The sequence below is a fragment of the Poecile atricapillus genome, chromosome 1 (assembly GCF_030490865.1).
Source record: "Poecile atricapillus isolate bPoeAtr1 chromosome 1, bPoeAtr1.hap1, whole genome shotgun sequence".
Taxonomy (NCBI): Eukaryota; Metazoa; Chordata; class Aves; order Passeriformes; family Paridae; genus Poecile; species Poecile atricapillus.
The window spans coordinates 69074316-69194632 of NC_081249.1; the positions used below are offsets into that span (position 1 = coordinate 69074316).

The window sequence follows — 120317 nt, forward strand, 5'->3', positions numbered from 1 at the left end:
CAGACACATGTCTAATTCTTATGTTCTGGGGTTTAAGACTTCCTATTCTTCTCCCTGCTCATTATTTTACATGGCTCAATTAAATGGCAAAATGGGATACTGCCAAATGTTTCTTTCTCACTGAAAAAAAAGACAGCTATTTAAAGAATGTTGTTACACTAGCCACATTTCATCACAAAAAATGAATACCTATAATTACAATATCTGTGATTATATAATGTCAAACACAGGCAAAATAAGCACTCCAACATTTTGAGGAAAAAATTGTAACCTGTATCATCCACGTTCAGGCTAAAAATGCTGGATCTTGTCCCAGCCTCAGAAATAAAATATATCCAGCGCTAATTGAAAAACAAATGAATCTGATTATAATCTTACTATACTCTGGGTTTTGCATTCCTCAGCTATGTGGCAAACGATGGAAAAATCCCATTACGTGCACTGGGAGACAAATTTTTAAGGTATCTCTGCAAACATCAGTTATCTTTACACTTAGATATTTCTGGCCTTGGAACTTGAGTCCTGTTGCATTACATCTGTGAAATATTTGGTCATTTGTTCATAATGCATCTTGACACTGCCAGCAGACCCACTGATCAAAAATGCTGCTGTGTTTGTGGGTTTGCCTTCACATTCAGACAGTGGCAGCCCTGGTTTCCTTGTCACCTGATGTCATTTGTGAGGGTTTGAAAGTTTGTCCACAAGGAGCTGAGCAGCCTGTTTGTAGGCTGTGGTGTGGAGTGAGCCAGAGCCTGGCAGGAGGCTATATATAATGCCAAAATCCCCTCCAACACCTGAAAGGGTGCAGAGGCCATCCCAGTTCATGGCAGCTCCCTAACACCAGACTTGGGCAGATACATCCCTCCTCTAGCAAGCCAGGCAGAAATGAGAAGGGATTTTTGGTTTAAGGAAGAGATGTTGCTGGACCTCCTGATGGTGTCTCTGGGAGCTCCCAGTAATGTTCCACAGGACATGAGTCAGCCACAAAAACAGTGGCACTTCTGGGAACCAGGAGCCCCTGTTATTTATTTGTTGGGATAGTGACACTAACTTCTCCAGATCATGCTCTGTCTTCTTGCAGCTTGTTGGGCTGTGGTTACCCTCGATGTGCAGGTGTGTAACACAGGGTGTGAAAGAATTGTGCTATCATTCACCCTCAACTGGAAACCACAGGTTTCCTTCTCACTGAATGACGTGAAACTCTGTCAGTTGGCTCTTTCTCTATAAGTTACCAAGATGCCTTTACATTACTTGTATATAGCCCTATTGATTTTTTCAGTACTTAAATGCTATAAGAAAATCAATGTTTCAGCAAATAGAGTGGTACAGAAGAATCACAAAATCCCATTTGCCATTCCAGCATCGGAGATCATGGCTAAATGAAAGGAAATAACACGTACGATGTGGGATGATGGATTTAGAGAAAAACTGCAGAAGACACATAAATTGGGTGAGTGGAGACACGTGAAATTAAAAACAAAATAGAAAAAGATATGCTGAAGATAAATATAGTGGCTGTGGGTATGACTTAGTTAACTTTAGCAATACAAAACTTAGTTGTCTAGTCCAAGATAACCATTTTAGCTCTCTGCATGTAGTGAATAGAGAGCAGGAACCACCTCCACAGAGGATTCAGCCTAAGGTGGGACAACACATCACACGCTCCTTCAACTATCCCAAAGTCTACACTCAGAGATGTATAACTTTTGTGTTTTAACAGCACTGGAGTTGATATAGGATCATACATCATTTTGAGTGTCCTTCTATTTAATAGAAGGCCTTCTAACTCAACATTTTTTTGTTTTGAAGAGAAGAATAATTTGATTTTCTTGTAAAAATCTGACTTTTCTTGTGTCAGAGGAAAGATTTCCTTATAATGGCTTATCAGCAGGTCCTGGTCTGAATATTCAAATACTTTACAAGCACAAAACCTATTTATTTGTTGTATTTTATTAATAATGGGCCAAGCTTGTCACTAGCACAATCTCATGTATTGCCATACACTTCAAAGTTGCTACATATGTTTACACAGTAGAGAATTAGGCCAGATACAGTCAAAATGTTTCATTATTAGTCAGGTCAGACAATAAATAAGATCTGTTTGCAAGGTACTGCAATTTGTGTCTAATGACTGGAAGAATTGGTATACAAAGTAATTATCAAAACTGGAAAACAATTGTCTCCTAGATGTGCAAAACCTCATTGAAAATTTGAACTTCAAAAGAGAAAAAAGAATGTCAGGTGTAAAAAAAAAGAAAAATCTTCTTCCCGTCTTCCATAACAATTAACTACCAGTCTATGGACCCAACAAACCAGCCAGTCTTCCACCCATCTAGAGTATATCCCCAGCAGCATACAAGGATTATGCTGCATCAAGCTGTATTAAACAGGTCTCGTGTGCTATACCCACCCTCAAACTGAACCTCTATGTGCTACCCCTGTGGTGAAGCTGCTGATGTATCAGGCATCATCTCTTTACCAGTCTCCATGTCTGCTCATAGCTGGAAGCCAGCAGCCAGGCAGGAAAAGCAACAAGATGTATGCCAGTAAACTACAACTCTTATTTCTACCAGGAGTAAGGGAATACGCTTCATGCCTACTACGTCCTTCTCACACATACCAGGAGTTTTGGCATATTTTATAAAGGACATTCCTTTGCCCCAAGACCCTGAACATTTCTGACACCTACCAACCACTCTGAATTTCCTCCTCAGTGACCTTGCTGACTTTTAGCACACCAATTTGCTAAGTTACCATCCTTTTTGCATTGCTCGTAACACGTTGTCAAAAAGATAAGAAATATGATCGTATATACAGCATCTAACTAATATGCAAGTGTTCTAAATAATTTGCCTAAACTGTCAGTCACAAAGTAGGACAAACCTTTACAGCCAAGTCTCAAAAAATTCTGATTAATTATTTCCCCTCTGCATTTTAAGTGACGAGTCTACCGCACATATCTGCAAGTGACCTATTATTTCCCACAAGACAATCACAGCCCAAAGGAAGTCCCCAAAGATAAAGCATGCATGGGATGTCAGTGCAGCTCTTTCAGAATTAGAATGAACACCCCAGACTGAGATTTTTCTAACTATGAAATAGGTGAGCTTTCACAATTTTACCCAAGTTTGTTTCCCTTACATTCCCAGAAGTCCCTACTCAGTGCTGAGATGTGGTACATGAACTTCTGGAAAGATGAGCCTTCCCTCGCGGGAAGTTAGGTGTGGGATCAGAAGATGATTTATAACAGACACCCAGTTTCAATTTCAATACAACTGTTTGTTTCTTATGAAATGACTAATACTAATCACCTAAAGCCAGTTGACTGAAATGGGATAAGAACACTTAGATGTTTAAAAATACTTTCATTTTACAATCTCTTCTTTAGTTTCTACGTCTGACAAAGAGTACATCTGACAAGGAGGACACAGAAAGCTTGCTGAAAAATATGGATTACTGCCCTACCAGTGCAAGTCCAAAACAAAGCACAGGCTGCACATAAACTGGGTATCATATGCTACTTTACAGTTACAAGGCAGTACAATTTCTGGAGGTACCCATTAGACTTTGTGGAATTGAGTAGCTGTCTGCAAGGTGCACCTTGCATGCCTCCTGTATTAATTACTTACTATTTGCTTTCTGCTGAAGATGCTCCTTGGGGAAGACTCTTGCTCTGTTCATCAGAAGCCTTCAAAAGATACCAAAATGGGGAAAAAAAAAATAACAATTCACTCTAGGTCAATAGGAAAGCTCTTTGAGTTATAGAATATCCATTAAAATGCCAGTACAGTTTTTTCACACAAGCACCAGTCTAGATTATGTTTAAACTACCTTTTCTATTAATTTCTATTTTCTAGCATAGATTTTCTATTAATTTAATTTCCTGAGTTGCAGCTTACACTTCAGCACAAGCTTTGGGCCAGTGCAGTGCTGGGAAAACTTAACACTCTGTGAGCAGCTTTCAAACCTGGATGCAGATGAAGTTCTGGATTTTAAAAGTCAGAGAAAATGAAGTTTTCAACTCAGAGGATTAGTGACTCCAAAACACTAGAGGACTCCATCTTTAGGACAATGACCTGTTGACAGCTTAAGTGCTGTTTGCCACAGAGGGTGTAGTAAATAACACCTTCTAATTTCTCAGAATTGTTTTGATGGGGGAATTACACATGCTTTGGAAATTCTAGTGGCCATGGAAATTTTTGTATAACCTCTCTTAGGACAGTACAGAGAAAAAGCAATATTAGATTAAATACCCGTAAAATATGCTGAGAGCACAATAAATAAAGTAACCACTTACTCTGCTATCTACTGGGTACACTTTTCTTTACTCATTTGTTTAGAGTACAAGCAGTGATGAAAATTGACTATTTCTTCAAAAGAGCATTCTGAAAACTTAAGAAATAGAAATTTGTATTTTAGTATGCAGTTAAATGTTTTCTCTCTTTGCTTTATCTTACTATTTGCAGTTAGATTTCTTTACTACATATTTTTCCTGAATCTTGCTAAATAAATATTCATGCTCAAGACAGGGGTGAGAGGAGGCACATATTTGACTGATATCCCAGAAGAATGAGATTTTGGCTGTAAAAATGTGATTAGACTGATCTCTCCCCATCCAGAAAAAAAATGCATTTATAAATCAAAGTTACCATATAATTTGGTTACAGGTATTCAATGGAAAAACAATCCTCATTGTCAGTTATATACTTCCATTTATATTTAAAAAATATTGATTCTGATGGATGAAGAGGGTATCTTTCTACTCCATTATTCCAAATGACACATGACAAATTATGTTTTTCCATGGATTTTCATAGAGTATCAGAGAAGACCCTTTTCCTTCAGCACTCAGCTGTTGATCCATTTTTTTTCCTGGAAGAGATGCTATAGGAGAAGATGAAAAAAGTGCATGTCAGCATGTTAATCACGGAGTGATTGATGCTGCCATTACAAGGAAAGGTTAGACAACATCCTCAGCAGTTTTCACCACTATTTACAGCCCAGTGCCAGTCATCCAAACTAAGGACTGATCAATGCACGGACTTTAAATTAATTCAATAAGAGTCCTCTGAACGTAATGGCAAGTCTGATAGCATTCATCTATTTCCCCTCCCTCTTTGCTGAAGTCTGAAGACATCTGAAACTTATGAGACTTTAGAAGGAGATTAAGTTATTAGAGAGCATCCAAAGGAGGACAATGAAGATGGTGAAGGGTCTGGAGGGCACACAACATGAAGAGCTGCTGAGGTCACTTGGTCTGTTCAGCCTGGAGGAGACTGAGCGGAGAGCTCATTGCAGCTACAGCTTCCTCATGAGGGGAGGAGGAGGGGCAGGCACTGATCTCTGCTCTGTGGTGACCAGTGAGAGAACCCAAGGGAAAGGCCAGAAATTGTGTTAGAGGAGGTTTAGGTTGGGTATTAGGAAATGGTTCTTCACCCAGAGGGTGGTTGGGCACTGGACCGGGCTCCTCAGGGCAGTGGTCACAGTGTCAGCCTGGCAGAGCTCAAGAAATGTTTGAAAAACGGTCTCAGGCACATGGTGTGACTCTTGGGGATGGTGCTGTGCAGGGCCAGGAGTTGGACTCAATGATCCTTGTGGGTCCCTTCAAACTTGACATATTCTGTGTCTCATGGTCATATTACCAAAGACAACTTGCTCTGGCTCCCTTCACACATCCTTTCTCCTACTGGCATCAGCCACTACAAAACCCACCCAAGAAAGCAGACAAAAATTCGGTAGCCAAAATAACAAACAAGGAAAGAATTTAAATTAGCACCTCTACAATTTCTTCTGTGAAACAGTTTCACAGAATTCTTGCATACTGCATTGTCAACATGACTTCATGTACTTTTACTGGAAATGTTATGAATTCTGGATTGTGGGTACACTACTAATGGAAGCACTATTGTGATGTGAACCTAAAAAGACAAAGTTTTTAAAACTTCTGTGAACGCACTTGTCTTCACGAATTACTTGAAAGTGAATATATCTATTGAATCAAAGAGCAAGCAACTGTTTCTATATACTATATTTTCTTTAATAATTGGTTGGATTTCCATATATATATTTTTTATTGTCAGCTGTAAAAAAATCACACTTAAATACTAAGAAAAAAACAATTAAGGAAATTATCTCTAATAAAATTACCTTAAGTCCAGGATTGCATCATTTATTTTCTTAATGCTAATCTATTCAATAATTAGAAGGATCAGTATTAGCTTATCAGTATTTTAATTCCTCTAAGTGATTTAACTGATATAGCATTGCACTGCTGCTTTTTATTAAAAAGTATAACAAAACTGTTCTGCATCAACAGATCTTAAGTATACCTGGGCAGTAGATGTCCCTTTCCATCTCCATTACCGATTTTATTAATATCAGTGTAATTGCTCTGAAGCAATAACCATATCAATGACCAGAGTTTTACCTGTTAAATTTCTTTCCAATATTGAACACATCATTTTCTAGTTAACTGAATACAAACCTCCTTGTTCTCTAGCCCATTTTTCCAGGTTAGTCCAAGTACTTTCTCGAATAATAGTTGTAAAACTGAACCAGCCAAGCTGCTACGTGACAAGTCATCTTTTTTGGTCATTTAAATGACCAAAACTGAGTACTACTGTGGTCTGAAAATGCTTTCCTTAGCTTTTCAAACCTGTTATGAGAAGCTCTCTTCCCATAAACAAACACTACACTAACAGAATTAGCAATGTACTACTGCTTCACTAAAGGCTTACTGGAATTGCAAACTCATTATGTGTTTTTCACTTGTAGTCTCAACCCAGCCAATCACTGCACAATTACTCAGTGTACATATTTCAGTGGTGTCTGGAGTGGGTCATGGTCATGTCAAGCATTCAGAGATCATGTAGGGTGAAAAGCACAGAGCCAGCTGCAGTTTATCTCCTTTTCACTTTATCCTGGACAATGAGTCAACAATACAGCAATGATTTGCAAAGAAAGAGCTGTCAAATAGTCTTGTAGATGAGATATTTAAAACTAAAATAAACAGAAAGGGAATCAGGTACATTCTCAACAACCATATGCAACAATCAGGTACTTCATTTGGGTGACCAGGAGGACGCATTTAAGTCATAACATAGCTATCACATGCTACGAAGTTTAAATGTTATCAGACCACACCCTTATCTTTAGCAGGTACCCTAACTTTAGCAGGTTTCCTGCTATCACTCTTTAAGCAGATCCCAACAAGTTTCCCTTTCTTCCAGTAATGCCACCAACACACAGTGTTTATTCCTCCAGTCTCTTCTAAGACAGAAGCTGACTTTTGCAAACCCTTCTGCTCTTTGTGTGGTTACATGTGACAGACTTGGTTGTATCTAGCAGCACATTCCCTTGCAACAATGCAGGACAGCCTTGCAAAATGAAAGGATTTATGCAAGAATGTGGGGGGAAAAGAACTAAAGCTTTCATGTGCATCCATGGCTAGCAGTCCAAGTGCTCCCAAGTTTGGGGCCTCCTGGGTAGCTTTTCTTTCTAGCTGACAGCCTCCTCTTCAATTTTAACTCTGATCCAGGGGTTCACCATCCTGTTCCTGGCACCATAAGGAAATGCCAGCCACTAATATTCCATTAAATCTTCAAAGTAATTTTCTTCACAGTTTCCAGTGATTCCTCCGTTTCAGGCCAGACACGCTTACTATCCTCAACGTTTCACCTTCTCCATTTAACAGGAGAACTTAACTCCTCCATCCACTTGATCAGAGTGCTGAGAGAATAGAAAAAATGTCTCCCAAACATATTTAGCAAAAGAAATCCCCATATTCTGCACCAGTTAATAGGACTCTTGGGAAAGACCTTATGTGATTTTGCATTGTAGATTATGGTGTTCTACCTATAAAGTTTAAAGCAAAGAAACTCTGCTAACTCTTCTTTTTCCTATTTACTACTATGCACTATCCATTAAGGCAGAAACACTACTCCACTTACCTTTTGCAGCAGCCCATACAAATCCCTTTATCAGACAGAATATGATAGGCCACTCTGGCTTTCCGGTTCTCACTACTCCCCACAATAAATCCCACAACATACTGCAGCCTTAAAAAACCCTTTCACAATTCTATTTTTCACGCATGAGGTGTAAGAATCACACAGAGAGAGGCCAAAGACATGCTTCTGCGTAGGGGCCTCCTCGTTTGTATGAAGCAGACCAGATTCCCACCAGTTTGTACCTAAATGTCAGTCCTAATACGTAGTTATCACAGTATGGTAGCCAAGGTGATTTATCTTAATCACGAAGGCAAAATATTACTATGTTTTGTGAGCAAAAAGGCACATTTTGACCCACTTCTTTTGAAACAGCTGAAACCATAAAGATATGTAATTTTTCAGCTGTTCCTTCATTTCAACAAGTTATGTGTTGCTGCTAAGGGCACCAGCACTTGAAAAAAGGTTCTTTGGATACAGTCTCCTAGGAAAACAGAATTTTTAGAACAGCAATTTCTTGTTTTCTGTCAATCAGGAAATGTCTGTAAGTGGTTCATACAATCTTTTTGAAACTGAGGGTTGTAAATTATGCTACAAGCACTGATAGACATCTTGATTTCAAGTTTTCACTGAACAAAGGGCCAAACAAACCCATAAAATTAATTTATTTTGCCATATCTCCTTAAGTAATTACCTGGTCATTGCCTTACCAAAATTTTGAGGTCAGTGGGAAGAAATCTCCTTGTTCTCTGTACTGACCCCCTTCCCGGAGCCAAGGAACATGGAAACACACCTTATGAAAATGTATCTCCAACTATTAACTCAACCATTGTCTTCAAAGCCCAAAGGATCTTAACAAAAAAAACAGAGGAATTAAAAAAAAAATAAAAAATTATAAGGTCTCCCTATCAAATGCTAAAATTGAGAACAATGCAATTAGGAACTTTGAATAATATTCTCCAGTCTCACCTGGCGCTGCAAATCAATGCAGCATTTGGGAACACAGGTCCAAAAGCCCAAAGTGAATTTTAAAGAAAGGTTGTAGCCTGTCTGATAGCAAGGGGCTTCAAATCCTCCATCTCTTTCAAGAGTGTGGCTCCCAGCTAGGAGGAAAATTTTCCCAAGTGAAGACAGCTTGGTTGGATTGACCACAGAGCTGCTGTGTCCTCACACAAACTTAATAACAACAGACTAGACAGCCAGCACTTCTTGTCTCTCATGGCCATGACTTTCATCTGTCCACTTCCCCTCTTAAGAGCCAAAATTGCCTTATTTGAGCCAATCAAAGAGAGCATAGAATTGTTTGGGTTGGAAAAGACCTCTAATATCATCAACTCCTACCATTAGCCCAATTTTGCCAAATCCATCCCTAAACCATGCCACCAAATACCACTTTACACATCTTTCAAACACCTTCAGGGATGGTGACTCCACCACTTCCCCAGGTTGTCTGTTCCAGTTGCTTGACAATCCTTTACAGGAAGCAACTTCTAATTTTTAGTCTAGACCTCTTCTGTTACAGCTTGAGGCCATCTCCTCTTGTCCTGTCACTTGTCACCTGGGAGAAGAGACCGACACCTACAGTCTCCTCTGTTGTAGAGTGATAAGACCCCACCCTGAGCCTCCTCTTCTCCAGGCTGAATACTCCCAGCTCCCTCAGCTGCTCCTCACCAGACTGGAGCTCCAGACCCTTCCCCAGCTCTGCTGCCCTTCTCTGGACACACTCCAGTCATTTTGTTCCTATGGAGCTTAAGCAATGCTACTTCACTGTATGTAGAAAGGTTGCCATCAATGCTCAGTTCTTGGCTACAGCAATGCATTGCTCACACCTTCATTTTACCTTCACAGAAACCAGGAACAAATTCCCTCGAATCCAGTGTATAAGCTATAAGCTGTCTCCTTTGCCATTGCCTTTTGTTGAGCAGCCATTCTGACTTTTATTGCAGTCTTACAAAAAAGCATTTCCATGTTTTTTTTCATACTTTTAACAGTAGTTCAGTGTCATGGAGTTACTTTACCTTTAAGGAAAGTTGGAGTTGCTGGGGACTACCTGGAGTCTTTCTCATGACCAATTATCGGTCATTGCTGAGAATTGACAGCAGTTTTAGCCATTGAAAAGTGAGATCAACTTGTGATCCCCACCTTAAAGTAAAAAAAACCAGAACTCTGTTGTTCTCTTTGTTGCTTGGCTGTGAAAGGTAGCAGAGCTCCGGCTGGCCTCCGGTTCCCTGCCCAGGCCATGTGGCCGGGGTGGGGGGGAGCCGGGCTGGGCCTGCCGTTCTCCCGGCCGGGAGATGGGGCCTGCGGGGGGCTTGCCCCGGGCCAGGTCGGTTCCTGGCTTGGCTGCAGGTTTTGCTGTGATGGAATTTACCAGAAAACTGCCAAGTAAAGAAGGAAAGGGGCTCTGGGCCTGCCCCATCTCCCAGCCGGGGGGCTTGCCCCGGGCCAGGTCGGGCCGGGCCGGGCCCGGCCCAATCTCTGGCTCGGCTGCAGGTTTTGCTGTAACTATATTCACTAGAAAACTGCTGAATGAAGAAAGAGAGGGGCTCTGGGCCTGCAGCAAGCAGAGACGGTGACCACGCTCTCCAGAGCAGCTATGAGGAACTTTCCATCGCAGACGGCTCCAGCTCCTGTTCAGCAGAGATCACCGAACTATCTACAAAAGCTTGGGCAAGATTTGAACTCTTTCTTATCCAGATGAGACTTGCGGATTAATCTTTTTATCCAGAGAGATAAGGAAAAGGAGAGTGATCAACATGAAAAGAGACTTTATAAACTACTAGTGGCAAGAAAGAAAAGAAACTTCAAGAAAGGTAGAGAATTAAGAAGATGCTTTAATTAAGCTGAAATATCTTTCTGTTAAAACTATGGGGATGGACAATGAAGTCCTGAATAGAACTCCTTTAATTCATGATGGAGTATGGGGAGGAATAGAGTGTTCAAAGTGTAAATTTGAGTAAAAAGTAGAGTAATTATGGTATAGTGAAGTGCTGAGAGATTTGAAGCCTTGAGAGGCAATGAGAAAACTGTTTTCTAGTGAAGCTCACAGAAACAGATGAAGAATACTTTTTGCCTTTGAATAACTTATCCTTAAAAATGCTATCCTCAAACTCATGACCTATAACACATTTCAGAGTGATGTGGAATAGGAGGGGTGGGCTCTGATAACAGCAGCTCTGAGCAGCTGATATCAGAGAAACGAGAAACTATAACAAAAATAGTTTTCTTGTGAGAAACTCCATAAATTAACAGAAAGGAACTTCTGTTTCTCTACAGAGACTGATAAAAAGACTATAAAAGGAATTAAGAATTGTTTAAACCATCAAAAATTCTAAAGTTTTTGTCTCTGTTGTCATGTGAACAAAAAAATGGTGAGCAGTGAGAAATGAAAAGGTTTTTCTAAAAGTTTATTCTGGTGTTCTTATTCTTGTAGTTTGTCAATAAACTTTCTTTATTCCTTTTAAGTTTTATGCCTGGTTTGCTCTTGTTTTAATCCATATCTCACAGCAAGAAATAAGTAATTATTTTTCCCCTTTTTGTTAATTACTGGTTCAAAACCACGACATTCAGCCATTTAAATCCATGGCAAAAGAAATCAGTGTTCCAGACTCCCAAAGGCCACCATGATTCACAGGCGAAGTATGTCTGTCTATTTCTCTAGAATTTCCTAAGAATAGTTATTATCTGCCAATTTACACACGAATCCATCACCGACAGGGAGGTCATATGCCAACAGTGTATTTCTCTGCTATCTTTAATTTAGATTTATAATAGTGTTTTTTTTCACAAATTAATACAAGTTGGCAAAATACTGGTCATACTGCAAGGAGTTTCATTTTCCATAGGAGAAAGTAGATGCCAAATTGTGATAGAATGCCAGGAGGCCATAAAAATGGAATTATAAGTCTACAGATATTCTATGGGAAGTTGACTAAATAATTTTTTTTCCCCCTGCCAGGGGGATTATAGCTGAATTGCTGCATCTGCAAAATCCAAAGTCCTTTGGTGCTATAAAATTCTTTTCTACTTGGGTCCAAGCTTTATGGTAGTTGGCTTCCCAGTCACAGAAAGTCATACATTATTTACAAATCTTTGAGTCTAAGTCTGTTATGAATACATTAACTGTTCTGTTACCTTCAGAACTCATTAGCAACAGGAACAAATCTTCTAAGGCTATTTTCCACTATATACCCCCTGCCTATGCTGAACCTGCTGTGCCACTCAAAAGTGGTGTATTTCCAATATTAGCCTTATTTTAAAGAGTGAATTGAAGAAACAAATTGACTATAGGGAAAAAAAGTCTTTAAAAATACCCCCAAAGCATGTTGACCCAGTAGGTAGATATCTAATGGGTCGTCATGAACTCTGCCTAGATGCAGAGATTTATTGTCAAAACACTGCAGACCCTTTAGCCTTGCTTCTAAGGAAATGGAGGATTACAAAATGACATTGTAGGGCATATCCTTCCTTCCTTAGCCATCCCTGAACTTCTTGACCAGTTCTAAGCAACTTTGACAGCTGGGTTCTGGGAAGAAAGAAGCCTCAGAGGCAGAAGTCCTGACAGGTCTTGTGAAAATTAGAGGCTGAGTAGGTAGAGAAGACAGAGAGGAATATTTTGCCCACCCTGGGAGGCAACAGCCTGTTGTGTGTGCCCACACACCTAACTCATGTCAGCCACAGCCTGGGCTGATGTTTACCCACCAGGCTGGGAAAATAGAGCAAACACAGCATGCTGCAGGAGCTGAGAGGGATAAGAGGACAGAGGACACAAACCCACACAAACCCAAGTTCTCCCACTGAGGCTGCTTGGTTTTTCATAACTCTTTTCACAGACAACATTGGTGAGTAGAAAACTTATGTTTTAATTTGTGAGGCAAACGTATATAATTATGAAACAGTATACTCTGCCAGGCTGGTTACAGGAAATAAGAGTAATAAGGCAGAGTCTGGTCATATGGGGCCAAATAGTATAATTAGTATTATAATTATATAATGATATACAATTATAAATAGTATAAACTGGAGTCATTCCACCAAATTCAGTGGAAAAATGGCACTCTGCCCTGGAAAAGATCACAGACCTCATGGAAACCAAGGAACACGTGTGAGAAGTGAGATCAAGATGGGATGGGGACCTCCTTTCCCTGCAGATCCCAACTGCGCAATGCCATGGTTTGTTCGTGAGCAGGCAGGATACTCTCCCTTCCTGGGCTCAGCAGCAACTCATTCAAATCCCTTGTCAGAGAGAGAGGCCACTGCCATGCTGTACTGGAGCAGCTTAGATGAGAACTGCCTGGGAATTCTTAATTGCTGTACTTTGGCTCTGCCTTTGTGTTTTGCTATGGACTGCACAGATAGGCAAGCTTTTATAACTGTAAGCACATTCTACATATATATAGATAGACATATATATACACATTTCTCCTCAATGGTAAATTCAGTCTTATGTACTGAGAAAGCAGACTGCAGTGATTTGCTTTTAGCTGGTTAAGCAGCCTGAAGTGATCCAAGAAAGAGAAATCAAGGAAAATAGAACATTATTTCACTCTTCAATCAATTTGCCTAGTTACAAGGCTCTTGCCAAACAAAAATGTAATATCTCTGCTAAAATTAGGATATTAGTTCTAATTACCAGGCACACAAAAATCTTAAAATTCTGGAGCTGAACTGATAATGTTGCTATGGAAATAAGCTTAATTACTACAGACCAGCTAACAAACTTCTCAATGCTGCTATCTTTACAAGCTACCTCCACTCCTGAAAATTTGTGGTTTTTCCTCCCCCAAAAGGGACTAAATATGCCTAGTGTTAACAGTAATTAAATTCAGACATCCCAAGTCTGAGGCTATTCTGAGAATTGCTTGACAGGGGCTAAGGCAAGAGGAACACAAAGCGCAGTGCTTCAGTGTAACCGTTCCAAACAGTCAAAACCACATTTTTGTCAATGTACTAATTCAAACACACCAGGCAATGCAAATTCCCCTTGTACATAACAATGAATGCATGCATGCTCGTCCCACGCTTTTTTTCCCCTTCTCACACAGGAGGAAAATTTATGAGAAGGAGAGCCACGCAGCAGAGGCTTTCTTCTGCACTCCCCAGACTTTGGCTACCAACCACTCCTTATGAATACGTAACTGCGCACATGGAGACACACATGGCATATGAATATGTGCATGTGAATGTATGCACATAAGACAAAGATCATTCGTTGGGAGACTCTGGTGTTTTGCTTTCCCACAGCAGGAAGCCCCTCGCTGGGGCTCAGACACTGAGGGATGGGCAGCTCGCAGGGCAGAGGAAAGGCAGCAGGGCTCGTGCTCCAATGTGACCATGACTCCACATGCTGGGCACTGTAGGGTAAGGGCTCCAGAGGGGATAAGTAGGAGATGGAGGGGGTAGAAGACAGGCAGGAGGCCCAGGTCCAATCCAAGAATTTCCTCTCAGGGGCTGAGACAGAGTTGGCCCTGCAGGTCTTCCATACCCCAACAGGAAGAACTCTGCCCCCCTGCCCCTTTCTGAAGGGACTTTCATTCCCTGGGTGTGTCTGTTCATCCTGCTTGAAAGAAGGTCATGCCTAAGCCTGGCTGGGGCAGCAACACATGATGAACATGACCCACTGGCTGCCAGCCCACAGGCAGCAAAATGCAGATGGTCAAAGTGAACTCCACAGACCCTCAACGGCTGAAAACCCATCCTTTCCAGCATTTGGAGGTAGTCTGCACATTTTTGCTGACAGAAAAAGAACTCAAATTTATCAGATAAGTTATATATCATGAAAATTTAAGCTGTCTTAATAAACAGCTGAAATCAGAAAACCCTCGAGGAGAACATTTTACAATGTTCCTTATTGGTGACCTGCAATACAAACTTGCTTACATCCAATCTGACAAATGTCACTCTGCTGACTTTAGTTTAATTGCTCCTAATTTATACTGGTCTGAAAGCAAAATAATTTGTTTAATTTCTCAAAGGATAAAACTACTTCTCAGTTCAGAAACATTAGCTTTTTAAAAGATTCTTCGTTCATATTATTTTCCAAAGATTTTCTTAAATCCATTTCAAATCAATGCATGCTTGCCAAATTGTACATAGTAATAATTCAGAGATAATTGGTCTCAAAATAACTTTACCAAAAATTGAAGCAAAAATGCCTCTAAAATTCTGACACTCTGAAACCTCATTTAGATCATAGAAAATATTTTCAAATTGGTTCACAGTTGAGGAAACATGTTTGCTAGTTAATACATATTTTTTCCTTGGTGAAGCCATAGGAGGTACATCATTTCTTGGATTCACAGAACTTAAGCCTGGAGGAATGAACCAATTATCTGGTCTGACCTCTGTATATGAGGAGTTATTAAATTTCATTCATTAGCTCCTTTATAGAGCCATAGAAGTGGTGACTTACTTCCAGTTGGAATTTCAATGGTATCAGCTTTCAACTATTAGTCCTTGACAGTCCTTTCTTCACCAGTTTTTTATCCTCACTATCCTTTTGTGGCCAAGTTTATATATGACATCAAGCCACCTCTCAGTCTTTCTTTGAGGTGTTCAGTGCCTGTAACTATGTTCTCTTATTTCCATTATTCCTTTCTGCACCTTCTTCAGTTTTTGATGTTCTTTTTAAAACAAGGATATAAATTGAAGGATATAAATATAAAAAGAAAAGCAAAAAACATCTGTTTTGTTCTACCCTGTGGTTTGTATACCCAGAGACTAAAATAGGCATTTGGCTATAACCTCATTAGAATGCTTCAGCTTTCCACCAAATATTTGAAGAGAGCAAAAGCAGCATCCCATAGAACTTGTTTTTGTAGCCAGGTGGATTGCTTCAGGCTAGCTGGCCTCATTAAACATAAGCAATGTCTCTTCCTCTAGCTTAGGCTTCCTAAAGGATACTCAGTGTCTATCGGATGCAGAGGATAAGTTCTGCTGGAGCAAATGCTGAGTATCCCATACAGATACGCAATCTGTGTGATATGAAACAGACTCTGGAAATACATCTGCAGCATTTAACTCCCTATTGTTTTTAGCAGCACAATTGTTGACCTCAGTGAGTCAAAAGCAAGCACTGCTTAAAGAGTCCAGCAGTGTCAGCAGGCACCTGCACTTCGAGATTTGCTTCTCAGCAGCAAATCCCCTCATTTGGTCCAGAGAGGCAGCATGCACTCTATGTGAAAGGAAGAAACACAGCTGATGTGCCCTTCATTACTTCAGCTGTTGCTCCTGGAACAAGTCCTCAGGTCACACACGGCACCCTGCACGTTGCTGCCTGAGGAGAGATGACCAGGAGAAAGATAGATGGTGCACCAGCACATCAAGTGCCAGAAGAGGCAGAAGGTAGGTTTAAACCAGACTGGCTGTGATGCAGAAATGTTCAGGTTAATTGTTCATAAGCTACTTCTGGACTCTCCTCAGACACCCATTAGCTAATTTATTATTAGCGCACTGATGCAGCTCTGCAGCTGGGGACTTCCAGTAGATCTGTGGCAGCAACTGTGGGAAGGCCCAGCCCTCTCACAGGTCTCACAGGAAATATGCCCCAGTAAATAAGGGGCAGGAAAACCCATCCCTGAAGGAAGCAAATACCTCCTGATCTGTCCCCCCAGGGCTAGCTGGGAGACAGTCTGTACTGTATTCTCCAAATGTTTCCACTCACATGGCTGTAAAGAAAAGAGGAGCCAGACACTTTTCTAATAAACTGAGCCAAAGACTGACTCCTCCCTGCCAGACGTACATAAAGCAATCTCCACAGTCTGCAGGTGCACAGGTAAGTCTTGGCCCAGGTGCATGACATGCACACAAGCTCTTGGCACAGGGCACAGGTGGCAAGGCTGGTCAGGAAGAGACATGAAGACCATGCTCCATCCCCACCAGCAGCCATTCTGTCCCATGCCACAGTCCTCAGATTTTTGCAGAATAAACTCTGCCAGCACAGGTAAGGGCCCCCCCAACCCACACACCAATTAATTTTGAGTAACCCCCTGCAGCTAGAAGCACATGATGTACCTTCCCAGCAAGAAATCAGTCAGGTTCGAGCCCTGCATGCCTCTTTCGGATTTGTTTCTGCTAACACTGCCAGCCAGCCCTCAACCTCTCACAGAGACCACCTCTACGCCCCTGTTCCCACAAGAGCAGCAGCCACCCAGGCTCTGCAGTCAGGCTGGGAGTCCTTGCCCTCTCTGGAGGTGCAGCAGTTCCACTTGCTCCCTTCTCCTTAAAACAGACGTGTGGCACCGCTCCCCGTGCATCCCGAGTGCAGTCCCTGGGGACAGCACAGCTTCTTGCACAGCGCCTCTCGCGCGAGTGGTGTCTCTGCTTCCCCTGGGCACTCTCCTCCAACCTACTTGTGCTTTCCCAGGGAAAAAAAATAGTGCTGCGGTGAGGCAACTGCAAAGTAACAGAATGAATATCGGGTGGGAAGGGGATGGGGGGAGTAAAACTGTGTCTTTAACCTTATTCTTGACTTGTATTTGGCTTTGAGTGCTCCACTATGCAACTTTAATAGTTTCCCTGCAGTGGGGTTACATGGATCTGTGTAAGCACCTGCAGCGTCAGCAGACTGGAGAGGAGGCTGGAGCATGCCTGCTTGGAGACTTTTCCACAGAAAAGTTTCCAGGGCTCTGACATCCCCCCTGAGACGACAGGGCACCAATCTTCAAAGGCTCTTCTGAACTCCCTGTATGGAGCTGAGTTTATTTACTTCAAGGACATTCATCCCCTACGGCCAACAGGGAGTACAAGGGCTCGAGCTGCTACAAGAAAAAGGTCTGCTTGCCATGACCTCGCATCCCCTGAAATTCTTGGAAAGCTTTCTGAGACAGTTTGGAGCAGTGCACTGGATCAGGCGGCCAATTATAAAACTCGACTGACTTTGCAAGCACACCTGACTCCCATGGAGACTGACAGCAAGGCTCGTAGGATTTGTGCTATGTACAAACATCAGCTGCTTCTCAAATGATCACTAATATAATTTCCCCAAAATTTGTAGCACACTGAACCCCCTGCTGTGCAAACATGATCAGGCCATCACATTTGAAGTTCCATATGATTCCCACCTTTACAGGGACGCATCTTAAAAATCCCTTTAAATGCCAACATTTCTTTTTCCACTTTCCTCCCTCAAAAATATTGTTTAGTATCAGATCTAAGAGATATCATTTAGAGTCTGTAACACCCCTAAAATCAGGTTGTCATCTTTGGACACCAGCCATGTGTATTTCTCATCTAGAAAGGCAAATGTTTGACTAAGGTCTAGCACATAAATCCAGGAAACTGTGTAATGAAAACTATTTTACAATCTTATCTATGGGTGCTGCTTCCTATATACTTTATAGTTGACATATTTATAATACAAGGGGGATGTAAAATATATTCACCTAGATAGTTAGTAGTCAGTCAGTCAAAAAAGGACCAGCACAGTGTAAGTCCATAGCAGATTTTAGCGTCTGCCTGTTCCAGAGAACAATAGCTGGCTGGCTGGCTCTGCAAGTAATGGATTACAAATGCACACACACAAAACACAGACACCTGTGCAAAATGAGTGGTCTCGTTCTCTAAGAAAATGTGGGCATTCCCTTAGGCTGATTTTTTCCCTCTATCTACTTGCAAGGCCAGTACTGAGGAGAATATGTGGTATTGGAAACTATTACATTCCGAATGACTGATGTAATTGCATTTGAATCTTACCACAACCTCTACATATCCCCAAACCAAATTTAACCGAATGGGCTGCTATTCTATTCACCTGCAAAGACGCTTCCCAGATGAATTTGCAAGTCCTTTAAAGTGAGCATCATTTCATGATTCCCTGATTGCCACCCAGATCAGACTCATCACAGCACTTTCATTTCGGCCCAGTCAAACAGCAAGATAGCATTTGCAAATGTTGTTAATGGTATTGCAATACCCTATACGAAGAAGAGTCAAATGCAATATGCCAGAACTCACCCCAGCCTGACAAATAACACTAGCTAACTGCAGCAAAACTGACATGTCATCTAAGTGCAAAGTACTTTCAAAAGTATTTTATTTAGGCACACAGTGCAGTGGCTCAGAAGCAGCAATCAGCAGTAGGACAGTTGCCAGCTCAGACTCTGGTAGCTGAGTTGGGATCTATGGACGTGGCTGAGGAGCCTGCATGAGCAGCACAGAGCACTGCTGCTCACAACTGGGGCAGCTGCCTTGGAAAGGAAAGAGACAGAGCTCAGATGGAGATGGAAGCATGCCCCACCTGGCCTGGGCCCACAGCCCCTGGAGGCAATACAGTTGGAGCAGAGAGAATGGGCACTTGGTCAGTTTTGACTAGTGGTGATACAGAACCTGAACAATTATGGGATGGAATTAATGGCTCCCCACAGCCACTCTGAAATCCGGGATGGATGTACCATGTCCAAAGCACGTGTGCAGCCACTCCTGAGTGCTGCAATGGCAACAGCTTTCCAGGAACCGAGGCCACATAAGACCAGCTGTGAGCACTCAGGGTGCTCTGAACAACAAAGTAGAAGAGGATATGCCTGGGTAAACCAAGACACATGGAGTACTTGACTAGCCCCTAGAACTCTTTCCTTCTTTATAAAGCATAGAGTGTCTCAAAGAACAGGCTGCTGCATTTTTTTTAAAATTCAGTCCTTGTCTGCAGTATTACTTGAAAGACCTTCTTGATGAGTGAGGAGTAAGAGGAATGATGGCAACCATAACAGTGACTTCTGCTTGAGGGAAAGAAGTAATTTTGATCAAATGGGTTAAAACTGTTTTTCAGCAATGTTAACCTCTATCTTGTAGGGATGCCATATAAATAGCTGGAAGAAAAGATATGCTTATTAATGATCAAAACTTTCCAGGCTTTCAATTAAGGATAGAAAGAAAATGCTGGGTAGTCACATCTGTGCACTCTGAAAGATTCCAGAGATAGGAGAAATGATAGGACATTTCCAATATTTTTTGGATAAAGAAATTGAGCACACGAAAACTAAAAATCTTTCAAGTGACTTTGAACACTCCTGATGAAACAAAAGCAAGTACAAGTCAAGCTTGAATGATTTCTGTGTATGCACCTTACATTTTCTTTTTGCTTCTGGAGTTTCCTCAAAGAGTTTTGTTGGTTTTTTTGCAGATATCAGAAATACAAATAAAGAAAGAAATTAGGAAGAAATCTAACAAATATTGTCATCAGTCTTTTCAAAACCAGATGACAAACTCCATTGCTGGATCACTGCTTTCACTACAAATGCTTCATTCCAGGAGCTCACACCTTTCCGTTATTCAAATGACAGCTAAGTTGCTAGGAGAGGATGGATGTCCAATGCACATTTTGTTTTCTTTACACACTTCTTTTCCAGAAGCTGCTCTGATACAGCAGATATTGACCCAGAGGTACACGGCCAGAGCTGTGTCCCCATTCCTCCTCTCTGCCTTGCAAGGTCTCCCGAGACCCTCAGCACAGGGACACTGGACTGTGTACTTTGCACAGAACCCCTCCTTCAGGACCCTTAGGTACCACCACTGCACATGAGCAGAACATTCACTGTCATCCTTTGATTACTCAGGACAAGACCTTTTACCCTTCCAGGATGTAAATTACCAGCTGTCAAGTGGCTACAGTGGCACTCAGCTCCACATGAAGAAGCAGCACTATAGAAATGTTAATCAATTCTAATCCATACCAGATCCTGTGTCTGAAATGAGCTGCTGGCAGCAAAATGGCAGCAGCAGAGCTGAGGTTCTCCAGCAAACAGAGTACAAATGGAAAGCCACTGGTCCCAAAATATCCCTCACATTTGAAAGCAAGCTAGCTGGAGTGACACTGGGGTGCTCTGGAATAGCAGGTACAAGCCTGAACCAGCTGGCAAAGAGAATGGGTTTTGATTTCCACTGCTATGCACACAATTATTTTCATCAAACATGATCCCATGTGCTTCTGCGCTGTCCCTGTACTGCTGGGACCCTCAGCATTGGCCCCAGGGCAGCATCTCCCATGGCAACTCATTCCAAACCTATGGAAAACAGACCATGTGGTACCTAGGTGGGTTTGAACCCCTAAAAGCACTAATGACTGTTTCATTTCAAGAAGGGGAGAAGACAGGCCGAGAAGAAAGGTTCATTATTCAGAGGAGGAAACGTGACGTGGCACAAAACTGAATGACAGAAATACATAGCCAATAAGATGCATATTTTAAAAATAAGCTATTGCTAGCAGAACAAGTCCAAACAGAATACAGGGAAGGAACACAGAGCAATCAGACACTCTCAGTACACTCCATAAAGTACACTGATAGACAATAAACCTGTCTGAACCAATACAACAAATTGGATTTGGCTTCCTGCATCTTTTATGGACCACCAGCTGCCATCTGTATGTTTCCATATTCATCTATCATTATCTCATACTTATTATAATTGTCACAAGCTTCTTGAGAACACCCCTCACAGTGATCCCACTCTGTCTTCCACATAAAAATCAGTGTCAAAATCGGAGTCCCAATGGACTGAGTCTTTGTTATTTCTAATTCTGGGGACAGAATCTTTTTTTTTGTGACATACAAGTTAAAAAGCGAATGACTTTGGTACTAAAATGTTCAAGAAATAATATTTTACTGCAGTATTTGGGAGAATAAAATATTTTAATAGCGCAAAAATATGGCTTGATTTTTCCTTTTACTTGTATTTTTTGGTATAATAATTACCCTATTTTAACCTCTCCAAAATCCTAAACAAAACTATATTCTTTTATTTTGAACCTGCGGGGGTATCCTGGTCCAGTTACAAAATATTTTTGAACGTTCTATAAAATTAAAAATTCATCCAGACTTAAGATGAATTTGGCCCATCAGCATTTCTGAGGGGAAAAAAAAAAAAAAGAAAAAAAAATAAACCAAACACCACACCAGAAACATGTTGGTCAGCTTCTGAAAATACGTGTATTTAGAAAGTCCCAGCTGGGCTGGCAGGAGGCATGAAATATTGAATGGTTTTAAAAGAGAATAAACCTAATGATCTTTCTGTGTATTCATATTAAAAGATCCTGGACTTTTTGCCTTTCTTACTTCAAAAACAGAGACATATAGATAGACAAATTTGGATTACTTACAAGCTGACACTGAAATTTCAGTTCATAGCTATGTAATACAGTAGGATGCTCTAGCATCAGAAATCTTTAACAAGCCAGTATTAGCTGTGAAGTGTTACTAATTCTGAATTCCTGGTGGTTTGCCACTTTAAATTAGGTATCTGATGAGATCAGATGAGGGGTGACTTTTTTTTTTATTGTTCGCTCACTCTTGCACATTTATGAAAGTAATTTTCTAATTCTCTAAAAGATCCCAGGTAAAACACTGTAGAAATTGATTAAACAAAATATTACAGTAAAATACAAAGAGACACAGTATTGTATCTTCTGATAAATAGCTCTCTTATTAATTGTGCATCCCAAACAGAAATTAATGCAAATCAATATTTTTCTGTAAGATATAATTTCATTCATTCCAGTGACCTGTACCATGGAAATAATCATCAATATTTTACCCTGACACCCAGACATCCATTACAGGATCCCATCCAGGCACTCTTCTTCTAAGCAAGGAGCTCAGTTCTCCTGAATCAATTAATCTCTGTTTACTTACGTGTTTCCCCATCTATAGCAGCAATGATTTAGTAAATCCCTTCTAAAACTAAATTTCAACATTAAACATAGAACTTTGACATGTGAGCTGGCAGAATTCATCAGTGACATACGGATATTCCCCAGCTACAGGAAACAGGAATTTATTCAGCTCAGGTTTATTGCTGGAAGTGTTTCCCTAGCACACAGGCTGCTTAGCTCTGCTGAAGTATGTGGTGTGCGCTTTACATCTCAATAATGAAATGTACTCCAAAAACAAAGAGTTCCAGTTCCAGAACACACATCAGTGGGGCTGGTCACTTTCTGAACAAAACATCTGCAGCAAAAACCTCAAGACATACTGATTTGAAAACAGTATTTCCACCCTCATGTATAAAAACACATTGAACAATGAGAAGAGGTCTAACACAGATATCAAACTACTGTTTTTGCCCTTATCCCAGGGCAAAGGTGGGTATAGCCCAAAATAAGGACTCAGCACTCTGCTGACCTGAAGTAGGAGATGAAGACTAATAAATACAGCTCATTAATTTTACCTGAACACAAAGGAGATGAGCAAAAACAGTTCTGGGGGGGAATTAAAACATCCCCAAAGAGCAACAACAAATTGCTGAATGTTATATTAGTGTTTTTCTTAAAGGACTTTTCTGCTGCAGGAGGCACAAGATTAAATAAGAGTGAAAGCTTTCACTTAAAAGACAGAAGTTTCTATCCTCCATGTGTGCAGAGGAAACCTCCCAAGAGTTCAAAAGCCCTCTTGTTTCGGCATGTCACCATCCTAAAAGAAAAGTGTGATAATCACAGCCTAGCTTAAAAAATTAGATTTTACAAATTTTGAATATCACACTTTGTGTCATGGTTGGATTCACTCTCTCTTTGGCTGTCTGTTAATCATATTTTTGATTTCTTCACCATGAGCATTAGACCATTGGCTTCTATCTTCGGTGAAAGTTGTGACACTGGTGTCTGTAGGAGGGACCACACCAAAATCTGCAGGACTTGCAAAAAACTGCAAGATCTACTCGAGTTACCACTGCTCTGGTGGAAAAAGGTCAAGTGTCATAGCCATTCACTTGCACAAGTAAACTTTCTGCTGGCTTTTCTCATTTATTTTATTTAAGAAAGCAGATTAGGTCAAAATTTGTGAAGGTGAAGAAACTGTAGACTGCTCCTTTAGCTCATCCACCATCAAAATCTGAAAGGAAATACTAAATTCTCACTACTCCTAGAACCAGGTTTCCATTTAGCTAGAATTTGTATTATCCTTTCCAAGTATACACATCGCAGCTCGATTTGATACTACCCAGTCACAAACGCCAACTTCACACTAAAATACCTCATAAGTAACTCTTCAGAAAGTCAAATATATTGAGCCACTCCAATTACCTTTAATAAAATTCTTGTGCTTTTATTTGGAACAAAAGTTTTCCACTCTGTCAAAGGAATGTGAAATATTGCAAGAATTTAACGAAGTCCCTGTAATTCAGTGGAGAAAGAGGTTCTCTTGGTTTAGAAACCCATGGTATGACCTGGAATAGCAAGTACAGACATCCAAGTGCTGTCAAAGTGAAATTAACACCAGTGTTCAAGAGGAATATGATCCAAGAAGTCCTGACCAACCCAGGTGTTTGCAGCAGCACACCATGCAACACTTGTATTTCTACTAAATGTTTCTACTAAACATTTTCTTGAGTGCTCATAATCCTTCCTCTTAAGCATTGAGAGACAGGGCTCTTCATGCATATACCTGCCTCCTGCAGTGGGAGCACAGTTCTGTGTCTCAAGGACTGGCAGTTCTCTAAGTCCTTTAGGGCCCCATTTAAGTCCTTAAGGGCTTGATTTGCTATACATCCTAACCATGCTCAGGGCAAGCTTTAGGGATTGCTATAGTTTATGGATTTCTTATGTGAGCTATGCCAGCCCTTGAGTCAAGCCCTAAGATTAAACTTCTATTTTCCAAACTAAAAATCTCTTAAATTTAGTTACAGCAGCTCTAAAAAACTTAGACCGTCTATGGAAAGGCATGTGTACCTCAATCTTCTCACAGGATCTGCTCTGTAGTCAGTGTGCCATAAAGCACATGGAGGAAAAGAGCCCTGCATGCAGCCCCTCCTCAAAGCGTCATTGTGGGGCTCATCATCCCAGCCAAGTCACTGCCAAAGATCTCCTTGCTCCTCCTTGATTCCCTGTGGGGTGAGACTTGTCAAGAGTGCTCCCAGAAAGTCAAACCTACACCCCATACATACCTCACAGCCACTAAGAAATCTCCACAGGCACAGAACCACAGAGCCCTGCTCTGGTTGGGGAAATAAGGATGTGGGAACAATCAGCTGCATGCCCTGGAAAGCAAACTCTTCAGCCAGTTTTTGCCAGTGCCACCTCTATTTGCTGACTCCCTTAGGCTGAAACAGGGGTTCTTTCCCTAAGAGGAAAGTACTGGAGCAGCCCAGGCAGGTCCAAGCACTGCAGCAGCCTCTTCTATGGTGGTAGAGGGTCCAGTCCACATAACATGCAACTTTTTCTTTTGCTTGATCATAGGAGAGGTTTTACTGTCTTGTATTTCTTACATAAGCCACCTTTCTTCAGCACAGTCAGACACAAAAAACCTATGATGGGGCATTTCTAATTCCTCCACTTACATGCTCTACTCTGGGTACAGTAGACTGCTACTGAAAATCCTCCTGGCAAACAATGCAGGATCAAAGAGAAGAGCAGAATTCTGTGTGACTCATTACTATAAAATGAATGGTGGGGCTAAACAACAGCTTAGAAGTAAGTATACATTCAAAACAACCCCTTTTAAGCAAACCCCAGAACACTCCATATTTTATAGCTTTTAAATGGAATATAATAACTGCTATGTTATTCAATTGCCTTGATATAAGCACATTAAAAAAGTAAGATAAGATAGAAAGTAAGATAAGCCTTACCTTTCAATCTTTTCAACAGTCATAGAAAATAAATCTTAAATGGCAATTATTTTAAACTATATACCAAAAGAAAAAGCCAAAACAAAACAAAAATAAACAAACAAACCCCCCAAAATCCACAAAAATTTAAACCCACTGTAGAAGATCTGAGGTGTTTTCTGCTATAGGTCTACAAGCCAATTACAAAAAATTATTAAGACCAAACTCCTTACCACTATACATGGAAGAACCAAACCCAGCCTGCCCTTTGTTCCTACCACACAAACACAGCACACCTCTCTGGGGAGTGATGCTTACCAGTTTCCAAGCAGGACTACACACCTCCTTCAACAGTGTCCTCATAAAACAGACTTTCTTTTGCAGCTGTGTGGGCTACAAGAGAAAACTGAGGTCTTTCTTCAAGCAGCAATGTTAGTAAGAGGCTGTCGGTTCAGCCAGCAGCCGCCACCACTGATCCCACCCAGCTCAGCTGCTGAACAGAACCAAGATGCAGAGTGCACATGTGTCCTGTGCAGGCAGAAAACATTTCCTTGGTAATTAGCAGCAGAGCCTCCTACCTGGGGAGGCACTAAACTGCACTCACCATGAAAAATTAAACATCACCAGTTGAAACAGAAGCATTTGTTCTCAGTGTCAGGCTTGGGCACCATAACAGGAGATGACAGACTCAATATCAAATAGTGATTGCAAGAGATGATGAAGGCGAGCTTGTCAGAAACCCTAGCTTAGCATGCAGAGTATTACACTGGTGACAAGTCAAGGATTTTGTTCTCAGACATGTTTGTGAGAAGCACTTTTGTACATTCAGCAAAGGAATCAGAAGGGAATAGCAATTACAGAGAGCTGCCACAGCTGAGCTTTTTACACCATCACACCAGTGCAGCCCATTTCCCAGCAGGATGCTCCTATTGGGGAAAACCTGGTATCTGCTTGACATTACTGTTCTTCCCACAGCGGTTCAATCAGTAGGATGTTTCTGAGCAAAACTGTAATGATTCGATAGAGAAATGTTCCACCCATAGAGGGACAAGACATTACCTCACCAGAGCCAGCAGCTTCAGCGGATTTATTGCATGTTATCCCCACAGCGGATATTTTTCCTCCCAGTTTTAATTTTGCAGCACATAGTGGTTCCTTGGTACAAGAACAATTTGCATAACCAAGCAGAGACTCATTTTGAAGCACACTTACAACAGCATCCAAATGCCATAATGTAAACAGGGCTGGGAATGGCACATCAGGTTTCAGCCTTGTTATTAAATCTTAATACTTCCTGAGGGCTCTGTAGTCTTAATTGTATCTCTTGTCTTTGCCACAGCACTGCACATAGTGTCATTTCAGTACAAATCAGATGAAAACCCACACAAATTTATCTGATCTGTTCCCCTATCAGAGTTTTTGAATCCCATCTTCTCTGGAAACCTGTGAGAAGACAAGCTGCACTAGAGAGAAGTGAAAGATTAAAAACACATTGCTGTGGTTTTGTATTGGTATAAAAAGTGAAACACCAGGGAAGAAGACAGTGTAAAGTGCTTGCTGTTCTCCCAAAGACAACAAACAATGTTTCTTGGCAGCTAACACTTAAATTTCAGTTTGCTTCCTCACAGTCCTTCAAAATGCACTGCCGTTTTTTTGTCTTTTTCCTTTGTTATTCTTTAATTTCCCTGTGCTGATATGGTAAGGCACCACTGCATGTTATCAATGTAGATGGTGTTTTAAAAAGTCATTTTAGGAAAACATACTGTGCCATATTTATTCAATCTTACAGTGGAAAGCAGGTTAGTGATGCTGCTTTACTATGTCAGCCTGTAACTCCAAGTTCTGTATTTAGAAGTACCAAGCAACACTTTGATGAGGGTATTGCAGCACTCACTTAAAGACACTGTACATGCATAATTGGAAATAGAGCTTCTGGACTTCCTTGGATTTTATTTATAGCTCTTATAATATATATAAAACATATATATGTTGTATATATAGTTCTTTGTTTATATTTGTGGTCCACCCTATGGTCTACATCCATTTTTATAGACACAGCTTCTGTGACGGTCTTCTATGAGATGTTTTCCTTGTGCTTCTTTCTCCTTTTTAATTATTCTGTGTCAGAATTAATAGACAGCTGTGAAAATGAAAATGTCACAGCTTAGTGCAGAATGCATCAATTACTCAAGTAGGATGCAGGACAGTTAAAGGTACATTCCCCAGTGGCAATAGAGCTGATCTTCTTCCAGCTGGAATACAAAGGAAAAATATCCCATTGACTGCAATGAGAGCCAGTGGGCTTAAAAGATTCTCATGATCTTACAAATTAAGGCAACCTACTTTTCATGAGCAGTGACAGAACTTGTAGTCTAAGCATCATTTAAGAGCTATAAAGTGCACAATATGCTCAAAGGGATTAAATTTACTTTAAAAAAGCAATTTTCAGGTCTCATGAAAAATGTTATAACAGTTTGATCCAAATATGTGTGCAATCAAAACAACAAAAACTTGCTAATCTCTCCCCTTCACTCAACTTGTCCTAGAATGAAATACCTTGGGGAAGGAAACAGGTCATAGGATATAACTTTTAGGGTTTTTTAACTCTTTGAAGTACTTGGTTTGGGCATAAGCAGAGAGGTTGATAGGTGCTTTGGAGATCGAAGGGTAATTGGGGCTTAGCTTTATCAACTGGACTTGAGGAAATCACTGAAATCTGATATGTTCATGCAGTGGCTTCTTCCACAGTTCCTGCCTGCATGGAAGCATGCAATAGCAATGCTTACCAAAGCATCCATGGGGCTCAGAAAACATCTAACACAATCCAACAAATCCTGATACACCGCTTGTAGAGGCAGAGAGAAGCAAAAGTGGGTAAAAATTGTCACCATGGCTCCTCATCACCCCTCCAGTCTGGATGCAGCAATGTCCCTGTCTCCTTCTAGCACTCCTCAAATCTCTTTTCACTGCAACTGCTGTCAGCCATTCATCGGAGAAGCAGGCTGGAGGAGATTTTCAAAAGAAGTGTCCTAATCTCAGCTTGGGGACATGGACCTGCTGCAGGGGGCAAAGCCCAGACAGTGTGGGTTCAAAACTACATTTTCTTCCCAGGGACATCTGAATCAACACACATGAACTCTGCATATGAGAAAACCACTTTTTCTGAGGGATCAATGGCAAATTATGTATTCTATTAACATAAAGAACCACAGTTCAGCAAAACAGGTATTTCTTAACAACTGCAATCCCCTGGAGCTGAATTCCTGTCAACTACATCCAGTGTACTTCTGCTGGTAGAAATCAAAGTTTACTTCTTGAGACAGGCTGGGAATTTTAGGCCCAGCTGAAAAAAAAAAAATAATAATTCCTGTCTCAGCTACTTACTGTGTTTAACCCCTTGAGACATGTGTCTTCTACTGTCTTGTCATCCCCAAACAGGCCCTCATTTTCAGCTGCTCACAGGCAGACACAGCGCTGTAGGCTTTATACAAACACACAGTAAAAAATGGACACCACTGCAAAAAGTTAAAGTAGGATGAATTGAAAAGAAGGAGTGGGGAAAATCCAAAGTCATGTGGGAGACACAAGAGGAAAAATCTTTGTCCCAGGCCATTGGACAGGTAAGTAAAAGAGAGAAGCACTGATGACCTCCTGATGGTCAGTTTAGTGCTCTGTTAATAGAAACGCTTCACTTTAAGCACTTCATCCTTCTGCTATAAAAAAGAAGCACCTTATGTGGTTGAGGAGAGAGTAGGCTGTATGTTCACCTTAAGAAATCTGGAATTTCAAACACAATGATGTGCTACAATGTAATTCCCCAGGGCATCTCTGAAAACCTGTGCTCTCTGTGGCTGGGAAAGGGTTCACAGAAAGACATACGTTAGATATGAGCAAAAAGCATCTTCTGAGACAACAAAACATATCCTGTTTTAACCGAGAAAAAAACAAACTGAGAATCAAAGTTAAAGAAGAAATTATTTTAATCTATCCTGTGGTAGACAAATTAAATACAGAAGCATTAATCCTTGAAGGCACATAGATGTTTGATTAGGCAAAGTGTATTGATTGGTAAAAATTAATTCCAACATCAAAACCTGTATTGATTGCTGTCCCTCTGCTTACCCAGTTTAACTAACGTGGCCTAAGAGACTCGTGTTTAGTGAGGGTGGCTCTGTGAAGGGGAAGTTCCCCTTTCCTGATCTTTCCTAACAGGACTCCATGGTGGTACCCTTCTGCCCCCTGCATACCATGGCTGCCCACACACTTTCCTTATGCTTAATTCCATTTCTGTCTCCATTTTCCACTAGCAGCAGCTAAGACTGAGCACTGGGATGGGTGTTAAGTGCAGAACAGGGAGAGTTGCTGTGGGTACATGTGGCAGCTCACTGTGCTGGCAGGCCAGCCACTGCCCTTCACTGAGCCTTCAGTGCCAGCAAAAAACAAGGGTTTTGGCTGCTCCCTGCCCAAGGGTCTTGAATGAACTGTGCCATAAGCTAGTGTCATGCTCAGTCTGGCATGGTCAAGGACGTACGTAACCTGCATCCAGTATTAGAAGACACCACATCACACGATGGCAACTTGAACCTCTTCTCCTTCCTAGCACTACTGCTCTCATACTTTCACATCACACAGATCTGTGTGCTTACATTTGTCTTATCTGAGTCTTACAGATAGAAAACCCAGTATTTCTAGTTCCCCAGCTAAAAAATTCTCTTTGTTCTCAGCAGAGCTTGCAATGCCTCCTAGTCCAATACTACCTTCAAATTCAATTGATTTTTGTACTCACAAACCAGACTTAATGGGAATTCCTGGGGAACACAATGGACATTAAATCCCAATTTAAAGTATGACCATCTGTCATTACCATTGATGCCACTTTATTTATGTCTGACATTACTTTATTTAAATTTATTTGGTGTGGTAGGCAAGAATATGAGGCGATGGTAGAAGGTGTTCCTTCCTCTGAGTTGGAACTATCTGGTCTTTAGGGTTCCTTCCAACACAAACCAATTTGTGTTTCTACAAACTATATCAATACAAGGTCAAAATTAATAATGTCACCTTTAAAAGTCACTTCTATGTTCTCTGATTTTCCTTTATTGAACTACATGTACATTCCTAATGAGCCCATTACCTTCACAATAACTTACAACTTTTTTCTTAAGAGAGTTTAACTATTACTTTACTACAGTCAGGATTTAATACTATCTAGTAACATATGCCAGAATAATTCTTTTAAATCATTGCAATATTGCCCTTCTTAAATAGCAGATAATTCCTAAATTCTCATGACTGCTAAACAAATTTGCAATGATGTAGTAAAGGTGTAGTAATTCCCTATTTCATAGATCCTATCCCTCATACCTGCAGGGCATCTCTAACTGCCTCTTGCTGTCTCACAAGTGCAACTGTTTAGTGTTTCATTTATCAGCTCTCCATGCACATTTATCAACTATCCATTCATTTTGTTGGGGGCTTTTTCCAGCATCAAATGCATAGATGAAATAAGGAAGTGTGGGAGAGAGAAATCAGCTACAATGAAAGGGTCGAAATGCAAAATATTTTGAAGTCTGACTGCATTCTTTTCAGGGCTACTCAGAATAAATGTGAATGACCTACATACTGTGTATACAAATGAACTTATCAATTGGGTTAGAAAGGTTACATCTACAGTGGCCCAGCTCCAAAGCAGGTCAAATAGAGCCCTCACAAAAAAGAATCTCAGCCCTGCCTATTCACGTTAAAACAGAGCAATTATTCTTTATGGTTCCTTATTCCATAGTTCATGATTCTCATTTCTCTTGGTATTCACTTCAGTGTTGGACCTAGTGCTTGTCATTCAAGTAAGGAAGGACCTTTGCAGATATGAAATGCAATACAAATACCAGGCTTCACAACTTTTTTTTTGTTTAACCAGCATTTTAATTTTAATTTGACTGCTCAGTTAATGTGTGGTTTAACCCCAAAATTATGGCAACCCTGAAAATAGTCTATAAAGTTTTATTCTGTCTATTAAAATTAGACTCATATTTTTTTTTTTTCTACTGGACTTTAGTGTTGCACCAAAATAAAACAGATCTGGTGTTGCCACTACAGTTACCACAAACACATAAAAAATCATGCAGAGCCTAAGCACTGAGCAGCATAAATCAGGATGCATAATCGCACAGCAGCTGCTCACTGGCAGGAAGGAACCCTGTGAGCAAAATTTGGCCTGGTGATTTGGAACAGGATCCAAACAGATGCCTACACTTCTCAAATGGCTAAGACTTGGTTTAATTTTAAGGCATGATGATAGCTAGATCCAAATCATCGTAACTCTTTACAATTTATTTTGTCTAGGCTGTGGAGTCATAAAAAATAATGCTCAAGTCTCAACTCCCTTTTATTTCAAACCTGGTTTTATCATTGCCTCCAGTCTTGGGGTCAGAAAAAAAAGGTGTGTAGTTCCCCAGAAAATGCTCTGGGAATGCAGATACTTCTTGGATATATATGTATCCAGCATACAGGGGTGTCAAAGGGTTTTGGCACTGCCCAAAAATTCCTGAATTGCTTTTCTTAATTTAAGTGCCTGCTTCCCCCTTGAATGCCAAACATGCACCTCCAGCTCTTCTCCTGGCATCTAGCACTGGGTTTTGAGGAATGGAAGAGCAAGAGGCCAGAAGCCTGAAAATGAGCAAAAATTAGCACCTAGCTTTAAATCAGGCTTTTTAGCCCTTTATAGGATTTAGCTCTAGCTTTAGCTCACTCATCAAAAGCAGTTTTTGAAAATGGGACATGGCTGTTTGAAAATCTTAGACATTACTAAGGTCAGGGAGACTGCTGCTCTAAGGGAGCAGAAAGCTTTGGAAGGAAACCAGAGGAGCACAGGGGAAAAGCACTTTAAATACACAGCCCTGTTTTCAGTCACCACCATGAGCACACTTTTGGAGAGAACAAGTGAATTCCTTTGCAGGAGCTGACCCAAACAGCCCATAGCCTGCTCCAACATTGACCCTCCCATGGGGAAGAGGGGACCTGCAGGATGTCCCCATCTGGCTCACAACTATCTCCTGCACCAAACAATGCAGAGGGCTCTGCATTGATGGGCAGCTGGACTGGGCGACCTTCTGCACTCCCTCCCAGCCAACAATACATCCTGGATCCTAAAAAGAGCTGGAAATAAGCTTGTTGATTTATATATATATATATATGTATGTTCAACGCATGCACCAACAACTTGCCACCCCACTGTGCAGGGAGGATGGGGGAAGGGAGCTGATCTCAATATCAGAACCTGGCATCCATCAGATCCCAGGATGCAGACACATGGGTAAGCAGGGTAGCACACTCTTCCAGATAATGACAACAATCTTTTTAGTGTATTAAAAATTCAGCCAGAAAGGTGATAAAGGAGATTTGGAGGTGGGGGGGGAGGAAGGAAAGATCAAAATAATAATAGTTTCAAAGCACTGCACTTATTTTAGACATTCTTACAGCATGTTTCCATAGGAACTGGAACGCAAAGGAGCACACTGCAGCAGTGCTCACAAATGTTGTGTGGTTTAGTGGCTTGAAAAGGATTGGTTAAGGGCACCATGACCACTCAGAGTGCCAGGTACCTGCTGCCTTTGCTGCACAACAGGATCTTAGCTATGATGTTTTGCAAAATCTGAGGAAAAAACCTTTTCTCCCAAATTTTTTCCTGTCATCCTGTAGGCATGGCTGCTTTCACATCTGTGTGTAGCCTCATTCCTAAGCACTCCCCACCCAGATCCACTGCATGTGGGGCATGAAGACAGCAGTGTTTAACCCAGGTTGTGTGGTTGTTGTGGAGGTGGCTTGTCCTAAGGAGCAGCACATGGGCCTGGTTTTTGTATCCAGCTTTAGTACCCACCTGCTGAGTGACCTTGTGCAAGTCACCTCAGGGCACATCTGCTCCATCTGTCGGCTGCCTGAAATGCATCTCACCCAGCTCTGCAGGTGAGCACTTCTCTGGCCAACAGGACAGCATCTATCCTGCCTGAGACACCCACACCATGGACAGGTCTCTTGTTCCCAAAGCACCCACCCCGTCACATCCAGACACTAAGAAGCCCTTTGCCCACATCTCAACGTGCCACGTGGCGATTATTTTCTCCATTGAAAATTGCCCACTACAAAGTGAGGTCTGTGTTGCAGCTCACCAGAGCAGCGTTTAGCTGCATGAAGTGGGTGCTGCATGTCTTGGAGCAAGGCATGGGCATGGGGGTGCTTTTGGTGACCTTGATAGTGGGACAGCACTGGAGGATATTTACAATGTGGGGAGCCAGACCTGGTGTAGGATCACCTTTAACTCCTCCTGTTTCAGCCTTCTCCATAAGCTGTCCTCAAAACTGAAATATGTTCTTTCTCAGAGGGAAATAATTAGTTGTCTCCAAGAGGCAGCATTAGAAGCAAAGAAACTCAGCCTATCAAATCCAGGCAACAAGAGCCTGGAACTCAGCAGGAGAATTGAGCTATTTAACTGTGTTTCTCAAAGAAAACAAAGATGCTCCAGAGTGTGAGATGAACTGCACACCTCACCCTGTAGTGGTGAGCCTAAATGACCAATTTAACTTTAGGTGGTGAAAATGAGACAAAATTCCTCCCACCTCCTGTGCTGTCATTCCTCAATGCATACAACAGTGCCATGGCAGCAATCCCATTTGTGAAGGATTTCCTCACCAACTTGTGACAAGGGCTGTGCAAGCACTGGTTATTAGTACTTATGGATTGAGAAAAAAGTAGAACTTTGTTACTTATGGATTTGAAAACCTCCTAACATATTGAGATATATTAAGGTATAATAAATTATAACATTATATATAATATATTGAGGTATATTGTGACCTGCCTGACTCATAAAAGTAAAGGTGGATAATTTTTAACAGACAGGGTGAAACACATTCTTCCTTGGACTTGCCAGGTTTAACTTCACATGCCAGTAAGAAACTAAGCCAAAATGCTGGCCAAATACCTCTGCTCAGAAGTATTATCCAGACTACAGCCAGCAGAATTACACAGAATCACAGAGGTTGGAAGGGACCCACAAGGATCATTGAGTCCCACTCTTAGCCCTTCACAGGACATCTCAGCCCTGATGCTTAATCCCTTGTAACCACCTGCAAATATATTTATGCTGTTGTGGAAGTGTGAAAAACTATTTTTGTTTTCAAAGCTGCATTTTGTAAATGAATTCAGTGGTTGCCTACAGCACAGAGGTATTTTATAAACACAATTACAAAAATGCATCAATTTAGATATTTAGATACTCCACATACTGCAATACTTCTTTCTAATCAAAACAACTTCCACTGTACATATTGCCATAGGAACCCATATTTAATTACAGATTTAACAAAGAAATGTAGATGTAGGGTGTCTGAACCCAGGTCTCATTTCAAATGTTACAATTACAGTTTCAGTCAGTGTAAGGATAGAAGTATCTGAGAAGCACTGACAGCCTCACACTGAAATTCTGTGTTTAAAACCTGATTATTTAAAAGAAGAAAATTCAGATTATTCAATCTCTTTTCACACCTCTCCAACAAAGCAACTTTGCGAAGGTCCATTGAAACTTTTATTATGTCTGCACCCTGTTTTTTAACGATCAGAAGCTGTATGTTACAAATACACATATTTATGCTTTTTTGCCTGTGAAGTCATCCAGTGAGGTAGCAGAAAACATGCTTTAATGCCAATTTTCAAATCTGAGTGAAATTTAATGAGTTAAACCAGTGCTGTAACAGAGACACTAAAGCAGGATTTTTTGCACATCTTCAAATATTTGCACAACTCCAGATACAAGGACTGAAATTCCCAGTGGGAAGAAAAGTCACAAGTCACAGTGAGATGGACTAAACACAGAGAGCTGTCTACTTCACAGTCCAAACTAAACAAAACAACACATATAGCAGCAATGAGTATACAGATAGTGTAAAGATATTAGGATTTCCAGTACTGCTACTTTTACCTTGGATAACTCAGTCTATAATAAAGCAGAATACAGTGTTCTGCTCTGGATAAGCTGGCTGCTGTGAACTCACCCAAGCATTCAGCTTTCTGTTCTGGGTCCCCTTGTGGGCAAGTCAGATCCAGATCTTCTCTCTCGCATCCAAACTTTGTCTGTTTTTACCCAAGACCACATCTCACTCCAAGAAACCATCGCTTTCAAAAAGAGCACCAATGCCCAGAGTGAGCCCAGCAAGGGTCAGGCTGCAGGACTTCTCTAGGGGCTAAGAACAAGTAGAGATCTGCCAGTCTGGCCACCCACTCCTGAAAGCATTTTTCCAGCTTAGCTTTCCCACCGTGAATTCTTGATGCAGAAAAACAATTAAAAAAAAAAAAAAGAAAAGAAAAAAAAAGAAAAGAAAAAAAGAAAAGAAAAGAAAAGAAAACAAAAAAAAAAGGCAATCCAGTAGTTTATCCTCCAGGCTGGAGAGAAGGAAAGAGGCTGCCACAGCAGCTCCTGTTTTGAATGCTTGGCAGGTACACAAGCACAAGGGGGATGATGCTATAGATAAGCATAGACAGAAATAGCTAGAAGGATGAGCTGGCTCAGGGTAGCAGTGGTGAAAGGCAGCAATCCCCCTTCTCCTGTGATTGCATGAAAACTAGCAGCTGACCCGCAGACTCACCGAGAGTGTTGGCAGGAGAGGGTCCCCCCAGGCTCTGAGCCTCACACTGGAAATATCCTCCTTGCACAGATCCCCTTCCCCATCTTGGATGCATGCTTTGAAGACTGCATCTACTCAGCCTGCTTCTGACTCAGAGCACAAAACCTGCTCGCTGCCTGTCGGGGGTTTGGTGCTGTTCCCAGAATCCTGCCAGGAAGCTGCAGCTCACAGATCCCCCTGCGCCAGCAGGAAAATCCAGTAACTGTGGCTCAGAAAATACTGCCAAAGAACCGAACTGAAGTGTCTGGGCACCTCATCTCTTCCCCATGAGCAGCCTCACACAGCTCTCCCTACTGCTCGTACCAGCCCACAAGGAGACGAGCACAGAGATGTCACCTGGCACTTATGCAACTCCACTGCAAGAACAGTTAAATGCGAGAGTTTTACCCAGCTGCCACCATTTAATAACAGTTTCTTGCTCACTCCTTTTCTGTATGGCAACAGATTCAATTTTCTTCTAAAATTGGAAAACAGTCTCACCTGAATGTGCCTGCACTGGGGAAGGAGAAGGTTTAAAAATCCTGCTTTTGAAAGCTGCTTGAGCAGGAAAAGATTTGTCAGTGCCCCTTTTATACTGTGCAGTATCAATGTCCAGGAACCCAGATCTTTGGCTGTCAGTATGATGGGACACCTGAGAAACTTCCTGGCTTGGAAAGGGTTGAGATGGGCAAGGACACTGAGCTCGGCTAGAGGAAGCAGTCTGGGAAGGGAGACAATACTCCTCAATCTGAGAAAATAGAGAAAGAGGGAAGTAAAGAAGGGCAAGAGTCACAAGCACTGCTGCTGTGGTTTCACTGGTGGGGAGCAAGGCTGGTTGAGGGCATGACAAGGTGTGCACCAGAGAAGAGATAAGATAAGAGATAAGAGATACAGAAGACTAGGACTGGGTCACAGACAAGTGAAACTATGCAATACAGCAGAATTCATGAGTGGGGCAAGCAGCCAGGAATGTGAGAACACAACAGAAGGAGGGAACAGGCATGGGAAGAAAGCGATGTCATGAGAAATGGAAAGAGAAGAGTGATCTGAGAAACAAATGAAAAACTCAGCACTTAGAAAGAAAATGAGGAAAAATAAATCACAAACTAACACCAACCTCATTTTAAATCATTTTGTTAATCTGTTGAGCCTGAAAACATCATATTCTGGCACATGTTCCAATTCCCTTGTTACCACTGGGAGTTACATTATTCCAATCACTGAACTACGCTCCTGTGTCCAGGAGGGAATGTCCTGAGGGACATTCCTTGCCTCCTTCAGAGCAAGGGGACAGAGGACCTCTAGCACAGTGTTGGTGGTGAGGCAAACAGGAGTCACCTCCCGTGCCACCACTACATCAACCTAGTGGAGGGGCATGCACAGATGTGGGGTCAAACATTGCTATTATGGGAGAGCTGCTGCCTTGCTCACCAGCTGCCAGCACTGCCAGCTCAGGTTGCTGGAGGAAACCTCGTAGGCTATAGCTACCCCATTAAATTAGCCATTCCCAAGTAGCTTCCTGGGAATAAGGTCACCTTCCAAGATAGGACTGAAATGGGTGACTGCATGCAAGCTGCCTGATGGGGACATGTCCTGACCCTCCAACTCCTGAAAATAGGCCTGGGAACCCACTGGGACAGAGCTGCTTGGCAGGGGTCTAATTCAGGCCAGGAACTGCTCCAGCAGCTCTCCAGTGTCAGCAGACAGGCTCTCCTTGGGGCCTGGCAGTGCTCTTTGCTAATAGAGACAAACCTGCAGCTTAACATGATACTGGAGCTGGTCAGAGAAAACCCATTATTTTTTCATCCCACTTCATTTGTCTTGACTACCCTGGAAAATCAGAAAAAAATAGTATGTTTGTCATGGTAGGAAAACCTCAGGAACCTAAAATAAATGGCTTTTGAGATAGGGCTGATAAAAGAAAAACCGTTAGGTTCAGAAAGCTAAAACCTACAAATGACAGCAGAGATATAAAGGGAAACCAAAATTTGATGGGAGAAAAAACCAACAGCGAGAGATAGCTTTAAACAATTTGTGCCCAGGCAGAGTCTTCAGGCACATTTATTTGCTGTTTTCCATGAAGGAAATCATCATTGTTATAAAAATTACTGCACATTTTTTTGATCATGTTGTTTTGTTAGATAAAAAACAATGTTGCCTGACAGTGCTCTGGCAGTAGTACTAGAGCACCCACTGTACTTTAAATTAAAGCTTTTCAAACTCATTAAACAAAGTATATGTGGACCATTAAAATAAAAAGGATATTTCAAAAACTCACAAGGTGTAAACTGTTCCTTCCTGAAACATTCCTGTCAGCTAGGGTTGCCTCCTTTCAAATTAATGGAGAAGTAAGCATGAAAAGCAGGTAACTGATCTAAAGAAACTGAGCAGGAAATGTTTTGGCAGTTGATTGGAGTAAGTACTTTGTATCAGGCAGCTGATGATTTCAGACCTGCCTTGTGTTTTTTACACTACTTTGAAAATAAGGTGAACTGCTACCACGTGTTCTTTGTCAAAGAGGAGAACACAGTGGAAGTATTTACAGTTTGATATTTACCATTTAAATGATGGGTAAGAAAACAAGAACAGTAACAGATGGGCTTCTTTTAACTGAATTTAAGTTATTTAGAGCTACTTCTGGGTAAAAACAAACAACCAACACACACACCAAAAAGCAAACACAATATGCCTTCCTGCTACATATTATTCATCTGAGATTTAACATCTACATTTGTTGAAACAAAAGTGGAGTCCAGTTTTTAAAGTATATGATTGATACAATTTAGTGCCACATTTTTAACTTGCAAAGGTGTTGAAGGAGCTATTTTATTTGCCAAGAATTCTAAAATATATCTTTATCCTTTCACTGGGATTTGGCTGCTGATTATTTTCACAGCTAAAAACCTGCCTTGTATGTTTGATCTTCCTCACCCATGTGAAAAAACTGTCTTAAGGTCTTTATTCTACCAGGAATCAACACTTTTGGAAGCTAACTGGGAATCTCCTTATAGGCAACTATCCACAAACAGCTTATTTCCCAGTGTAGTTTTAGGAGGACACTCTTCCACCTGAATTATCATTATATAAGGTCTTGCACAAAGACCACTGAATCAATTTACCTCTAGGAAATAAAGCAGTGACAGATACCAGCACTCCTCATCAGTCAAACCAGCAACAGCCAAAAAACCCCATACAAGCCCTTTTACAACCAAAAAGGGATATTCTAAAAAATCAGATACAAGAACACCATGAACTCAAGCAGCTCCCAAGAGCAGATGCAACAGCGCTAAAAATAAAAAACTAAAATGTTTTCTTTCTCCATGAAGAACTTGTGTGTCATGATGTGCTGGTTGTGGCTGGTATAGAATTAATTTCCTTCACAGTAGCTGCTTACTGGACTGGGTTTTGGATTTGTGCTGAGAAAATTAAAGTGTTGGTAATTCAGGGATGTTTTGGTTACTGCTGAGCAGGGCTTACAGAGCATCAAGGTCTTTTCTGCCTCTCACCCTACCCCACCAGCGAGTGGAGTTGGGTGGGGACACAGCCAGGACAGCTGACCCCAGCTGACCAAAGGGATGTCCCAGACCATGTGGTGGGGGGGATATTTGGAGTGATGGGGTTTGTCTTCCCAAGTCACAGCTAGGTGTGATGGGCCCCTGCTCTCCTGGAAATGGCTGAGTATCAACCTGCCCATGGGAAGTGGTGATTTTAATTTCTTGTTTTTCTTTGCATGAACAGCTCTTGCTTTCTCTATCAAACTGTCTTTATCTCAACCCACAAATTTTCTCATTTTCACTCTTCAAATTCTCTCCCCAGTCCTGCAAGTGGGGAATGCATGATGGGCTGACTCGAGGCTAAACCACGACAAAAAAATATGAAATTCTACAGCTTAAAGGAGGTTTTTGAGTTTTGCTGTTTGAGGTTTTTTTTTAAAAATCACAGCTTCTGAAAAAGCATCATCACTGATTTGCTTCAGAAATAAGCATATTTTAGCTCAATAGACTTGTGTATTTATGCTTTGTCTATATTGAAAGCATTCACATTCAGTTACTGTGTAGCACAGCCTGTAGAAGCAGCAAGTTAAGATCACCATGAGAATCAGTTTTCCTCTGACATCAATACATAATTCCCATTACAGAATAGAAACTGCCTAGGAGAGAATTGTCCATGCTGCACTTTAGCATGCAATTTTAGAACAGTTTTTTGGGGGGTGGATTTTTTAAATTTGCTTTTGGTGTTCTGAATGATCTACCATGTTGAAATCATAGAGATGAAATCCTCTTTGAACTGCAGAATTGTCAAAGCTTTTGACAATTTTGAGGTCCAGAAGTGTTCCTTGATTGCCACATACACATTCAACTTTGGGTTTTCTGAGGAACCTGTCGGCTAGGGTTAGCTCACTGCCTGCCTTTTACTGTATAAAAATGCTTGTCACTGGGGTGTTCCATGCTTTAATCATCGTTCTATAAAGGAATTTGAAAGTGTTTAAAGCAGCTGCCCTCTCGGATCAGAGCTGAAGCCCATCTGGCTTCTCATCCTATGTCCAGTAGCAGTATAAACCATACTTCACAGGATGATTTAAGAGTCATGCAGAGAGCATAGAAGGAACAAACATTCCCCACATCTATGATGACCCCATAGCCTCAGATCCAGCCATTACAGACCAAATGAGCTCTTATAGATAAGGGTTTACTTTATGTCCAAGTACCTCCTAAATTACTACAGTTTATATTCATGACCTCTCTCCTTTTTAACTTCCTGGCCAGTTTCAAGCAACTGTGATGGAAGTGCTGAATTCTCACAAGTTTCAGGGAAGTTGGTGATCAGGGAGTAGAGCTGATGAAAGCCTGGAAAGCAGCTTTAACTCCATATGACAACCGAAAGTCTTCATGGGAAAATTCTTCCTCAATGATGAGAAAGCTGCAAGTGGAGTAAGTATTTTATGATACCCCAAGGAATTAATCTCTTCATCACACTTTCTCTCCCACGGTGACTTCTATTGCCTAATGAGGTGCTACCGTGACTGATGTTTCCACAGCAATTCCAGCATCACTAAGGACTCTGCCCTGTGTGGCTTCTCTGTACAAAAGGGCTTGGTACAATTCAGTAAAAAGTGAATTAATCATGAGAGACAAATTCAATAGAAACCAAGCTTCACTAGTTCTGCTAGTTTTGTGACCATCAGCATAATTCTGTGGTCTTGAAACCCATAAAATTATAATTTTTTAAAAATTCTACTAGTTTTTGGTATACAGTGTTTCATGGACATGTTAATTGATAAATGCAACATTTCTTTATGTGAAAGGGATTTACTCTTTTGCCTGAATCAACATTTGATTTTAAAGACTGTCCCATTGCTTTCATGGTAAAATGTAGGGGGATTGGAGCTCTCAGCACCCATAAGAAAATTCTCTAAAATTAACTGAACACAGTGGAAGTGTACCAGACAGTTCAGAAACAGCTTCTTCCTACCCTTATTTTTGCTGTTATTTGGACACAATAACACGTCCTGTATACAAGAAAAACTCTGTAAGTGCTCACAACACTGCATAAGAACTCATATTCACATGCATGAGGCTTGTTTCTTGTAGCTCCAGCTTTAAGGACCAATAATTCAAACATGGGGCAAGTAGGGAAACAGAAGTATGGGGATGTCTGTCTACCTGGTAAAACATCATAAATCACACCAGTCACAGGCCTCTGGTAAGAGCCAAAGCTGCAAAACACAGAGTAAGAGGTTCTAATACCGTCCTTCTCTAGCTACCTTCCTCTGCCAATTCTGTTGATGCTAAAAACCAAAGTGTCCTTCAACAAAAACAAACTTCAGTGCTATTGCTCTTGAAGTTTACATTATTCCCAGTGCCACAGATAGACTTCCTCCTGAAGGATTGGTTTTACCATTGTAATACTGGTATCTGATGTACACACATGGTTACTTTTCAAGTTACTTTTACCGAGGGGACTACCATGGTACCTGGATTCAACCTCCAGTCATGCTTGATATCAATTAAATATTTCCAGATGCCTGAACAGAGTCTAAAAGAGTACCCGTGCAATTAGTGACTGCCATGGATTCTCATCAGTGCATGTGAAAATAGGTCAGCAACATTTTAGAGTGCGCAGATGTAAAAGATGATGTCTCAGGATGCCTTCCAGCTCTCCTCTTCTAAGTCTACAACACACCATTAAGATAAAGCCTGTGTTGAGCAGTATCTGTTTCTAACATACTGCAGACCATTTCACCACCTTCTTTGAAAGCTTTTGTTGGGTCCCTGAAGTTTACTTCCTCATCATCGCTCCAAGTTTTATTTCTGCCAGCCCTTAGACTTCTTTCAGTCTTCTCACCTAATAATTCTCATCTATCTGTTTTCTCTAACCTCAGTTTCCTGCCTTCTCTTCTGTATTTCCACTTAAATTTAAACCATGCTTGCAGTCATACTGTACTGATTGTTTTCCTAAATCATGTATGAAAACAAATGGTAAGTGCCATCCTAAGACACAGATGAAGCTGTCAAGGATTCTTTTGAACATTTAACTATGAAAGACCTTCAGCGTTGCTAAGAGATTTTATTTTACTCACTACATTTACTGTGGCTAAATAACACTCTGAACACTAACAGTTAAGCAGTGCAAGTGGCTCAGTTCTATGCCTTTCAGCCTTATTGTGCCAGACATTTTTACATTATTCCTACACAGTTCCCAGCAGCCAGGGCCAGAGCCTGTGTAATGATGTGTGGCACTGCAAGCACTCTCCTTCAGTCTGCAGTGCCCAGCCATGCCAGCAGCCAGCTTGCTAAATGATCAGTTAGTAACGAGAATAAAGAGTTTAAGCTGTGTAAATAAGAAGCATTCATGTAGCTGGGAAGGGAAGCATTAGTCATTGTGCTAACAGAATATCCTGACTACAAAAAGGACCAAAGCACGCACAGATCAAGGATCCGCTTATCACTGATATCAAATAAGAGGATTACATATTGCATTAACCAGAGATGTTTTCATATCCCCTGCTCTCCATATCCCAGGCAATTTTCTCTGGCCTCTCAGAAGAGAACATTCAAAATGAACTCTTGGAGAATAAAAGTTAATAAGCAGCAGGGATGGCTGAGATTCACTAAATTAGCAGGAAGCCAACTTCTCAGTAGAAAAATAAAGATTTCTTCTGTTCTGTAAAGGTATTTCATAGAGCACAATTTTTTTATTATTACACCAAGAACATGAGGTGGCATAGACTCTTCCACCTTACTTTGATAAACTGCCTACACTTATTTGCTCTCACAAGAAAGATAGGCTGTTCCCTTGCAGAGTATGGAGTTGGATAAAGGAAACAGTGCCTGCAAGAGGGCTTGTGGACTAATCAGCAAGGCACAACTTTACTACAAAGAGAGACCAACCATGTTCTCTAGTGAGGAGTGGCTATTTACAGTTTTGGGCAATTCAAGGAAAAGAGGACCCTTGGCAGTGCTCTGTGCCATGTGTGTATAGCCACTCTCCTGGAATAAAAATGATGTGTCAGCTCAGAAGGGTGACTGATGCACTTGAGGAGGTGCTCAGTGATGGCTCCTCCTAGAAACGCCCTCAAGTCAGGTGTAAACAGCCAGACATTCTGCAAAGGGAAGCTCCAGTTCTGGCAGATTTACACACTTAAAAAATCAGACCTCAAGACTATCAATTCTGCTCTGTGCTGTGGAACTTTGTTCAGGACATTGTCCTACCAATGGTTTGCAGGTGCATTTCTTCAGAACTAGTGTCATTACTTCTTCCCTTGGGTCAAATGGCCATGACAGGTTTTGTTGCTACAGCTGGTAAAAACCCTCTACTCCAAGAACATGGCATAAGCCAGCTGGAGTTTTACAGAAGCAGCACCCTTTCCTTCAATGCAGCTTGCAGCACTATAAGCTAGAAATTTAAGGTAAAATCCAGTCTCCTTTAATAACATTTAAAAAGTGAAATAAAATTTGGTATATTATGAGGTACAGCCTGGAGGTTTTTATAAACCACCATCCTATTCTAAACATGAAAGCTGAGCAAAAGCCATCACACTCTGGCAGAACCAGACCTGTGGTCTGATTCATCCAAATGGCAAGTGAAGCCTATAAGACTCTTGACAAGCCTCAGACAAGTGTCATTCTGCATTATTATTTTGGGATTTAAAGCCTCTCTTCAGCCAGCCCATATTAAAACAGACAATTTCAAAGTGTTAGATGAAAGGCCCCACCCCAGTAAATCAGGTGTCTGTAAATGGCCATTCACTTAAGAGCCGGAATTAATGGTTCCTGTGGGTCCCTTCCAATTCAGAAGAGTCTCTGCGTGTGAACACTGTGTAACTCAGGTGTTACTCTGTGGTAGAGTTGCTGGAGCTGACTCAGTGCAAACCCAGATGAGACACTCAAGTCCCCAAGTAGTTTTCTTGCTTATTCTTGACCATGAAAGTCCAAAATGCTGAAGTGAATCCATGGAGTTTGCTTTATAAATTGTCCATCTTCGAGAAGAGATTCTCCATGTCCAGCAAGATCTTGTGTCAAAGGGCAGAAGACTGAAATCTTTTAACATTCTTGCTAGTGATTTTCTTCATAATTAGAAGAAAAAAAAAAAAACAAAACCCCCCAGAAGATTTGAACTGACACACCATTATTGACTGAGCACAAAACTCATTATGGTAAACTACACTACAGCAAAACTGTTTTTACCAGCATTCCCATTCAGCTTCACCCAGTGTGTGGAGGTGAAATCAGTGAAATGTAACTTAACAGTGCCCTGTTAGAGTCACTGAGAAGTGGTTCATAAGTGAGGCATCAAACCAGCCAAGGATCAGGTAAAGATGTGAAGAGCATTCAGGGCTGAGGATAAGAACTTTCTACTGTCTCAGCCACGGATGAGAGGCAGCAAAGGGGGTCAGCACAGAAGGTGGTACAGCAGGGAAGGTCAGCTGGGAGAGCAGCAGCTGCGATGGGAAAAGCACTTGCATCAGAAGTGGGGCACTGGATATCTAAGGGGTGTTACAGGAAGAGTGACAGGATTTCACTTAATAAAACGTGTAGGTAACTCCCTGCTGTGAGAGTGGGAAGTAGTCAACTGTGCTCTCTGCACAGAAAAATGTGCAGGGAAAAAAAAAAATAAAAGGAGAATATCTATTTTAGCTACATGCCTGAAATACCGATGAGCCATTCACAGAGAGAAAACAGAGATGCAATAAGGCACAGAATGCCATGGCAGGACATCAGGCAGATAGTCTTGGAAAGAGCTGACCTAGCAGTGGTAACTGCAGCTGTGAAAGGTGGTAAAACCAGGTCAGTCCCATACAGGAGCTAAAAAAAAACCCCACTCAGGGATGGGGATGAGAGGATGAATTTATAAAGTAATGGCTGGGCAAAAACATCAGCATGTTTCCAAACAAAATGTTTTTCATGTGAAATGCAGTGTCAACAGCAGGAACATAAATCCAAGAACATTTAATTTTTTCCAGAAAACAAAGCACTGAAAAAATTGAGGAAGAAATTTTGTTAGGCATGGCAAAGTTTGAAGAGACCCATCAATTGTGGTAAAAAGTACAGCAGAGTAATTTTTCAGAGATTCTTCTTCATTCCTTTATCAACAGATAAGCATTCCCTCTTGCCTCTATCCAGACTTGCATGGCTGATATCACCTCACATAATTGCTGGTCAGTGGAGCAATAACAAAATTTTCTCCTGAGCCAAAACATTATTTTCAAAGCATGTATTAATCTACATACAGTCCATTATAATTTGTGCTGTATTCTCTTCTAGTTAGGAGATGAGTTTTTTCAGCAACATGGTATTTCCTAACCCTCAGCATACTCTTCTTGCCTTTTTCCCAGGTGAAGGAAGATGGGAAAAATCAAAAAACCAACAACTCCAGAAGGTTTTTACTGATGGTAAAAGTAACAGATACGAGTGGGAGAGTCAAGACAGGAACTTATAGAATGGATTAATTGAGGGAGACCAGAAGAGAGACTTAGGAAAGAAAAATTTGGTTTCTGACCTTCCTGTGTGGAAGGTGGTGACACCACCTGTTTTCTCTCACTGTCACAGCAAGTTTAATCTCAAGCATTTATGATACTGGGTGCAAATAATAATTTATTTCCATTTGGGATCAGGTTTGGTATTGGAAGAGCTCAAGCTCCTTCATCTCCTCTTAACTTTCTTCTACCTCTGCATCACCACACTCAGCATAAGCAAACCAATCCTTTTTATATCCTTTAGAGTTTCATCTTCGCTGAACACTATCAGTTGTCCCCAGAGTTCTAATTTATACCCTATTACAGTACTACATGGGAATTAAATTAGCGGATGCCAAGCCAATTGCCCAGGGAACTTTAGCAAAGTAGTCTTTGAAATTTACTAGGAGTGGAACATGTATTCGCTGCCAAAATAGAATGATGTGGGTGTCTCTAAAAACTGTGGCAGGTTCACAATTTTGTATGTTCTAGTCTAAACTAGAAGTAACATACAACCCTAAATACATGAAATATTTATATTACCTTTTGTGAGTGAAAACTGAAAAAAATACACATTCTAAAGCCAGCTATATGCCTAAATTCAGACTACCTCTGTTCAGAAAATCCCAGAGACAAATATCTAACAGATATATTCTTCAGGAGAATATGGGAGAAAGATTGAACTTTTTTCCCTGTATTTTTAAACAAAGGCTTTTGGTGTATTCTTGATCTTTTCTCATATTTGAAAGTGGAACGATTATTTACTCTTTTTTCTGCTATTTTATGGAACCAATACGCAAAACATGCTTTTTGACTCCATAGAAACAGCACTTTAATGTCAGTCAAATTAATAAAGCCCCAAAAATTTACAGGAACCAATTTTAAGCAGCATCAGAGCAGACGGAAGAAGAATGCTCTTGTAAATCAGAAAATGGAAGACAGTCTCCAAGCTTCCTACATTTATTTTTTGAATGGTTTATTATGTCAGCAAAGACCTCCTCTTCCTTAGGAGTTAAACTCACTTGAGCAAGAAGCAGCTTCAATCATTCCTTTAGAGACACCTTTACACGTGGTAACTGTTCATACCCTGCATAATATTTGGGCAGACAAAAGGCTTACTGTAAGTTTCTGGCAAGTTTTTCTTTTTCAAAAAGTCAAAACTAATATGAAGTGTTTCATCCCAGTATTAACTAATGTCCTAACTACTGTAGTGATGGATCCCAACAGTAGAACACAGACAAATCTGTAGCTGCAGCTCAAAAGTAAACAGATGACATCTGACAGCAATTGTGCAAATTCTAGAAAAATATACATGCCAGGCTACAATCCAATGTACTTCCAGCAGGAAAAATAATTGAGCCTACATTTATTTACCTGTAAGAGTAAGTAAAATAAATAAGAGTAGAACAAATTTTGCATTGAAAAAACCCGCAATTAAAAAATTATGAGTCACTCCTCTAAACCTTCCTCATTAAAAATAAATAACAGCACATTTATTTGTCTATTGTTAATTCAGACTTTGAGAACAGTTGCATTGTTTTTTCTAGTTTTTTCTCCTCAAACTGTAGGTATTAGGAAAAGTTTATACACATATGTATAAACAACATGTATTCAAATCAGGCATTTAAAAAATCATGAAATATCAGGAGACCCACAAGAAAAACTAGTAGGACTGTAGCAAATATTATTCTAATCTACAAAACACCAAATAAAACAATAAAAAAAATAAATATAAAAAAAAAAAACACACACAAAAAACAGAAACCAGGGAAGACTGTTTCACTCTTGGTCCTTACAGCACACACAAGTTATAACAAGCCCTCCATGAGCACAGACTAGAAAACAATGTCCAATTTGAGGGAGAATTGAATCCTCAGGCCCAAAAAGTACACTCTAACTAGATCCCAAGCCCACAGAGCAACACACCTCCACATCACTGTCTGCATCTTTCTCACTCATAAAGAAACCCAGATGCTGTGCCATTGAAGGACACCTTTAGATCCCAAAATCCTTGAAGTAGACGAGGAAGGGTCACCCTCTATCCTACACCTCATGCCAAATGAGGCAGCCCCAGCCAGGCTATGCAGAGAACAGGGATGCATGGAGAGAAAACCCTGAGAAAGTCTGCAGAGTCCTACAGACTGCAATACTGAATTTTGAACGGCTGAAGTGCTACCAGTGATCAGATCACCTAAATGTAGGGATGCTCACGTCTTAGTGCAAGCAACACACTGGTGGCAACCACAGTTCTGAATGAGATACAGCACTGCCCCAAAAATGTACACCCTAGCACGTAGCACACCATTGATTCATTCTCTAGAGCTATCATGTGTATTTCCAGATAGTGCTTTGAACTTGTATCAGCAAGATCAATACTGCTGCCTTTTATAGATCAGAACTCTCTGGCCTCACAGTTACTACTTCAGCATATATGAAAGGCTAGCAGGATATAAAGGGATCACATTCAGCTTGATGTGTTAAGACATTAGAAAAATCAAACAGGCAGGTCTTTGGCTCCAAATTACTTCAAAGGTCAAGATGAAAACAGAGCACGTTACCTGCCATACCATCTTCTGAGCATTATTAATATTTAGCAGTCTTGATGCCAAACACAAACCTAGCCTGCAACAATGTTTACACTACTGCCAGTAGATCTTCTGACTTTTTACAGTGACCTGTCAATTTGCTCATCAGTAGATGATATTTCCTTATCTAACATTAAATTGGAATATGTACATACCAAAATACAAAAGCTTCAAAGGAACAGAATATTGTTAGGGTAGAGAGTGCCTACTGCAGCCTACCTCTCTGCTCTCTGGCTGCCACAGCAGCTTCACAGTGGTGGTTCCTATCTCTCCATTCAAGAAGCTTCAGGACTAGAGAAAAGGAGGTTTGCTTCCAGCTAGAAAAACTGACATTCATTTGCAGCCAGCCTCTACCTTGCATTGAGGCTGTAAGTGGAATAATTCAAAAGTCAGTAGTACTGACCCTGTGGGCCGAAATACTCTATTATAATCTCCAAATTTCACAAATTTTTACTGGGAAAAAAATGCACATGGAGTGAAAACTGCGGGTCCCTTAGGAGACCCTGAGCTGAGTGCTGGGTAGTGCAGAACAACTCTCTGCACACAGAGAAGGGCAAGTAAATCCCTCCCTGCCACACACCCACCTCTTCGTCAGCGCTCTGGACACAGTCTAAGGAACCTCCCCGCATTCACAGGTGGCAACGTAATTCTGAGACTTCACCAGAATTTTGTTTCATTTCTAAAGCCTTTGGGAGCCTACAGATGTGATGGTGAAAGAACCGAAGTAGGATGAAACTTAAAGAGAAACAGAAACCACAGCATTGCAGTTTATATTGGACAAGAAGAGATATTAGCAAATCATGGAGGCATCGACATAAATGCCACCTTCTTGCCACGTTTGATTCACAATTTCATTAAAACCACAAAGCTGTTTTTGGAAGAATTCAGAAAAATTCTTCTAAATAACTAAACTTGATGGGAATCTCAAATACATTTCTCTGTGGTTCAATATGTGATCAAACTCAGATCAATCACCTTCTGGATAATTAATGCCAGAACCAACAAAAAAAATTGAGTGTTTCATTTTTATGGTAGCTGCCTTTGGACTGCTTTGGGACTGCACGAGGCCCCAGTTGAGAACATCTTCTCAAATGTGTACTTTTGTCTGGTAGGCATCCAAACTCAGCTTACCTGAAGTATTGTGGATGTTCTAGCATCTATACACTTGTGCAATGGACATTACATGGATGCATCCTGGAATAGGTGATTAATTTTTGTGTATTTTACCCCTCTTTGAGGCAGTAAGTTACATAAGCAGCAGTTTCAATGATTCAGGCAGGCAGCTATAAAGAACAGACCTCAATTTATTTCTTTTTAAAATGTATACTTGTAAATTAAGAAGCATTTCAAGATTAGGCATCTGTCCAATTCTTTTTATCATTTAGTGTATTATGCTAATGAGGATGCTGTTTCTTTAATTGTATCATTTGAAGAAAAAATTGCATTCAGTCCCTTGATCTTCTTTAAAACCATTCCCATGCTTGATTCCCCTATAGGCTTTTAATCACACTGCCTCAGTGTGAAACTCCCCATTTGAGCAAAACTCTTCTCAAAACTGGTTCACTGAGAAAGTTTAAATTGTTTTCTCTCATTGGAGCTGCATCCTTTACCCCTTGCCAGCTTTAGGAGGAAGAGCCATAAGAGTCAAACTAGCTAGAATGAAGAGTAATGCTGACACTTAATATACTGTGTATGTAACATACCAAATGCCAGGACTTGTTAGGCAGGGTAGAGAGACAACAGAAGTGAGCTATAAAATACTTCTCCGTGACACTTCACAGTAGAATTCAGTAAATCCTATTTAAAATAAAAGCACATATCATCAGCTGTTGAACTTCACTATGCAAAGTTACCCATACATGATGTTCATGGGCATTTGTTATTAGTCAAATGCTTCACTGTGGCTTTTTTGTCTGTTTTAGCACAAACACTACAGGAACTACAGCAAATGTACGTTCCAGTAATGGTATATCCATTTAGAGTTTAACTTCAGTATTTGTTAACGTGTTGTGCTTTCATCCTACTCTGATAGCCTGGATTTTGCTGAAACTAAGAACCAAATTTTATGAACATCTTGAAGCAAAGTATTTACAAACAAATACTCTGACACCTCATTTATCTCTTTTGCCATAAAATTGGCTTATACATGATTAATTATGAAAAATAAGCACAGCATGCTTTCATGCACTTTTACTTTGAAATCCAGGTCACACTTTGTTTTGAAATTCAGAAAAACAATATAAATAATATAATTAACATATCAGAAGATTCTTTTTAAGTAACTTTATTTAAGCAGACTAAACCAGGAGCTTATGGAGTTCTTGCTATTCTGTCATTGCAGACAAATAATTTCTTAACCCTTGTTTATATACTTCATTTTATTTGACTAATACTTAATACTGAAAGGATGTTTGGAGTATGCATCCTCATACTTAGCCTCACAATGCTAAATGGAAACAGACTTGTCCCAAAACATGTACAAGCTAATTCCTGCTCTGTGGACTTGTTTCCAGCTGGGATGCTGCTCCTTAGAAACAAGTCAGTAATGGTGTGGTTATAGATGGGAAACCAGAAACTTGAGATGCAGAATCATAGATTCCTTTAGGTTGGAAAATACCCTTAAGATCATCAAGTCCAACCATTAACCCAGCACTGCTAATTCCACCACTAAACCATGTCCCCAAGTGCCACACCTGCACATATATTAAACTCCTCCAAGGATGGTGACTCCATCACTTCCCTGGGCAGTCTATTCCAATGCTTGGTAACTCTTTATTGGAAGCAGCTTTTCCTAACATCCCATCTACTTCTCCCTTGGTGCAACTTGAGGCCATTTCCTCTTTTCCTACTGCTTGTTATCTGGGAGAACTTGTACCTGGCTACACCCTCCTTTCAGGCAGTTGTGCAAAATGACAAGGTCTCCCCTGAGCATCCTTTTCTCCAGGCCGAGAAACCCCAGACCTCTTGGCTGCTCCTCACAGGACTTGTGCCCCAGACCCTCCCCCAGCTCCTCTGCCCTTCTCTGGACATGCTCCTGCCCTTCAATGTCCTTAAAATTAGTGAAGGGCCCAGAACTGAACACAGGATTTGAGATGCTGCCTCACCAGTGCTGAGAAAGGCTTTCATAACTCACCTGAATACATACAGTGAGTCATTCTACAGGTTCCCCACTCGTGGCACTTAGTTGTCAAAATACCTTTGTGGTGACATATTTCAGTATTATACCGTGCTTTTCTCAGGCATTTGCATTTGATCATGTTCAGTTCACCTCATGTGAACTATCCTCTATCTGTACAGATCCTCCCCAAATCTAAATGTGAAAGTCATATTCTGGCAACAGAGCAAGATCACACCTTGACCAGCCACTTGCTTCATTTAGTGAGAATTTAATTTCTAGGTATATGCTGTTTTCACTAAAAAATTTACCTGGTTATCACAGTAACAGCCATTTCTCAAGACCTTTACAAAGAATGAGAAAAGATGAGGTTTATCAGCTTTTGACCTCAGCTGCTTTCTAGAGCCAGCCCCAAAGCCAACTGCAGGATCAACTCCAGCCCAGGAAGTTTGTCTTGCCTGCACAGCAGCCGAGCAGTGACCACTGGCTCACAAAAGGCCACATGGGCTGGGAGCTGCTAACTGCAGTGGTCTGACCAGAAAACAAGAGCCTGCCATGTCAAAACAAATGGCCAAAATACTTGTGATTGGTGTATTGCAGAGCTAGAAATAGAAAGCAATTCTTTCACCATACTGCTGGTATTTGAATAGCTTCTCTTTTAAAAGGGCAAACAGTTCATTTACCTGAAAGCTTGCTTGCAGTGGCTGGGCTCCATTTCAGTAAATATTAGAACTGCCTTTTTCAAAAAGGAAGCTCAGCTCTTTTAAAGGTTAAGAAGGTAACAGGCAAATACACAATTTAAAAAAAAAAAACCAAAACACTAAAAGGCACTGTACTTATTTGTGAGAAACAGGGTGGGAAGATAAAGCCATGGATGCCATACGTGCAAGAAGAAAAGCAGAATCTGTAATATTGGCAAATGACAAGCTAGGAGGCTGAAGTCTGCTAGAAATCCGTCAAGTGAGGTATTTTTCAAGCATGTATTCTCAAAGGTATGAAAAATATTGTCACATTGAATTTTATTCCAGCAGAGGATCTGTTCCAGAAGGACCACTTTAAAAGTGTGGCTTTGGGAAATTCTGCAAATTTTAGTCATGGCATAATACAAGAGAGTAGTGAAATCAACTCCAGCTGATGTTATATTGGACTCCTACTGGATACAGGTAAACCATTTAACTAGAAAATTATGATTTACTACAGGCAAAGGGCAATGCTGTAATTTCTTTTGCAACTGGAGAATATCTAATTTTTTCATTTGGCTATTTTAGAAAGACCGTTTCTCAAAATTAAAAACAAGCCATGTGCAAAATTGACTAGGGGAATATAGTCACATACAAAAATATACAAGGACCTGCTAAGGGATGTTTCATTATGTGGCAAAATAAAAAGCAAAGTTACTGTACTACAGACATGAAAGGAAGCTTTTGTTCTTGAAGAGTTCTGGCTACAGAGAGTGAAAGCAGCAGCAGAGAAACCTGTAAAACAAATGCATAGTACATAACAGATGGGGGAAAGACACTGTTAGCAATGAATACAAATTAACATTGCAGGAATGCAAGCAAACAATGGAAGTAAAAAACAAAAAAACTGCGGTGAGGTTTATGGCAATAGGAGCTCCTCCCTAAATGGAACAAGAATAAGAGAATGCCAAGTAATGACTTCAATAGCTGCTCGTTCCAGACAAAAATTATCAAAAAATTCAGCAAAAGGCAAATGTATTTGATAACTACTTCTCTGCATTCAGGAAGATGCAGTACACCCTGTTCACTTGTTTCAGTGATAATGACATAAATATAACTCAAGAGAGCTTTAAACAGCCCCTCAGTTTAAACACTGCATTCAAGAGCAGAGGGCAGATGAATCAATAACTTTGAATTCAATGACTCTTTCAAAAACCATAGGTGAACTAAAGGCTCCTGGTGACTGGAAAGACTTGCTATCAAAGCAGCATTTACAAGGGCTAAGTGGGATAAGCAAAGCACCTATCGTGCAGTTAGACTGACATCAGTAGTAAGCAACAGCAGGGAAAGATTTGCATGGGACACAATCAATAAGGCATTGAAAGACAGTCACATAATTAACACCAATCAACACAGCTGTATGGAAAACAGGCCTGGTCATGTAAATGCCATCATTTGTATGCGGTGACATCATCATTTGATAATGGTATGTGCTGACAGGACGTATTTCTAGCCCTAAATTCACACTATGCAGTGATTTAAAGTCACGCTATACATAAAATCCTGAATTAAAAGATTCGCCATACTAAATCATAGTATGCTCATTAATCATACACTGCTAATAGCAAGTGAATTTCAACAGTGACTAGCTAAATGGATAACTAAATGGAGAATCAACATCCTGATAACAGAATCCTTGTCAGTCCAGCACAGGAAAAAAAATGAAGTATAACACTTGGAAACCCAAAAGAGATACAGACTGTCTTTGGGAGGCAAGGCTCGTTATTTACTGAATAAATCTAATGGTGACTTGGTAGATCAATTGCACTCTTTATATCAAGACCTGGTCTCTTTCAGAATGATGTGCTAAATAAAGAAAAATTAAAGGACTACTACTGAAATACTATGAATTCCTCTGACCTCCACAGAGCAGGCAAGAAGAATAGATACTCATGTGGTCCTCTTTGGTCTTTAAATTCATGAGCCTAGGAAACAATGACCCAAACATTATTAATCCCTCAGGAATTTAATGCAATAAGTGAATCATGCTTAATCCATCTGATAATTACTTGATTCTGTCTGTTTGAAACAAAAACACAGGGTTTTTAAAATGCCATTCCTGGAAACAATTCTGGAATGGGCCAGGAGACTTTATACTTCTAGTTTTGCGGCAGGCACTGAAATTGCCACAGGACTTACAACTCCGATGATGAGAAGGCACAGTTACAACTGCTCTTAAACCAGAGTCATTTGTAACAATGGAAATGCATTAAAAATATTTCTGTACAATTTCTTTGCATCCCTCAGTGTCCTGCAATGTTATCCTCAAAGAGCAGATATGCATTGCATGGTGCATTCTCTTCCTTCACGTGGGACAACGCACAGGGCTGGAATATCACCAGCCACCCGTGAGCCCATAAACACAAGATTTCTCTTCTTTGGTGTTTAGCCACCTGACTGCTGCAGGATTATGATCAGGATGTATGTGCCACCCAGAAGACAGTGACACTCCAGTTTGATCACTTGTTTCTCAGCCATAATCACAGTTTTTGTGACTCTGACTGTCGCCAGAGAAACAGCTTTTCACTTTGGGTCTCCCCAGTGGAAAGAGCAATGCTTATGCCATGTTGATGTCTGAACCTGTCCAGCCAAGTTGTTTTTTATCACTTGAGGGACAGGATCATGCCTGGCCACGGAGATGCATGCAGAGACTTCAGCAGGCATTGTTATTGCTCACTGTGAGCACAGCCTGGTGCCACTACAGCAGAGTTTTACCAGGATCTATGTCACTTTCATCTCCCCACTGACAAAGTTATGCCTTCCCAAGCATGAAAGACTATCTTCAAATATTGTTATAGTGGCTCAAAAAGTAACAGGATTTAGTTTATATATATACATATATATAGTACATTGGTGTAGATAGTCATATTTTCAGGGTATATTTTGCCTAACAAACAAAGCAAAAACATGAGGAAAGCAAAGGTCTGGTTTTGTTCAATAATTTCCCACAGTAAAAAAGCCTCATGGTCTGCTTTGAAGTTACCTTTATCTCTACTGCTCACACAATCACTAAATTGAATGTTCATTGGATAAAATAGCACTACTAAAAAGAATCGAAGACTTCTTGAAAGAGTTCTTTGGTGGCAAATACATTTAAAAAGACAAAATCAGACATTAATTATACACAAAACACGCTTACCCAAAATGCTGGAAAAAGTTTTTCTTCCATCGGTGAATGTTTGCCTTAGAAGACAGTCACAAAGTGAAAACCTTTAAAAAAAAAAAAAAAGAAAAAACAAAACCAAAACAAAAGACTCATTAGAACTAGAGTAGGTAACAAGGGGCTGCACCACCAAATCTCTGTAAACACAGTGCTCAAGATTAAACATCCTGCTCTTCTGATTAGGATCCTGTCCAAGTTTCCTGGCATTAGCTCACAGATAAGCTGATCTGCCTTAGCACTTAGTGAAGTGAAGCAATGCACCTACTGTCAAAAGGGGAAGAGGATACAAAACCTTTGTGAAACAAACTCCACATTTTCTGTTCCTCTTCCTCTGGAATATCTTTAGAGTAAGTCAACACTCAAGTCAAATTTAGGCACAGAAACTGAAACACAGATTACACCCAGTCAGGTTTTAATATATTAAAGGTTTTAATATATTTACAGAGATCATTGTTTTAAAGACACTCTGTGCTACTTGACACCTTGTCCCCTTGCCACATTTTGATGTGATATGGGTGATGTGGTGTTGCTCAGGGAGATTTAGCTGCATTTGCTTCTGGTGAGAGCATTCAGAAAAAGTATGGGGGGGGAGGAAGAAGAAAAACAAGAAAGGGTGAGGAAGATCATCCAGAAAGCATACAGAAGGAGCTTCTCACACAAGTCAGGAAAAGATTGCAATCACAAAAACTAAACATTGTGAATCAGAGAATGTGAGTTATGTCAAAAGACAATAGGTCAAGGCAGAGAAGGAAAGAAAACCGGTCCTCAGATTTGATAAGAAGTAATGAGATGTGTTTTCACCAATGGTAGAAAAAGGCCAAAGTCAAACAGCTGAGATTCAGAGATGAAACAGGAACAGGCTCTCTCAAGTAGCACTGACCAGATTAAAAAGACAACAAAAAGTTGAAAAAGGTTTGGGGTTGGGATTTTTAGAGAGAATTTTTTTTTTTTTATTTTGTTATGTCAGTGATGTGCATTTATTTGTATTATGATGGGAAACAGACAGGCGATATTAGAGTGAAGAATTAAGACATATGAGTGCATGGAAGACCAAGATGAGGGATCTGACTCAGATCAGATGGTTTAGGTGAGACCTGAGAGCATAATAGAGAAAAGGGAAGAGAGAAAGAATGGAGAAGGACAGGTGAGGGAAGTAGGGGAGATCACGACAGTCATTTTTCTTTGTGGTAAAGGCCAAAGAGAAAAGTTAGATCAAAATCTTGGAAAATATTAGAAGATATAGATGACATTTTAGGAAAGTGATTTAGTCAGTCTTTCAAAATGTTTTGTTCTCATGGAACTGATGGTAACCATTATTGATATATTTCACATAAATGTGGTAAAATGCCGAATCCAAAGTAACTCTCAGCAAAGCATGGACTAATGGCTGTGAAATCTGTATTTTAATATGAAATCCCAGTTACATTTTACTTCTTTTCCCCCCATCTTCCATTCCCCAGCAATGCAGGTTGCTTCTTTTCAAAGAACTCAGTTAAATTAAGCTGTGTGTTCAGCCTCATTAGCCACCATCTCCATTCCCCTGCGGTTTTAATTAGATAGGTCTCTTTGTGCACAGCTACCTCAATCCTTCCCCCCAAACAATCCCATAGTGTTGCTTCTTTTATGTCATCATTCTTCAAATGCTCCCAATTACACCAGAGACAGCCCAGGTGATCAGGGCAGTGCAGAGCTCTCCCATGGAGATGGCAAGGCAGGATCTGCACCTAGGAATACACACACACACTCCTTGGACAGGGCTCTGTTTCCCTTCCACACTGTTTCACCCATGTTAAATAAGAAAATTTGATTAATGGCAGTTTATGGGTAGACTCAAATGAAGGGTCAGACCCTCTGCCTAGACACCAAGCCCCAAACTTCCCAGCAGCCTCCATCCTGCTCCAAGAGCCACCCATCACCTCCACACCCAGCCTATGAAATCACAGAACAGGAACAAGACCCGTACGCCCCACCAAAGTTGGGGATCACAGGTGTCCCCTGAATTCAGAATACCCGGCTGCAGCTTTTCCCCAACAGCACTCACTCTGCCAAGCCCAGCACATCCCTCAAGGCATCAAGACATGGCACCATCCCACAGACAGAAGTCTCACAAGGACCTGCTCCAAAGGTCTGACCCAGCCTTTGTTCTTTTCTTCTTTTTTTTTTTTTAAACTAGTACAGGAACAAAGGTACCAAAACCATATGACCAGTTTTAAACTGGAAATGGAGGTAAATGCTGATGTTTCAGGGGAAAAAAAAAAATGGAAGTGGCAAAGGATCAGGTATACTCACAAGGAGCAAGCCAGGACTTTCTAAGGGTAGGGCTCCTGCTTCGACCACTATTTGCAATCTATTAGAAGAAAGACTAAATCCAGCAAGCATGGTTGGCACCCCTCAGAGCAAAGGACCTCTGCTCCATGGCTATCTGCAGCCCCAGAGGAGAGCCTGGGAAGCTCAGCACCACTCCCAGGCTATTCCTGGCTGCCCAGGGTCAGCAGTGGCACAGCCGGGATTAAAGCAACTTAGACCTGTTATGTAAGGGACATGTTGCTCATGGCTTCTCTCAAATCCCAAAGATGTTGCTATTATGTAATAGGAACAATCAAACAGTGCAGCTTTTCTGTGATTTGACTTTTTTAAAGTGCTGAACAGCTAAAAATGAACAGTGGGATTCAGTCAGACTCAGTGTTATGTTTTCTACTCTGAATCAAAGTTTAACCTTAAAGACACTGCAGCTTATAGGGGCAATGACTCAGCTCTCAGTTCACTCAGGATACAGAAAAGTAAAATAAAGCAAACTTTGTCCACCTCCCCACCAGGTGAAGAGCACAGCTTTTATCTTCTGAACCAAGCATGAGGACTTTCATTGTTTCAGCATCAGTATCTTGCTGGTTCTACTTACATTTAAGGATTACTCATATATGAATAAAAGCTGTGAACCTGGCTCTGAACTTTGCTGCTTGGATTGGACGGTGGCTGTGAGCCACTCTCACACCTGGGTTTTCATCAATGAAAAATGCAAACTCATTTGGCAAAGTCTCAAGAGCTTGTCTTCTTAGATTATAACTCTAACAATTCTGATGGTAATGCACACAAGTTTGCATGATATATCTATGCATACACATTACTTAAAAAAACATGCATATCAATGCAACAAATTCCATTGTTCCTGTAAGCCACTTCACTCATACCTGGGGCATGCTCCAACAATATCAAGGATGGAGAGATGCAGATGTTTCAGGGAGTCCCAGTTGATGACTTTATCAAGCTGCTGTCATATCAAGATTAGCACCTCAGCCAGTCAGGTTTTGTTCTAAAAATTTACTAATTTCCAGCTTACAAACCATGCCCAAAGAATTTTTCCTGTTTTGTTTTTTTTCAATGTTTTCTTAGTTTGAGATCTGAAAAGGAGGAAAGCACTCTTTTGACGAAGATCTGATTTCTTATCTATACTCCTCACCTCCCAAGCTTCAGCACATTGAAGAAACAGTCCAGTTTCAGTGCTCATGCTAAATATTTGTTGTAATCCTTTCAGCATTAAACCCCGAGACCTATCCAGATTGTGATGGTGATATTGCAAACCTGTCCTAAGCACTTGTACCCGGTCTCTCTAAGATTTCTGGTCTTGATCATGCAGCTGTTTGATTCCACCAAAGCGCATGTGAATTGTTTTCAGAGGTTGTGTTACCATTCTTTCCTTTTTAAAGCCTCACTACTTTATCATACCAAGAGCAAATCAACTTTTCAGCAGCAGCCAGGGAAGGACCTAAAATCCCCGTGGTCTGATAGAGCAGAAGGAACAAATCCATCCTTAGAGCATGAGCCTGCTGAGCACAGTCATGTGTAATTTACTTTTAAATTTCGTATCTGTGCCCAGCATCCTGCCAGCTTTCCCTGTGCATAGCACATCATGATCCCTCCCGGCATACTGGCATGAGCAAACTGCATCAAGCTCAGAAATACTTAATACAAGCTTTATACTTTTCTCCCATCACAGCCTAATTCCTGTCTAGTAACACTAACGTACTCTGGAGCACAGAAACACATTATTTAGGTAATGGCCCCTCTGAATTTTTCTGCAAGGATAAATTTGAGAATTATTGTGAAGCCTGCCTCAGGTTGAAATCACAGGTGGCTTAAAAGGTTGCTGTTCCATGTGCCCCAGGCAAAACTTGGCAGAGAACACAGGCCAGAGGGCAAAAGCACTATCAGAGCATCTCTATTTGAGCTACTCTTGCCTGCCAGACTGGCTCTTTGAGAGCCCCAGTATTTTGCCATAACATAGAGCACCCCGTGGGGATAATAAACATGGACGCCAACTCATTTAGGATAAGCTATCAAATAGTTAAAATTCAAAAAGTAAAATTTAATAGAGAAACTAATTTGGCCAGCATCTGTTTTAGAGGTTTGGTTTTTTTTAGCTATGATTTCAAAGGGAAGTCACTCCCCTGTAAGTGCTTGGTGATTATGCCCACGAAGTGAGACTCGTAGCTTTGCAAAGAAGAACAAGTTATACCTTTCTTTCAGCTTTGCATCCCATGCAGCAGCTGTTTCAAAGCAGTTTATAGCCCTCAGGCTCATATAAGGAGCAGCAACCTGTATTACACCAACATCTGAATTGAGAGTCACAGCCACAGGCTGGGAGGTGAACCCAAGAAAATTTTGACGCTTTTGCTAGTTTTGTGGATTGCATAAAATCACTGATTTTATGTCACTAACAGCAAAAGCCTGGTAACTGCTGCTACACCAGATGCTTCTGAGGATTAAGCTGTTTTCAGAGACATTTGATGCTGAGACCTCTGCTGGAACAAAACAGACTTCACCATCCACAGTCCCCAAATGCTCTGCAACAGTGAGCCAGCACACTCCTCCCAGTTTTTGGAGAAGAAGCTAAGGTATGGTCTTAAACCAAAAGTTACCATTTATACAGGAACAAAGCTTGAATTCCCTCACTTTCCAGACAAAGCACCACTGGTGCACTATATGCTATGCCACACTACATCACAAAAGTGACAAAAACTTTTCCTTGAGCAGAAAACAGTTCCTGCCCTAAAATGTGAGGATTCACTATCCCAGGAGCTTAGAAACCATTTGCCTAACTTTTTAGCCTCTTAATTCAAAAAGAAAGCACAAATCCTTGAGGAAATTACTAAGGTACCTACTTAAACAAAGTCTTTTGAAAAGCAAGATCTAGCAGAAAAATTTTATGTGGAGCAGCTGAGGGAGCTGGGGTTGTTTATCCTAAAGTATTGGGGGATCTTATTGCTTTCTACAACTGTCTGAAAAAAGGTTGTAATGAGGTGAGGGGGGGCCTCTTCTTGCAGGTAATAAGCAACAGAACAAGAGTCTCAGTTTGTGCCAAGGGTGATTCACGTTGGGTATCAGAAAAATTTTCTTCACTGAAAGAGTTGTCAAGCACTGGAACAAGCTGCCCAGGAAAGTGGAGTCACTATACATGGAGGCATTTAAAAGAGACGTAGATGTGGCACTTGGAGACAAGGTAGACTTGGCAGTGCTGGGTTAACAGCTGGACTATATTTCAAATGCTTTGAGTATTTTACATATAAGTCTTTTGTTGCAAAATACTGACCTGGTTCTCTGTCATAATAGAGTAACATGGGGCAGAGCTTTAATTGGCATAAATCACTTGGTTGGCAAGTTACAGAAATTGACAGTGGCTAACAACTTCTCCACTTGCTTTGCACCCTACAAACCCTTACTAAGAAGGTATTTCTCATTAAATCATTGGCAAAGGCCAGTCAGACAGCTTCAGCATTTGGTTGTACTCTGGAGATCTTTCTGGTCACCTTAGCTGAAATGTTGGATCTTATCCTCTTTTCAGCTCCCCACTGGAAAACCCAGAATAGCAAGATGATACCAAATAATAGCAATGGGCAGAACAACCACCAAATTCAGGTGTACAGCATCAAAGGTATACCCAGCAACAGAAAGTGACAGCATTCCCAGGCTCACAAGGATGCTATATGTATTAGGATAGTGCCAGAGTAAGTTATACAAAAATCCATCTGAATTATTTTCCTAAAGAAAAACTGTTTCAACAAGTTTGAGTTTGCAGTAAAAGTTCAGGTACAGAACAAACCACCATGCACTTGAGTTTTGCTCTCCTTCGCTAGTTTTCTAATTTCAGCTGCCTATGACTTCTTTAACAAAACTGACCACAGCAGGTTTGGTAATAGTTGCAATTAAACAATGTCAGTATAATTATAAATAACTTATGATGAAATGCAATACTTGTCTAGGAAAAGGATTTGCTAAATCAGCTGTGTCTCAATAGTCTTTTTAGCAAACCTCAGCATCCAGACAGGGGAGGAGGCAAAGAGATCCTCTTGTACTGCTTGCTGCTGGCATTCAGCAAATATCTTCACCCAGATGTCCATTATTATGCCTAGATATTTTCTCCTACAGGGCTTTCAGTCAAATATTAAACCAACTATGTTTGTGTATGAGTCTTCACTGTATTGTGCTTCACTTTATCTACCATTGTCTGACTTTCCAGAGAGGACACATTTAACTGAAGTTGGCTGTAACTCTCTGTCCTATGCTGATTTCTGGTGCTTCTTGAATGAACTTAAGAAATAGAACACACACACTGAAAGCTGAAAATCTTGGTTTTCCTATCTTAAGAGAGAGAACTAATTCTCTCTGGTTACTCAGTTCCCTGCACAGGCTCTTATGCACTTTACAGCTGTGGAAGCTGCACTTCTGCTGTTAGGCTTCCTCTCCCATCCTCCTAAATAGCTACTATATTGCTATACATTGTTTACTATAACATAAATGTATGTTGTATAAAAATACACACTCCAGAAATTAAGCCCAGGAGTTTAAAGCTGCTTTCCTGCTTGTTACAGTTGCTATCACTAAAATAAAATATAACACCCTAGAAAATTTTACCGTAGAAAAAGCTTTGCTGGGATGAAATCAAAAACTACTTATCTGACCCAACCCTACACTTGCCATTTGTTAGATCAGTCACCAAATATCCACCTCTGTCCTTAAACAGACAAATATACAGAGGAACGTGGTACCACATCAAAAGCTGCTGCAAATAAACCACAAGGACACAGCCTTGCAAAGATTTTCCTCGGTGATCCATCCCATCATCCCTCCCATATCCCCATCCCACCTATTCTCAGGCAGCAATTTCCAAACTCACAGTGAAAGAATTACTTGCAGAATCCCCCTTCTGCACCTTAAAATAGAAGTTAACCCTCATTGGCACACACGCAGCTCACTCCTACTGCTCTCCGGCAGCACAGGCTGCACTGCTCTCCACAACAGATTGCATAAATAGGAGACAAGTAGCTGGGTATATTTAATTGCATTGGAAACAGGCAGACTGGTAAAGGGTTTATGTAGCACGGGATACAGAAAAGCCCACAACCCTGCTTGAAACTGGGGGTGAGAAACGATAAAACACACAAACACTGCACTGGATGTAGAGAGCATGAAACAATCCCTGTATAAAATTACACACAAACCAAAACAAAGCATTGATGCGTCACATTACACCCAGCTCATCGGCTGCCAAGTGCCTCCTTAATGCAGTCATCCATCGCAAAGTTAACCTGAATGCAAATACTTGACAAGCAAATGATTTTTCTACCGATGCCTTAGTATAAGCAAACATTTCTAATGCTTGACCTGCAAAGAGACGTTTTTGGTTTTTGGGGGTTTTTTACCTTTGCAGTTTTTAACGCACTGATAAATGCCAAGGCTCCTGCTGGCTTACTCTTTTCATGTTTAGCGCAATCAGGAATCATTGGCTCCCAAGCAGAGGTACCTGTAGGGAGCCGGTACAGGCTGGTGCGAAGGCACACAAGCCCCCTCTGCACTGCTACCTTCGGGAGGCAGTGATGGGGACCGGGGAGAAAGAAGCAGGGGCGAAGATAGAGAGGGAGATAAAGCAGAGGAAATAGGTACCCGAACTCATTTAAAACAGAGTTGGAAACCACTGACCTAGATGAACAGCTCTTCAAACAGAGGCATTTTACTTGAGTAGGAAGACCTGGAATCACTGCTCTATCTTCCACATGTTTATCTTTCCCTTCCTAGAAAAACGCTGCTTTTTACTCATAATAACTGCTTTAGCGTCCATCATTTTCCGGAGAAGTAATGGGATGCTGTTATGTGCCATGGACGCGGCTGAGAGTAATAGCAGCATTCCAGCCCCGCGCTCCCGTGGCTTGCCGGCAAGCTCGGCGCTTGCCCTGAGCCCTCCCATGCCGAAGGCTCGGCGTGTCCCGGGGTCCCCAGCTCTCCCGGGACCCTGTTTCCCTAGGCACTGCCACCCCGCTGACACGCTGCCGGTGTGCAGCAATTCCGATCCGCGCACAGGCGCTGCCCGGGCAGCTGGAGCCCGTCCGGTTATTGGCACCCCCAGAACTTTCGTGGGAACAGATTCACCACTAGTGTTATCCGCCCTGATAAGCCGCGCTTGCTCCCCCATCTCCTGCCCGCACCAGGGGTACAGGAGCAGCAGCCAGCCCCGCCGCGCGGGAGCCATCCCCAGCTCCTGGAGCTTTTGCCCATGTCCCGTTCCCGGTGAGCACGGAGCAACGCCAGCCCCCGTGGGCGATGCGGGGGGGACACCCACGAGGCGGGAGCGGAGCCAGCTCTGCCCGCGGGATGCGCGGCGCTCACCTGCCTCGCTGCCAGTGGTACCGGTGGTGCCGCCGCCTCCCGATGCCGATGCCGGCGCTGCCGGGCCGGGCGCACGGCACGGGTCGGGCTCGGGCCGCGCTTTTATAGCGGGTGCGGCCGCCCAGCAGCGCCCCCTGCGGGCCCGCCCGAGCCCCGCTCTGCGCCCGCACCCGCAGGGACAGAGCGACACGGACAGAGCGGCTCGGACAGAGCGACACGGACTGAGCGACACGGACTGAGCGACACGGACTGAGCGGCACGGACTGAGCGACACGGACTGAGCGGCACGGACAGAGCGACACGGACAGAGCGACACGGACAGAGCGACAAAACTGAGCAACACGGACAGAACGGCACGGACTGAGAGGCACGGACTGAGCGGCATGGACAGAGCGGCACGGACAGAGCGACAAAACTGAGTGACACGGACAGAGCTCCTGTCGCTCCCCGGCGGGTGGGGTTTTTCCCCGGGTTAACGCCCTGGAGGCGCCTAGGTGGTTGTTAGCAGGTTATCGAATGCGGGTTTCTTTTGTTTTTGTTTTTTTTTTATTGAGGGTGGGGTGAGGGTGGGAAATGTTTAGGGTCAGCGTCTGCGTAGTAGTGCCTCAGATGGCATCAGGCAGAAACGGGACTAGCTAGTGGCATGGCTTTTCTGCTCCCTGCCTGGGCTGCCCTCCAGTTTTCCCACGCTCCGAGTTCATTTCTCTTTCACTTTGAAACGAGCGAGATGATGGGAAAATAAATAAATAAATAAATAAATAAATAAATAAATAAATAAATAAATAAATAGGCGATCCGAGACACAAATTTGCTTTTCAGCAAAACCTGTAACTCGAAAGGTAATCTCCGTCATTTCTGCTATGCTTAAACTGCAGCCCTAGGGTTTTCTCCCGTAGCAAAGAGAGAGCTCTGTGGTACCGGCAGAGGATCTTTATTGTGCGTTTACAGCCTTATCTCCACCTCCAGCCCGTGCTACAGCTCTCTCTGTGGGCATTGTTACATTCCCGGTGAGCTAGCGCTCATTGTTTCAATCAGCTGTTAAAATCGGCAGCAGGCACGAGATCAGATGGGAGTTTTATGATCTGTGTCTAATGCTGGGCAGCTCAATTAATTTTTATTAAGTCCTCTGGGCAAATGCATGAAGATCTGTTCAGGAGGGGGTGATGAGGGGACTCCTAGTTAGCGAGGCTAGCCAGATGATACGCAGAATCCTCCTGTCTGGGAGCCCCCGCAGTGATGCCTAGAGACACCGGGAGAACGGCCAGGAGCCTACACAGACTTGAGACAGAGAGTGCCTAGCACTCTAGGGAGACATGGGAAGAAATGCCCATTATCTGCATCCCAGTGCCAGCCTGGCCCTTTGGCAGCTGGAATTTAGTACAGTATTGAGGAAAGGCTTCTCTTTCCCAGTGCCTGTTTGGTCAGGCTGGTGTTACAGCCTCATATGTCAGGACAGTCACTGTTACAGGATACATCCTTATTTCCCAGGCACACAATAACTTCCTTATTTCTGCCTGTGCTCAAACACACTGTGTTTGCATCTGTCTGCAATCTGAAGTGCCAAGTACCATCCCTGTGGCACCATAAGGGTGTCTCTTATCCTTAAAGGACCTTCCTTTAAGGTTTGTCTTCCTACTGAATAAAGCTGTGTTCCTCTCTCCCACTCCCCACCCACCAGCCACACCACGCTGGACTAAATGCTACGGTTCAGTTACAAAGAAAATGAAGATAAAGGATCTTAGCTGGTAAAGTCACTGAGAGCATCTCTCTGGCCAGCACAAAGGAGGACCCTGACAAACCAGGCACTGTCTGGTTTATCTGTGGTGGTTTAGGACATGAACCCTCCTGCCTCCCAGCAAAGCAGGCAGGACAGGAGACATGGCTGCACCTCAGCTCACAATTCAGAATATTATTTATGTTCAAGCCCTGAGCTTATCTATGGCTAAAATAAAGAGAGGGGATTCTGAAGAAGTGAATGAAACCATTCTGCACCTCAGCCATTGATTTTCAGAAAGCAGCAGTGCCATTTGTCTTGTCCAAAGGCATTACCATGAAGCTGCTGATGACAGGGACTTAGCAGGCTTTCAGTGCCCTCTTTTACATCTGTATTTGAAAGGACCCACTGGCTCTATTAAAACAGGGACAATAACAGAGAAAGTCCAAATTTACCCAAAATATTAATCAGCCTGAAAAGACCTAATATATGGAGAAAAGCCCCAGATATATGCCAGCATCAAGTTTCTTCCCTCAATCAATTTTGCAAACAATCGTTGCTCTCTTCCTTTGACTTCTGATCATGGAAGTATTGCACTCTAAAAGATAATTCATGCTGTTACCACATGTAATTAAAAGCTACTTAGCTGTAGAATGTGTGCCTCACTTTATTTTTAGATTCTGTGCAGAACTGAAATTATCTGCTGCAGATAATTCACATAAACTTGTTTTTCTTCAACATTTGGAAGAGAGATCTCTAGCCTATACAAATGTTCAATGAAAGATTTCTTATGCAACTCCAACAAGCAGAAGGCATAATGAAAGAATAGTTGTTTATGCTGTAAAGAGTAAAAGAAAATTATGAGAAACTGAAGACTGGATGGCTTTTGTAAATGTAGGCAGAGCAGTTTCAAGCCAAACCCACTTAGTTGATGTGTTTAGGAACAAGCTGCTGCAGCTACAGAGAGGTGGCACAATAGCCTCACACATAGACCTGGGAACAGAAGGCAGTGAGAAACCCTGGCCCAGGGCAGGGACAGCCTGCCTTGGAGCACACTGGGCTGGACAGGGCCCTGAAGGAACTGGGGAATGGCCTAACTGCACACCTTGGCCATGGCTGACCTGTCCAGTCTCCCCAGGTCTCCCCATCCTGTCATTAAGAGCATGGATGGTCGGCACACTGGAGGCACCTTTTGCTGCACATCCAGGCTTCCTCCCTGGTGTTAAAACAATCACCAGGACACCTCAGTGGCTCTGATTGCACTGATGGACACGGTGGGACCAGGGAACCGGCTGGATTGGTGATCATCCATGCTGATTAAGTGTGCTGCAAGGCCAATGCCGTGTAGCCTGGCACGGCAAGACAGTGCCTGGGCACAGCCTGTGGGGTGGCGTACAGGAGGGACCCGGCAAGCAGCAGAGCTGGGACTGCAGTGCTTCCCATTTCCTCCACCCTACACACTCTGCCAGCTCTGTCACAGGAGGCTTTTCAGCCACAAACTTCACTCCAAGTCCACACCCTGTTTCATGCAATAAAACACAATTCCTGTGGGCTGCTGCACAGCTTTACATTTGCTCAAGCAGCATAGGTTGGGAAAAAAAAAAAAAAAAAGGAAGGAAACATCTCTGCATTAATACCAATGTCTTAGGGCCACAGGGGCACCAGATGGGAGACTAGGATCAAGCACTGTGCAGCATGGATATAGCCAGTCTGTGCCTGTGGCAGCTCCTGGCTCTGTTTACTTAGTGATAAATACAAAGCCAGGGATGCCAGAAAGCTGCATAAGGCTCATTTCTCTGCAGAAATAAGCAAGAGACACAATCGGTGCTCAGCTTTGCAGATTATCTGGGAATGATGAAAGTCAGGGGGAAAAACAGCCTCCCCTCCTATGCTTAGATAAGCTGCAAAAGCTGCAACATCATATTAAGGCTATTAGCTCCAGAGGATTTTTAAAAGAATTTTGTTCCAGGGAGGATGCAGCTTGAGTCTGCATGAGGAAGGGTCCACAGAGGAGTTCCTGGGCTGCAAGCACTGCTGAGGGCACAGGAGAAGAGACTGGAGCTGCTGCCTGGGGGCACAGATATGCAGCTGCCTGGTGCCCAGCTCTGACTGGGTACGATACATAAGCTGCTGTCTTCTAAAGGAACTTTTCCTTAGCCTTCCAGGTCTGGCCTACACACAGTTTATGAGCAAAATTATTGCAGTTGAAAATACAATTTTTTATATATTCTTTTGTGTTGTGCTTTTGTTGTTGTTTTGGTTTATTGTAGTGTTTTGTTGTTTTGGGTTTATTTCAATTTAGGTAATTTCCGTAGTCTTAGCAGCTATTTTTATTTAAATTCCTTCTTAAACTTCAGTTACACCGGGTAAAGCTTGAGTGCTGACATACTTGTCCCAGTATGAGGCTATCTGATACTAACTTAGGTATCTTCTTGTCTCGAATAGCTGTAACAACACAGCCACTTTTCCACTAACACAAGCGGTGACTGGGTCACTTAAAGTGTTATCAGTGTAGTTAAAGTGGGACAACTCTTGTGTCTCAATAAACACTGAGAAGCTGGCTCTGTCTATGACTGCTGCTCTTCTCACCAGGGGACAGACTGGCTTGGCACAGCCTCCCAAAGAAACCTGTACTGCAGAGATGTAGGGGAGCTTTATGTAAATTACAGCTAAACCAACTTATTCTCTCATCTGTGAATGCTGGCTGGCTAATTTAATAAGAAATGAATGGCTGCAGTCAGGCCAAATCTATCATATAAAGCAAACAGTCTTGCCCAGGAAAATATCAAGTTAATCTATGAAGCTGATTTCTCCTTCATTTAAATTATGAGGACTATCTTCTGCACTCAAGTCACTAGTGACTGAAAATCCTGCAAAACCATTGCATTAGACATGCTAACAGCAATAACCTGCTAATTTTTGAGTAGAGTACAACCAATTGGTTAGGATGACTTCAAATACTCTTCAAATGGCTGGATTATTTTAAGCCATAAATTCAAAATCTTCTGGGATGACAATAGTTGCTTCTCTGAGCTGTGTTACTGCTTGATAACAGCAGTGAAACACTGCAGACGGACGATAAAGCAGTTTGATGTGAGCTCTTGTGAATGACACCGTGGAAGAAATCTGTCCCATGAGACCTGAGGAATCCCAACCATGAAGAAGAGTAATTGCGGTCAGATAAAAATGGCAGCTTGCATAGCACATCAACTTGCTATCTGAATAAATATAATTGAGCACATTTACTTGGACCAAGGGGACTTTTCATATGCATAATTTCAAATCATCTTGAGAAAAGATTGCACAATTTAAGTAATATTTATACAGTCCTTTTTTTTTGTCTTTTTTTCCCTATTTGTACTGAAGAAACATTACAGTTGAGAAAAACTCAGTGGGCTTGGGCTCTGTAGATTATGGATTTCCATGGATTTATTCAGTTTCTTATATAAATATGTGTACATATACCTGTATGTAACTGCACATACAGAGTCAGCAGTCTATTTGCAGATTGCCTGCCTTTTGAGCCACAAAAATTGAGAGTCCCTAGATCCAAACAGCTCCTGTTCAAACAGCAACACTCAAGACAGCAGGTTGGTCACATTACAGAAAAACCACCTCCTTCCAATTCCTCTGCCAAGAGGTGGGATTTAGAGACTGTCAGAGTTCAGAACAGGAAAACAAGGAAGCTCCGATGTTAAGCCTGGAGTGGGCTTTAGTGGCTGCTTACACACGTTGGGCTGCTGCCATCAGGTGACAGACTGCACCCAAGTTGCACCTTACTGACCCTGGGTGGAGAGGTCTGATTGTCCAGTCCCTTCCTCACACCTCAATCCCAGCCTGCTCCCTCATTTTCCCAGTCCTGCTGGTTGCTGAACCTACACCAGAGGCAATTCATTTCACTAACCCTGCTCAAACCTCTCCAGCTGTCATCACACATCAGGGCTGCATTCCTGCTCTCCTCACAGTGACCCCAGCACTTGCTGGAGCTGCTCTGAGCCACCCCAACATTGCAAAAACCTCACAGGACAACAAGGGTCTTCTCCTGAGCTTGCATCCTGAACTGCAGCAGCAGCAGGGCTGCAGGACAGCTCTGGGGATGGAGGGCAGGAGGCAAGACCCTTGGAGCCAGCAGCAGGGTGGGCTGAGGGCTGATTTGGCAACATAGCCTGTCTGGTTTAAGGTGGTTCATGTTCTGCCAGGTGGATGACTGGCAGAAAATGGAGCAAAAAATTAAGAAAACTGATCTGCCTCAAAAAGGAGTGAGCATCAGCACTGGGATGTGAGGTAGAGTGGGGATAGCAGGAAAGGGTAAGGGGAAAGGAGAACGTGGAGGGAAGAGAAGGATTTCAGCTTTTGTCAGAGCTAGTTATATTACTCAGTGTATCAAGTAGCTCTGCTCATTAAGATGCAACTGGTCACCCAGAATACCTTCCCTGTGCCAAGGAGGCCGGACCCCTGTTCCTTCCTGTGTGCCTGACTGGAGGGCTGCCCAAGGAATGCCATGGGAAGGAGCAGGTGGAGGGAAGGATGGCCAGTGGAAGTCTCTGTCGGGAAATCACAGCCTGAGTCTCAAAACTCTGCCCTCACACTACAGGCTGGCTTAGGGAACTGAGGTGCAATTTTTAAAATTTCCAGAAAATTGTTTTAGGAATACATTCCTTGTGCGATGCAATGAGTAGTTGGACTTCCACAAACAGGCAGCAGAATGGGCTGCAGGCTGTGAGGTGCAATAGTCCCAATTTACTGTAAGATTGCATGCCAGCCACACTGCCCCTTCAGCCAGCCAGGAACACACAGAAACAAAGAGGAGAAAGAAAGGACATGTAATGCAGTCATCCTGTATGATCAGCAGAGGAACAGGGAACAACTATCTGTGCATGAAACAGAGATACACCTGGTCCAGAAAGCATGGGTAGGAAGAAGGACCTAGGCCTAAATTTAGGAGCATATTAAAGTTAAGTTACTGATATGCATGCAGCCAGCTCTCCTCTGGCAGCCCAAAAGCACCCGTTTGTCCATGTAATTTACATCACATCTGTATCCATCACTTTAAAGATCCACAGTGATCATTCAAGCCCCTGCTCCACCAGCCATCCTCACTATTGTGAGGTAATCCTTTACCTTGATTGACTCTCGATTCATCTGAGGAGGAGGGAGAGGAGGAGGAAGATGTGACTATTAAAAAGCAGCAGCAGGAATCCTCTCAAAAATATTGCATCAAATGTTCAGCTTGGCTGGAAAAGTGACTGAATTCACTGGATAATGTACCAGTTTTTCCCTCAGAATAAATGAAAGAGAGGAAGATGTGTCAGGGACTTAAGAAATAAATGTTACATACACAAGAACAGAATAGTATTATGTGGAGGATGAAGACACGGGAGCAGGATTGCCGAGACCATCACCTGAAGAGGACACAAGCAATCCACTCTCCTTTATCCATGAGAATGAACACCCAGCATTTCTTACTGTGAGTGTTTTTGTCTGCTCTTTCTGAGCAGCCAGATTCAGCATCATCTTCCTCAGCTGAATCAAGATCAGTCAAGTCAATGCAGCATGAAGGGCAGAAATGGAGGATTATGCTTGAGTGCTCTCTCTCTAAAGAAAGCAGCCAAGATCATTTCCAACACTTACCTGCTCATTAATTCTGACAAGAAAAACTGCTTCCCTATCCATTGCATGGCTAGTGCTCATGCTTTTCAGGAACATATTCTCAGTGGGAAGTAGAGTATGGTTGTGTATGTCTTCTGACTAGCCAAAGTAAGGGCTGAAGGTGCTCCACAACTCTCTCAAGGCCTGTGATTTCAGTCCTCTGAATGTTGCTGTATGGAGAACAGGAAAACTCAAAGTCACTCCAGACTGGAGCTTTATATTTGAAGGTTTCTATGCTGTGGGGGAGCCAGGCCTGTTGAGGGGACTTAGGCAGGTCGGATACAGGACAGCATTGCAGTCAGGTGCTTTTACAGAGGGTTATGGACCTTGCCAGACCTACTAGACATTCCCATTTTAGAGGATGCTAGCAATGCAGTGGTCAGAGAAAGTTGTTGTAAAATCATACCCAAATACATCCTCCTCAGCTGCCTGCTGGCTTGATTTATACCATGGCTTTGAAAATCAGCAGTAAAAAGCTACAGCCTGCTCTCACCAACTATCACTGTTTGGACTTAGATAAATCAGACAGAGAAGAGGAACAGAGTAGTTTTCTAACAGAACATTAGTTCCCGTTCGGATTGCTTCTTTTGAAAACTCACAGCTTAGGATGCACTGTAAACAGTGACCAGGGAACAAAGAACATGGGCAAGCCCTGGCTAAACCAAGCCAAGATTGCTGGAGCGATGGTAGATCTACAGGCTTTTCTCTGCATCTCCTCCTGGGAGCACTGGGAACTGTTAAAATCAAGAATAAATTGAAAATGGCTCAACTTTATCATGGTATCAGCTAGTTTTCCTCAGAGTATGTTTAGGTAATAGCACTAAAAAAAAATAGAAGCTGGTTTACCGTAGAGCTGCTGTTACCTGTGTCATTCAACTGCTAGAAAAGCAGCACCAGGTAATTTTCAGGGAAAACTCACTGCATATAACTGTGTGAGGGAGGAAAACAGCCACAAATGAGGACCAGGAGGAAAACAACAGCAATACAGCCTCAGCCAGGAAGGCAAAGGGAACTGACACTCATGTGGATGCAGAATAATGAGCTTTGTGGAGCTATGACTGACAGTGGGGCTTATCAGCAGCCCGAAATGGAAGGGATGCTCCTCCAGAAAATGATATTGCAAATGAAGTGGAAGAATGAAAAATTATGACAGTGACTCTGACAAGCTCCAAGGAAAGCGAATTCTTCAGCAAGTGCTTTAGCAGGCCTATAAGCAGCAGTGACACTGGCTGCAGATTCTCTCCTAAGGGCAGCTCGGTCCAGCAGCCACAGAAAGAAGGAGCAGTGAGAACAGAGGTCAGACCTGACGGATTTCTGCATACTGCAAACAACTGAAAAGCTTCAAAGAAGGACCATTATTTATACAGCACTTATATTAAAACCTATGCCCACTTAGGTGCCATCCTCTTTGTGTCTGTCAATGTTCTCTGGCTTTATGTACCATCCAGAAACACCCCAGTTAAACTGTCAGACTTTTGACTCTCACACTTTAAAATGCAGGGTTCAACAACTGAGACCAACAGCCAACTGCCCTGTGGGATTTGGGGAGATTTTGAGGTATTTTCCCACTTTGCTTTCCACTGGGACAAGGTTTCACTTCCCTAAGCCTGAGTTCACCTGCAGAGTTTGGGATGCTCTTGTTGAAGGTAATTCCTTGCCAGTGGGGACTGCAGTTTAAAGAAGTGGTGAGTGGAGGAGGAGGAGACTAGCTGAGTCCAGAGGTCATCTGCCTGTGCAGGGCTGATGGTTTGTCAGGGTTTGCCACAGCCCCAGACATCATTAGCCTCCATAGGACTTGCAGGCAACAGAAAAGAGACACAGACGAAAAATAAGGACTCTCTTCTGGCTTTCTTAAGAGCAGAGGGAGAAGGCTGCTCCAGGGCTTCCTGCAAGCTCCCCCAAGGCAGGCCACCTGTCAGTCTCCTTCACCATGGACATTTCCATTTGTGCTTGACTTTGCTTTATAATGATACTATGTGGACTCTGAAGCAATTGAAAAAAAAAATTAAAATTATGATGTATCTGCTCTTCTGTGAAGAACACAATTATAGCTGAGTACTGCAGACAGGGTTGGAGGACTGAAATGGGATTTTCTCCTACTCCTGCTTCTTTACTTTCTTTCCCCCTCAGCTCATACTTGTTTCACAACACTTTCCTGCACCAACCTCAGAGACAGACATGTTTTCATTTCAGGCACTTGACCTATTGTCCTTGGGTATTGTACTTAACCAAACTCAGCTCTAAGCCCCTAAGAATGAATGGATTACTATCTCTCTATGAATTTTGTAAAAATGCTGTAGGAAATGTCAGCTTCACAGTTTCCAGGGTTTGTATTTAAGGAAAAAGGATTACTGTGCCAAACAGTGAATTACCAGCTCCTAGGTCCTGCAAATGAGACTGATGCAAATCTTTCTCAAACATCTGGGAAAAACTGGAATTAAAACTGTGCTGCTGCAGTCCAAACACTGCCCTGTTTGCCCTGATATCCTCTGCCTCCCTGTCCCAGGAGAGGCCATGCCCATGCAGTCACCCTCACCTGGGGCTCATCACCACAGCTGGGGACACACACTGGCAGAGTCCTCCCTCAAAGGGAAACAAAGCTGTGACTGACATCCAGCTGGACAACTCAAAGCCTCCATAGGGAGATCCTCCTCATTTTCTCTCTGGTGAAGCTTGATGAGGCTTTTATTGACCAGCACAAGCCTCTGGCTCTGGAGCTGCTGGAGCCTGTTTTCCCCAGGCTTGGCACCGCCTGCTTGGGTTACCTGTGATAGGGTGAGGCAGCTGCAATTGGGGCAGCTGTAAGAGCAAGGTCCCCAGGGGATCAGCCAGGCTGCTGAGATACCCTGTGGCTTCTCTGATATCTAATAATGCAAGTCAGCTCACCTACCTGTGCTTCTGAGGGAGGGCACATGGAGTACTTGGCCACTGTCTTCATGACACAGGTGGGTACTTGAGGTATTTCAGATTTCTATTTCCATATCAAACTTGGCTGAAACCAGCTAGGAGGAATTAGGGATCCAAGAGATTCAAAAGACAAGTAATATTTTATGGTGTGACTCTTGGGGATGGTGCTCTGCAGGGCCAGGAGTTGGACTCCATAATCCTTGTGGGTCCCTTCCAAATGAGCTGATCCTGTGATTAGCTTCCAGCAAGCCTCAGCTCAAGTTTCCTTCACTCCATCTCACCTGGGAGGCCTGATCATTTGCCACATCGACTGCTGCCTCATCATTTACACCCAAAAGTATGTGTAGATGTATTATCACAGCTCCTCAGAGGCCCTCTTCTCACTAACCACATCCCCACTTCAGGATGCTGACCATGTCCAGACACCTGGAAAGCGTGGTGGTACCTCGTGGAGTTAATGGCCACTTTTCCTGGGGAGAAAGAAGGTGGAAGAGAACCTTACCAGGAGAGTGTGCTGATACAAGAACAGCATGGGAGAGAAAGGAAAGGAAAGGAAAGGAAAGGAAAGGAAAGGAAAGGAAAGGAAAGGAAAGGAAAGGAAAGGAAAGGAAAGGAAAGGAAAGGAAAGGAAAGGAAAGGAAAGGAAAGGAAAGGAAAGGAAAGGAAAGGAAAGGAAAGGAAAGGAAAGGAAAGGAAAGGGGAAAGGGGAAAGGGGAAAGGAAACTAGAAGGAAAATGTAGGATGAGATAAAATAAATCCAGTATTAATCTGATGCAAATTTACTTGCATCATTCAGTTAGACATCACAGTGCATATGTCAGTAAAAAAGAGTATAAGTTTTAAAATAAGTATTCACACTTATTTTACTGTTAAAATTTACTGAATTTTAACAGTATATACTGTTAAGGTAATCCTTACCAAGGATTAACCATTTTCTGGGAGGAATACTGTTCATTTCCAATAAGGAGAGCATTAGTACTTACAAAAAGAATCTCAGGCCAGGAGATGAGAGGGCACCTGGCATGGTCCTTATCCCACAAGTGGTCTCCAGCTAGAAATCAGATTTGAAGTAAATAAACAAACCTGAGCAGGAGCATGCTCATCTAGATGCTCTTAAAAATGAGCAGTATGCATATCTCCTAATTACAGTGACATCTGCTTTGTCCTTAATGAGTGACAACGGAGAAAGTCTCTTCCCAAAAACACTTTTGACATTATCGACATAATCAGAAGTCATCCCAATATATGCAGGCAATTAGTGATAACCACATTTCAAGTAAGAAGTAAATCTACCACAAGTATCAATATTCATCTGGAGAGTACGAATCTTTGAGTCATATTTAAATGAGTTTCCTTAATTAAACTGACAATGAAGTCAGTTCATGTTTATGAAAGTGCACCTCTTCGTCTATCATCACAGGTTAAAGATTCTCTGGAAGTTTCTCTCCTTTCTTTATTAAGAGCTTGTAGAACTGAACCAAGTTTGACTTTCTGCAGGCTTGGGCCTATCATTTTACATGGGCTCACCCACGTGTTTTGGGTGCTCACAGAGAAAGAACTCATGCTTTTAAAAGCTGCAGCCCTGCTGATTCTGATGTAAGTAGGGGCAGGGATGAGCCTTGGCCTGTATTGATGGGCAGCTGACTGTCACAGTATGATGTAACATTGCATGAACTGTACAGATCTACATTTAGATTCACTTCTACATTTCCAAATCACATAAAAAATTATATATAAAAAGATGAAGGCATGTATGAGAAGATAATACTGTTAGGGTAGAACTTTATAACATTCATAAAAAGGGGCAGCTCTGGTATCAAATGGCTGTGTAGCTGCAGTTGCTTTTAGTTTTCAAAATATAGTGCTTAATAACAAGAAACTATCTGATAACCAAATAAAAATAAAAAGCCAAAACCAGTTGTCTAAATCTGCGAATGCAAGACTTCCCTGAACAGATTTATTGAATTGAAGGTATGGATAACATTATCTGAGCTAATAGCTGTTTCTGCAGGGATCTGGGGTACTTTCAATGTGCCCCAGACATTAGCTCTCTAGCTAAATGGGTCTTACATACTCAGCTCAGCCTGCCTTGAGCTTGGATGATTTCAAAAGAACTATAACCTAGGATGGAATTGCAAGTCAGATCTAGGGCATCTGTGCCTGGGGTATTGTTACATTGTCTACAAGCATCATTCAATCTCCTTTTGCTGTCTGCATTCAGCCCTTGTAAATAAAGTAAATACTGCCTCCAGCTTAGGCTCTGCTTTTTCAATCATAGGTCTCAAAGCTGACAACAAATAGGAGGTATGCATTATCAACAAGAGTTTGCTGAAATCTTGATGGAGCTATTCAAAGCAATTTTTATGTGAGAGACTGTGTTTGAGATAGGAACCTGCCCTGCCAAAGGGCAAGCCACGCTTTCTCCACCTGACACAAATCTCTCCGTTAACATTTCAATAAACGCTGCTCCTCGGTCTCCTCCTGGGAAAGGATCAGGGTCCAGGGCAACAGCTTTTTGAGGGATTGTAGGAAAGAGCACATTTTAACTAAGTAATAGAGTTTTCTTTCAACTCTGAAGATGAGCCTGGAGTGGTTCATGCCCTGAGTACGAAATCATCTCTACCTTTACATTTCCTGATGGATTTCTCCCTTTGCACAGACTTGCATCTATTTTCAAATAATTGCTGTCTCCTTTTCCTGTCCTTGAAAGCTAGCTCTTGTGTAAGCTACTGTCAAATTCTATCTTCCCTCCATACAGTGTGTCATGTTGTGATTTTCTTAAACCAGCTGATGACAGGCATTTGACCCCATTCACAGGAGAAAAAGAGCCTGTTTCAAATTTTTGTCAATTTAATTTTTACTTGTTAATTGGAATCAAAACTTTAATAAAATATCAGCTAATCTGAAAACCTGGATGGAGGGGGATATTCAGTTTGTTGAATTATTGGGGAATTCCTAACTATGGCTACACAGCTAACCTTAGATAGGAGAGCATGGTTTGGACATCCCAGGTCAAAAATAATCCCGGCAAAAGCTGCAGAGTGCCTTCGGGCACCTGAGCTGCTCTGCGGGGACTTTCGGGATCTTCCAAACCATTACCAGTCAGCAGAGGGCAACACAGTCACAAAAACAGGGAAAAGCTTCACAGGCTCTTTACAAATGTGTAACCCAAACCCGCAGCTCCCTGTGCTAACGTGAGCAGGATCAGGTTCCAGACTACTGCAGTCAAGGCTGAAACATTTTGTAAAAAACCCTCTTTTCCCCAAATACAGCTGATAAGCAACTGAAGGACACATAATAAGTGAACCAACTACAGTTGACAATATCCCAGTGGAATAATTCAGAATTTCTATGTGATAACCAAGAAATAACTGACTACAGCAAAAAATGTGAGCTGGCTACACACATTTTAAATGTAAGTTCAACACAGGGATATGGAACAGACTCTAAGCTGGAGAACTAAACAAATGGAAATTCTGGTGTAACCTTGAAAGGAAAGTTATAAGAAAGAATTCTTTCACTCTTGATGGCAATGGTACAAATACTGGACCAGACTCTAAGGGTCCAGAATCTAGCACAATATGCCCTACACCTATGTGGTACCCTGGCATCCAACAGGCAGTATTATGGAGGGGCTTAATCCCACTCTGCAGCTGGGTTTTCCTTCATGGAGGGTGGAATTTGTGTGAGATTAGAGTCGAGGTGAGACAGACACATGCACAGAGAGGAAGCTCAACAGAAACAACAGACAGGAAACATGACAGGGCAGAGGCATCCACTGCAGATTTCTGACTTTTTTTTTTAAATAGTCACTGCCTCTATGCCAAGTGTCCAAGAATATGAAAACCATACCAACTTGGATCAAATATCAGTTGTGCTCTTCTGGCAATGACCAGAAGTAGATACCTAGAGACATGTTTAAGCAAGGAAATGCCTGTAGAGACACTGCCCAGAACCTCCTGCTAACCAGTCACAACCTGCAGGGCAGCGACTGCCTGGACCACTGCCTGTGTTTGTGTTTACCAGCCCTTCACTGATTTCTCTGATGAGAATTAAATGCATGAAGACCTTTATCACTCTCCAGTTGCTGTGGCAAGGAGTTCACTGAGCCCATAGACTTTTGAAGAAGCACCTTGGGTTTTGCACTGAAACTTCTTACCCACTGGTTTCCCTCATGCTTGCACTGGAAGGGGTGGTGAAAACCCTCCTCTGTTCCCTATTTCCCCAGCACTTAGAGGCTGCCTTCCTCTCTCCACTGTCACCTCTTTTCTAGCTAGAAGAACCATATTCTTTATTCCTTGTAGGGAAGAAGCCCCATTCCTTTGACTGCTTTTGACATCCTGCTCTGAACATTTTCCAGTCCCAATCCAGCTCTTTTGAGAGGCAGCTGAACTTTCCACTTTTGTATTGCAGGGAATGACTGTGAACTGTACTAAAACAAAAAGTACAATTGAAGATTATTAAGGTACAACACTATTCAGATGCCTACCTGCCTTGTCACGATGCAGCAGAGATGTGCAATACATACTACTAAAAGTTAAACAAATGACAATCAGAAGTCAAACGAAGCTAATGAAAATCAGAGGAGGATGAAAATCATTCCTTCTTCTTTACTCCCCACCCTAGAGAGAAAAACCATCACAAATGATCACCTCCTTCCAATTCTGTAGCACAGCATCCTGTATCTTATTCTAATGGCATCTGCTCTGATATCCCATAGTCAGAGTGTCAGTTTTCCATGCCAGGCACAGCTTTCTTTTCTCATAATGAATTCTGCCTTTCCAGCATAACAGGCATAATGTGGTTGCTATGGAACTGAGTTTGCCTTTTGCTGTTGAAAGATGATGGGCTTTCTCATTTAGCAGCATGCTGTTCCATGGTCAGGGCCTGGAAGGGCCTCCAGCATCAGGCACACCAGAGGAGGCTGATGTCCCCCTTTCAGTTCTTTATGATCCAATCTACATTTTCCATACATGTTCTTTGCTGGTTTATTTTTTTAACTTCACTCTATGAAACACAGTTGGCCACTAAGGATTCTTGAACAGACTCTTCCATTTTTGGGATGGGGAAAAGCACAGAGGTAAGATCTGTAGCTTTGGTTGTTAGGCATCTGCTCCCTCTTACTGCAAGCACTTATACCAACCCAGCAGCAGCCTGACAGACCGGGAGGGATTCATGTTGCTGCAGGCGGGTAGATATTCCACAGGTTGCTCTCCTGGATCGATACTACCAGCCAGGATTATTTGGCATCAGGAATAAGGTCTCCCCGCGGCAGAATGCATTGCCAACGCGAGCAGCGGAGGCACGAGGGGCTCGCTGGTTTAGCCTGATCCGGGCTGTGCTGCGGCACACGGACACAGGGGTGCAGCCCCTGAGTGCCTGGAGGAAGTGAAGGCGCTCCTGCAGGCACGGAAGGTGTCCATTCTTCTCCCAGATAAGGAGCGGGCAGCCCAGGCCCCGCGGCTCGGGGCTGTGCTGCTCCACACGTACCGGGAGAGCGGAGGAAGGATTTCCTCTGCTCGCTCCCAGCCCCTGCACGCAGCCCGAGGATGAATCACGAGCCTACAACTGCGAGATCCAGGGAGCTTTTCCAGCATCCTGGATGGCGCCTACCTCAGCCCCAAAAGAAAGCTCTGAGCAAGCGGTGCTCTGCGCTCTCAAGCTCTGTAAAAAATACACGTCAGCCGCACGTTTCATTTTGCTGTCCCCTATGGCAGGAGAAGTGAAGGTGGAAAAAAGCAGAAATCCCATAGGTGAGTTATGTGGAGGCTGAAAAAAACTCACTATGGCTCACAAATTCAATTTTGCCAAATGTTTGTCTTTTGAAACCCCCTTCTGAGATGATGCTGGACAGTTTCAAAACTGATTAATGAGTGTTACATAGTTGACTGCCAGGAATGGCATCCCACTGGATCAAAAGAACAGGCAGCCTCATCAAAGAAAGGCCAGACACAAGGGATTACACCTCACATGTCCCTGGAAACCCACCTATGAAATCAAAAGAAAACTAAAGGTTGTCAAGGGGCATATGCTCAAATTTTATGGTCTTCCAGCATTGAAATATCAGACTACAACCCAAAATCTTTAAAAGCACTACAATTTTCAGCTAGAAAAAGCTGTCAGATGACATGCAGCTGCTTCACTAGAAAACACTGATTTCTGTCATGGAAGGGGTAGGAAACAGTTAAAGTAACACTGGGTGGTTATTTCTTTAAAAAAATAAAAAAAAAAAATTATCTTACAAAACAAGTTAAACCTGCTTGAGTGATTAACAAGATTAATCCAGGGTCAGGTTTTGTAAGGCCTGTTCTGCTGCCAGCTGCCCATGGGCTGGGTGGGTTTGGGAGAGCAGAGCAGAAGCGTGTCCCCTGACACAGCATATCTGGAGAGCATGATTGTGCAGGGGACTGATACATGGGGTGGCAGTCTCTGAAAGGTGATCTTACATTAGTAGTCTAGAATCAGCAATCTTAAAGCCAAAATCTCCTTAGACATCAACAACCATGAGAATTCAAGACACCTGGCAAGACATTTTGGAATTTGATTGTTGCAGCCTAGGTAGGTCAGAAGAAAGTTGTGAAATGTCAGAGTGAGATACCTCTCAACTCAAGACATGAAACCCACAACAGAGAACAGAATCCCTGTCTAGATGAGCTCTGGCCAATACTGGAGTCAGTATACAGTATCTTCAGTGCTTTTTTCATTTCTGTAAAGATCTGTGGGGGGAGGAAAAGGCTGTCCTGGGAAGTAGAAGGAAGTGGTTACAGAGCTGTACTTGCCACAGTGAGTTAGGCAGCCTGCCATAGGGCCAATTCAGAAAAACAAGTATCCCCTAGTGAGCCACCGTGCTGCTACAGGACAAGGACAGCCTTTCCAGCTGGTACAGGAGGGGTTTGTTCTCAGTCTCTGCTCAGCTCTCAGCCTCAGGCTTTGGTGGGATGATGACAAAGATACATTTTTAAATGTATGCATACATTCTTTTGCATGGAAGTATACAAACTATTTCTTCATATTTAAGGTGAATTTAAGGCTATTTGACGTGAAAAAATATATACAATAATTTATATGTGAAAGCTGTTGGCAGCAGTGTGGAGGCTGCTCTGTGCATGTGCTCTCCTAGGAGATGGAATGGTCCTTTGATTAAGAAAAAAAAAAAAATAAGAAACACTGTATTGTACTGCCCTTTGGAGATTTTTAATTGGAATATCTTCACTGTAACTCCCTCTCCACAAAGGGAGATGGAAGTTTCAGCTCCTGCTCTGAAGACTGCTAGCAGCATTTGCACTTATGCCCAGCACAAGGACCTAGATATAATCGTGTGGGCATGGAGAATCAATAGCATGGAAAACAAAATGAGAAAGGCCCCAGCATTTATCTATCATGCCCTGCTGCCTTCCCACTGAAGCAGCAGTGGGCTTGTGCTGGCAGGAGCATGGCTGAGGCATCGGAGGAACGGGATGCAGCAGTGGGAGGCAGTGTTGCATCATCCGCATTTAAAGTCTCTCTGTTTTCCCTTCATAAACCAGGGGAAAGCACAGCTTTTCCAAGCAATTCAAAGGAGACTGGATTCAACTCTCTTTATTTTACCAGTGGGAGCTTTCAGCTTTCCTATCCTATTTGAAATGACATGCCTTAGTGCTTCAAAGTCATTTTGGAAAGGGGAATGAGTGCATTAAGCAGTATAACTCCTGCAGCATAAAGAGAGGTCAGGAGTTGGTTTTGCATAAAAATTATGTCATCCAGTTCATGGGGATCTGTTACTGCCAGGCAGCTTCAGGGATGGAAATGGAACGGACTAGACAGATCTCATTGCTCCTGATCACATCACTGCTGATGAACAGAAAATTTGTTTCACAATTGCACAACCAATCAGTCTAACTCCAGCACTCTAGAAGCAGGGCTCTGCTGTAAATCAGTCCTCAGCACTCCCTTCATGATCAGTGGCAAATGCCACGTGCTGTCAGGCAGGGTTTCACTCCCCCTGGTAGCAGCTTCTGTCCTGAGATGCCATGCAGCCACTGTCAGAGCAGCCCTCAAAATCTGGTATTGTTCATCTGGGGAGCCCACAGCCAAAGCAGCTGAACATGGTGAGCTCTCCAGAAGTTCAAATACTTCCACTTATTTTTCATTTATAGTTGATAATCCCAGGTGTTTCTTTAAGGATGCTAGGGTCGTGCAACTCACTGTGACACAGCTACTACATTTTGTTTTCCTGGAATTATCTAGCCTTTGCTTCTCTTGTAGTATCTGACCTGTGTATTCAGGATTAATGCATCAGATAGAGGAACCCCAGAATCAGGGGTTTGTATACCTCTTTGGGATTTCAGAGCACAGAACAAAGCTACTGAGATGAGAATTGAGCCTCTGACTCATTAAATATGAATTACTCATGAGTTTTTGTTTTGTTTATTGCAGTTTGGCTAATTTGTACCCATCTGATTAAAAGTCACTCTTCCCAAATATAAATCACTTCAATGATTTAATGCCAGACCATGAAATAGGATGTGTAAGAATACACTTTAACCTTTATTCAGATGGAGGACAAAATAACCACAAAACAAGTAACAAAACACCACAAACTGTTTCATCTTTCTGCTCCATCCATATCACTGTTTGCTGGGGCTCATTTGCCTGCAGGCTCTAGAGATGACATTTCAACTTTCTTGCTTAAACAAACTTCAGTCCTTGGGAGCGGGCAAACTGCTCCAGAGAGTGAGCACTCCACAGTGATTCTGAGCTGGGCTCTGCTCATGATGCTGAGGCATTTACTGGACCTCCTAAACACTGCTTTTCAGGTTCTGGTCCCTCATGCACACTCGTCAGAGCCATTGGGCTAGAGCTGCTTGGTTTGGCTGAACAGCCTTTTCAAGTCAATATTACAGAGCCCTGGGCCCATCAAGGGAGGCAGAAGTTCAGGCAGCAAACACAGACCATGAATGACTGACAACTATTTTTGCACATCCAGTCCTGTCACAACTGCTAGAACTCAGGGTGGCGTTCATTCTAGGATGGGCAGAGAAAAGCGATGATAGAAGTGTAACCTCTAACTAGATATAAAAGGATCAGCTCTGAATCTGTGGCCAAATTACTTCTCTAGCTTTTTAGATAAGTATTTTGCACAGCCAAGAAATCCCTGAATCTTAAATTCTTCCCTTTCCCCTGTCACATGACCACAGTTGCTTTGTATTTGTAAGCCCATCTGAATTTCATAACCAATAATTTTGTCACTTATTAGCATAATGGTTCACATAAATAGACTGCTTGAATATGAATGCAACCATCATTATCACCCTTCACCTTAAGCAGGCAAGATGAGTGCAGTGGGTCTGCACTGATCATCCTGCAGATCACTTTTTAGCCTTGAAAAACTCTCTTTTCTTTGAAAAAGGATCCTGCTGCAATTAGTACTGATACATGGCAGCTGCTATATCAAAGAAGTTACCATGCCAAAAAGAACTGACGTGTATTTTTAGGCAACACTTTAGGGTAAGTCAACAGCCAGGTACCAGGTACCTGTGAAACCACTGCTTCCATATGGAAAATGAAAGCTTGGACAGTATAAGAATCACTGAGATATTTAGTCTGTTCACTTTCACAACTTTTGTGTTAGATCACTAGTGATACACTATGGGAACTGGGATTCTTATGCATTACTTCTTCTGCTCCCAAGCATGTATGACTCTACTCCAGCCTTCAAATACCCATTTACACAGAGTCATTGCCTCAAACCTGCCTGTTCCCCACTAAATTCCCAGCTGTAGTACTGAAACGTGTGCTCCAGAGAGTCTGCCTGGCACTGGTCTCACATCCTTTCAATATGTATATGAAGGAGGCAACAAGAATAGTGCCAGATGGCAAAGGGAATGGAAATGATATGACGTACATATGTGATGCGATTTTCTTTCTTTTTTTTTTTTCTTCTTGTGAATAAAGCATCTTGTGAAAAGAGGAATTAGATGCAGTATTTATAACAGTCCTTCATAAACATCCCCAAATTCCAAGCAGAAGACAAAAGGCATGAATCATATCACAGCAGGCGCTATAGCTGGGGAAGTGGCCTTTATGAAGATTGCTTCCGTAATTTGGGCTCCAGAATGAAAGAGAGCTGCTCTTAGGAGATCTGTAGGAAGTTGATAATGGCTTATTTAATTGTAGTATCACTAATAAAATCTGTGTTTTCATCAGGAACATTTCCTTAGCTAAAAATGCCATGATTCTTCAACTGCAGTTTGATCCTGTTCATTTTGTCTATAAATGATATAATGCCAAAAAAATAGATTAGGACATTATAGTTTCCTTTAAAAGGAAACTTTTAGACTGTGGCTGCAATCCACACCATAGAAGATGATAATACCATAATAACTGACTTGGTATGCAGAAATAAAACAATTACTCATAAACCAGAGATCATAAAGCAAGGAAATTTTTTCTCTATCAATTATAGAGGAAATGAGATTATAATTTGCTCTTTATGACTTGACAGCTAAAAACCTCCCATTAATTGAGTCTTGTCATTAAAGGAATTGTCCCCTTGCAAAATTCTCCAGCAGTTTTGGTGGCAGTTTTATGTTCTTAATCTATTTAGTGACATTGAACTTGCATTCTATTCTTTGTACCAGAAGAATATCACCCCATTCATATTAGTCATGGGAAAATCCCGAAATAGAAAGGATGTGAGCTGAAGCAACTTCTGATGTCTACACTGAAAAGAATAAGACCATCTAGATTCACAGGATTGATGGACACCAAGTATCAAATCAAAGGGATCTGCACACACCAGTCATTTTCAGATGCATCTAACTTCAGACAACCACAATGGAAAATACTAGCCATCAATATAATTTAAAATTAAAACACAAACTACTAACCTACCTGTTTTTCACACTATTTAACAGCAAAAGTCTGGCAAAGGTGACAGCAGATCTCAGAAAATTCAGCAATGGCAGCCCTGATTTGTAGCCAGACTTTTTTCCTACTGAAAGTAGGCAGGGATTTTTTGGGAAGCATATAGTGGCATTAATGAGCAGTATGTACTGCTGCACTCAGACATCTGTGGGTACATTCCCTGAACACATACAACAGAAGGGGACAGGCTGCTGTAAATCACAGGGAGCTGTAAGGCAGTGATGGCCAGCAAATACCCAATTACTAGGTGCAGATAATAGCATGATTATTATGCTATTCCTGATGCTGGCCTTGTGCCTTTTTTTGTGGGCCCTGCAAAGCCTGGTCTGTAATTTTCTTACCTTTGTATCATTATTCTCCAGTGCAGAGGCTGCAGCTGGATCCAGAAGATGCACAGAGGGCACAAAAGATGTGTGGATCAAAAGGTGAAGAAACTCTTCTTCCAGCACAGATATTTTGATACAACCCACCTTACCCTGTTTAAGGTGCTCAGCAGCTGGGCATCCCTTCATAGCATCTTCCACTGGAGAAGTGCTCAGGGTCAGGGCGGAAAGATTCACAGAGTTCTGTGAGGAATCCTGCACAGTACCACTGCCTTGGTAGTGCTAACCATCAGGAAAGCCAGGCAGGAGAGGATACAATTAATGGGAATATATCACTTTCCAGCTTGTTAGGACTGCAGTCCAGCCAAGGCTGCAGCATTCCTTTGCACTTTACCATCAAACCAAAGAACTGCAAATGATAGGGAAAATGGATGAAAGCAGAGCTTTCTCAAGCAAAGCTTCAAAGCGTGGAAGGCAAAAAAATTCCCAGAGCTGTCTACTTGCAAGCAGTACCAGACTGCCTGCAGACAACTCCAGACAATAACAGCCTCAAGGGGATAGGCAAGATAGGATATCATGATAGCTGCAAAATCAAATATTGCCAGAAATTCCCATCCCAGTACCACATCGGAAATTACTGGAATGATAACCAGGGCTCCCTAATAGGCATTTTACAGATTGTGGGATATTGCATAGCATTCAGGAAGGTTCATCAGAATGAAAAACGTGTGTGAGAGAGGAATATTTATTGTGCAGAAATGTACAGTGCAGTCATGGCTGAAAGCTATGATTTGTTATTGGTCTCATGCAAATTGCAGCAAATTTGATCACATTTAACGTTGTACGTCATTTTCACCAGCAGGAAAAAAATCTATAGACAGTATTTCAGAAAATGAGAAATTACAAGTACAATCAGAAAATAAAGACTGTCTGTTTTTGCTGAAGGAATGGTTGATATTCAGGAAAAAAAAATATTTTAGGGAATAATGATTACCTTGATTTCCGTTTTGTTGTCTAGCTGATGGGACTCAGCAATTGAGACAGGCTTGCTCTGATGATGCTGGCAGGGTCACAACACTGATGACAGCTGATTTTCTCATGACTTCTTATCATACAGAGGATTGTCTTACTGATAGACATAATCATGACAATGCTGCAGCTGCCTCCATCAGATGTGTTCCCCAGGGCTGTTAAAGCATCTGTTACTTTTCACCTTTCTGAAGTAATTGCAATTGTCTTTTACCTGCAGCCTCATTATTCTGCTGAGATAGTTATACACTATGTCCATTATTGAAGGAGAATTGATAATATATCATCAACAAGCAAAAGAAACTCACTTTGTCTTTCTAAATTATTTTATCACTACAGAACACATTAATGTATAATAGCTATACTTGTGTGCTAATTTGCATCCATTGCATTCCTTCCATTATGTGGAGTGATGATATTGTTATTGCACAGGTATTATTTCTAATATCCATGAAATATCGCAAAGTGTCTCCTTTTTCTTTTCCTTTTTTTTTTTTTTAATAGGACTTATAGATCTAGAAATTCTACCTTGATCTTTTTTTTTTTTTTTTCCATTGTAAATTCATCTTTGGAGAGAATTTTTACCTCATTTTAACAATATTTTTCTCCCATGTGCTGCTCAAAAATAGTGATGCTATTCAACAACCTTGCATCATTCATTAGAAGATTGGTGTGGGAGGGGAGGCAGCAGAGCCTCTATCTTACATGTTTCTCCTTAAATTTGCTGGAGTTATCCTCAGTGTTTTGATTCTCCCTGCATCCTCTTAAAACCTGCTTTTTGCAAGAAATCTAGCCACTGAAATGGATGTAATCAAAGAAGAACGTTCAGAACTTTGCTCTCCTGCATGGTAGTAGACGTGATTCTTTAAATTTTATTATAAATTTCCACCATTTACTATGGGATTTCACACCACCCAATTCTGAAATGGGCTGAATTTTCTACTAGCTTAGAAACAAAAATCCACTCCTGAAATTCTAGGAATAGTATCATTCACTCTCATAAAGTGTTCCCTGAACCCTGTATGTACACCTATGTCTTCAGTTGTGCTCATTAAATAGGTAATTAGTATAATGGATTTGTAAGAGTCTGAGATGGTTTCACCAAAAAAAAAGTATAAAATATTTCATGTTTAGTTCAGCATGAACAAACTGTGAAATTGTATTTGACTTAGACTGAAGAATTGCACTAGAATGCAGAATCGAATCAGTCTTTAACCAGTAATTTCAGGATGCTTACTTATTAAAAATATGTATTTTGCTAGCCTAAATTAAAGAATGCTTGAGGCTACATTCATTTCAGCAGCTTTTCAAAGACAGGTAAATAATACCAATATTACTAAGGAAGAAGAATCAGACATAGTGCAAATTAGTTAAAATACTTGCACCACATTTTCTTCAGAAGATGCAAGAATGAGGATTAAATCAATCTCACCTCACCCCAATCATCCCAAAATGAGACATCTAGTCTATACCACATGCCCAGGGAACAGCATGGGCGGAAGAGAGAACTCCCAGACAACCCTGCCCCACCTCAACCACTTTTTACTTCTCTTTATCCAGGCTGTGACAAGCAGCATGCAGCACATGTCCTGTGCTCTGCATACGACCAAAAGAAATGGAAAGTGCTAATGACACCGCAACAGCAATCATGTCAGATCTCCTGCAAACATGAGCTGAATTTGCTCACAGCAACAAGGAACAATTTCCAGAGGACCTCAGTGTAACAACCAGTAAAGGTACAATTTAATGAAAAGTTTCAGCACCTTTAACCACAAGTCTTGCTGTGACATCATGAAAAAAGTAGTTTTTAACTTACAGGGCAAAGGAACATGGCCTGTGGCTGACATGTAGGCAAGGCACTGGAGTGTTTTGGTCAGACACTATCTGATCTGCAATAAATCTTATCAGTGTAAAGTAGCATTAGTGGCTAGGTTTAGGATGAGGCATGCTAAAATTGGATCTCTTTTGTTAAGTGACTGTCAGAAGTGTTACTCTTATTCAGAAATTAAAAAGAAATAGCTGAGCATGGAGATAATACAAATCAATCTCTCCTTGATTCACATGTAAATAAGTAAAGATCTTTTAAATAGTTATATTTGTTGTTGACATCTTCTGAACATGCCAAAAAGCCAGACCAAAGAGACACAACTCTTCTGTCACTGCCTCATGAACTCAAGCTTACAGGTGGGTTGGTTGTAGACATGAGCAAGGCTGGTACCTACCGCACTGACAGAACTCTTTTGGAGCCCCAGGGGAGTGCCAGCTTCTCAAGACACAAAGACAAGCAATAAAGGGGGGGCTCTCTACCAGTCCACTCTTTTAAAAACTAAACAAAAGCCACAGTCAGGAAAATTGAAATAGAAAGGACAAACTTCAAGCTGTGATATTTCTAAATGGGTGTGTACTCATTTATGTCTCAAAACACTTTCAGGGGTTTTTATAAAAGAACAGTATTGTGATGTCAGTTCAGTCTTCAGAAAGTTTAGAACAAAAGGAAAGGGGGAAAAGAGGGTATTTCAAATACTCACTGTTTCACATGTCCAGCTTTTCCCAGGCAAACATTATTTACACTTGAATACAGTATGTTACATTGTAAAACTATTTTATGAGTCTAGTTGAATCACTGAAGATATTTAGCGATGTCCTCACTAATGTGGTTTTGTTTCAAAAATAATAGAAATGTTCAGTTTTGAAAGAAGAACTTTTCCCGTGTTGGCCTGGAGAATGCATGCAAATTCAGGCTCAAAATATTATATTTTTAAAGGGTTTTCTTGTCAATATAGAATAAACAGAGCTTATTCAAGTTCAAAAAGAAAAGGTGTGAGAAGGCATAATCACTCCAACTCAGAGACTGGATTGCCAATGCTGAAATGGGTGTGGATGGAGCAGGAGAGGCAGAGAGTAAGAACAGTGTCAAATGATAGGGAAGCTGAGGACACTGTCTGGTTTCATGGACAGCAGATTGATCTGCTGGTAACAGCATTTTGGCTTTTTGGTCTCCATCTCTTTTTCATGCTTCCTAGCTTCACTCAGTTGACATCTGCAAGGAGCTGGGAACAATTCTAGCAGAAGGCCCTGCTGCTTCTTTGAGGTGTCAATGCTGGGGAATAAGGCATGGAAATAACAGTAGGTATTCCCAGGCTTCAGGCATGCCAGGGAGACAAGAGCTCCCAAGGCCATCACAAGGCCTCAGCCAAAGAGGTGAGAGGAGAGGGGATGTAGGAAGCTGGACATAAGACGCACCAAAGGAGGGCACAGGGCACCAGGAAGTTTGGAGCGGCAAAGAGGAAAACCATCACAACATTGTCAGCGAGAACCAGCAGCAGAGAAGAAAAGAAAAATACAAAAGATCTCCAAGAGTCAGGCAATACTTTTTCTGTTTGCTGAATTAATTTTGCAATTAAGTCCCTATGTGCTTTACCAGCTGTTCTTTTTCCCATTAAGCAGTTTTAGCAGCCATGGGCCTGCCATATAAATACAGTCAGGGAAAGGAGACAGCACAGTTAGGAACAGGAGGTTCAGTGTCTGTAAGGCACACTCTCACTATCAACTTTGTTATACAAAAGCACATGATAACTGGTTTCCCATTTCCCCACCACAAACCTAATATTTTATTTTAAATAGACAGAAGGTGAAACTTGCTGCTTACAAGCTCAGGAAGTCACTTTCAAGGCTATCTGAAAAATACTTGTACCTTATAGAAATACTTGTACCTTATCTCTCATAGAAATAAACAACCACCCCCAGGCCCATGCAAATAGAAAAATGTTTTTCCAGGATGTTATGCAGGCTCATACAGCTGAACAATTCAGGGCAAAACTGCCTGTAACTAACTGTACATGTTAAAGCCCAAAGTGTGCACCTTCATGTGAATTTATTTGAGCAGTTTCTCCTTTTTGTTAATTCATACAGCCTTAGCTTTGTATGCTCCCATTTTTATGGTCCCAGTTTTTATGAAATCTTTTCAAAATGCTAGCTCTATACTTCTATCAGCACTGCAGTCCTACTGAAATAAGTATGGCCACACTGAGTAGACAAAAGTCCACCTACTTGAAATTCCCTTCTCTGGCAGGGGCAAATAACAGATGCTCAGAAAACAGGTTAAAGGACAGGTACATATGCTGACTGTTCTCAGGATACCTTCCCCACTTCCAGGAACCATCAGTTCAGGAACTTCTTGAACCAGGAACATCTGTCATGGTTACTTTATTTGGTTTAGCAGGTCCCCAAAAGAACTGTTTAAGGTGCTTAACCTGAGTCTTCACACTTATCATTCAATTGGCTAAACTCAATACCTCCCCTTTATGAGCTCAAATTTCCAAAGGAATGGGCCTGCTTTATTATTTACTTTCCTTGTAGGAGCAATAAATATCATTCAACACTATTCTAGAAGAAATTCATTTATGATGATGCCTAAAGCTGGATTGAAGTGCCATATTATTTTCAGCAATATTGCCCCATCTTCCTGTATAAGAAATCTTGCAAGGCACTAGTCTGAAAACAGTACATGACAAATCTGTTTCAGGTACTGTCATAATCTGAAAGAACCCAGGAAATTTTCTGCTGCTGTTCCACAATCACCAGAAGACCTACTGTCCCTGCAACTATTTATAAAATAAATAAATAAATAAATAAATAAATAAATAAATAAATAAATAAATAAATATAAATACCCATTGATGTTTTTGTTCATAAATACACAGCAGAATCATGCCAGGGAAGGAATTACTTTAACTAAAGCAACAGGACATATCAAACATCACTTTGCAGATTTTTCTGAACAGATCTGGGCAGATGTTTGGAAAATCTGGGAAAGGGCGTATTTGTGTATTTTTGGATGGACAGGAACAAGGACTGATAACTGTGTCCCCTGCTGCTTTGAATGTCCAGAATAGTTTTGGTGGTCAATTGGTGGAGGAAAAATGCCATTCCACCTAAACCACAGCTAAGCAGACTAAAGTCCTGCTTCCTCAAAACCTTTCACAGGTTCACTTTTCATACCTTTTTCTTTTCCCCCCTGAGAATCTAAAACTGTAAAAAGCACATGAAATCCCCATCTGGGGTACAGACTCAGTGTCACTCACCCTAATTCAAACTCCCTCAAATGATAAAGACTTTGTCACTGATCTCAAGAGTTCAGCTGGACTGCCCAGGCTCAAGCCTGATGCACCGTCCTATGGGAGAACACCAGCAAATCTCTCACTTTGAAAGATGAGAACAGCTCCTCATGTGTCACCGCCTTCCTGAGGATACTCAGCTTAAATACTTGTCCCTAAACACACTGAACTCTGCTTATTGGTCTTTGTGAAGCTCCTCAAAAAGCCCCTGCTTCTCCTGAGGGCAATGGTAGATGATGAATCCTTATCTCTGAAAAGCAAATGCAGTCGGCCAGTCCCAACAACTTACTAGGACTGAAAAGCAGTTTCATTTAGCAAACGGGGAAAGAACTTTGCTCTAGCAAAATTTTAAGAACAGATGAAATTTAATAGCCTCCTGCAACAGAACAGCATGTGACTCAGAGGCAGCCACTCTAGCTCTACCTCCGCTGCTTACTTTCAGTTCCTCGTTAAGGAACTGTTTACATCAAATAAATGGAAATTTTAAAAAGGGAAAGAAACCCGCTGTTTCAGATTAAAAGATGCGTCTAGGCAGAAGGATGCCTCTGTCCACTTCTGCAAACGGGTGAAGCGGAATACAGAGGGAAGAGAGGAGTGCTTTGCTGAGTCACGCTAAGGAGGGCTATCTCCAGCGCTGCTGCTGCTGCTGATCATCGCCACCCAATTCACAGCTGCGGAGGGAGGGGACAGGGAGCGCAGGCAGCACAGCACCAGCAGCACCACCAGCTATTTCTCAAAGCACGTCTAAGGTGCTGAACTGGAGCTGTCAAATGGCTCACCAGAAATTCTGTATTAAGCAATGCAGTCAGACGAAAACAACTTACATCAGCTATCTGCAGTGAAGAGCTATCACATGCCTAGTACATAAATGTGATTGGAAGCAAAACAAGAAGGGACATAAAAACCCAAATCACCTCAAACAGAATCAAGCAGCTACATTAAATAAATTTTAAATCCTCAAGCAGTCTGAAAGCCAGTCACAGCAGATCTAGTAGCTCTTGTAACTTTGTTTAGGACTGGGCAAAACCACAATGAGCTGTCTGCACCAGCTGCACCTGAACACAGTGAGAAGGGAGCTGCTAAATTCTTCTCCACTGAGTCATCTAAACAGAAAAGCCACCAGTGTGAAGGGCTTTCAATAGAAATATCTAAATCTGAGATGTGAAATAATCAGAGATGAGGAAGGAGAACTTGCAAATACATGAGAGGTAAACAACTGAAAAGCAAAACCACTGAATAAACCACACCATTTAGAAGTAGCTGCTGTTTTGTGGTGTGTGAGATGAGAAGCCAGCAAGAGCACCAGCTCTGTTAAGATTTTCTTATTCGGAAAAAATAAATATATCCTGATGCCTCAGATATGCTTGAGGATTCAAACAAGCAAAAATTTTCAACACAACACTTCAGAAGAGCAAAAAGAGCCATATGTCATGGAGACTACAGTTAGCAGTAGTGCTTGTGCTGTGACAGAGGTGTTCAGAACACCCCATTCTCAGGAACACAAAGTCAGTGGGATGTTGTTGCCCACACCTTTATAGTTACATCTAAATTTAGGCATGCCTCTGCAGAATCACATTACTTACTCTCTTCTCCTTTCTCCGGTATTTGGAGAATTTCCTTCATAAAGCTTGTTTGCCCTGCTCATGGGCATGACACAGGGTATGAAAGATTTCTGCAGAACTGCATTTTATATAAAACTGACTAGCTGCCAAAATTTCTCTTCCCTTTTTAGGTTCCTTTTTAAAATTTGTGTTAACCATTGTTATCAAGATGGCCTTGAAAACATGAGTTGAACATTAGTACAAACAGTACAGTAAGGTTACTCTTTAATTCATAAATGACATTTATAGGGCTAAGGTTCTCAGTAGATTGTTAATATGATAAATTAAAGCCAACTCTATTTTAAAAAGTACTTAACTTCTTAGAAGGCACTTAAAATCACATTTTACTTGTCAATATTACTTATTAGAGCAGTACTAGTGTTTTCAGCAAAATATTTCAGCAAAGCATTTCTCCAAAATGTCTCCACCTTCACCAAAAGAATCTTCAGTTCTTCACACATTGAGGATGTCATAAAATGCAAACCAGTTCAAACTGCAGAGCTGCAGCCACCACATGCCTGTGACCTTTGTGAAGTTTGTTCCTGGGCATATCACTCAAATTCAGGCCAGTGTGAATACTGGTGGCAGGAGAGAGAGGAAGGTAACTTGCCACGTATTGTGCTGTTTGGAAAAAGTGCTCAGCTTCAAAGAATAAGCATCACCCAGTTAAGTCTGATCTTAAAAGTCCAATCATATCTATTGCTTAGCTCCCCCTGCAGTGGGAGGGACTGGAAACAAATGAGGGCCATGTCTCTTCCAATGCACCCGCCTGAGGGGAAAATGCTGTGTCAGCACTGGAAGATATTCATGAACAGGCTTTGAGCTGTTGCACAGAGGTAAAAAGGTGCTCTGAGGTGACCAGCTCAGGCTGCAGCTTTGCCTTCAGCACCGGTGAGATCACAGCTTTGCTGGAGGCACTTGGCTCTCTAAACCCAAGCCTGAACTTAAACACAGTTACTAGGAAGAGAGAAGCAGAGGACCTCTTCAGAACACAGATCCACAGCTGCACTCTTTGGCACTGGGAAGGCTGTCCTGAAGGAACTGGGCATTAAAACGTTTGGCCAGCAACCTGGACTGCACTCAGACACTTGTGTTCCTTCAAAAGTGACAGGCTCTTCAGCACAGCTGGATCTGGCAAGAAACTTAATGGGCCTCTGGACAATATCCCTCCGTGGAACAAAAGAAAGTTCCAACAGGCTTAAAATCCTTTCTTCACCCTGCTCAAATAAATGTTAACAGCTGAATAAATGACCTGAACAGCCCCTCTCACCTAGCAGCCTCACATGATTGTTTTGGCTTTACCTTGTGACAAACAAAATGCTGTCACAGGATGAGTCAGACTTTGGACTTGGAGAGCTGAGAAGGACACCACTCTTTACAAGCTGATCTCATGCCAGAGTAGCACTTTATTTGAATCAGTCTGCCTGTATGCCTCTGTGAGCAAGCCTATATGCTAGACCAAAGTAAATGATCAAGGCCACTGAGCTTGTAGGCTGGGTTGATCCTATGCTGGGAGGCACTTGACAAGCCAGTGTTGTCCTTAAATTTGGGACTGAATGACATGCCACATGGCAGTGAATATTACTCAAGATCATATGACCCATGATAAGGCTAATCTGTCTTCAAATCACTTTATCAAGGAACTCAGTTTTCATGAAGTTTCTGAACCGCCCTTCTTATTTTAAGAGCAAATACATCAGGGAAACCTTGGAGTTCTGATGTGCTTTTGGCAAAAGGGACTTTTTGCAGTACTTGTAATGGAGAATCAGTATTTAAAACTGAAAGGCGGTCCTTTGGGGCTCCCCAGCTCTGTCACCTCTCCTTGGTACGCCGCACCTGTGACAAGGCCAGAATCATTACTCGGTGCTGTCTAGGGAGGCCAGCGCAGAGCAGTGTGTGTGCTGTGCACAGCAGGGTGGGCAGAGGCCGGATCCAAACCTCACAACCGCGGCTCGGCACCAGCACAGCCCTTCAGTGGAAATGCAGCAGCTGTTCCAACAGGGACACGAGGCCTTTCCCCTGACACTCGGCACCAGCTGTGCCAGACCCAGAGACAGCGAGATCTATCTCTTCCTGCCAGCGCAGGGTTAATGGTTAGACTTCGTGATATTAGCGGTCTTATCCAACCCGTACAGCTCTATGGTTCTATTAAAGACAGACCAGCTGGTGGCTAATAAACGTTGTTTTTACACACGCTGACGAGCCGAGAGCAGTGGGAAGGGGAGCAGCTATAATAAAAGCTCTAAGCTGTGCCAGCTGGGAGCGGAGCGCACGGCAGCACGGAGGAGCCGTGGTTCCTCTCCGGCCGGGGCCGGCTTTGCTGCAGGCCGGGCTAAGCGATGCCGCTGACCGCGCAGATGCTCGCTGCGTGAGCGCAGTGCTGCACTCGCCGAGGTGCCCATGTGTCCCGACCTCTGGCAGCAGGGGACAGGCCCCGCGGCGGTGACACCGGCGGGCCCGTAGGGACCCCGGGCCGAGATGGCGGCACCCGGCCTCGTCCTGTCGGCGGCAGCGGCCGAGAGGCGGTGACGGAGGGCGGGGGACACACCTCCGCGGAGGGACGCGGCCAGCCCCGTCCCGCCCCCCGGTGTCACGGAGCTGCGGGACGAGCCCGGCGGGGCTGGGGGAGCTTTCCCCCGCGCATGGGGCTGACAGCTCGGCTGCTCCGCTTTCACCGCGGGAGCGCTTGCGGTTTGCTTTCTGCCGCAGGGTTCGAAGCCCAGAGCCAGAAATGAGGAAGGTTCTGTGCGTGGAGCCCGTCATTTTCATCTACATTTTTGCGTCTTCCCTGACGAGCCCGCTGGTGCAGCAGTTCATCTACCGGCGGCTGTGGGAGCAGGAGTACAACTCCACTTTCGTGAGCGACGACAATGTCAGTCACTGCGAGCAGAATAAGAGCAGCCCGGCTTATATCAAACAGAAGGCAAGTGGCGGGGGAGGAATAATGCTTGTAAATAAACTTGCAGCCAGGAGGTGCTGCCTCAGAATAACCTGTTTTATAACCTTAACCTTTAATTGTCCGGAAAGCCGTAGTTTTGTAACGTGCTCTCGCTTCGCTGTCTCCTCGCTCTAATGTTATGCTGTGGGTAGTGATAGTGCTTTAAGGAAAGATTTGTCTCCAGGAAGATACTGAGACAAATTGGTATTTTCGCGGAAGCTGAAAACCGTCTGAGAGAATGTGGACAGAATTAGCATTGGGCTGACATTACCGCGGGTACGACTGGAGGCTCCTCCCACGACCATTGTAGTGTCTGTGAGCCGCCCGTTGTCTCTGTGGCTCCTACTGTCCTTTGTAACCGTGTGAAGCCTGGCAAATGCCCTGTAATTTCCAGGAATAGCATCTAACTTAAAATGCATGTATTTCAGAGGAATTACAAGAACGAGGAACAGGGGAGATGAAAATTAAAAAAAAAAAAAAAAAGTGGTTTTAAAAAGTGAAAAAAGATTAACTGATCTTTGCATGATCAAATACAGTTGATGGCTTGCCGTTCCGAGTACTAGTCTGCCTTGTTGGAATACAGGGACATCAAGAAGACAGGCTCTCGTGGTCAGTACATTTTTAGCACTTTTCCATAGTTCAGTCTGCTGGATAGCTAGTTTTCAACTAGTACCTCTTCCATTGCACTTCCAGTGCAGTTGTAATGCTACGCTTAAACGGAGCTAACTGTGAGCTGCCAGCAGAAGAGATGGTCATTCTCCATTTCCTTTTCCCCCTCACCCCATGTGTTTTATCTCACAGTTCTGCAGTTACAGGTTATGGTTTGGATTTGAGTGGGGCACTGATTCAACAGAAAGCTCATCTCTTGTTTCAGGGTTGTTGCTTTTTGAATGTTGGGGTTTTTTCTGAAGCAGTACACCGCTCTGGCACACTCAGTGGCCACATGATTTCTGTGTCTAACACGCGAATAGCAGAGGGAACATATTTTCAGAAGAGGTGCAATAGAGCCATACTTGTCAACAACAACTGGTAGATGGGTCGGATAAAGTAAAAGATGAAACCACTGTAGGGTCAGAAAAGTAAATGATTCACCGAATAAATTACACAGAAGTTTGGGTTACAGAAACAACTAACATTCCCTTACACTGCTGAAAAGATGGTACTTGAAAATTTTTGTTCACATCCCATATTTGAATCTTTGATGTACTGCATATGTGCAAGACCGAACACCTGAGCTTATCTGCCTCATTTGCCATATATAAAAGGAGAATGTTAATGGTACATGCTTTCAAAGAAGGTGATCAAAGAAATAATTCAGGAATTTTAGTATGGCACATGTTCTTTGTCATGTGACAGAAGCTGGTCTTAGTAGAAAGAATGTGAAAGTAAAAAGGTCGCTAGAATTTTGGTCCATGGTCTGGGCTGACCCATGGAGGCAATTCCCAGTCATTGTTGGAGGAATGCTTGTGTTACTCCCAAAAAGTATTTTCTTCAGTATTAGCTCCCCACTTGATGCTGTGTCTGGCCATTTTCTCTAAGCATACAATTCTAATTGCAAAGGCCATCAAGAAATCTACATTTCAAATAGATCTTTGCACTTCACAACCCCTTCAAATTAAACCTGATTTTCAAATTGCCATCACTTATGGTTCAAGACTAAGACTTTCTTTTCGCAAAACACTGAAGCTGAATGCTTAATTTCAGCTGAAGTTCAGATAGCATCTCTGATATGATGGCACATTCACACTTTACAGGTCTTTTGTTTACAAATTATAGTTAATTTGGTATTTGAGAACAAGAGTTATTCAAGACAGCAGTTGAATAATGGCCAACAGAACTTCTTAGTTTCCCTTTCCTGCCAAATTTCCATTCCCTGCATTTCAGCAATTGCCAGTAGAGCATGAGCTTTTAAACAATTACACTCTTGTCTGGATGCCTTGGTGCATTTTTATACCACACTAGTTACCATAGCATAACAATTTAAGTGTTCAAAACATGCATTAATTTAAGTGCAAATGGGCCTCTGTGCTGAGTAATAGTCCTGTGTATGGGCCAAAGAGTAGAGCCAGTAGCTTAATTCCAAACCCTTTGGCGAGGAAGTCTGAAGTAGGTGTTCCAGATTTTCCAAGATCTTCCTAACTGAATTAGGTTTATAGATGTTGTAACTTTTGCTGTAAGGCCCTGTTTGGCATTAATGTTTAAAAGAACATCTCTCTTAACAGTTAATTTAGTGTAAGTCCTTATGTTCTGAGAATGAAGAAGCTTTATTCTAATTTCACCTATTTCAAAGCAAAATGTAAAAGGAAATTGAAGACAAAAATCACTTGGAGCCTGTGGAGGTAGAATATAATTCAAAATGGTCTTTGCAAAATTTAGATTAATTATTTTTTACAATTTGAAAAATTATAATAAAGTGAGTTTAAAGGCAATTTGAGTATAAACTGAAGCACTGATCACTGCCTTGGATAATCCTTTATTTATTATCTCAGAAAGAGCTATATTATTAATCACTAAACATTATTTATCATCCCATTGATTTATTATACAATCCATTCCTTTCTCCTTGCTACTCAGTAATATTTTATCTTATGAGCCTGTGAGTTTATCATGTTCTTTATATTGTTCAGTCTCAGGTGCTACACTTCTCTCTTAATTTAACCCTTATATAGTTACTTGCTTCTTAACTTTAAAGTTACTTGCTTCTTCATTTTTGTTCTTTTAATTTTGAAATAGGTGATTTTAATATCTATTTCTGTCCACTGTGAGTAATTTTTCAGAGCAGAGGGAATTTGCAGATTAAAAAACTTAGACCTTTCTCTTCAAATATATGTAGCTCCATTGATTATTTAATGGTGTTATGTGATTCTAAGGCAGCTGAAGGTTTGACCTATCATTTTCCATATTCTTTTTCTTTGGCTTTATAAAACCATAGAGTGGGGAAGTTGCATGCCTTACACTCTTAATGGATTTTCCCTGTACTTATGTCTGTAGTCTTCTTTTCAGCAGACATCAAGTGTTTTATCTCAGTAAGTTCGTGGTCATGTGCGGTACCTGGATGTGTAGCCCTGTTTTTTCTGTTGCACAACTTTTTCCAAAACAGGGACATGCAAGTTTTGGGTTTTTTTCATTCTTGCAGATCTACATTCCATTATGGTCTGGCAATAATCTTTGTATTGTGTGGTTAAAGTGGATTGAGATTATACATATTAACATTTAATTTTATTTTTAATGTAGTAGTGTTTGTTTGATGCTCATGTCTTTGAAAAAGACAATCCTAGTAAAGAAGCAATGTCTTCAACTATATAGAGTTCTCTTTGTCAGCAGCAGAGGAGTTTAAAGATCAGAATAACATTTTCCATCTCAGTAAGCTCAGTCTTCATGGTTTTGACCCTTCCAGGGCAACAGCACTGCTGGCCAGTGGACTGGATGTCATGAATGCTAAGGCAGTCAGACACCATAAGGGGAGGGAGCAAAAGACTTTGGAGTGCTGGGCATCTTGAAGGATTTCCTTAAGAACCCCAGGATCAGTTAAATTTTTGTCTTGTAACAAAACCTGGTTCTTATAAGCAAGGAAGAGACTGAACTAAAAACTCATGGTCTCTGCTTGTAAATATAAATATGAATTTATAACGCATTCAGCAGCTTTCAAAATTGCCCAAAGTACATTCCTGTAAGTTTTAGGGTTTTTTCATCATGGATGCACTCAGTCAGGATTATGTTAGCTACAGAGGAGGCACCTGAAACGTGGAGTATGGATGGCTTGAATACAGGCTGAGAACGGTGTGGGCAGACTTGCACACCTCTACCTGTTGCTGATTGAAGAGCACAATACCCACCCAAGTCAGTGTTATGCCTCAGAAAACTCCAAGAAGACCTTCAGCATGACTTTACTCTTTGCATCTGAAACTTTATCTTAGTTAGTATAAAGGGTTTGTATGAATAAAGTTGCTTCCTTTTCCCCTGCTGTCTGATCAGGTGGTTCTTCTGTCAGGTGGTTGTGCTTGAAATGGCTGTTGTGGCTGCTCTCGTGTCAGGTCTGCATCTATGCATTAAAAACAAGATCTGAATTAGACTGATGAGTGTCCTTTAGCAGCTGGCTTTGTAACATTTTTTTTTTTTTAAATTAAATGTTCTTTAGTTTTTAAATAAAACTAAATTAAATTGAATTAAAATTTAATTTAATTATTCAGTTCTTTTTTTTTCTAACAGCTATTCATGCTCTGTTGTTTTTCAGTTACATTTGATTTTTTTACTTCTGTTAAAAAGAACTCTGAAATTTTCCCTGTAATGGGTGTTTACAGTTTATAGTGTTAGCTGCTCTTCCTTATGTGAATACCTGCTGTGGTGTACCTGTAGAGGCATCACTGATCTGGACAATTTCTGAACCCAGAACTTTACAGTGTTTGCAAAATCCATTAATTCACATACTTGTGAGTCAGTATAATATTTAAAGCTGTATTTCACATTTTTGGTTGTTACTGTTGTTTGTAGTAGTAACAGTAGTAAGATTGCACAGTGGGATGTTAGAGTGAATCATGACCTGTTTACCTGCATAGTGTGCTCCAGTCCATGAATTGTTTGTTGTAACCCCCTCAGTAGAATTCTCTGGGAGGAAAAATGATCTCCTGTGAGGAGGGAGTATGGGGTGTGTCCCTTAATCGATGACTGGCTTACTACTGATTTCTGAGCAGCAATAAAATAGGCCAGTGCCCTATTGCCATACCCTGTATTGAAGGAGATACTTGCAGTAACAATACTTGCAGATCTTGTAAATGCATGTTCAAAAGGATTGTTCTCTTGTCTGCATTGAAACTTTGTCAACAGTATAAGTAAGACTGTGTCTCGAGCATTAAGATTTGGGTTAAAATGTAACAGGGAACATTTGAAGAATATTGAAGATCGAATTACAAAATTTGAATTTGCAACATATTTTATTATTGACTAATATATGGTAACATCATATAATATTATAAAACTACATTGCATGTATTATGTTTTATAATAGTATCATTTATAATCTATAAACATGTACAGTGATACTCATTATATTGCATACTAATATTTATGTATGTAATATTGTTACAGGTCTTTTTCCTCAGTGTACTATAGTATTTACAATTCTTTTTATTTTCTCTTTGCAGGAAGTTCAAGAAAAAGCCTCTGTTTTTAATATGCAATTGGACTTAACTAGGGCCATTCCCAGCCTTACAGTTGCCTTTGTCATTGTAGCTAATGGGGATCGCCAGGGACACAAAAGGTCTTTAGTTTTACCATCAATGGGAGCTTTGATTTCTGGTATTAGCTTCACTGCAATATCATATTTTTCCTTGTCACTCTCTGTCCTATTTGCAGTCGCATTTATTACTGGACTGTTTGGAAGTATAGCAACTTTCCTTGGAGGAGGCTTTGCTTACATAGCAGAGGAGTGTCATGATGAGAAGCAGAAAACAACACGAATAGCTGTAGTGGATTTGATTTTTGGAGTTGTATCTGGATTGGCAGGTCTGTCATCTGGCTACTTTCTGAGAGGAATAGGCTTTGCATGGACATTTGTGATAGCATCTCTGCTCCATGTCATTAATATCATCTATATTGTATTTTTTCTTGAAGATACTATAGGTGTATCTCAATTCCAGCATGAAGCACCAGTATCCTGGAAAGAACTTCTTAGGGAGACATTTTCTGGAGTGTACATGCTTTTTAAAACTGCCCCTTATAAAAAGAGAATTTTAATAATCGTGTTACTTTTTACATTTATGACTTACTTGTTTACTCTGCTGGGTGGGAGTTCACTTTTTACACTGTATGAACTGGATGAGCCGCTCTGCTGGAATGAAGTATACATTGGATACGGAGCAGCTGCATTCACTTCTGTCTCGCTGACCAGCTTTTTAGGAGTTTACTTATTTTCCAAATGTCTCAAAGACATTTATATTGTCTTCATTGGGATGTTTTCTTACATTGGAGGAATGATCATGGCTGCCTTTGCCAAAACTACCCTGCTCATGTTTTTAGGTGAGTTCAGAATCAGTTGTTCCACGGTCAACAATGTATATGAAAGTACTGCTATGTTATCTCTAGTGAATGTGGGTGTTGGATATTGAACATACCACCTTGAAAGGGTCATAGAGAGGTAAAATATAAATGGTTGATCAGACTGATCTAGGATTTGATTAAAAGTTGAACTGTGTGGAGAAACAATGGAATTACTTGCTTATGATTAGGTTTTAGTGATGTAGAAATATATTTGATTTATTAATTTCTCTGTTCTTAGATAATTGTGTCTCAGTGAACATCTAGTGTAACTTTTATGTTGCCTTTTACTGTTTGAGGAACTAAGTCTTCAGAAGTATATAACTAATACAGGTGCAATATATTTGTAAAATTAAATTACTTCAATGTCTCATGCCTGCTTTACAGTGAGAGTGCCATCTTTGTTCTGCTTTATGCCTATTCCTGTTCTCCGATCCATGCTGTCAAAAGTTGTTCTCCCTGGTGAACAGGGTAAGTAGAATTGTTTTTAGACAATAAAAAAATATGGTGCTTCAGAACAGAGATGCACGAAGATTACCTTTAAACAAACAGATCTGTATTGGTATTTTAAGATTGCTTTTTTTCAAGTTGTGTATAATATGAGCCTGTATCTTGACATTAATGGCTCCTGGTTCTGAATTTAATATAAACAACATTGTGTTAAAAACTATTGCAAGTTTCAACTCTCAAACAAAATACTGTTCTAAAATTAAAGACCATGGGAACCTTGAAGCAGAAGAATGCTCAAGATTTATGCAAGTGTGATTTCACAAGGGCTTCTATATGCACAAGATTTTGGCATGCAGACGAAGATGTTTCTGTTATTTAGTCAATTTCTCACTAATTTAGAAAGGTAAGCAGTAGGTGGTCAATCTTCACAGCATTTGGAAACAATTAGACTTGGATCCTCAGCTATGGAGCAGAAACCCAACTTCAGGCCTGTGGCTTCTAAATATGTCCCAAGAAATGTAACATAATACTTCTCAAAATCCTTTCCTTATGGAACACAGAAAAAAGCATGTCCGGCCTCAAAATATGGCTCTATTATCCCATATTTTGCTTTTGGGGGGTGTGTATTTTCTAGATTTTGGGAAATATATATTTTCTAGAAATATATTCCTGAGCTGATTTATTTTTTAAAAGATTAATCTTCACACACTAAAACAAAGATCTCTTTGTACTAGCTGTGCTAAAATACACCTCTGGTATTGAGTTTCTTGGCATTCCTCAGGGCTTTGGCTACTTGAGTAGTTTGATGTGGGAGTCAGGTTGCCTCTTGTCATCCTTTTCTGCTTACCTTGTGTGATTTTGGTTATGGTCCTGGGACTATGAATGCAGCTTGGGAAAATGTGTTCCACAAGACACGGATGGGATAGATTGCCACCTCAAAGGATAGTTCTGTACAAAAAAATGGTGCTTGTTTCTTTTCAAAAATGAGAAGGCAGTGGTTTTAAGCTGAACCAGCAGTCCTTGTTGAATCAGTCTTTTCCATATATAAAAGTAAAGATTAGAGAAGGAAGAAACGAGAAAGGGAAAAGTAAGAATGAAGAAGAGAACTGGAAGGGGTAAAGAATGGAGATGTGCAAAACATGGTTAGTGAGGATGAACAGGTTAAACTTCATGTGATAAGCAAATGCAAGAAAGTAGGCATGGTGACAGAATAATAATAAAAATAGTTTTCATCAACAAAATCTGTTGTTTATTTGTTGGTTTTTTTTTCATTTAAAAGAACTAGCATTTTGTAGAAGTTGCCACAAAAGACATGTCCATAGCAAAGTTTGATCCTCTAGTGCTTGTAACTTGCATACTTGCAAAAATACTGTCAACAGATAAATCTTTTTAACCATGTTTAAAAACTTCAGTACTTTAAAGAGACTTTATTTTGTTTTGTTTGTAATTCACCCATTTTTTTTTGGCAGGTGCTGTGTTTGCTTGTATTGCCTGTTTAGAAGTTGTGACCGGCACTATGTCAATTTCAGTTTTTAATATTCTCTATGCAACTACTGTTGCATGGTTTTCAGGCTTTAGCTTCCTCCTATCAGCAGGCCTTTGTCTAATTCCACTGTCTGTCCTGTGGTAAGTATGGATCAGGAGAGTTCTTCTGCCTTTCCCAGTAATTCCTATTTTGACATGAATTGAAGCTGAATAGTTTAGTGCAGTAGTTCTCAAACTTTCCTATCTGCTAGTGTGCTGTAGTGGCTCTAGCTTAACACCTTGTCCCTGGTCCAGCCACCTTCCCTCAGCTCTGTGCTGTGAATTTCCCCCAAACTGAAGCCTATCCTGAATGTACTGCCAGTGGGATACACCATACCCTTGACTGCATGTGTACCTTCCCTTGGTTTGAGATTCTTACGTGGTTTTTCTTCCAGGAAAGCCTTACCCACAGACCACCTGAAAGGCATGAGCTTAATTTTGCAATCTGAGCTCTTCTAGATGCTAATGAGGGTTGTAAACGTGGCAGTCACCCACTGGGTTTAACGGAGAACTATCTGTCCTGGTCTTTGGTCATGGGTACCTTGTGACCCAGTGCCATTAAAACCTGTAAAAGATTTTAAAGCCCAAAAGAATAAACCTCTACACTTTTAAAAAATAGGCTTCTGTAGAAGTTGTATCTAATCATATATAGTGACCATCTAGTAATATGGACAGTGAAATACCATTCATGAGTACTCATAAAGCAAAGATCACTTTACATTATTTACAGTATAAATTACTTCTTTTTAGGATGCTGAAACAAAAATCGAAATGACAGAAGAATCAGTTTTCATTAGATAGATTTACAGTTGGGGGAAAAGATGTTTTTCTTAAGAGGGTGGAACTCTGGCTGGAGTATATATTATTATTGTATATATAATATATATATAATATATATTATATTATAATATATAATATATTGTATATATTATCCTAATACTTAGACTTCACCTTAGTCACCATTTATCTATGCATCAGCTGCATTTTAAGATTTAAATCTTAAATCAGTGATAATGCTGTAGATTCAGAATATTTCACATAATTTCAAGTCTATTCCTGCTTCAGTATAATTCTTCACACAGTCTTTACAGGTAAACTATACTAATGGTAATTTAAGGTAGTGATGGGTCTTAGACCTGAGGGAATTGAAGCAAAGGGGTTTTGTGTGTGTGTGAGTAGAATACTTTCCATTAAAGTAATAAAGTAATTGAGAAATTTAGTTATATTAACAAAGGTACAGTAAGTACTGTTCTATTAAATATTATCTTCAGTTAAATTGAGGAAGTGTCTATTAAGAAAGCAAACTCTACTGCAGAAAAGAACAGATATTCACCATCAGTCCATCTTGCAATCAGTTCTGTAGTACATCATACCATAAATTTCTGAAAGTTGTTTTTGTTTACCTTCTGTCATTAGTTTCAGATATCTGATCCTCTGAATAACTTTTCTCTGCACCTTTCTTTTTAGAGTGCCATGCAGTGTTACAGCTGGAGAGCAGAAAGGGTAGCTATTCCAGTCTGTAACAGGCAGAGTAGTTTAGTACTGTGCTCAAAGGCAGCAGTAATGATATTGTCTGATTTCTGTAATTAGGGCAAATAAATAGTGTCATTGCTTTTGTTCACTAAGACATCATCAGCTTTGTGCCACAGAGCTATGCTGTGTGTTTGTTGGTGCTGAATCAGCCTGCTACACTGAACTATCTCTGCTAAAGATACCTGTCTTATCTTTGTTTTACAGCTGGCTTCTGTGCACAAGCTGGAATGGGGAGGACTTGGCTCTGCTGGTACCTGAAGAAGTATCCAGCATAGAGAGTGCTGATAGTTGAACAAAGGATGCACATACTCGGGATTTCTAATCTGACATGCAGTGGCACAGATCGTTATGTCACACAGAAACCACAGAGATAACACAATCTCCAAGTGGCCCTGCAGCAATAAGCACTAAATTGGTACCACTCAATACCCAGTCTCTTTTTAGCACTTGACTAAAGCTAGCTCTTAACTATGGAAATAGGCTGGCAATTGAGATTAATGCTGCTTCAGCATGAAGGAAAAAATAAGGTAGGATGATACTTTTTCCACTTACCCTTTCTCAAGTTTGAGAATGTCAGCTGTGGATTGTGATACATCTTGTATCACTCTAAGATGGGTGACAGAGATAAGCTTAGCAGCACAGAGGACACTGGCAATTCTGCTGAAGTCATTGCAGCTTGTGCCAGCTGAGGATGTGGCCCACTGTGTACATCTTGAAAGCCCTGTCTTAACAGTGAAGCCCCCAAACTGTCGAAAATTACTAAACTAAAAACTAGTTCTTTTCAGAAAACAAACTGGAGGCAGTACTCACACCTGCTGTAAGTTCACTTACTGCAGCTAGCAGAGTGTTTGTGTAAGTTTAACATAAGATGTGTGGACCCTTGCCTGTGACTTAGTTCTTGAAATGGATTTTCACACAGAACTGTCAGAAAATTTCCATCTTGCGGAGTGTGAAGTTCAGCTAAACCTACATTTTGCAGAGGCCATATTGCACATTTATAATTTTCCATATATTAAGGACTGCGTACAGACATCTCTTTTTTGTCCCAGAGATATTTCTTGTTTTCTAGTTAAGCTTAAATATTTCTTTTAGCAAAAAGCTGTGATAGCATTCTTATCTGTAGATCTTTATTTTTTTAACAGCCCTGAAATGAGGTGATGAAATTAGAATCATGAATCTAATCATCTTGCAATGAATGCAACATGATTTATGAACACTTGAACAGCACTTCTAATCTTCAAAGCACTTTACAAATGATATCCAAAACATCCTGACATAGTAGATACTATCCTCTTTGTTGCATAAAGAGAAATTAACAGAGGACAAGTGACATGCCCAGGGCCCCAGTGCAAACTGGTGAGACTGCCAAACCTAGGAATCCATTTCAGCACTGACTCCTCACCTTTTCCCTTAAGAACTTTAAGTAGAAATTATCCTGAGTATTAGGTTCTGGAATGCACAGCACAGCAGAAGTGTGAATGTAACACCATATTAAGGACCATTCCCATCTGTTGATTTTGCTAAGAGTTTGACAGCCAATACTGTTCTGATCTCTCAAAGTTGTGTATGACTCTTTTCCCCCAAAACAGATTAGGCAAAAAAAAAAAAAAAAAAAAAAAAAAAAGTGGTTGCCATTTAGGGAATGAAACCTCTACAAAAGCATCTACAATGACTTCACATGCACACACCATAGGATAAAACTGCAGACAGGCAATACCATGTGCTGTATAGTCGATGAGCTGCATGCAGCCACTGATACCCATCCTATGAACAGAGACTCATGCAGAACTTCTCAGTGGTACTCCACCAAAAAACAGTAATACCAAATAATGATGATACTTTTATAGATCCTTTATAACTGAATTATTTCATTCTTTCCAAGTTATGTATCATGGTCACAGAGAAGGTTGGAAGAAGGTTCAACTAAGTTAAAGGGAGAGCTTACAATATTCAAGAGACCACTACCTGCTCATCACAGGTGAAAACAGAGACATTTATGTAATGTGCTAACCTCTAGCCAGCTCTTCCACTTCTGTCCTGAACTTCCAAGAGTGATGTTGGCAATTAAATATCATTAGCTCTCTCTCAGCAGTTTAGACACGAGCCAGAAAATAAAACTGCTTAATGCCTTCGAGGTGCCCAAGCTACTGCCAACTTGCTGGAAACATGAGCCGAGTTCTACAATAACCAGTGGGTCCAAAACATAATGAGTACTTGTAGAGAGATTAAGAAAACACTGATGTAAAGGATTTTAGCACAAACATTACATTGTCTTCCTTGCCTCTTCATTATGCAGTTATGTAAGGCTTTATGGAATTAACTATTTCACACAAAACTGCCTGGAAATAAAAAAGCAAATGGAGAAGGGGTGTGTACCTTCACTTGCTCTTCTTCAGTGGACACCTTTTCTAGCACTGGGAAGGTTACAACAAAGCGAGCCACTCCACAGTGGTGCTGTGTCAGTCCAGCTGAGAACAAGCACATACACCTCAGGAATAGCTTTGTTATGATTTAACTGCACAAAGTACGTGCTGTTTGCAAAATGCTTCTGGTAGATGGAGCATTTAGGCTAGGAATTTAGGTCAAAACAGCATGGAGGATATGAACTGTGTTTTTAAAATGCCTTCCACAGTGCAAGCTGAGAAACCAAGTACTAATACCCCTCAGATTATTAAAGCAAAATGTTCTACGTTTATAATTTCTTTATTTGTGTATAAATACAAATTATTTTGACATAATAATAATAAAGCTTGGTTTTTTTTATCTCTGTTGCATATGTAGTTCTTGTGCTTTTAAATTTTGTTTTGACAAATGGCCACTGGCATGACTGATATTGTTGGTGTACACAGGAGCAGGACTATGGTATCATCTACTTTTTATGGTCATAAACAAACAGCAGAGCAGGAAGATATACTGATGTGCTTGTGCTTCTCTCCTGCAGCCGGGGAGGGGAAAGGATGCTGCCCAGAACATCGGCACCAAGAGGAGGAAGGGAGTTGCAGAGTAGGGACAGCACTGCTACCTGCAAGAAGTCATGGTGGAAGCTTGTGCTGCACCTCCCCTTACCCAGGCCAGATCTGTCCCAGCTCGTGCCCAGCACACCCCACTTAGCCACCTCTGTGGGTTTCTCCATGCAGTACCTGCTTTACAGAAGGAGGCTTATACAAAATGGGAAGAATGGGCTGGGGCAGGAAGCCCACTCCACAGCCCAACCCCCTGCAACACTGAGAAAATGTAACCCTTCCTTTTTACCTCAAAAGTTTTTTGCTTCGGTCCTGCTTGACTCCCATTTCTCTTCTAACAGCATAAATTCTCACAATTCTCTCTTACACATAGTATTTGCTTTCCAGCCTGGCTAACCCCTAGGATTAGCTTCCTTACAGACATAATGAACAATGCAACTCCCTGGCTCTGAATGTGGCTTGATCTCACTCAAGATTATTACAAAGCATACTAATCATTGAACAAAACCACCTAGAAATTGCATGCAGCCTCCTAATCTGCTTCTGGTTTTACACTACACTAATTAGAAACTCTAGTAAATTGTCTTAATGTAGTCATGCTCAAATGTAACAGCATCTATCTTTCAGCCAACACTAGGAATGGCCAAACAGCTCAATACACTGAAGTGGGGAGCTGTAACTGTGCCCAATTGTTGGATGGCTCCATTTTCTTGAACAGCACTGGTAAGATGGCAGACCTCCTAAAAATCCATGCCGGCACCTTTAACTTGTCCCAGACTTGGCAATGCAATCCCTCAGCTTTTCTGGCCTGAGCCTTGAGCAGTACAAAGCCTACTGAACCCCAAGCTTGCTTTACAACAACAGTAGTTTTGCTTTACATGAAACTGCAGAGGAACTTGTCAATTATAAAACAGCAGCCAACTCTGATATTTAATAAAGTCTATCAGCTCACAGAAGGATGAGGACAGCTGTAGAAAACAAAAATGGGAGTAGGTCTACACTTGCATGTTCAATTTACTGGTCCTCTGTTTAACTTCCCTAAGGAAAAAAACCCAAATAAATTAAACAGCTTGTACTGCATAGCACAAGCCTCTAACCTTTACAAGTCTCAAGTGCAAGACAATTTTAGAAGCTTCACTTCTTAAATGAAGTAAGTTTAAATATAAAACTAAATAAGACCACCACTAAAGTGAGTCATACTATCATCTTAATGTTTCCAAAATTGCAATGTTTTACACATAAAAGCACTATAAAGTTTACAGGACAGAAGCTAGAGACTTTGGCCCACATGGATAGGGAATTTGCAGTAGCTGAAAGCCCAATGAAAAGCACAAAGGGATGTTTGCTGTGGTGGAAAGAGGTTTATAGTAACATTCTTGCTAAAATTATATACAACAGAACACTAACTACATTTAACAAAGTCATTAAAACCTGCTGAATAAAGACAGTTCCTGTTTTAGAAATACTGTTTCCAGTTCTTCATATCTGACAATAGATAACATTTTTTGAACCACAGACTTTTTGTCCTGATATACCACATTGTATGAGCTGCCTTGCAGGATTGGTATAATACTATCACATGTATGACACTGGAAATAGTTGTTACAACCCCAAATTTAATAAATAAAATCACTTAGGCACACAGAAACCCTTCCAGTGGCCTGCTCCTTTAAAAGGTGTATTTAAGTATAAATCTCTCATTCTTCCTTAATTAAGATCTGAGTTTAGTAAACCCACAAATAATTATTTCTGTATTTGTACCACCATACCTTCAGGTTCTTACTGCACCAGTTTAATTAGGTACTTTCATAATTCTGCATTCCTTCTTAATAATAAAATACCTAGACCTGGGAGCACTCTTTTCAATTATGTTCAAACAGATTTTAAAACATCTCTTTAAACCCCAAGTGGAACTTGCTTCTACTTTCAGAAACCAAAATATCCTCTCAGGGACACACATGAAAAAAATCTAGACCTTTAAGCCCATTATTACAGCAATACTTCCAATTCTACACAAAAGCTTAATAGCTCACTCATAAATAGCTGTCAAGAGAGGGATACAAGGTATGTAACTGGCAATGCTGACGTTAAAGACCCTTAAAGATATTGCAATAAAAGGGACAACACTGGGTCATGGATAAGAGATTCTTAATTTAGGAATAAATATATTTTGGAACGCAATAGCATTTATAGCAAACTTTTATTCAATAGTTTAAAAAGTGTATGGAAATTTTCATGAACAAAGAGTTATGCAACGGAAAATACCTTCCTCTTCCCCCATTAAATGCATTTACCACAGTAGTCAGTTTTAAAATGCCTGGGTATTTTTTAATTTCTTGTATACATATATAGCATTTCCATATTTAAGAAGCTATTGTCCTGAGCAGTTTATGAAAAGGCATTATTTAAACTAGTTACAGGACATTTGTATGATTGATAACAAGCACAGAACAGTTTATGGACTTTAAACATTTAATGTGCCTTTTCATTAAGGAAGGCAAGTGATAACTAGGTCTGCTTAACACTGTGAGTGTCAATTTAGTACCATGTACTTAGATCTGCGCTAGAAAGACACACAAAACATTTTTGTGAAGTATATTTTGTTACAATAAACCCAGCTTGTGCTCCATCATGATGTGTGGTTCTCCCATAATCTCACTCTGGGAAGGATCTGGAAAAAGAAAAGTTGACAGCATGAGGCCTTTACCAAGCCACAAAGACCAACAGCAGCTAATGAAGGTGAACATCTATTTTAATTACAATGCTTAGTGTAACAGTTACTTGACCGATTTTTGACAGTGTTGCAGAGTGCAGATATGTAACTCAGAAGCCTCTATCCAAAGCACTGATCAGAGAACACACATATACATTGTGGAACAGCTTATCAAAAGGACACACACACATTTCAAGTAAAACCTACCAGTTCTGCATAAGCACAGACTCCAACTGCCCGAATCTCAAAGGGATTACATTTCAAGTTTAGCATTTGAAAAAACTCAAGTCTGACTGAAGTTTTTCTCCATAGTTGCCCTACACCTCTTTCCAACACAACTTCTCTGCACAACAGGAGCTCACAGTCCTCCCTTCTGTTAGCTGGGGCATACTCCTGATTTCTCTTCTCCACCCAACTGCCTAGTTTCACAGAAATTCTACATCCCTAAATACCTCTGAGATTTTCTCCATTCTTTAAAGTATGGTTGACATTAGCTATTGTACTCAAAGGCTACCAAGGAATGTGGAGAGGACACAAGAGAGACCAATACAGTCATGAACTTCTTTTCTATATAAAAGATCAAAATTTAAAAAAAATTACAACAAACGAAAAAACAATCCCCGGGCCAGAACACAAGTTGTGACTGTTTGGAAGAAATATTTTTCTTTATGGGTGCAACAATCATGTTTTCCTTCAATAAATAAGACATTAATGCCTCTGATTCCTCCAGAAACAACAAAAATATTTAGTCCACTTCCTGATAAATAAAGCCTTACCAAAAACACTTGTAACCCACTCACTCCTCAGCACTCTATAAAAAAATCTAACAGCTTGTTGTGAGCAATGGTAAATAACCAAATTTCTACAAATTATGTTTGACATTGCTTGACCCCTGTAGAACCACAATAGCCCAAGATTCCTTCCCGGGGTCCCTATATATCTATCTCAGAAAATAACCCCAGATTTACACCATGCCTTTAGATTCAGATTTGTCTTATCTCCCCAGCTATTTCCATTCCCCAGTCCCACTTCAAAATACTCTCTCTGCCTCCTTCCATGTCCTCAAGTACCAGCTGGAAATAATTTGTTCAAAATCCATTTTCCCAGGTTTATTCTATTCCACACATACTAATAGTCAAAGGCTACCACGCAAGTGCAGCCTGTTGAGTTCATTTGAGGGAGCCTTTCCCCTGGCAAGTATCTGTTTCATTAGTTCTGTACCTCTTCTCTAACATTTCTTCTTAATCACAGAACTTACAAAACTTTGTAACCTCTCCTTGACAAAATCTGCACGAGTATTTTAGAAATTTCTGAGGAAAGAGGCATGCAACCTACATGCATAATCTACACCTTTAAAAACCCAGCCTACATGCAAATACTGTCTTGATCAATATTTCACATAACTTACAGCTGAATTACATTTATTTCTCCTTCCCCAGTTCTTTGCTTTTAGGATTTAATTTTGTACTTTGTATTTTGGGAGTTTAATTCTCTTGTTCAGTAGAGGTGAAGAACTTCACAGTTCCCAAATTTTAACTTTAAATGTTTCCATAACATTAAAGCCAGAATGTATTTACCATTAAGGATATCCTCAAAACCAATGCATTCATCATTTCCCCTCAAAATATCCATTGCCATGTTTGAGCTGTGAAGAAATGGTAGACGCTGGACCTGTAAAAAGAGTTCAAGCAAGAGTTCAAGTTTCTGCAAGTCTGAAATAGAAAGGGTTCATACTTGGATTTCTCAGTCTGAAGTGACTGAGGAAAGTCAACAGGCAGAAAAAAAAATACTGAAATGAGAGAACTACTGGCACACAAAGACATGCAAACAGGACCATCTTCTTTTGGTTATCTGTTCGAAAAGAACATCCTTCTGACAGATTCTTAGTTTTCACTGCGGTGTTGGTAGTACAGCAAATACTGCACTTTAAAATATAATTAAATACTTTCATAAATAAAATAATAAATAATAAAATAATGAAGTCTCCTCTGTAAAGCTCCTCTCACATAAATTTGGGGATGTTCACTGCAAACCTCCACACCCTGAGGTCAGTACTGGGCAACTGAAGTATTATAGTTTGGAAACTACATTCTAAGCCTCCTAAGGTCAGGAATGCAAGTGAAAGAGCTATATTGACTTTCACATTTAAACATAATCCTACTTTTAATTAATCTAAATCATAATTATGTCTCCAATCTCAATCTATTCTTAAGTTTCAAGTCCACTCCCAGCTACTTTCAACAGTCTTCTGTACCCTTTACTCACAGTATTTCCAAAAAAATTCCAAGTGGTACACATAGATTTCAGAGCACAAACATTCTGAGAATGCATTCACTACTACTAGAGATACTTCAGTTAAACAGCAAGAAAACTTGAATACCCAAAATTAATCTGGAAGTGAAAAACCTTCTGATCACCCTATTTCCCTCACCCATCTCCCAAAACCACCTCTGGAGACAGACTAACAGGATATCCTCACCTCCCTCATTCTCTGCAATGTGCAACCCGTTTCAGGTTAGTTAGGAAAAAGATTCCTCAAGACAGCACAGCTGAGAAAGGGATGTTTTCATATCTTACATCCTGACTTTCACATCTTCAGGAGCAGTAACTTCTGCCAAGCTTAATGCAGCTCAGTATGATTTAGTAGCACCATATCACTCGGAGTATAAAATTGCTCTAACTCACTTGGAAAACCCACTCTTAGTAGCCTGATAACCCTCAAGAAGACAAAAAAGTTTAATATTATCAATGAGCTTTCTGTTTCCCCTTCTCCAGCTACCCTCAATCCTAGGAAAAAGAAGGAAAAGGCAACAGACTCAGCTTCTCAAGAGTTAAAATCTTTGAACTTAACTCCCTGTAGACCTCCCTTGATCTTACAACAAAGGCTGAGGAACAATAAGCGCATAGCAAACTCTCTGTATCAGATTTCACATTACCTCTACATCTACTCCCAAATCACTACCTGCTTCAGACCCCTGAGTCTCTTTTCCCTACAGCTGCAGAGACTCCTTCCTGTGAAGGTCATATGTTCTGCAGGGGAGAGTATTAATTTTAGGAATTAATACTCAATTTTTCCTGCTTTTCTCTGAAGGCTTACAGAAAGCGATTCCACAGCAAGGCAAGAGCACTCACCACTTCACCTAATAACCAGTAAAAAAAGAACAGCAGCTAAAAAGCTTTAGCATATTGACTGTTCTAAAAATTAGTAATCGCATGGTTTAGTTCATCATTTTTAACAGAAGTTTTTTATAAGTGAATAAATTTCTTTTAGAAACATAAAGTATCTCAACAAAGAAAGATGTGCCTCTGAAAGCATGTTTTAAGGTAAACATTTTTTTCAAATGGCTTAAGTTATACCACTTGGATATAAATGCCTACCTGTTTCACTGCTCTGAATTCCATCTGCAGCTTTAAAGGTGCATGGATTCCTTGGATGTTTCTCAGTGTGGCAAAGTTTGTTTTATCTTGATTTAACTGGAACTGTCACAAACAACATTGATTTTTATTTTAGAAAAAGTTACTTTAAAGTACAGCCATAGAAGAAATTCGTGACATCCTACTTAAAAGAACTTGCTTATTAAATTTGTGTGTAAAAATGCAGTGATACCATCAAACATGTCTCAAGTGTTCGGGAAAGAGAGTGATGCAGTAAGATTTGTTCTATGAAGATGAAATTGGTTTTTTGCTGGATTTTATTTCAAGTTAATGGCAGAAATTTTATTTTGTTACTTTTGATAATCAGGAGGTGCAACACCACCAAGTGGTATAGTTTTGCACTACTTTACTACATTATTGTCTGGATGAACAGGAAACTCAGTCCAGTCTGAAGATCACAAAAGCCAATTTGATGTCATTAATTAGTCATCAAAGACGACTTGAAAACACTTGATATACTTCTTTTCTAATCAATCAGGAAAATAGAGCACCTCATGCACTCCTTATGATTGTAAAAAACAAATGAAAACTCATATTTTTCCCAACTGCTTTCAAACTTATCAGTAAGACAATCTATTTAGTAGAGGTTTTTTTAAAATAAAGTTCTCACTCATGTATACTGGAGTACAAAGAAGTAAGTTATACTTAATGTTAAGCTTAAATAATCAAAAAGATTCAAATCTCTAATTTTAAAACCTGTACTCCATCACCATGACAAAAGCCTATTATTATGAGAACATATTTATGAGAAGGGATCTCAAAAGCCAACAGAAAAATACAAGTCAAAGACATAACAAACATTTTCTTTGTAACAATCTATATTGAATGCTTTTCAAAAGTTAACAGAAAATACTATTTATATGCCCCATCCTAATCTTATAATTCTTATCATTATTTTTCCATTTCTTTTATTTTATAGAGGTAAGAATTTTTGGATAGGAGAAACATTTGGTTTCTACCAGTGCTACCTGAAAAACTTTTTTAACATTATAGCAGCAAAAAAAAAATAACAATCTCAGGCTAAGTTAAGTATTTTCTCATTCAAATGTACACGAAAATAATTCTTAAACTGGCCTTAAAGTTACAGAAAAATTAACCAAATGTGGGAGAAATAATTTAGAAGACTCACATATTCATTAGGGGATCACACAGCCTGTTTTATTTCTGTGCATTTTTGTCTCTTTAGCATGTGATCTTTTAATTATGCAGGTTTTGTATGGCAAGAACAGAGTTACAAACTAAGTTATAGCAATGAGTTAAAAAAAACAAAACAATAAACAAATAGCTCTGAAACATTTATAGTATTAATAAACAGGCTCACATCATCCTTTAAATACAAGGCAACACTAACACTGGCTAAAATTAGACTGTATTAGACATGACAGTCTAACTTAGCAATTTGGAACATTCTATCAAAGTAACAACTTTGCATCAGGACAGTTTGATACATCGTATTTTCTGTGCTGAGGAAACAGGCACCAGAGACATTCAGTTCAACCAGCAAGCTCGGCCTCCCTCTACCTTCCACAGACCACTCATAATGGTCCATGAGCGATGACTGAGGCAGACGAGATTGCAAACAGCTATGAGAAACCGTAGGTGTAAAATGTCTAGATGGGACTGAGACATTTATAAAAAATCTGAAAATGAAGATAGATGGTAAATCTACAGACTAAATGGGAGGATCAGCCTTCACGAGGTGACAGGTGTGCCCCTGGCCTACCTGTGTGGCTGCACACTCACTCTTAGATGACTAAAGCCGACCAGACAAGTCCCTACCTGGAAGCCTGCTTACACACTTGAAACGAGGAGAAATATAAGTAAGAGATTAATATTAAACAGACTTGCTGACAATGTTACTTGTATAAATAAAATGTTACTATTGTTGAACACCTTCATTCTGTTAAAGACCCTGCTCATTACTTGCTGGTGCACAAAGCAGTCCAGATAACCACACTGTCAATTCAAACTTCGCAATTAATTAAGAGTGAAGATGGCTACGTTTGATGTTATGCTTACATTCTTTTCTGTCAACTGCAGTGGGTGGCTGGGCAACAATTCACTTTTCACACTTGTAAAGCTAGAAGAACAAGAAGAAAAAACAGTAACTTCAAATTAATTTGGATATGGTTTAAGATGCATTCCAAAACCAATCTGATACAAACACCAGCCCACAGAGACACACAACTAGCAAAATCTGAGCTACAGAGAAAGAAAAAAAAGATTCATAGTGAAGCAGAAAGTAAAACCTCTAACTACAGCACTACCAGAAGAAAAAGCGTTTCAAACATCCTTTATGCTTGACAAAACAGAATGTGTTTTTCTTCCTTGATTCCTTTCAGAAAGAGATGAAAATACTAATAAATGAAACCTGTAATCTGTAAATTATATAATAAATATACTTTATATCATATAATAATATATAATTATATAATAATTGAATATGTTTATATAAATATAATATATAATTATATAATAATATAATTTATATTATATAATAAATTACAGATTTAATTATGTCCAAGCTACACTGTATTTAATTTTGATGCTTTTGCAATGGAATATTGTACACATTTTCCCCCAATGCCAGTTGTGTGGCATTTTAGACTCCACTAACTTATTTTAAATTCATTATCCAAGACAGAGAGGGAAGGTTCATGCTTGTGTAAAAATGGCAAACTCCTCCAACTATATTTATTATATTATTTTTGGGGTTTATCTCAATGCTGAAATTAACCATCTCCCACAGTGTTACTGCACACTTTTATCCATGTATATTAAAACTATCAGCTATTTCACAATTATCAGTACTTTGCTGTTTCTTTTCTAAAGAACACTATCACAGAGCCAAATGCCTATTTGCAACGCACCTTGCACAAAAGTTCTGTAAAAAGCCAACATTTAATACAGACTGAAGTTTAACACTGCCTATGAAACAATTCAGCAAGCAAAAGTAAAGCGTACCCTCTGCGCAGAAGATCATGACCTTCAAATAGCCCTGCAGATGAAACTTCTGTAAATGAAATACTATCCTTCAACAGAGAAGCAGTGCCTCTGGAATTCTGGAACAAAAAGAAAGAGGATTACTTCAACAGAACAAGACCGCTTTTGTATGAGCCATTAGACCAGCCAAATGAAAGGAAGTGCTCCAAGGCTCCTTAAAGTACTACTGGATAAGCCTTAGACTTTCGAGTTTCTTTAAAATAGAGGCAAAACAAAACCACACACAAACACCCAAATACATAAACCCTACACTAATACAAAATTCTTTCAGAGAGTCTGATAAAAACTAAAGGTACTGACAACATTATTGGACCTGGTTGACCCACATCAAGTTGAACTCACAATATAGCTTGTTTGCTCCCACCCTGGGCTGCAGGGAAGGAAAAGAAAGAGTCAAGTCCTGACAGCTGACAAGATAGAAAGGAGCATTCCTTCATTTATTGTAATACTGACACAAGATCAAGTGTAGCTATGGTTTGAAGCTGCCATAAGGAGGAGAAGGTGTATTTGAGCAGTCTCGTGTGCCAGTTAACTGAAAGAACAAAGGAAAACAGTAACTTGTAGTGGATCACCAGAAGAAGACTTACCAGAAGACTTAGTAAGTCGTAGTAAGAAGACTTACTAAGTACTGCTTACTAGCAACCAAGCCACTAATTTCACTCTAACCTACCCGAATTTATCAAGATGATTTTAGAACTGTTCATAAAAATTGCTCCACCAATAGGACAATGTCTAATAAGCAGCAGAGGGGACAGCTACAATCTCTGGAAGGTGACAGTGATGAGCAGTTCAGTGCAAGGGTTTGCCCCAGCAGATCCAACAGAAAACTCATGCTTACACTAAGATCTTTTGTACCAACATGTGAGCTCTCAGTAACATAAGAGCTGTAAGCCAGCCCTAACGTGCCTGTTGTTACACGCACGTAGATGATGTTGATATAAAGCATCTACCAATTTACCAGCTCCGCGCTGACTAGACCTTTGTGGGACTGCTGTAAATGAAAGCATTAAACAGATACGGTACCTGGGGGACGTGACAAGAGGGAAGATCAAAGTTAAAATCACGGAGAAAACCACGAAACACTCCCCAAATGCAACTCTCGAGCCACACCAGTGCCCGGCCCGTCTGAGGCGCTCCCAGCGCCGCTGCCCACCACGGAGGGCCGAGGCGCGACTTCCCTCCCCGGGAGCTGCGCCGCCGAAGCCGCAGGCTGCGGAGGCTGGGATCGCGGTCCCGCCTGGAAGTCCCGCTCCCGTCCCCGGGAAGGAAGGGCTTTAACCACAGCCGCCACGCGCCCTTCGCGCCTCCCGGGCCCCCGCGCCCATGAGGGAGTCCGCCATGGTCGCGCCGGACCGCCGTGACTCAGCACGGCCCCGCTGGCCCTGGGAACACCGAGAGGGCGAGGGGAGAGGAACGTGGCGGCGGCGGAGCGGGAGGACCAGCCGGGTGCGGCTCGGTGCGGTCCGGCACAAGAACACCCCCGCCCGCCCAGCGCCGCCGCTGCCCGCACTCACCATCTTGAGCCCCCGACACGCGCGGCCACTTCCGCCGCCACCGCCCGCTCACTTCCGCCCCGCCCCCGCGTGCGTCACCGCGTGAGGGGCGGGGCCGCGCGGGGCAATGGGCGCGCTGAGGGGCGGGGCCGGGGTGAGGGCTGAGGGGTTCGGGGTTCGTGTCCCGGCCTGAGCCCGCCTTGGGTACAGCTCGCTGACCCGCGGGGCTGTGTCTCGTAGGCTGAGCGCGCTGTTCACAGAAGCACAAAATCAGCTAGGTTGGAAAAGCCCTGTGAGAACAGCGAGTCCAACCTGTGACCGGACATCGCCATCTCAGCGACACTGTGGTGCTGAGTGCCACACATAGTCCTTCCCTAAACTCTTCCAGAGACGGTGATTCCATCACCTCCGTGGGCAGCCCATTCCGATGTTAAATCACCTTTTTTTTGTGAAGCAATTCCACCTCATGTCCAACCTAAACCTCTCCTGAGAAAACTTGTGACCATTTCCTTCTGCCACTTATTATCTGGGTCGCAGCCGACACCCAGCTGGCTGCACCCTCCTTTAGGGCAGCTGTAGAGAGCAATAAGGTCACCCCTGAGCCCCTTCTTTTCCAGGCCGTTCTCCCATGCCAGCAA

General features: G+C 41.3%; 2 protein-coding genes and 1 long non-coding RNA gene across 3 annotated transcripts; 1 reads left to right on the plus strand and 2 right to left on the minus strand.

The window, feature by feature from the left end:
• Positions 1-3643: 3643 nt before the first annotated feature.
• On the minus strand, positions 3644-64402 carry LOC131592842 (uncharacterized). Its single transcript, XR_009280718.1, has 3 exons — positions 64350-64402; positions 55668-55738; positions 3644-3688 (listed from the first exon to the last, which is right to left on the minus strand). It is a non-coding gene; the product is annotated as an uncharacterized LOC131592842 (long non-coding RNA).
• Positions 64403-95010: 30608 nt separating this feature from the next.
• SLC46A3 (solute carrier family 46 member 3) lies at positions 95011-108835 on the plus strand. Its single transcript, XM_058829588.1, has 5 exons — positions 95011-96521; positions 101678-102547; positions 102953-103036; positions 104485-104641; positions 106277-108835. The coding sequence occupies exons 1-5, from the start codon at positions 96326-96328 to the stop codon at positions 106362-106364; spliced, it is 1395 nt and encodes a 464-aa protein (XP_058685571.1). The 5' UTR covers positions 95011-96325; the 3' UTR covers positions 106365-108835.
• Positions 108836-111218: 2383 nt separating this feature from the next.
• POMP (proteasome maturation protein) lies at positions 111219-119776 on the minus strand. Its single transcript, XM_058829598.1, has 6 exons — positions 119701-119776; positions 118148-118245; positions 117203-117263; positions 115127-115228; positions 113326-113419; positions 111219-111706 (listed from the first exon to the last, which is right to left on the minus strand). Exons 1-6 carry the CDS (start codon positions 119701-119703, stop codon positions 111639-111641), a joined length of 426 nt encoding a protein of 141 aa, XP_058685581.1. The 5' UTR covers positions 119704-119776; the 3' UTR covers positions 111219-111638.
• Between the last annotated feature and the right edge of the window lie 541 nt (positions 119777-120317).

Excerpts from the sequence above, each read along its gene's own strand:
- SLC46A3 (XM_058829588.1), top strand. The coding sequence starts at position 96,326 with ATGAGGAAGGTTCTGTGCGTGGAGCCCGTCATTTTCATCTACATTTTT. Across the intron at positions 96,522-101,677 it reads TTATATCAAACAGAAGGCAA|TTCAAGAAAAAGCCTCTGTT; the intron begins GTGGCGGGGGAG and ends CTTTGCAGGAAG. Across the intron at positions 104,642-106,276 it reads ATTCCACTGTCTGTCCTGTG|CTGGCTTCTGTGCACAAGCT; the intron begins GTAAGTATGGAT and ends TTTGTTTTACAG.
- POMP (XM_058829598.1), bottom strand. Across the intron at positions 115,229-117,202 it reads TGCAGTTGACAGAAAAGAAT|TTCCAGTTAAATCAAGATAA; the intron begins GTAAGCATAACA and ends TGTTTGTGACAG. Across the intron at positions 111,707-113,325 it reads TTTTGAGGATATCCTTAATG|ATCCTTCCCAGAGTGAGATT; the intron begins GTAAATACATTC and ends TTCTTTTTCCAG.